General features: G+C 38.5%; 7 protein-coding genes and 1 long non-coding RNA gene across 9 annotated transcripts; 3 read left to right on the top strand and 5 right to left on the bottom strand.

The window, feature by feature from the left end:
• Positions 1 to 46,344: 46,344 nt before the first annotated feature.
• lrch3 (leucine-rich repeats and calponin homology (CH) domain containing 3) lies at positions 46,345 to 79,197 on the bottom strand. Its single transcript, XM_056265877.1, is given in 22 exon segments — positions 46,345 to 46,651; positions 46,954 to 47,031; positions 47,142 to 47,279; positions 48,125 to 48,225; positions 49,682 to 49,795; positions 49,914 to 49,947; positions 50,422 to 50,433; positions 50,435 to 50,494; positions 51,135 to 51,215; positions 52,005 to 52,052; positions 55,978 to 56,115; positions 56,194 to 56,239; positions 56,544 to 56,620; positions 56,702 to 56,847; positions 56,974 to 57,094; positions 57,221 to 57,314; positions 58,190 to 58,299; positions 59,411 to 59,547; positions 59,638 to 59,743; positions 59,856 to 59,982; positions 62,344 to 62,488; positions 78,870 to 79,197. Coding segments are annotated over 22 exon segments (2,367 nt in total). The 5' UTR covers positions 79,126 to 79,197; the 3' UTR covers positions 46,345 to 46,453.
• A 1,233-nt stretch (positions 79,198 to 80,430) lies between these two features.
• serp1 (stress-associated endoplasmic reticulum protein 1) lies at positions 80,431 to 82,148 on the bottom strand. The gene is made up of 3 exons (XM_056265881.1): positions 81,890 to 82,148; positions 81,577 to 81,652; positions 80,431 to 80,969 (listed from the first exon to the last, which is right to left on the bottom strand). The coding sequence occupies exons 1-3, from the start codon at positions 81,971 to 81,973 to the stop codon at positions 80,929 to 80,931; spliced, it is 201 nt and encodes a 66-aa protein (XP_056121856.1). The 5' UTR covers positions 81,974 to 82,148; the 3' UTR covers positions 80,431 to 80,928.
• Positions 82,149 to 83,131: 983 nt separating this feature from the next.
• eif2a (eukaryotic translation initiation factor 2A) lies at positions 83,132 to 93,166 on the top strand. Its single transcript, XM_056265878.1, has 14 exons — positions 83,132 to 83,236; positions 83,901 to 83,970; positions 84,058 to 84,129; positions 84,759 to 84,877; positions 85,001 to 85,100; positions 85,931 to 86,013; positions 86,702 to 86,775; positions 86,857 to 87,001; positions 87,912 to 88,028; positions 89,863 to 90,437; positions 91,809 to 91,922; positions 91,998 to 92,111; positions 92,565 to 92,630; positions 92,849 to 93,166. Exons 1-14 carry the CDS (start codon positions 83,209 to 83,211, stop codon positions 92,912 to 92,914), a joined length of 1,743 nt encoding a protein of 580 aa, XP_056121853.1. The 5' UTR covers positions 83,132 to 83,208; the 3' UTR covers positions 92,915 to 93,166.
• A 36-nt stretch (positions 93,167 to 93,202) lies between these two features.
• On the top strand, positions 93,203 to 97,886 carry dcun1d5 (DCN1, defective in cullin neddylation 1, domain containing 5 (S. cerevisiae)). 2 transcript variants are annotated; one of them, XM_056265879.1, is made up of 10 exons: positions 93,203 to 93,319; positions 94,261 to 94,295; positions 94,407 to 94,509; positions 94,581 to 94,672; positions 95,102 to 95,172; positions 95,297 to 95,388; positions 95,487 to 95,595; positions 96,403 to 96,507; positions 96,687 to 96,789; positions 97,466 to 97,886. In XM_056265879.1, exons 2-10 carry the CDS (start codon positions 94,277 to 94,279, stop codon positions 97,522 to 97,524), a joined length of 753 nt encoding a protein of 250 aa, XP_056121854.1. In that variant the 5' UTR covers positions 93,203 to 93,319; positions 94,261 to 94,276; the 3' UTR covers positions 97,525 to 97,886. The 2 variants fall into 2 exon arrangements, with proteins under 2 accessions (XP_056121854.1, XP_056121855.1); XM_056265880.1 differs by having other exon boundaries at positions 93,218 to 93,319; positions 94,261 to 94,303.
• Positions 97,887 to 99,882: 1,996 nt separating this feature from the next.
• On the bottom strand, positions 99,883 to 101,671 carry LOC130100449 (uncharacterized). The gene is made up of 2 exons (XM_056265928.1): positions 101,368 to 101,671; positions 99,883 to 100,929 (listed from the first exon to the last, which is right to left on the bottom strand). Exons 1-2 carry the CDS (start codon positions 101,588 to 101,590, stop codon positions 100,007 to 100,009), a joined length of 1,146 nt encoding a protein of 381 aa, XP_056121903.1. The 5' UTR covers positions 101,591 to 101,671; the 3' UTR covers positions 99,883 to 100,006.
• A 2,484-nt stretch (positions 101,672 to 104,155) lies between these two features.
• On the top strand, positions 104,156 to 138,018 carry capn5a (calpain 5a). Its single transcript, XM_056265882.1, has 13 exons — positions 104,156 to 104,382; positions 106,976 to 107,148; positions 114,096 to 114,227; positions 122,811 to 123,013; positions 123,193 to 123,385; positions 124,835 to 125,028; positions 126,436 to 126,513; positions 130,130 to 130,325; positions 130,399 to 130,521; positions 131,562 to 131,758; positions 131,840 to 131,961; positions 135,017 to 135,153; positions 137,200 to 138,018. Exons 2-13 carry the CDS (start codon positions 106,984 to 106,986, stop codon positions 137,380 to 137,382), a joined length of 1,923 nt encoding a protein of 640 aa, XP_056121857.1. The 5' UTR covers positions 104,156 to 104,382; positions 106,976 to 106,983; the 3' UTR covers positions 137,383 to 138,018.
• Positions 120,941 to 121,951, bottom strand: ompa (olfactory marker protein a). The gene has a single exon (XM_056265883.1). The coding sequence runs from the start codon at positions 121,865 to 121,867 to the stop codon at positions 121,244 to 121,246; it is 624 nt and encodes a 207-aa protein (XP_056121858.1). The 5' UTR covers positions 121,868 to 121,951; the 3' UTR covers positions 120,941 to 121,243.
• A 319-nt stretch (positions 138,019 to 138,337) lies between the features above and the next one.
• LOC130100467 (uncharacterized) lies at positions 138,338 to 138,741 on the bottom strand. Its single transcript, XR_008808879.1, has 2 exons — positions 138,542 to 138,741; positions 138,338 to 138,505 (listed from the first exon to the last, which is right to left on the bottom strand). It is a non-coding gene; the product is annotated as an uncharacterized LOC130100467 (long non-coding RNA).
• Between the last annotated feature and the right edge of the window lie 5,438 nt (positions 138,742 to 144,179).

Here is a 144,179-nt window from a genome sequence, read left to right as displayed (position 1 = left end):
TTTATGGCACAGGCGAGAGAGGCTTGTGTCACATTCTGAAATTGAATTTCCTCAAATGTTTGTTCAACACTCGAAGGTCCAATATAGGGCGGGGGGGCGCCACGCCTTTTGGAACATGAAAATACCAGGAATAAAAACCATGGTTTATCAGATTGGGTGGCACCATCTGAATCGCTCCCTTGTTAGGAGGGAGGAAATTTCCTCTTTCAGAATGTGTGAGGCGTTTTCTTCTGTGTGAGAAGAGAGAACGCCGTTGAAATGCGGAGGTTTTATTGCAAACTGCAGCTTGTAACCCTGGGTTACAGTACGCAAAAACCCACTCGGGCGCTGAAACGGCTTGCCAAGCCGCTTTGTGACTCGCGAGCGCCCCCGCTCGGGCCGGAGCGGAGCTGTATGGGCCCAGCTGGTTCATTTGTGATGCAAAGGCGCCATCTAGTGGGAACACTAGAGGCAACATGCAGGGGTTTGGAGGGATTTCCTCTCTCTGCAGTGAGAAGTTTTCTTTGCGGAGAGAGGTCTTCTCTCCAAAACGAATTCATTTGATTCGTAGCTTTGTGTGTTTTGTGTTGGGCAAACACTGGGGCCAAAGCCTTTATTGACAGAGTGAGGGAAACATAGTGTGGTGTCCACTGTACTGAACTTTCCCTCACAAGGTGTCCCCAAAAGTGGGAAAAACACATATCTCCTGAACACATGAACTGGGCAGTCTCAAGTGCAGGCAGAAAAATAATATCCGCGGAGAGAGATACTCTCTCTGTAACGGATTTATTTAATGCGTTTTTTTTTTTTTTTTTTTTTTTTTTTTTTTTTTGTGTTATTTAGTTATGTGTGTGTTTTGTGTTGGGGAACACAGGGGCCTTACACACACAACGTCCACTAAAAAAACATCGGCTGGACAGCCGCAACTGAGCTGTGTGAGCCCAGTTGGTTGATTTATGAGGCAATGGCGACCTCTTGTGGACGGACTCAGGGCGACATGCATGGGATCAGAGAGATTTGCTCTCTATGTTGCCGCTGGCAGATATATAAATCTGCACGAATTCATTTGATTCGTTTATTAAATGTGTTGTTCAGTAATGTGTGTGTTTGTGTTGCGAAACACTGGGGCCGAAGCCTTTAATAACTGGGTGAGGGGAACCAAGTGCGTGCGGTGTGGTAACACTGCTATGTACTTTTCCTCACGACAGCCCCCTCCCCCGTAACTTGTTGTTGTGGGGGGGGAGGGGGACACACACACACAACGTCCACTAACATACGGGCTGGCAGCCACGCGAGGGGATTAACCGACCGTAGGTGGGAGACCCTGTTAGTTAACGTTACTCCCAATGGTCGAACAACAGGCAGGCCGCTTGCGTTCGGGACCGCCTTCCTGGGAAGGCATACATTGAAAACCTCAACACGTAATCGTAACAAATCAAGGCCCGTGAGACCGTGTTAACAGTCTAGCGGGACGCTCCGGCCGTTCAGACTGGGCGGTGGTCCCAGCGTTTACCCGTCGTACATATTCCTATCCTGGTCGGTGGCGCTCTGTGGAGCTGGCCACACAATGTTGAAACGAACGGCCGCTCGCTCACAAACTTCCAGGAGGATGGACGGAGGCAAAGCCGCGTGAACGCTAGCCTAGGGAACGCTAAAAGGACCGCGTCATCCCCGTCGCCGGAACCGACCGGTTCGTCAACGAGAGTGAGGTTTTCCCGCGAAGATGTCCTCTTCAGGGAATGCGGATTGGGCTGATGTCAGCTCAAATATTTTAGAGAGGTGGCGCTCCGGGAGTCCCCCGGTAGCGCGTCATCATCACCGTGTCTCTCCTCCGAGTCAGAAAGGCCGAGCACGGCGCGCTGTGTCGTGCAACTAAAAGCCGGCTTAGTAAAAGCTACATGGGCAGCAATTACAATGACCGCAATTCCCCGGGTTCTCCAAAGCTTGAGCGTGTTAAGCCCAAGCAGACCGCGCAGAACGAGAGGGTCCTTATAGCGGCGATGAGAGCACCACACGCGGCCGGGCAGGCTCGTCGTGCTAGGCTGTTCCCCGGGGGAAGCGGCTGTTTAGACGGTCACATAGCCATGGGCGGGCCAGCGGTGAAGAACTCGGAAAAATCCGTGGCGGGCAGCCATGTAAAGGAGGAGCAGGTGAAGGACAGCGAGAGCTCGGGCGGCTCCGGATGCAAAAAACACAGCAGATAGGCTGAAGAAACGACTGTCACTCACGTCTGGCGGAGGCTGATCTGGCGAATGCGATATGTCCTCCTGAAGACTCGAAAGTGAGCAGCGTAACGTTAATCCAACCGAACTGTGTCAATGCAGAGATCGCGAGAAGCGAATGTCAACTGAGGAATAGCAGCGCGCCCAGCTGTGATATGCCCGTAGGTAAGGGGGTGTGGCCTCACCTGGCATTGGCTGCGCGCTTCTGTCTGTTAGCCAGACTTGGTGCAATTGGATGCTTCTGCAGAGGTCAGGTACGGATGCCCTTCCCATAGGTGGATCTCGAAACGAGATGATGAAAGAGAACCCAGACAATAGTACAGATACTGTGCACAGTATGTATATTTTTGCTTGGGTGACCTACTGCCATCCATGCATACAAAAATGGACATGCACGTTCGTAGTACTTACAATATGCTGCAGAAATAGCATTACGGTTGTATGCTATTATGATTATCTGCCATAACTTAATGGCTCCACCCACTGTCATTATGACATGAGAGTCAAAACATATCAAAACAATGTAATTCTGCTGTGAATACCTTGAAGGAGCCGATGAGATGGGCCAAAGCTTTAAAGCACAGCAGGTGCTGCATGAATAAAAGAATACATATTCATGAATATTAGCATTCATTTGCATACATTGATAGAGCCTTCGTCAAATTAAGGTCAGTTTAAAGCAGTCTAGAGGTGAAACACCTAGAGCAGTAATAATAAGAGTTTAACATTTCCACCAGTTATGCTTAAAGGTATATTTTAACATATTATTCACAGTGTTGGGGAAAACACTTTGAAACTGTAGCTTTTCAAACTACTAGCTACGCATAATTTAAAGTAGCTAAAGCAATGTAATGGTTTGGTGTTAAATGACTTCATCCTGTCCCAGTTTGATATGCAGACAATTATAAGTAGTTGTAGGTCAATTCACGTGAAAAGCGTAACACTGTATCGATTCAACTGTTTGTTCGACCAATCATCAGCCAACAAAAAAATCTCTTCTTAGAATGTTTTGCTAACATTCCAACACATTCTCATCCTTTGGCGTCATATAGGTGACGCCATATGACATTTCGTCGAAATCTTACGCACATGGCATCCTTTAGCGTCAATATAACACGCACTGTTATGGGTAGGTAGGTCTGGGGTAGGGTTACGGTTATGACGCCTTGGGATCTGTGTCTCATATTGACGCTAAAGGATGCCATGTGCGTCGGATTTAGACGAAATGTCAAAAGCGTCACCTTTATGACGCCTTGGGTTCTGCGTCTCATACTGACGCTAAAGGATGCCATGTGCGTAAGATTTTGACGAAATGTCAAAAGCGTCACATGCATGACGCCTTGGGATGAGAACGGGCTGAACATTCCCATTAAGGTATGAAAATCTTCGGTGTTTTAAATGTTCAAAACGGACAGTTTTTAAAAGAAATTTTTTATTAAGAACGTTTTTTCTTGGTTTATGTGAACAAGAGGAACATTCCATTCTATAATTTTGAAAACTGGTATGAAAACGTCTCAGGTTACGACTGTAACCTATGTTCCCTGAGAATAGGGAGGGCCAACCTGTAAGCATAGATCTATCTGAGGGCTCGGAGGAGCCACAGCCTACTAAAGAATATAGTCTGTATTATTCCATACAAAGGGCTGCAGAATCGCTCAGCCTAATGAAAACTTAACAGAGCTCAAGGGGCGAAATACTCAGAGAAGTCAAAACGGTCCCATGGGCCGGACATAAGATCTATCTGAAGCTCTAGCGTCAGTCACCACTCTAAGTAAAACATCCTAAAGAGGGACCAACTACTCTACCCTGAGGTGGCTAAAAGCCCGAAGGCTAACATAGTTATCGTTCTGGCCACCTAACGGGGAACTTCAGGGCCCTGATAATCCAATAAAGTTCTCTTACCTTATTACCTTGACATTGCCCCATAACTCTATACAGGGAACGAGGTCTGTAAAGAGAAACATATTATTTTTTTAATCACAAAAAATACTCTTTGAAAGACCAGCAGCTCACCTGCGGCGTGCGAAGTGAAGACTCACCAGACAGTTCTTCATGAACATGGGGTCTACCACCTTTACATACCTGAAAGAGGCAGAGAGGCAGGCCATCAGAACATTGTTCTAACCATCTAGCCTCAGGCCTGATGTAAGAAGCGCCTGGGGAGTCGGGGAAGAGAGGAAAGGGCTAAGATATAATCACGCCCTCAGGGAAGATGATCCATGACCGACGCAATGTGCGTTTTTGCTGGATCACCTCCCTCAGATCCCTCTTCTTGCGGGAGTCGCGCCTCCTCTGCGACCTACTCCTCCACGGAGGAGGAGCACGAGAGGTGACACTGGCTCTCTGGCCCTATCTAAGGTCCTCGGACCATGATAGGCCAGGCCCTCCCATCTGTCTGGGCGTGGACACGGATCTCAGCGGTATGTATGTCCTGGATACAGCTGAGCGCGCCTTCGCCTCTCTGAACTTTCCAACCACCGCCACCACGGAGGTGCCGAAAAGCTCAGAGGGCGAAACCAGCGAATCGAGGAGAAAGCCTTTGTCACCGGTGCGGGCCGGGGCGGACTCGGATGACCAGCCACCCCTGACTTAGACACCACCGTGAGGAGCCGACACCACGGGTCCGCAACAGATGGACAACGCAGACCAGAGATAAGTTCAAAGGAATAACAATCTTTATTGAACACAATATATCAATGAGCACAAACGTGATAGACTTCAGTGTCCTCTAGGTCTTCTTCGGCTACGAGTAGGTACTGATCGAACGTCACAGTTTCGCCCTGACGGCGACTTCACCAATGATACGGCTCACTTCAGGACTCGGACGGTAAGTAGGAAGGTAAGGATTCTTCTCAGTACAGGATTCTTTCGTCAGTGCACAGTAGTGGGACAATGATTCAAAGGCTTACTTCACCAGCAATGTTGCGTATTTCCAGACCCAGACGGTAAGTGAAAGGTAAGGATGCTTCGCAGTACAGAATACTTTGGTCGGTGCACAGTAGTGAGACAGTGGTTTAAAAGCTTACTTCACCAGCGATGCTGCATACTTCCAGACTCAGACGGTAAGTAGGAAGGTAAGGATTGTTTTCAGTATAGGATACTTTCCAGCTCAGCTGTATCACTCTGGGCTTCTGATGGAGAGCAGATATAATAACTTTTCACAAATGTGTAAGCAGGGGTTGGGGCCACTTCTCAGCAAAAGCACACCACACTCGTGTTCACTTCAAATCCACAGCCATGAATCAATGTATATGAATAAGGCAAAAGCACTGCAATTCACTCACACGATAGGGCTTATCAGAGGCCTCAATCCATTCGTTATACTCCGGTGAGGGATATTTAATCCTCAGTTCCTCCTCAGCACACTCCGAAACACATAGCTTCCCCAACAGTCAGATTTACATTCACTGCATCCTCTTCGAGCTTTTCGAATGTTCGTAAGATGAAATCAATTCACTTATCTTTCTCTCTCCCTTCACAGCGCAGATTCAATCGATAAATCAGTCCAGCAGATTCCCACAGACGAACTCTGATCCAGCAGACTTCAATGGGGGGCTTCCACACCCAGACAACTTCCCCGAGCAAGCTTGTGCCCAAAACTGCTCCGAGAAAACCAGAACCCCGAAACCTCTCTAAATAGCCCTTTTATCTTTGGCTTGTGAAGCAGGAAGCCTGTGTGAACGCCGCTCCTCTCTCTCTCGCACCTGCAGTGCATTAGCGCTAATCAGGCCGGACAATGTTTCTGCCACACCCGGAACCGGAGTGGGATGTGTCGCACACAAATCGTTCCCTCGGAAAACTCGTGGCTCATCAAGAGGGTTCCGCTCGCTAAGCGTCTTTGTCGCCCGTGACACCTTTCTCTTTCTTCCCGATGTCGGCCAGGTTCAACCACAAATGTCTCTCCGTGGCCAGTATCGTCGCCATCGACCAGCAGATTGCGGCAGCAGTCTGTTTGGTGGCCCTGTGAGGGACCAAGCAGTTAAGCATGAGGAGTCACAAGGGAAGTTCAAAAGTAAAGATTTTTATTTCCCAAAAAAATCATTACAACAAAATAAAAATAAATTTTTGGGCCTATAAAAGAGGTCAAATAAACAGACGGTAACTAAAGCTCTGAACATAAGAGACTCAAAAATACAACTGACCTCCAACAAAAGAAACAAACGGAACTTATATATTGGCTGATCAAACCAATTTTGACACACAAGGGAAGACTAACAACAACACTATTACATATGACAGAAATAACAGCAAAATCGACCCAAAAACTTATTACAAAAGAAATGTACTTTTACTTAACTCAACAAAAATATTCATAATATAAATCTAAACCCCAAAATATCTAAGAAGAAAATAAAGCTCTTTATTTTAATATAATAAAGCTCCTTATATACTTCCAGGTCGCATGTTAATCAATGTGTTTGACGTGATTTGATAGTGATTTCAGACACCTGTCACGCCTGAGGCGTTCCCCAAAGCGTCATTCGACGCAGTGCGAGTTCCCTTCGGAATGTAACCTTATTTCTGAATGTTTTCTGAACGTTCAAATGTCCAGTTTTTAAATGTTTTAAGAACCTTTTTTCTTGATTATGCAAAAATCCTCCAAACATTTTCCGGGATCATTGCTTCTATTCATTTATCCATCCATTCTCCACACCACTTATCCTCCCTAGGCTCGTGCAGATTGCTAGAGCCTATCCAAACATTTTTTTAATTTTATTTTTTATTTTTTACCTTTATTTTACCAGAAAGTCTCATTGAGATCAAAAATCTCTTTTACAAGAGCGACCTGGCCAAGGTAGCAGCCATACATAAACACAACATAGTACAAAATGCTACATACATAGGGTGAATTGCCCTAATGTGGGACACTGCCTAATGTGGGACACCTAAGGTCTAGTGTTTGTAGGTCCCCCATAAATACATGAATGACAGTGAAACTATGGGTTAGACAAAGCTGCGGTGTCATGTGATCAAAATAACATGACCTATCAAATGTCCAATCATATTTGAGGGTGGACCAATCATCAAACAGGAGACACCTTGTGTGAAGACCATCCGAAGGTTAATGACATAGAGTTTTAACAAATTTGATGTTAAGGAGTTAAATAGATTTTAAACAAAGCAATCCTGCTACTTTTTAGCCTATGCTTATGAAATGTTTGTCCATCAAAAAATTGTGTAACTTTATGTGTATAAACTATATATTTTATATTTTTATCAAATTTCCTAGTGTCCCACATTAGGAAATGTGGTTTCCAAATCCGGGACAGTATGATCAGCCTAATGTGGGACAGTACTTCAATGAGTCAAAAATGTGTGGTGGGGCATGTTTTAAACATTTTTTTATTGTATTTTAATAAAAATATGAATAATGTTTATACTAGACAAATCTTAACTAAAGAAAAAATGTTTCACCTAAGGTATTGATGAAATGGAAACAGGATTGTCATGACCTTTTTTCAGAATCTGTGGTCAGATATTAATAAATATGTAATTCCTAATAAATAAGTCAAAGAAACTCACTTTAAAAAAAAAAAATAGATATTATCCATGTAATGATTTTATCAGTAAGTTTAAAGAAGGGGTTTCTCCATTATGCTGTTTTGGTAAAGAGGAAACAGAAACAATTGTACATTTATTTTTTAGTTGTAATTATACCAAATTATTTTGGTCCAAAGTTTATCTGTTTATTTTTTAGGTGTTTTACAAATGCATCACTATAACTGATATAATGGTCTTGTTTATGGATTGTGATACCGGTTTACTGGAAATGGATAATATAACTAAAGATGTTGTTATTTTACATGTTTCATTCATTCATAACAAAGAAAATTACTAACTAAGATTTAAGAGAGAATCTAAAATAAAATAAGATTTTACTATTTTACATGTATCAATGTGATTTTTGGTATTTTATCATAGATTTTTCAGTGTCCCACATTGGGGGAACAACTGTCCCACATTAGGAAGCTGCTGATTATTTCAGACAACTTGCAATAAGAGCACTAATATGTCTATAATTTCTCTTATGAATGGGTTATCTGAATTTTCTCTTTTGATTTGATTAGGACACATATCCTACTGGGTTTTTTAAAATGGTATTGGGTGTGGATTTAATGTTTTGGTTAGACATCGCAATATGTCACAGAAGTCTGAAGTGCAAAAAATAACCCACATTAGGGCAATTCACCCATACAATCATGCAAAAATCATTCAAACACGATGTCTTTGCTGCTTGTCTTTAAATTGTGGGGAAAACTGGAGCACTCGGAGGAAACCTGACACAAGGAGAACATGCAAACTCCACACAGAAAGGAGTCCTGGCTCAGCTGGGACTCGAACAGGGGACCTTCTTGCTGTGAGGTTACAGTGCTACAAAATGTAAGCAATTTATTTCTTACAGCCACAGGTACCACACTGTAATAGTACACTAAACTGTGTAATAGTCTCTAGTAGATAGAAAGACACAGTCCAAACATGGAATCGTAAAGAGCAAAGCTTATTTTCTAAACCAAAAAACACAACCCCATCAAGTTAAACAAGGGGAAAAAAGAACACAAACTCAAACATACAACTAGACAGCACACACGTCCAATCTACCGTCCAATCTCTTCTGTGGAAAACAACTCAACAGAAAAAGAAAACCAAAAAAATTGTGTTCTATATGAACTGTTTCATATGCAGTTTCAAACACTGTTATCTTACAAAAAGCTGTGTGATGCTTCAGGCTGACGAGAGACCAGTAGAGTGTAACACTTGTCTATGGATGTTTGGTTTTAAAATGGAGTGAAATGGAGCTGTGAGTAATAGAAAGACAATAAGAGAATCAGAAATCGGATTAAATGCTATTACAGAAAGGGAAGATGAAAGTCCCGATTGCTTAGTGTAATGTATTAAGTTCAATGAAGTCAGTGTATTATATCTGCTTGACTGTATATTTCATATACAACTTGCATTCATTGTTTGTTCCTTATGCATGTGTCTTGTGACTTCATGTTCTCTTATCTTCAATTCTCTTTAATGATCAAACAAGTCACTGTAAAAAAAAGGTTGCTGCCTAATATTTTTAAGTACAATCAACTTGGATGTTTAAGTCATTTCAACTTAAATTACATTAAATTGACTTAAAAAATGAGTTTAATCTTGTAAAACTGATGAGTTAAAGCAATGTAAAAACATATGTTGTCATAACTTATTGATCACATAATTTTTTACATTGAACTTTTAAAAAATGTTAGATGAAAGTCCAACTAAAACATTCCAAAAAAATATGTTCCATAAACGATGTATAAAAAACATTTTGTGCTGATGGAGATATTTTAATGAAATCTGAGTGATTTCTGTCCCTCCATTGACAACTACACAACTGACACTTTGATGCTTCAAAAAGTTTATAAAGAGATCGTATAACTATATAAATTGAGCGGTTTAGTACAAATTTTCAGAAGAGACAGGATTGCTTTATATGATGAACAGATTTAATTTAGGATTTTATTCACATATGAACTTTCATCAACGCACACATCAGTTGTGGTAAACGGAAGCTCAAGCATGTTCGCTTGAAGTGTGAGAACCAATGAGGTTAATTCTCGTGTTACGCAGCGCGTTTTGAGCTTCCGCAAGAACCAATGAGGTTTGTTCTCGCGCATCAAGCAGGTTCGGTTGAACTTCTGTTTATGTTCACTGATCAATGTTTAGAATAAGGCTAAATTCAATTTGTTCATCATATTTGCTAAAGCAATCCAGTCTCTTCAGGTCATCTTTTTATAACTTTTCATTCATTGTTTAATTTAAAATATCTTCATTTGTGTTTCGAAGATAAAACGAAAGTCTTACGGGTTTGGATGATATGAGAGTGAGTAATTGATGACAATTGTTTTTCATTTTTGGGTGAACTAACCCTTTATTACTATTGGTAAAAAGTTTTTAGCCTGGCTGTGGTTTAAAGGAGAAAGTAGCCATAGTGCGCCAGAACGCCCACCACACACCAGTGATGAAGCCAATTGGTATATATATATATATGGGGATGATTAGGAGGCCATGATGGACAGAGGCCACTGGGCAAATTTGGCCAGGATGCCGGGGTTACACCCCTACTCTTTCAAAAGGGATTTCTTCCTGGGATTTTTTGTGACCACAGAGAGTCAGGACCTCGGTTTCACGTCTCAGCCGAAGGACGATGCTCTTTGACAGTATAGTGTCCCCATTACTATACTGGGGCGTTAGGACCCACACAGACCACAGGGTGAGCGCCCCCTACTGGCCTCACTAACACCTCTTCCAGCAGCAACCTGGTTTTCTCAGAAGGTCTCCCATCCAGGTACTAACCAGGCTCAGCCCTGCTTAGCTTCAGTGGGCAACCAGTCTTGGGCTACATGTCGCTAAACAAATATAATTATTGTTTTCAAACAGGTTTCCCGAACAGTCACGCACCAAACTCCATTTCAGGTGTGAGGCAGTGTTGCTGTGTCAAGATGCCCAGCTAACAGGGAACGTTTCCATACATTTCACTAACTTTCTTTAAAAGTTTTGTAAATGTTAGCAAAAGTTCTTAAAATACCGTTTATGAAGCATTCTTATAACGCTATTAATAGTTAAAGCTGCAGTCCGTAACTTTTGGCGCTCTAGTAGTTAATAAACAGAACTGCATGTGTCTTAAGGAAGAACATGGTAGCCGGAGCCACTTTACTCAGTTTATGTCGAGTCACACAGGTACTGGGCTACTCCGCAGTGGTACGACCAAAACCCGTCTAGAATAGTCCCAATATAAACACTTATACTGTAGTGATTCAGGATAAGACAAAAACATGGTTTGGAAAATGGATTCATGATGTACTCGCTCATTATATGATTTTTGTACATTTTGAACACAAAAAAGTTACACACTGTAGCTTCTACAGAAAGTATTGACCTTTACTCAAATACTTTACACCACTGGTTTTTGAAAGAAGCCCCTTATGCTCACCAGGACTGTGTTTATTTGATCAAATGTACAGTAAAAACAGTAATAATGTGAATATAACATGTTTTAAAATGTAATTTATTTCTGTGCTGTCAAAGCTGTATTATTATGGAGTTTCCTTTGTGTCTTTTTTTACTCAATCGAACATACTGCGTTTGAGAGTAAAACGAATTATTTTGAAATTTAAAAAAAAAAGATTGCAAAAAAGTCTTCTTAAAGCTGCAGTCCGTAGCTTTTTTAAGTTGAAAATAATCCAAAATAATTATATTAAAAAAAACTTATTCTGCCAGTGGTCAAAACTATCTGCTTGCCATAGCTAGATTCAAAACGGTTAGCTTGTAATAATGATTTTAATTCCAGTGGTACTGGTGGGTTTCCGCGGGAAATTCGAGCATGTCTTTGCGTCATTACGTCACACCCGTACACATAAAGAAGGAGTTTCGGCTAGCCGGCTATACTGCGCGTGATGAGATGTTTAGATGTATAGGCTTTTCTCGCAGCACTTTACATAATTAAACTTATGGCATCCAGAAAGATCCAAACAACAATCATCAGTGTCAACTGGAGATTCAGCAGTTATAAAACCCAAAAGACGTACTTCGGATTTAAGTTGGCTAGAGAAAGAGAAAGAAACCGTCTCATGCGAACACAAGGATTTAAACATCGGCGGGGCTTTTGAAAAGTGCGTGAACTCCGTGTTTTGAAGGGGTTCAAAAAGGAAGAAGAGACGGCTTTTTTCTGCTGAACAAGTAAGACATTTCAATAGTTCAATCGTGTAACAGTACGTTTTCTTAATTCACACAGTTATGGAGTTTCCTTTGTTGTGCCTTTCTCGTTTTGCTATTATGGAGAATATGAATTCTGAACTACACAGGTAACCATAAAACACATTAAATTTAACATTAGTCACGCAATGCTGATGTGATGTTGTTAACATGAACAATTTGAGAACAAAGTAGGCTATAATTTGCACGGTTGCTGTAAATCGCGTTGATTAAATCTAACGAAGCTTATCATGTCGAATGCTTTTTCCCCCTTAGTTGGTCAGAACAAAAATGGATGTTACTTACTTGTTCAGAAGACATTTTCTTATGAAAATTCTTATGTTGGTCAAACTTTCAAAAAGTGAATCTGTGATTCTGAATGACAGTATCCACACAGCGCGGTGACTGACAGCACCACTCGCCTCAAAACACTGTGTTCATCCGCGCTGTTTCATGCCGATTTACAACCCACGTAAAGATGATAATTCCGCGAATCACTGCAGTTACAGATTTCGAACAGAGAGATGGCGACAAAGAGTAAGTAAGTAAGTAAGTAAGTAAGTAAGTAAAATTTATTTTTATAGCACATTTAAACACAGCTTGCACTGACCAAAGTGCTGTACATAGCGCAATAGCCAGAAAAAACTAAAAATAATAAAAAATATAATAAATACAAATATAAATACAGACATAGCACAGTAAGACAATTAAAACGCAGGAAAGGCCAATGTAAATAAGTGAGTTTTGAGTCTGGTTTTGAAAATTGTGATAGACGAAGCATTTCTGATGTCAGGTGGCAGTTGGTTCCACAGCTGAGGGCCAGCAATGGAAAAGGCTCTATCACCTTTTTGTTTGAGCCGGGACCGCGGGACATGGAGAAGACCTTGGCTGGAAGATCTAAGGGACCTGGGAGCTACATGCGGATGAATAATACCAGCTATGTAGCTGGGGGCCAAGGCGTGAAGAGCTTTAAAAACCATCAACAGCATTTTAAATTGTATCCTAGACTGGACAGGAAGCCAGTGCAAGGAGGCTAGAACCGGTGTTATGTGTTCACGCTTTTTTGTATTTGTGAGCAGCCTAGCCGCTGCATTTTGGACCATCTGAAGCCGTGCGACCAGTGTCAGAGGAAGACCAAAGTAGAGAGAGTTACAATAGTCTAGCCGAGAGGTTATGAAGGCATGGATAACTTTTTCCAGATCGTTGTATGACAAAACAGACTTGAGTTTTGAAATTATTCTTAATTGATAAAAACTAGTCTTTACAACAGATGATATTTGTTTGTGCAGGTTAAGATGGGAGTCTAAAATAACACCCAGGTTACGTGCATGGGCTTTAACATAGGGGGCAAGGGGGCCAAGGTTGGCAGGAATGGAATTCTTTGATTTTGAAGGGCCAAAGACAATAACTTCAGTTTTGTTATCATTTAGCTGAAGGAAATTGTTTGCCATCCAGATTTTAATTTCTTTCAAACAGTCTAAAAGTGGCTGCATGGAGTTGCCAGATTTAAGTGGGATGTACAGTTGGGAGTCATCTGCGTAAAAATGGAATGAAATATTGAATTTTCTGATTATGTTACCTAAGGGAAGCATGTAAAGACAGAAAAGTATTGGACCCAAAATGGATCCTTGGGGAACACCATAAGACACAGGGGCAGAGGATGAAGAATACTGGCCTATGGATACAGAAAAAGATCTTTGGTGGAGGTATGAGTGAAACAGTTTAAGAGCTATACCCTTAATACCAACCCATTGTTCGAGACGCTCTAGTAATAAACCATGGTCTACAGTGTCAAAAGCAGCACTAAGATCCAACAGGACCAGGATGGCATTATCGCCTGAGTCAAGAGTGAGCAACAGGTCATTTGTCACCTTTAACAGGGCTGTCTCAGTGCTGTGACGGGCTTTGAACCCAGATTGAAATGGCTCTAGGATCTCTGTTGAGTTGAGGAATGGAAGCAACTGTGTTAAAACCACCTTCTCCAAGATTTTAGAGATGAATGGCAGTTTGGAAATAGGACGGAAATTATTATGACATTTTGCATTCAAATTATGTTTCTTTAGCATAGGCTGGACAACCGCATGCTTGAAACAGGTAGGAACAGTGCCGGTTGCAAGGCAGGAGTTAAGAAGATAAATTGAATGGTGGGACCAATAGCATCAAACGCATCTTTGATAATCTGTGAAGGGATAGGATCATGTGGAGCTGTTGATGGTTTCATATGCTTTACAATTTCACATAGATCAGTGTAGGACACTGCTTGAAATTGGTCAAAAGTTGTTGTGGCAATGGGGAAATGTGCTGATATTTCAGATACAACTGGAGTGAACGGTGTTCTGATGTGGTCAATTTTCTCAGTGAAAAACTTCAGGAGCTCCTCACAGCTATTGGTGGATGCCTCAACCTCTGAAGAGACTTGGGGATAAACAATTGAATTTATGGTATTAAATAAAATTCTAGGGCGATGGGAATGTTTGCTTATAATGTCAGAAAAATACTTAGCCCTGGCTTTTTTAGCTGCAGCTTGGAAATGGGCCTGGGAAACTCTGTATATTTCTAGAGAGACTGAGAGGTGATCCTTTTTCCACTTACGCTCAGCTCTTCGACAAACCTGCCTGAGATGGCGGGTGGAATCGTCAAGCCACTGTTGAGATTTAAAATTAGGGCGTCTGAGTTTAAGAGGGGCCACAGTTTCAAGAATAGCTGAACAAGATGTGTTGAAGGAGGATATTAGCTCATCAGGGCTCAAGGGGTGATCATAGGCAGTGATAGAGGCAGTGACATCATATCCCAAGTAGCATTCAGAAAACATATTTGCAGTAAAAGGGTTAATATGGCGAGAGAAATGGCCAGAAGTTCTGGCTGTATACAGTAAATTGAATAGTGTAACATTGAACACAATAGGCATATGGTCAGAGAGAAATGCATCCTCAATGTTTATATTATCAATGGAAAACCCATGGGATAAAATCAAATCAAGGGTGTGCCCATGCACATGGGTCGCCTGATTTATGTGCTGAAGGAGGCCAAATGACTCCATTACATGGCAAAACTCACTAACCAAGGGTTTATCTGGGCAACATACATGAATATTAAGAGGAAAAGCTACGGACTGCAGCTTTAAGGCTCAAAATTAAAAAGTTTATAACAAAATTATTTGCAGTGCATGTAAATCTTTGAAAACCTTTATTTTTCTTTGTGCTTTTCGAACACTTTTCATCACAAACGCACAAATTTTGCTCTCTTTTCTGATGTCTTTTTTGCGGGTCTAAATCTTTTGCTTGCGAGTTGAAAAGTTTTGCTTGCGAATGAAGCTGTGTCTCAGTGGGCGGTCTCTACCAACCAGGATGGAAGGGCCGTTTCTATTGGTCACCCTGGATCGAAGTGACAGGTTGACCACGCCCACTACGTTTTCCCGCTGCTGCCGCGCAGTGTGTCTGAGAGATGAGAGAGCAAACTTGTAACATGGCGATATAATTTAAAGCTGCAGTCCGTAGTTTTTCCTCTTTGTCACCATCTCTGTTCGAAATCTGCAACTGAAGTTATTTGCAGAATTATCAACTTTACGTGGATTGTGCCTCGGCACGGCACAGCGCGGATGAGTTAATGTTTTGAGGAGAATGTGCGGCTGTCAGTCACCGCCGGTGTGGATACTGTCATTCGGAATCACAGATTCTACTTTTTGGAAGTATGACCAACATAAGAATTTTCACCGGAAAATGTCCTCTGAACTAGTAAGTAACATCCACTTTTGTTCTTCTGACCAACTAAGGGAAAAAGAGCACTGCAGTAAATCACGCTGATTAAATCTAACGATCACTTATATCACGTCAAACCGTGCAAATTATACTTTGTTCTCAAATTGTTAATGTTAACAACATCAGCATTGCGTGACTACATTTAATGCCCTTCCGATATTATCCTTGTTTTCGCATGGGCCCGGTTGCAGTCTCTTATTTTCTGTAGCCACTCTGAAGTCCAAAGTCTTTTGCATTTTACAGCGGGTGAATCTCTAGTTGTCACTGGTGATTGTCATTTGAACCTTTCTGGATCCGCCATCAAATTGCTAAGTTTAATTATATCAAGTGCTGTGAGAAAAGGCTATAAATCTCCACCTCCAACATCTTCACACGCAATATAGCTTATACTAGCCGAGACTCCTTCTTTATGTGTACAGATGTGACGTAATGACGCAAAGACATGCTCGAATCTCCCGCGGAAATACTCCAGTACCACTGGAATTAAAAACATTATTACAAGCTTACCGCTTTAAATCGAGCTAAGGCAAGCAGATAGTTTTGAACACTGGCTGGTTATGTACTTGCTCAAAAATTTATTTTGGATAATTTTTAACCCAAAAAAGTTACGGACTGCAGCTTTAATTACAAAATAATTAGTTTTACTCTCAAACGCAGTATGTTTGATTGAATAAAAAAGACACAAAGGAAACTCCATATATTTTCAGCATCATTACTTTGTCTTCAGTGTCTGTCAGGAGTCTAGTCTTATTCCTCTGCTTGTTTCTCTCTCTCTTTCACTTGTGCTCTCGCACAGCTGAACCCATTCTTAATCAGCGTTCACTCTCCTGCTCTCCTCACACCTGTTTCCCTTTTGCCCTGATTTTCTGGCTATTTAGACCTCATGTTCTTTTCCCCTCTTGTCGGTTTATTGTTTGTTCGTTCATGTCCGTCACTGACTTCTGTATATCATTGCTACAGTTTCTTGTCCTGTGTGTACGCATATGTCAGATGAGTTACTGCTCCGGCTATCCTGTGTCAAGTCTGATTCTCTGTGCTGCGGTTACTGCCTGGTGGAGTCTGCGCTTGCCTATTCCTGCGAGCACTACCTGACCGCGAACCTGTGACGATCATCCGGCCTGGTTTCTCTCTGGAGTTAATTTTCCTGTTCTGCGTTCAAGACTACCTGTGATCGGCAGACAGCCTGTGTTGCATTTATCATTTTCCTTTTCAATAAATCATTAACCAGCTTTCGCTTTTGGGTCTATTTCGAACTGTTACAGAATAAACCGACCATGACGGACCCAGCGAACGATTTAACCATCCGCTCGGCTGTTGAACTGCAGGGTGCACTGCTGGGCAGACATTCCGATGAATTAGCTGCCGCCAGACACGCTGTGGATTCACTCGCTGCCCAGGTGTCGGATCTGACTGGTCAGCTTCATCACCTGCGCCAAGACCAGTCTTCTCCTGGGTCGCGACACACCGCCGAGCCTCGTATCAACAATCCTCCCTGCTACTCTGGTGAGCTTACTGAGTGCCGTGCATTTCTTACCCAGTGTGAAGTCATATTTTCTCTTCAGCCTGTCACGTATGCCTCCGATCGTTCCAAGGTTGCGTATGTGGTTTCCCTTCTCACTAGTCGAGCCCGGGAATGGGGAACGGCTGTCTGGGAGGCTGGAGCTGATTGCTGCGACCAGTTTGATTCATTCAAGGAGGAGATGTTGAAAGTTTTCGACCGTTCTGTCTTCGGGCGCGAGGCTTCTCGTCAGTTGGCTGCGCTTCGTCAAGGAAGGCGCTCCGCAGCTGATTATGCCATTGAATTTAAGACTTTATCTGCTACTTGCGAATGGAATGAAGCAGCACTCACGGCACGTTTTCTGGAGGGCTTGAATGATGAGCTTAAGGACGATATTTTTGCTCGAGAATTTCCCTCTAGTCTGGATGAGTTGGTTGAATTAGCCATTCGTTTAGACAACCGTTTCGACTTATGCCGACGTGCTCGCTCTGACGTCACGGGATTCCGGGGAGCCCCATGCACTCAAACTGCGTCACCTGAACCTCATCCTGAATCTGAGCCAATGCAGCTAGGGAGAATTCACCTCTCTTCTGCTGAACGCCAACGCCGTATTCGAGAGAGGCTGTGCCTTTACTGCGGTGGCACGGGTCACTTTGCTGCCACATGTTTGGTAAAAGAGAGAGCTCGCCAGTAGTTAGGGGAATATTGGCGAGCGCTACTCCACTATCCCCATCCTTCAGTTCCCGCTCCATGATTTCAGCCGTCCTCCGCTGGGGCACCAGTTCTGTTGTCTGCTCCGCTCTTATTGACTCCGGGGCTGAGGGGAATTTTGTCGATGAGAGGTGGGCTATTGAACATAGTTTGCCCCTTCATGAATTAAAAGAGACACCCACAGCCCTCGCCCTGGATGGCCGCGTTCTTTCCAATATTCACCTGGCTACTGCCCTGGTGAGTCTCACCACGTCTGGCAACCACCAAGAAAATATTTGTTTTTTTGTTTTTCAGTCTCCTATGGCCCCCATTGTCCTAGGACATCCATGGTTAACTAAGCACAATCCACATGTTAACTGGTCTGATAGTTCTATTGTTTCTTGGAGCTTGTCTTGTCATACCAATTGTCTTGTCTCTGCTGTTCCCTCTGTTTCTTCTTTGTCTGTTTTTCAGGAGGAGTCTATTGATGTATCTGGGGTTCCGGAGGAATATCACGATCTGCGAGCGGTGTTCAGTCGATCCCGGGCCGCTTCTCTCCCTCCCCATCGTCCTTATGATTGTAGTATCGACCTTCTCCCTGGCACCACTCCTCCCCGTGGGCGTTTGTATTCTCTATCCGCTCCTGAACGTGAGGCGCTCGAGAAGTACCTTGATACTTCACTCATGGCCGGAACTATCGTTCCTTCCTCCTCCCCCGCCGGTGCGGGATTTTTCTTCGTGAAAAAGAAAGACGGCTCTTTGCGCCCCTGCATCGATTATCGTGGACTGAATGACATCACCATTAAGAACCGGTATCCTTTACCATTGATGTCATCAGCCTTCGAGATCTTGCAGGGGGCAAAGGTTTTCACGAAGTTAGATCTTCGTAACGCGTACCACTTAGTGCGCATCAAGGAGGGGGATGAGTGGAAGACGGCGTTTAATACTCCGTTGGGGCACTTTGAATATCGGGTTTTACCGTTCGGGCTGGTAAACGCCCCAGCCGTTTTTCAAGCGCTCGTAAACGATGTATTAAGAGACATGCTCAACATTTTCGTCTTTGTGTACCTGGATGATATCCTCATTTTCTCCCCATCTCTCCAGGTACACACCCAACATGTGCGCCGCGTATTACAGCGGCTATTAGAGAATCGCCTCTATGTTAAGGCAGAGAAATGCGCGTTTCATGTCCAGTCAGTTACTTTCCTTGGTTCGGTCATGTCTGCGGAGGGCATAAGCATGGACCCCTCCAAGGTTCAGGCAGTCACTGACTGGCCTGTTCCTGAGTCTCGCTCGGCGCTTCAGCGTTTTTTGGGGTTTGCAAACTTTTATCGCCGTTTTATTAGAAATTTCAGTCAGGTTGCCGCCCCTTTGACTGCGCTCACGTCCGCGAAGTGTCGTTTTGTCTGGTCCGAGGCGGCTCAATGTGCATTTGTGCATCTTAAAAGTTTGTTCACATCCGCTCCCATTCTGATTTCGCCTGATCCTAAGAACCAGTTCATAGTCGAGGTGGACGCGTCCGACGTCGGGGTGGGAGCGGTTCTCTCGCAGCGCTCTGCTCTTGATCAAAAGGTTCACCCATGCGCATTTTACTCGCATCGACTCTCATCTGCCGAACGTAATTATGACGTGGGTAACCGGGAGCTTCTTGCCATTCGACTGGCCCTGGAGGAGTGGCGCCATTGGTTGGAGGGATCCTCCTGTCCATTTATTGTCTGGACTGATCACCGTAATCTTGAGTATATCCGCTCCGCCAAGAGGCTTAACTCTAGACAGATTCGCTGGGCTCTTTTTTTCGGGCGTTTCAATTTCACTATCTCTTACCGTCCCGGGTCAAAGAACATTAAGCCTGACGCTCTTTCTCGCCAGTTCTCTTCCTCCGAGGGTCGTCCCACCACTGAGACCATCCTACCTGAGGGATGTGTGGTTGGATCCGTCACCTGGGGGGTGGAACAGCTGGTGCGAAAGGCTCTTTCTCACACTGTCGTTCCTCGTGGGTGTCCTGAGGGGAAGCTATTTGTCACCAAGTCCGCTCGTCCGGCTGTCCTTCGTTGGGGTCATGCATCTAAACTGGTCGCTCATCCGGGGGTGGGTCGTACTTTGGCAGCTGTCCGCCAGCGATTCTGGTGGCCTGTCATGGAACGTGAGGTACGCCGGTTTGTTGCGTCATGTTCTGTCTGTGCCCAGCAGAAGTCCAGTAATTCGCCTCCCGACGGTCTGCTTCGCCCTCTCTCTATTCCCTCCCGGCCTTGGTCCCATATTGCCCTGGACTTCGTCACGGGGCTTCCCCCCTCCAGCGGCAATACGGTGATACTCACTGTCGTTGATCGGTTTTCTAAAGCGGTTCACTTTGTTCCACTCCCCAAGCTTCCGTCGGCTAAAGAGACTGCGCAGGCGGTTGTGGACCACGTCTTTAGAATTCACGGGCTTCCTTCTGATATTGTTTCGGACAGGGGACCCCAGTTTGTCTCTAACTTTTGGAGGGAATTCTGCAAACAGATTGGTGCTACTGCCAGTCTGTCTTCAGGGTTTCATCCACAGAGTAATGGGCAAGCTGAGCGCGCTAATCAGGACCTCGGTCGGATGCTCCGCTGTTTGGCGGCTAATAACCCCACCTCCTGGTGTGAACAATTGACATGGGCTGAGTACGCTCATAATTCTCTGCCATCGTCGTCCACTGGCCTTTCCCCGTTTTCTTGTTGTCTGGGCTACCAGCCACCTCTGTTTCCCTCTCAGGAACCAGAGGTCGCCGTCCCCTCGGTCCAGGCCTTTATTCAGCGCTGTCGTCGCACTTGGCGGAGGGTGAGGTCAGCTCTGTGCCGGACCAGGGAACGCACTTGTCGTATCGCCAATCGTCGCCGTTCCAAAGCTCCCAGGTATGTTTGTGGGCAAAGAGTTTGGCTTTCCACACGTAATTTACCCCTTCAGGCACCCGCTCGGAAACTGGCTCCCCGTTTCATTGGACCTTATGCCATCACTAAGGTCATCAGTCCAGCGGCTGTACGGCTCAGGTTACCACACTCTCTCAGACGTGTCCATCCTGTTTTCCATGTCTCGTGTATTAAACCTGCGCTCCGCCTCCGTTCTCCTTCTCTCCCTTCCCCCGTCCCTTCTCTTGCCCTTGCTACTAACCCTCCTGTCTTTAAGGTTAAGAGGCTGCTGGACGTCCGACCCCGGGGACGGGGTTTTCAATATCTTGTTGATTGGGAGGGATACGGCCCGGAGGAGAGAAGCTGGGTACCGGGAAGGGATGTGCTGGACCGCTCGCTTATCGACGATTTCCTCCGCTCCCGTCAGTCCTCCTCTGGGGCGCCAGGGGGCGCCCGTTAGGGAGGGGGTACTGTCAGGAGTCTAGTCTTATTCCTCTGCTTGTTTCTCTCTCTCTTTCACTTGTGCTCTCGCACAGCTGAACCCATTCTTAATCAGCGTTCACTCTCCTGCTCTCCTCACACCTGTTTCCCTTTTGCCCTGATTTTCTGGCTATTTAGACCTCATGTTCTTTTCCCCTCTTGTCGGTTTATTGTTTGTTCGTTCATGTCCGTCACTGACTTCTGTATATCATTGCTACAGTTTCTTGTCCTGTGTGTACGCATATGTCAGATGAGTTACTGCTCCGGCTATCCTGTGTCAAGTCTGATTCTCTGTGCTGCGGTTACTGCCTGGTGGAGTCTGCGCTTGCCTATTCCTGCGAGCACTACCTGACCGCGAACCTGTGACGATCATCCGGCCTGGTTTCTCTCTGGAGTTAATTTTCCTGTTCTGCGTTCAAGACTACCTGTGATCGGCAGACAGCCTGTGTTGCATTTATCATTTTCCTTTTCAATAAATCATTAACCAGCTTTCGCTTTTGGGTCTATTTCGAACTGTTACAGTGTCACATGATCCTTCAGAAATCATTCTAATACGCTGATTTGCTGTTGAAGAAACATGTATTTTTATCAATGTTGAAAACAGTTGTGCTGCTTCATATTTTTGTATAGACACAAGGATTTTTTTTTTTTTCAAGATTATTTGATGAAAAGAACAAAAAACAGGATTTATATGAAATAGAAATAATGCCTTTGATCATTTTTGATCAATTTAACGCATCATTGCTGATAAAAGTATTTAAAACAATCTCACTAACCCAAAACTTTTGAATAGTAGAGCATATTTTATAAGTGTGTTTTATAGAAGTTTATTTTGTGATAATGACCTTCTGTGCATTACCCTGCCTATTACAAAGCCACTTAAATTAATAAATACACAATCATGAAATGCTGATGTCTAGCCATCTATCAAAGGTTTTATACTCACCATATACATTAAAATGAACACTGAAGGCCTTTTTTTTACTGCAGTCAGTAATAATTTATTCTTCAAGATGCCAGTTAATCTCTTCTATTTTTATATGAAAAGATATACAGATGAAAAAGAAAGATTATTGGTCTTTATACCACTCAATGCTTGGACTAACCAATCAGAATCCAGTATTCCAGAGAGCAGTGTAATAAATGTAAATATCGTAGACACAGTGACTGGCCTCTTGAGTGTATGATTTGCAGAATGAGCTGTGGTGTGGACTGTATTCTTCAGATACAGACAGAGTGATATACGACCCGTGTGTCTGTCTTCAGCTTATCTGTGGCCCTGAGGGAAGCTTTGATCTGTTCTTCACTTCTTTCATCCCCTCCAGTTGAGCTGCCGAAAGGGAAAGAGGGGGAGGCGCAGAGATCAACGGGCAAAGAGAGGGAGTGGAAGACAAGCGGAGGAGGAAAACAAGAGGAGGTCACAGGAAAAAAAGGATTAGTGTTGTACCTTCTGATGCATTCGGAGAGACAGAAAGTCCATTGAGAATCGAGTACCTGTATTTAAAGCAGCCCATCTCAACTGGTGGGACACGACCTAAAAATGAAACTCTGTTCTGATAACAGATATAAACATGCTAATAATGCAAACAATAAAACGCAAATAACTATAATCAAGCAGAGTTAGAGAAATAAATAGACTTACCTTTTTAAAATTGTCATGGTTTTTTTTGGGGGGGGGGGTTTGCTGTTGATGTCAACATTTTTATATATACACTACAATTCAAAAGTTTTGGGTGAAAAAAAACTGTTATTAAGGATGCAATAAACTGATCAAAAGTGATTTATAATGTTACAAAAGATTTCTTAAAAATGATGTTCTTTTAAACTTTCTATTCATCAAATAATCCTGAAAAAAACAATCAAACTTATTAATTCTCGTGTGCATTATTAGAGCATTACATTTTTAGCACAAATTCATCTGTCACTCGGTTGAAACCAATTACATTAGATGCCAACATGAACAGGTTGTGTGACTAATCCTCAAAAACCATTAACAAAACTAATTAATTTGATGATGTTGGTTATTATAATAATACATTTTTTACAATTTATTTAAATTAATGAAATTATAATTAGCCTACTTGTCTATAAATGACAACAGCTCTAATCTAATCAAACACTGACTTCTTGACACATTTACCGTTTAATAAATATATTTGGGCCAAATGTATCAAATATCAATATGTAGGCCTATCAAATGTGCTGGGTCAAAATATACAGTAACTGTGTAAGGTCAAATGTAAAATCTTAGTTCTGGAGCGAAACATTTATATGCTTGTCATTATATTAAGTCAGTGAATAAAAGTTTATTTGTGGACGACATCAAGCTGTAAAAGTTTCTGTCTGTTTAAGAGTGCACAGTTAATTTGTGAGCTCTGTAAACTTGAGATGTGCCACTGCGCACTGCAGTTTTCCTCAGACGGGCGATTTATTATTGCAGTGTGGCCGCAGAGGGCAGTCGGGCTAGTTAATGCTCTTCACAAATGTCAGTGCATAAATCTTCTGTACTCTAATGATATTCACAGAGTTTGCGATGTTGCCATTGCCACTTTGATGCTGAGACGCCACATATGTCTAATGTTACCGAACTTGCTGTTGCTAAGTTACCACCACATCAGCAGTAACACATAGTGTGAATGCGCTGAGACTGGTTTCCTCATGCAGAGCTCTATAGCAAACACAAACAACACAACATATGGATCTGTGTGATGATGATGATGATGATGATGTGATGATTAAACAAGGGAGCCGGAAACCCAACGGTCTGAGGTTCAAACCCTTCATTGCTTCATTGATTATATACATGAAGTGTGCCACCAGGTGTACATACACTGAAAAAAATAATATTGCTGTCTTAAATTTTAAAGTACAATAAACTATTACTGTAAAAATTACATTAAACTGACTTAAAAAATGAGTGGAATCATAAAAAAAAGTTGCTTGCCTTATTTTGATGAGTTAAAGCAATGAAAAACATATGTTGTCATACCTTATTGATCATATAATTTTTGACAGTGTATATGCTGTCTTTATTTCAAATAAAATGAAAATATTAAATAATTAATTCAATATTTAATTCACTGGACTATTTCTATATATTTTTAAATAACTATGAAAGATTTTAGAATTAAATTTCCAGCAACAATAACTATATAATAAGATATGCATTGCACTCAAAAAATATATTTTTAGGCCTAAATTTAAGTATGTATAATTTATCTGAATTGCAAAAAAATCCATTCTTGGATTACACTGATTTAACAAACACACAAAAAATAAACTTAATGTGATGCATATCATAAATGAAGCAGGTAGGATTTCTGCACAAAGTTTATTAACTCTTTGATTTTATTTAAATAATTTTCAATAATTTTCTAAATGCATTTATTCAAATTGCTTAGAATTAGCATAACATATGGTTTAAATATGGCTAGCCGTGGGACAAGTAATATAATATATTTAAATGGTATGAAATATAAGAGATTATACATTATATGTTTATTAAAAATATGAGATTGAAACAAATTAGATTTATTGATGATCTATAAAGTTGGTTATAGTGCAAAACACATTCAGTTCATTAGAACTATTACAGAAATCCTACCCGTTTGACAAATACTGTATGCATCACAATAAGTTTACTAGTTTGTTTGTTAAAACTGTAATACAAATGGACTGAAATTTTTATATGCAAGCTAAATACATCAAGCTTAAATTTTTTAGTGAACTTTTATTTAAAATTCATTATCGTGATATAAAATGTTGGTCATAATGCAAATGATAAGTGGCCTACGCACCTTATTAATGCAAAATTAATATTTCTGTCCCCCAAAGTTGAGCAGTCCTGCTTTATGGCTTCCGTCTCTACAGTCTCAAAAGCCAAAACATATGTGATAGATAGCTGTATAAAAAAATAAATAAAACATTTATTTTTCTTTTCTAGCTTTTTTTCTTTAAGTCTGATGAAAGAGCGAGAAACAAAGAGAGTCAAATATGTGCAGACATCTTTGCAAAAACTCTTTCAGTAAGTGACAGGACTATGACAAACACATAAACACATCTCCAGCTTCGCTTCATCACTGAGAGTGTTTTCAGACTGAACAAAGCCACATTATGACTTTGTTCCAAAACCTATAGTGAGCTGCCATAGACAGCATTTTAAGACATCTTGAGCATAAATACTCATAAACATGCTGTTTTCTCAGATTACTTCTTCTAAGCAAGATAATTGTTGATTATAAATGTAGCTACTTACAATACATTAAATTCCCAAAATTTTGTGTGGTTAATCAATAGAGTTGAGTGTCTGAAGGATCATGTGACACTGGCGACTGCTGAAAATTCTGCTTTGCATAACATGAATAAATTACATTTTAAAATATATCACAGTAGAAAACAGTTATTTTAAAATGTAATAATATTTCACAATATTACTGTTTTATTTGATCAAATAAATGCAACCTTGGTGACTTTAAAAAAAAAAAATAGTCTTAAGCTTTTGAACAGGGGCCAGTTGCACCAACAGGGCTTACGCCTGGTCTTAAGGTAAGTAGGTCTTAACTCAGCATTCTAATGCCTGGTTCAGATTACACGATTTTAGCCCGATTTTGGCACGATCCGTTTGACGTAGGGTGTCGTGGGGATTCGTAAACGACAACGGGCGTCGGGACTCAAGATTCGATCGTATCATCTCGTATAGTGTGTCATAGTGGGCGACAACCTACGTCGCGTGTAGACTAGCATGTTTAATTTTTTTCACGGTCGTCCACGACGGGTTCCGTCACATGTATGAGGTTGACCAATAAGAGCACAGAAGCTTTTCCGTACACAACTTTCAAAAATGGCGAAACGAAAGAGAGACGATTGTGCTACTAGGTGGAGTTATGACATGGAGGAAAGGTTCGTGGAGCTGTGGCAACAGTAACAGAAAACAATATTTTACCTCAAGTTCTCTTTGGAGGATTGACAGCCCTCTTCGAGCAATCCAGGAACGTGTCCATTGTCGGGTTTTCTTTCTCTTTTTTTTACGTTTTTCTGAACACAGGACAGCCAACACTCACTGCTTCATCCATTGTTTGTTTACGTTCGTTTCTGGAAGTCACTCGCTACTAGTTTTGCCTTTTCGATGACATCACGCGCGTCGTTAAAGACGGCACGCGATGACTGGTCAGGGAGCAACGGGTAGTCTGACATGTTTCTTGTCCACAACACGACAAGATTTTAGGAGTCAAAATCGAAATGTTTCAACTTTAATTTTGAAATGTTTCGAATTTAATCTCGAAATGTTTCGAATTTAATCTCGAAATGTTTCGAATTTAATCTCGAAATGTTTCGAATTGAATCTCGAAATGTTTCGACTTTAATCTCTTTAATCTCTAAATGTTTCGACTTTAATTTCGAAATGTTTCGACTTTAATCTCGAAATGTTTCGACTTTAATCTCGAAATTTTTCAATTTAATCTCGAAATGCTAAAATGCTTCTTTTTTTTTACGTTGCGCTCAGGGCTTCCGTACATAGCAGCATGCTAATGCTGGTTACTGTTTTTAAAGTCAACATTTATGTGATTAAAGTCGAGTCGACGTCAACTAGTCGCTGATGACGTCAAAACGCTGTTCGTGCATTCTCCCGATTAATTTTGAGCAGCCAGATGGTATAATCAAACGTGTCTTATGGAGCGCTCTCAGAGTATGCATTTATTTTTCATTTTAACTGTTTGGAAACGGTGCTTAAATGTGGACTTTAAAGTCTTATTCTGTTGCGCCCTCTATAGGTCATGACCAGCGACTAGTCGACGTCAAGCTTATTGCAAGATAATTATTGCATGACAGAGCATTAAAGTCGACTAGTCTGTGCAACCCCTATGTAGAGTGCTCCAAGTCACTTATGAGGTTCCAACAAACAGGTTTTATCTTCACATTACATAGTGACTAAAGCATTCTAAAGGCTTATAACTACAACAATTTAACTTCCATATGAATGTAGGCTATATCAACATCATAAACAGAACAAAACATATAGTAGCCTACCAAGCCTAAAGCATGTATGTAGAATATTTGCCCAAACCATTGTAGTCCGTGTGAATGCCTGCTAAAAATAAATAAATAAAATGTTTTTGCCTTTACAATCTGCTGCGAGCACCAGGAGATTTTTGACGATTGCTTAGTTTAAATTCCTGCCGCATTGTTCCAACCACACTGAGCTGAAATCCAGCTCCACATAAATGCACCATATACGTTCTGACTGGTTGGTTGTCCCTGTTTCACACAGCGTTTTCATGTTGCACCCGCAGTCTTTCCCCTCAACAGTGCAAATGCCCACTGCACATACAACCTCGATCGTCCCTAGTTAAACATTAATGGTGCATGCATGACGAGGCTTACATGTCTGCTGCAACTGAACCCGCAGGATCTTCAGCTCAAATTAACACGCTTACCATGTCAAGCCCAATGCTGATCTGCTTTTTGACTATTTGCAAACCAAAAGCTTCAATATCAGACACAATAAGACATGCTTTTGAATGTAAATGTAAACTTAGTCAAGATTAATTAAGTAAAAAGTATTATATAGCTACTAGTGTTTCCTTATCAAAACATAAATTGGCTTGAATAAAATGCCTATTCATTTTGTTTAGTTTCTGTGGTACAAGGCGTAAACTAGAGACTACTGGCTATTTAATAAAAGACAAGCTCTTCGATGTGTCCTGGACCAAGTTTCTGTGTAAATAATCAACACAGGAAAGTCAAACTGCACTTGTCAAGCCGTTTTATTGGGACTGTTTGGTCTCTGGATCTTGTGGGACATCTGCTCCTGTGAGACTTTCACCGTCTCTCTGTGTTTCACACAGCTGTTCTGTCTAAATAATGCTGCAGGGAAACTATCGGACCTCACAAATACACACACACACACACACACACACACACACACACACACACACACAGCTGACACATTTTACATCTCCACCATCTTAATTTGGCATATGTTCAGCATATAGCTCAAGAAACTAATTCCAGACAGTCTGTTTAACCCAAAAGCGAAGTTGAACAGGCAAACAAATGCAACTTTTAATGACCGTCACAGATACAATGAGTCAATGATCTGATAGGCTACATACAAAGAGATATGCAGTATGCATACTACAGATTTAAGCAACCTCAAGTTTTGTATTGCTTACAGACACAGTAGTGATAGTTTATGAATTGCTCCTTGGAATCAAACCTATTGAATTTCATTCAAATCCCTTTTTTCTTTTTTAAATTGGTGTGGCATTTTTCCTGAGGTCCCGTTCTCTATAGAAACAATCTCCCGTGATGTAATTCACTAAAGCCTTAGAGAGTCTAATTTTCAAAACATTTGTCATTGAGCCTGCCTTCATTTGCATACTTCATAATTAGTGATAAAGCTCTGCATTGCATGTGGGAAAATAAGATGCTGCTGGCATTTTGCATTTGGTCTTAAGGGGATGGTTGATTTGATAAGCAAAAACAGAGATGAATGAAGTACAGCCACCCAAATCCACTTTTAATGAGCATATTCGTCTTTAAATGATATAATAATGTAATAGTTTCTCAATCACCACTGGAAAAGGCCCTTCAGGTGCAGATAGAGAACACACCCATCTGTAGGGCTCTTATGAAGCGCAGTCGCGACCTCTACTGGAAACGCGTGATATTACAAACACAACACGTGATTGGATGCTTCAGTATTTCACAGTGATTTAGAGGTTCATTGTGCGTTTTGACGGTTAAATTCTGATTTGAATGAGAATAGGCTATCATATTGAATTATCAGTAAATTAGTGAAAGCATTGTTAAATGGACAGTCATTTAATTGAATTTGCGTCCAATAGCTAACTGCTCACTACGGTAGGCTAGTTGTTTAGGCATAATAATAATGTGTTACAAGTTTGGGCCCAAATGTCACAAATGCAAATCATTTAGTCAGCCTCATGTCGTTCCAGACCTGTGATTTTCTGTCGTCTTTGGGACACAAAAGGAGTCTATTTACTAGTATTTAGGCTATCTTTATCATGAATGTGAACGAGGACAGCGTTGTCTAGCTCATCTCATCTGCTGTGTTCTGAAGGCAAATACATTAACTTTGTGTAATAATAATAAAAAATACTATCCCTAAATAAATAAAAGTAAAATAAATTGCTTCTTCTGCAGTTCGCAGATCTCATGCATTCAAACGACGCATTTAGGCTACAAGTCGTAGTTACACATTAGGCCTTTATCATTTTTGGGTGAAATATTGCTTTATGCGTAGGTAGCCTACTTGTCGTTTTAAAAGTGATATTCAACACAATACAATGCTCACTATTTTAAAGAAACACAAAATTAGATCAATTATCCTCAAACCAGCTGACTATTTCTCACAAATGTTGATATTCAGATGAAATGACACAATTAAAAATAGCCTATCTAGCCATCAAAAGTGGTGAGATGAGATTTTGTACCATCTAGAGAGAAAAAAATAAAGGTGAGGGGGTCATCTTGCTCCAGGGGGCATTTTACCACGTTGCCCCACACTTACACTGTGTTGAGTACATGCATATACAGTGTAGGCTATGTGCATTGGGTTCAGTGCATCATTTGGGACACAACTTAAGATTAGCAGTGATTGCTCTTGTTCTCGGCGGTTACAGCTGTACTTATATGACAGTAACTGGTTGCTGCAGTGCTGTACATGTTTTTATGATGCTTTCTGCCCACCAGCTGCTGAGAAACTCCGCCAGAAACAGCACAGCGCTGAGACCATTTAATGATGCATCAACACACAGACAGACGAGAGAGAGAGAGAAAGAGAGAGAGAGAGAGACAGACTTTTACTTTCTCAAGGTGCTTCTAATGATAGACTCAGTGAGCAAAACCTGATAGAAAAACAGGATTGTCGTATGATACAGTACACCTAGGCTAGTTGGACATAATAATATTTATTAATTCCATCTTCCAAAATACAATTCCAAGATAATCACATTTTGTAATAACTGTTGAATAATGCCACAGTGACAAATAAATTATTTTCAACCAAAAAAGAAATTAAAAGTGTCACCATTTATTAACATAGACATTCAACCTAACATGTTCTTTGGTGTTTCACAGGAGGAAAGTCATACAAGTTTGAAACTGACTATTTACATTTTGGGGTGAACAGTCAACTATAACTATACAAACAATTTATACAAACAGATATTTTTCATAAATATCATCTTTGGGCAAGTTTTTAGTGTTTTTGTTATTTTATGTAACTCTTTCATTTCTGTTGACCAAAACAATGGTTTTATGTTTGTAAAAAAAAAAAAAAAATTATATATCATAATTTTTTACATTATAAATTTTTATTATCATTATTTCAAACTAATTTATTCTTCTTAAATGAGTGTAACCCCCCAGCAGCACAGTGTTTGTATGGCAGTGTGTTTATAGTGTCTTTGAAGCAGGCTGAGCGTTTCAGGGGACTGTTTTCCACTAACTCTGTTTCTCAGCTTCTACAGACTCACTGAAGTTCCTCAGAACTGACGAATCATGAATCATATCATGCTGGTTTTGGTGACTGGATTAGAACAGACTACAGATGAGTGAAAGGCCAAACCAGACCTGCTCACTAAAAACATCTCCTGCATTTCAGGATGGACTTATTAAAATGTAAAGCAATGGAACTGAACAGTCAAGTTTATATCCGGTGGTAGTGCCACATTATGAAACAAATGTTTTCCTCCAAAACACGTTGACCACAATTATTGGCATCCCTAGAATGTTTTTTTTTTAGTAAAATATATCTAAAGTATATTTCCATCCATATTTACCTTTTTTTTAGCACACCAGGGTGACTAACATGAAATTGTCCAGCCATGACTTGTTTCACAGGAGTTTAAATATGAGGAAACACAAAGGCCAAATTTCCTTAATCATCCATCACAATGAGTAAAACCAAAGAATATAGATCTGGAGAGATTCTGATTGAAGGAATGTCTCTGATCTCTTGTCAGGTGTTCTCCAAACTCATCAGGCATTATAGGAGAAGACTCAGAGCTGTTATCTTGGCAAAAGGAGGATGCAAAAAGGGTGCCAATAATTATGGCCAACGTGTTTCGGAGAAAAGCATTTATTTCATACAGGTCCTTCTCAAAAAATTAGCATATTGTGATAAAGTTCATTATTTTCCATAATGTAATGATAAAAATTAAACTTTCATATATTCATTAGATTCATTGCACACCAACTGAAATATTTCAGGTCTTTTATTGTTTTAATACTGATGATTTTGGCATACAGCTCATGAAAACCCAAAATTCCTGTCTCAAAAAATTAGCATATCATGAAAAGGGTCTCTAAACGAGCTATTAACCTAATCATCTGAATCAACTAATTAACTCTAAACACCTGCAAAAGATTCCTGAGGCTTTTAAAAACTCCCAGCCTGTTTCATTACTCAAAACCGCAATCATGGGTAAGACTGCCGACCTGACTGCTGTCCAGAAGGCCATCATTGACACCCTCAAGCAAGAGGGTAAGACAGAAAGAAATTTCTGAACAAATAGGCTGTTCCCAGAGTGCTGTATCAAGGCACCTCAGTGGGAAGTCTGTGGGAAGGAAAAAGTGTGGCAAAAAACGCTGCACAACGAGAAGAGGTGACCGGACCCTGAGGAAGATTGTGGAGAAGGACCGATTCCAGACCTTGGGGGACCTGCGGAAGCAGTGGACTGAGTCTGGAGTAGAAACATCCAGAGCCACCGTGCACAGGCGTGTGCAGGAAATGGGCTACAGGTGCCGCATTCCCCAGGTCAAGCCTCTTTTGAACCAGAAACAGCGGCAGAAGCGCCCAGAGATGGGGGACTCGAGTCACATGACTTGACTCGAGTCAGACTCGAGTCGCAAATTTAAGGACTTGAGACTTGCTTGACTAAATTAAGAAAATGACTCGACTTGACTTTGACTTGAGATCCAATGACTTGAGACTTGACTTGACTTGAACTGTATGACTCGAGAATGACTTGATATACATTTTTATATAAATCATCGCAACATTGATAAACAAAATGAAAGCAACGGAACCATAATGACGTCAGTCATCAGATTCTGCGCGATTGCGTGACGCTGCACAAGTCCAGAAATAGCCTACATCGCGGTGAGCGCGCTAAATACAAAAACATCTCCCTGCATCGTATCTTTTTGGATATAAACACTAGAAAATGACCATATTCATGCAAGAAGATTTGTTGTACGCATAATAACTGGCAAGGGATATCGGACGACCATCACAACCTCGAACAGTCGAACTTCATTCACCACGTCTAAAAGTAAGCTATGGCTTGTAGTTAATTTGACTATCTTTAAATCTAGAGAGAATAATATTGGTCAAAACAGCATGCCTCTATACACAATTATGTTTTCAAATTAAGCTTAATGTTGTCAATATTCAAATGATAATTAATGATGGTATATGTTTTGTATAACATTTGCCACATTTCTTTTTAAATCATGCTTTAAAGCCAAAAATTTTGTTCTTTCCAATGACGAAAAACAATATAGAAAACTGTTAGTTTTGTCGTTTATGTTTCTCTTAATGTTATCTGGGGGTTGGTGGCAAAAAATGCCAGCAGAATTAATATGCACCCAAAATTCAAAATGTGGTGGAAAAATGGCCCTAGTAGCCTATGAGTTAATTTCATAATTATAACATATATAAAAAAATATTTCCAGATTATTGGCGCGATTGCAAATGTGATGATTTTATAAAACAGTTCAGTAAACAAAGAGTGAATATTGTGATGTGAAATTTTAGACATAATATTCCAAATATTTTCTGTTTTTGCTCTATTTTTCCAATGACAATAGTTCCAAACAAGCCACAGAAAGAGTTATGCGTATTTGTGATTCAGTGACCTAGTTGCTTAGTTCCAGAAGGAATCTGTCATTTTGAACAAATCAGTTGACTGCTTCTATGATGCTTCGTACATTAAGACGGTGTATAGACCAATTTTCAGCCGACGTTACGTCACGGCGCTAGCTGGTGGCAGAACAAAGGGAAAACTGGAGGCGGCAAATACAAACCAGCACAGATTTGGCTACAAAATAAGGATCTTAAATTATTCTTCTTATTATTAAATGTCATCTTGTTGTGTTGTTGGGTGCAAGAATCAATGAAAAATTTATATGCTTTATCTGCAATTTTTTATTTCTAGAAAATATTCACCTCATTAAAATTGCACCGTAATGTCACTCTTTACATTGTCGTCTTCATGGCGCTGGCTCGGCAGAACTGCGGATCGTACCACACAAGTCTTGTACATGACCATTCAGCACATAGTTATAGGCATCTAAAGATTTATATGCCCTCCGTTTCTCTATCAGGTAGGTGTAGATGTCAGGACACTCAACCGGAGGTAGCGTTAACGTTAATCCTGTCAGATCCTCAATGAGTGTACGGGTCGGCCAATCTGGTTCCGTCCGATAAAATTAACTTTTGCAAATAACAATCGTGGTCCTGGACAGTGAGTGACCTTTCACATTAAGATAAAATCGGATTTTCTCCAGTCATTGTTAAAAACAAGCTAACAAAACTTGCAGACTTTACGTTAGTGAAGCGGCCAGAGGGATCGTTCTGCCACCACCTAAGCTCCGCCCACATAAAAACGTCACCATGTTTACCAACTGAAAATTGGTCTATTGGCGGTTTTAACTTCATAATAGCCTAATTGCCAATGGCTGTTATATAACTTGTATAAAGGGGATGCCAGTTTGAAGAATGCCATTTGGTGGCATAGGAACCATTATACTTGAATTGTGAATTGTTTAATACCTTTTAATTTTTAATGGTCTTCTGCAATGTTTGAGGCATATTTATTTTTTCATGCTTTAATGTTGGCCTAATTTCAGTTACATTTTAGGCTATGTAGTTTGAAATTGTATTTATTTTTTAGATTTTTATTGTAGTAACCACTCAGCTGTATGTGGAAATGCATATTTAAAAAAAATATGTTGCAAATAAAACCATAGTCCACAACTTATGTAGTTTTAACTTATTTTAATATATAAATTCAGTGAAATCATCAAACGTTTGTATGACTTGCCAGTGACTTGTGACCCAAGCTACGACTTGACTTGACTTGCTTGACATAAGGCAGTGACTTGACTTGACTTGCTTGCTTTTATAAAACATTGACTTGGACTTGCTTGAGACTCGAAGGTTAAGACTTGAGACTTGCTTGTGACTTGCACATGTGTGACTTACTCCCACCTCTGGAAGCGCCTGACCTGGGCTACAGAGAAGCAGCACTGGACTGTTGCTCAGTTTTGCATGTCATTCAGAAATCAAGGTGCCAGAGTCTGGAGGAAGACTGGGGAGAAGGAAATGCCAAAATGCCTGAAGTCCAGTGTCAAGTACCCACAGTCAGTGATGGTCTGGGGTGCCATGTCAGCTGCTGGTGTTGGTGCACTGTGTTTTATCAAGGGCAGGGTCAATGCAGCTAGCTATCAGGAGATTTTGGAGCACTTCATGCTTCCATCTGCTGAAAAGCTTTATGGAGATGAAGATTTCATTTTTCAGCACGACCTGGCACCTGCTCACAGTGCCAAAACCACTGGTAAATGGTTTACTGACCATGGTATTACTGTGCTCAATTGGCCTGCCAGCTCTCCTGACCTGAACCCCATAGAGAATCTGTGGGATATTGTGAAGAGAAAGTTGAGAGACGCAAGACCCAACACTCTGGATGAGCTTAAGGCCGCTATCGAAGCATCCTGGGCCTCCATAACACCTCAGCAGTGCCACAGGCTGATTGCCTCCATGCCACGCCGCATTGAAGCAGTCATTTCTGCAAAAGGATTCCCGACCAAGTATTGACTATTGAGTGCATAACTGAACATAATTATTTGAAGGTTGACTTTTTTTTTTGTATTAAAAACACTTCTTTTATTGGTCGGATGAAATATGCTAATTTTTTGAGACAGGAATTTTGGGTTTTCATGAGCTGTATGCCAAAATCATCAGTATTAAAACAATAAAAGACCTGAAATATTTCAGTTGGTGTGCAATGAATCTAAAATATATGAAAGTTTAATTTTTATCATTACATTATGGAAAATAATTAACTTTATCACAATATGCTAATTTTTTGAGAAGGACCTGTATTGTGATTCCCCACCCCCCCACCCCCCCCCCCCACTTTCAATTCTTTTACTTCAATGAAAGGTTAGATTTTTGTGATTTGAATGAAAGATCAAAAGGACAAACAATGCAGATTTATTTTTACATCCATCTTCGATCATATTTACCAGTTGTGCCAATAATTCTGACCATGACTGTATAGCCTATATAATATTACATGGAAAAAAAGCTATTATAATCCATAAAAAAAATTCAGGACAAAAATATTCCCCATTAAAAATCCCGACTATGCATTCACATAGCAATAAAGGTTGACTGAAAGTCAAAAGGGTGAAACATGACCTCAATTCTCTATAAAGAAATGCATCTCAGTATTAAATAACATTTCACTTTTGCTCTTAAATGCTTAGAAAAGTAGGAAGAACCATTATCTCTGGAATATTGTGTCATCCAGCTCCTGAGGATTAAAACATTGAATGTAAACATCACAAACCTGTATTAAAAAACACAATTACCATTACTTTCTAAAATCTCAATGTGGATTGATGAAAGCAAAAAGACTTGTAGATTGTAAAATCATTATAAATGAATCTCCTTCGATGACAACAGCAGTAGCCTATGTAGTAGTCTGTATTCAGATGAATTTCCACGCGGTCTGTCTGTAACACTTCCAGACTTTCGAAGATGAACACAAATATCACGTTTGTTTTGTTTTCACTCTCGTCGCCCTCTGCTGGGCGGTGAGTGTTACTCTCAAACTTATTCCCAGCACAACCATATCTATGAGCACATCGACGAACAGGAGAACAGCTGTTCAACAGACAGCTTATTCACAGCAGCGCCATCTCTGATTTTTAACAGAAATGAAAGCGAGGCTGTGGAGGATGGACGTACATCTCTCCAGTGGGTTCTTTATTTAATGTGTTATTGGAGTGTTCTGCTGAGAAACACTGCAAAAATATCTTTCCAAGAAATTTCAGTAGAAAAGAAATTTCAACATGAGCTGAAGTGATCTAGAAGCTTTATACAGCAGATGCCATTGAAAACTATCCCTAGCGCTGATGTGAAAAAAACTCAGAATAAAAAGTCCAACAACCCAACAGAAGTACAGAAGCTTGTCAAGAACAATAAACCATTTTTATATCCCTGCTGAACAGCGCTCAATTGTACAATGTCATTATACAAATATACATGACTGCAGATCAAAGACAAAAACCTGTCAAATGAGACACCGTGGCATCCAAACCTGATCTACATCGCAAGAGTCCAAATAAACAAAACCACTGCAGAAATGGGAAAATTTTTATTTATGCATTTCACAAATCCAAATGTTCAGACCAGAATTTAATTCCATCTTCTTTTTTTTTCAACATAAAAACATTACAGCAAATGTTTTGCAGGGAAATGTGCTCAAAAACATAACCGCTGTAAAAAATAAAAACCTAAAAAGGGCAAATGTTTCGGTTGTCTGGAAGCGCACAGTAGGTCCTCGTGTTTTGGGTGGACAGTGGTACATACTTGTAAACGTATGGAATGTATTTATTTACTGTACAGACACGCAGGGACAAACCCTGCAGAAGAAACAACATGATTTGTGCTGGGGAAACACCCTAGTCAAAAGAACTTATTTTATAGAGAAAAATAAAACATACTAAAAATATCTACACAAATCCTTTTTGTAATATATTTTCCACCCACCTTTAACTTCCCTTTTAAAAACTCAACGTCTCTAAAAAAAAGCAAGTTAAAACAGTAACTTACATGATTCTTCTACACTCTTCCTCTCTCAATATTTTCTTGTTTCATTTTGTTTTATCAGTCGCATTAAAGATTATGAGGAAGCTTTGAAAATGCTGCATTATTACATTCAAAATCAACGTTAATAGCACAGCATGTTCATGACCATATGGGTGAATCTCATGAAAACCTGTCCGATCACATTTCACCGTAAAAAAAAAAAAAAAAAACAGAAATAATGGTGTGCATAACGAAAAGGTAGCCTATTTTAAGATGTTTTTGTATTGTGACATACTTTTCATAATAAATAAGCATATTTTTGCCCCAAAATGTCATTACAAAAAATATATATATATATATATATATTTTTTTTTGTAATTCCTATTCTCAATATATATATATATATATATATATGTGTGTGTGTGTGTGTGTGTATATATATATATATATATATATATACACACACACATTTTTTAAAGGAATTTAAATAAAAAAATTCAAATTTGCAGTAAAAATGTGCATAAATATTAACTTTTTTTCTTTCGATTTTGGGGTGAAACGACGTGGCCATGTTCTTGACTGTGTTCGTGAGGTTCACCCTTGTACACTTAGGCCCGTTTTAAACGTAAAAAAAAAAAAAAAAAAGCACTGCTGGGAGTTCAGGACTCACTCCAGTAACTCTGGCACGATGCAGCAGATCCGTGTGGGAAGTAACAGCGTGTGGCACTGCCTTTTAAAAGACAACAGCCTAAACGAGTGAACAACATCTGTGCTCAAGGCGCACATGCATCCAGCTCTGGGCCACAGATGAAATGTGTGTTGTGTTGTGCAGACAATCATAAGCAAAGCCATGCGATGGCAATGTAAAAATCTGAATAAAAATGAAATGAAAATTGAAAAAACAAAACAAAAAACAGCTTTTATACTGCCGTTCTATTTCAGTCTAACTCCCAACACCCAGAATCCCAAGCATGCAAGACCTGTTACATATAGAAACACAACAGCAATATAAATCAGCCCTCGTCACTCTATCAGCTCGGTGCGACCAAGGCTATAAAAATAGAATATGTGTTTCAATCATTTACTGTTTCAAACGTCTTTACATATATTTGCTTTGTAAAAAATTGTGCCCATCATGCTAACCCTTGCTATAGCACTTTAATATACCTCTCAGTTTTACAAGGTCAAATACAGTCTGAGCTCTTAAAGTTAATCGTTTTTTTTTCTCCTGTGTTTGTAGTATTAAAAGTAGCATGAAAAGTGTCATTACAACAAAACTAACTCCTGACAGAAACATTCAGCAGATCACATCTCAGTCCTGTTTCCCTCATGTGTTCAAGACATTGCTAATTAGTGTAATTCAGTCATATACATGCTGGTTTGGATTGTTTTCAAAGGCTCACGGTTGAATCTCACGCAAACATGCCACACTTCACCCAAAATATATTTTTTCTTTTGCCTAAATGAAGCCTATTTCTTTCTCCTAAACATTTGATTTATTTGCATTGTGACATTATTTTCAGAACAATTAAGCTCATTTCCTACCTAAATTCTCATTACATTGATGCGCTTGGAAGGTTTATTTTTTATTATTTTTATTATTCAATATTCTCATTACTGTAATACAGTAAACCTATGACTATACAATGATTTATATTTAAATTCACATAAGTTAAATGTATAAATGTAATTTAATTTAATAAATTAAATTAAATGTATAAATACTTTACAGTTTAAATAATATTTAATCATCGTGTAATTTGTCATGAAAATAATGTCACAAAAACCATAAGGGCCAGAAAAAAAAAACACTTTAATTTCTTAAGTATAATATCTTGTTTATATAATTTCAGGGTGAAATGTGACCCAGACAGGTTTAGTGAGATTTAACCATCTGTAACTGTAACGTGAGCTTGGGTAGTTTTGGCCAACTCTCATTCCCACATCACTTGAGAGTCAATAATAATAATAATAATAATAGTAATACAAAAACAACACCACCCATAATAGTTAAAGATATTAAAGTGTAAAACTAACTGTTAAAACGAAAGAAATATTGCTTCAAAGAAGTCTCTGGACATGCTTCTCTGTCCCGTCAGTCGTCTCTTCTCCCCCTCTGCTGTCTCAAGACTGGTTTGGGGTTTAAAAAGCGGTGTGTTCACAAAGAAGGTAGTGTGTGTGAGTGTGTTACCATTACAGAACCGTTCAAGTGTCTCTCTAGAGCAGAAAGGAGTCTTAAAGATCTCTGGGGCTGATGGGAGGAGATTCCTTGCGATTGGCCCGTTCACATCTCGGTCCTACAGAGCGAGAGGAGACGCAGTGCTGGTACTGGTTGGGGTCGTGCTCGGGGAGGGCATGTGCTTTGGAGGAGCCAGATCGAGGAGGGCACGAACCGTCCCGGCCACCTGAGCCAAACCTCTCTCTTCCAGGATGTGCAGGGGAAGACACAGCTGGCTCTGCGGCCGTAAACACACACACACACACACACACACAGCAGGGGCGAACAAAAAAGGGACAAAAATGGTGTGTCAATGGAGAAACAAAATTATAAAAATCAATATAACTTAAAATAAATAAATGATTACAATGGATAAACTCAAATAAAGCAGATAAATGTACACGCAAGGAAGGACTTAAATCAAAATGACCTTTGGAAACTGTAAAGAAAGATGAAGGAGATGAAGAGAGACGGGAAAATCATTAAAAACCTGCTAGACAGAAAGCTGTCTGTCACAAACCAGGAACTAACCGGCGAGAGTATTAGTATTAGTAGTGGTTGTTATTGCACATGCTTTGGGTTAGTGAACTGAACCATCTCCTAAACCTAAAGATCAAATCATGACACTGTATGTGCTAAAAACATGAACCATACATCAAATTGAGGTTCCATCTACACTACAGGACAAAAGTTTGGAAAAATTCGGATTTTCTAATGTTTTTGGAAGAAGTCTCTTATGCTCACCAAGACGCTTGATCAAAAATACAGTAAAACAGTTCTTTTAAATTGTAATAATATTTCACAATATTACTGTTTTCGATGTGAATATATTTTAGATGCAAAGCTGAATTTTCCTCATTACTCCAGTCTTCAGTGTCACATGCTCCTTCATAAATCTTTCTAATATGCTGATTTGATGCTCAATTATTAATTATTGTTGGTACTCAGCGTTGAATGATGGTTCTTTAGCGGCTTAATATTGTTGTGGAAAACATGATACTTTTTTTTAGGATTCAAACAAGTCCAAGTTTCAAATAAATTCTGTTCTTTTGAATTTGAAATCTTTTGTAACATTATAAATCTCTTTACCGACCAATTTAGTGCATCCTTGTTGACTAAAAGTATTAATTTGATATATATATATATATATATATATACACTCACCGGCCACTTTATTAGGTACCCCATGCTAGTAACGGGTTGGACCCCCTTTTGCCTTCAGAACTGCCTCAATTCTTCGTGGCATAGATTCAACAAGGTGCTGGAAGCATTCCTCAGGGAGTTTGGTCCATATTGACATGATGGCATCACACAGTTGCCGCAGATTTGTCGGCTGCACACCCATGATGCGAATCTCCCGTTCCACCACATCCCAAAGATGCTCTATTGGGTTGAGATCTGGTGACTGTGGAGGCCATTTTAGTACAGTGAACTCATTGTCATGTTCAAGAAACCAATTTGAAATGATTAGAGCTTTGTGACATGGTGGAAGTAGCCATCAGAGGATGGGTACATGGTGGCCATAAAGGGATGGACATGGTCAGAAACAATGCTCAGGTAGGCCGTGGCATTTAAACGATGCCCAATTGGCACTAAGGGGCCTAAAGTGTGCCAGGAAAACATCCCCCACACCATTACACCACCACCACCAGCCTGCACAGTGGTAACAAGGCATGATGGTTCCATGTTCTCATTCTGTTTACGCCAAATTCTGACTCTAACATCTGAATGTCTCAACAGAAATCGAGACTCATCAGACCAGGCAACATTTTTCCAGTCTTCAACTGTTCAATTTTGGTGAGCTCTTGCAAATTGTAGCCTCTTTTTCCTATTTGTAGTGGAGATGAGTGGTACCCGGTGGAGTCTTCTGCTGTTGTAGCCCATCCGCCTCAAGGTTGTGCGTGTTGTGGCTTCACAAATGCTTTGCTGCATACCTCGGTTGTAACGAGTGGTTATTTAAGTCACTGTTGCCCTTCTATCAGCTCGAACCAGTCTGGCCATTCTCCTCTGACCTCTGGCATCAACAAGGCATTTCCGCCCACAGAACTGCCCCTCACTGGATGTTTTTTCTTTTTCGGACCATTCTCTGTAAACCCTAGAGATGGTTGTGCGTGAAAATCCCAGTAGATTAGCAGTTTCTGAAATACTCAGACCAGCCCTTCTGGCACCAACAATCATGCCACGTTCAAAGTCACTCAAATCAACTTTCTTCCCCATACTGATGCTTGGTTTGAACTGCAGGAGATTGTCTTGACCATGTCTACATGCCTAAATGCACTGAGTTGCCGCCATGTGATTGGCTGCTTAGAAATTAAGTGTTAATGAGCAGTTGGACAGGTGTACCTAATAAAGTGGCCGGTGAGTGTATATATATATTTTTTTTATCTTACTGACCCCAAAACTTGAGCGGTAGTGTATCACCGTGTCCACAATAATATTAAGCAGCATTGTTTGAATTGATAATAAGAAATCGACTGAAGACTGGAGTAATGATGCTGAAAATTCAGCTTTGCGTCACAGGAATAAATCACATTTGAAAATCTATTCAAATAGAAAACAGCCATTTTAAACTGTAATGATATTTCACTGTTTTTACGGTCTTTTCGATCAAATAAATGCAGCCTTGGTGGGCATAAAAGTCTTTAAAATCCAGTACTGTATAAGCAATCGGACTTATTTTCACATGCTAGACAATCCAGAACATGCCAGCCAAGCATTTACCACTGCAGTACCACACTACCCAACATAAAGCTGCGACTCACAAACACACAACTAAACTACTGATAAAACACACATCTACAGTCAGTGGATACTTGAGTTTAGATTTTATTGTAGAAAAGCAGAGGAGGACAAGTCAGACTGTAGGAAAATCAGGCAACATGGCACACAAATCTGACAGACACCAACGCTTACACACTCTATGTGACCGGTGTTGTATTTCCTATGCGTGTTAGGATTATATTACACTGTATATTAATTAACGACAGGTATACTGGTTGACAAGGACTGTTATTTTAGTGAGTAAACGGTGTTCTGGTGCAAGAATGACAAGATGCTTGATAACTGTAGCGTTAAGAGCGGATAGCGAGATGTTTTCTAGCCATTTAAAGGGTTAGTTCAGCCAAAAACATTATTTAAGTCAGATTATTTTATCTAAGTCATTTCAAATGTATGATTTACTTTCTTCACAAAAGCAAATGTTAAACAGAAAGTTGTGGCTGCTCTTTTCCACATAATGTGAGAACATTCATTGAAACATAATTTTTGCGCAAATAATTCGTAAAGCCCTTCTGACGTAACTTTCAGATTCATGAAAGTGTTTGTAATCATATGAAAAGATTATACTTTTATTTAATTTTTTTAACAAACTGAATACACTGCAATTTCATAACACTGTTTGCCATTTATTAATATTACAACAAAAATACAATATTACAATTGTAATATTATTACACAATTTTTTTTAACCAATTAGTCACATGTAAAAATACATTTGATTGATAAACTGCGGAAGTCCATTTTCCTCTATCATATTCCAATGATTTTGTGCACCAGTAGCATTTGCCTGCAAGAACATTTAATTTTACAGGCATGTGGCCAAATAATTCCTTTTGCATTTATGTACTATATTGGAACCAAACCTGAAAAGGTAGTCCAGAAGTTCCCACAGCATTCCAGTACACGCAATTCACTTATTTGTAATTTTTAGGCGGGATTATGCTAATTGTGAACGAGCAGCCTAGTTACAAATGATTGGAATTTATTAACATACGCAAATCTCAAATCTGAAGTCTACAAAGCGTTTGTGAATCCAGAGGAGAGTTTTGGGAAAAGTCCATTTTATACACAAATGACTCCAAATTTATTTATATATTATTGAAAGGTATATGAACGAAAATAAATTAGGTCAGGGACTGCCAGGCTTCAAAAAAGTACATCTCATTTCAGTAGTTGATATGACATGCACTATATTACTTAAAGGGATAGTTCACTTAAAAATCTAAATCAAGTCATTTACTCACCCTGGTGTTGTTTTAATATCATATGCCCTTCTTTCTTTTTCAGACCACAAAAGGAGAATTTAAAAGAAAAATGTCCTGTATCAAGCTTTGAAAAAAGATGCAAAAATATCACAGAAAGATCCTATTCAACATGTGTCGTATATTCCAAGTGCCCTGGGTATACGATAGGGCTATCATTATAAGGACATTTTTGACATCCCCTTTTGTGGTCTGAAAAAGGAAGAAAGGCATATGGCATTAGAACAACACCAGGGTGAGTAAATAATGACTTAATTTTCATTTTTAAAGCTGCAGTCCGGCGTTTTTCCTCTTTGTCGCCATCTCTGTTCGAAATCTGCAATTGCAGTCATTCGCGGAATTATCAACTTTACGTGAGTTGTACTTCAACATCCTCGACACGGCACAGCGCGGATGAACACAATGTTTGAGGAGACTGTGAGGCTGACAGTCACCGCGCCGATGTGGATATCCAGATGTGGGCATTCAGAATCACAGATTATTCTTTTTGGACATGTGACCAACATAAGAATTTTCACCGGAAAATGTCATCTGAACTAGTAAGAAACATCCACCTTTGTTCTGGTTCTGACATTGCACTAAATCGCGCTGATTAAATCTAACAATCGCTTATAAGTTATCATATCACGCAAAACCGTGCAAATTATACTTTGTTCTCAAATTGTTAATGTTAACAACGTCAGCATTGCGTGACTACATGTAATGTCCTTCTGATATTATCCGTGCTTTCGCATGGGTCCGGTTGCAGTCTCTTTTTTTCTGTAGCCACTCCGAAGTCCGAACGAAGTCTTTTGCATTGTACAGCGGGTGAGTCTCCAGTTGTCACTGGTGATTGTCGTTTGCACCTTTCTGGATCCGCCATCAAATTGATAAGTTTAATCATATCAAGCGCTGTGAGAAAAGGCTATAAATCTCCACCTCCAGCATCCTCACACGCAATATAGCTTATACTAGCCGAGACTCCTTCTTTATGTGTACAGATGTGACGTAATGACGCAAAGACATGCTCGAATCTCCCGCGGAAATACACCAGTACCACTGGAATTAAAAACATTATTACAAGCTTACCGCTTTGAATCGAGCTAAGGCAAGCAGATAGTTTTGAACACTGGCGGGTTATGTATTTTCTCAAATATGTATTTTGAATCATTTTTAACCCAAAAAAAGCTACAGACTGCAGCTTTAAGTGATCTATCTTTTTAATATGCAATAAAGGTAGGATGTTCTATGGTGCCCTTGCCTTGTCATTTTTGGTTCTTAAAGGCTCCCGCCCCTTCACGTTTGTATGGAAAAGAGCAGCTCAGACAATATGCAAAATTTCTCCTCCTGTGCTTCATGGTAGAAAGCAACTCATACAGGTTTGGAATGACATAAATGTGAGTAAATGTTATTTTTGGAGAACTATTGTGTTAACTGTGAGATGGAAGACATTGACATACACACAGTAAGGCACAAAGGGATCAAACGGGGGGTTTAAGGTTTGGCATCCTCCAGTCCACACTGTCTTATTCATTCCCGGAAACCCTCACAGAAACACAAAGCCACACAAAATACTCATCCACTTTAGCAGACTTTGGGAAAATGTGCATACGAAGGGCTAACATACAAAGGGCTCGTTCACAGAGCAGTCAGCTTGTTCTGTCGTCTTTTTTAAGGCTGAATGGGGGAATCCACCCATTTTTGTGCTTTTTGATGAAGCTTTGAATTTTGCTATGGAAATGTGCCCTCTACACACACACACACACACACAGACATATAAACACTCTCAATTGACTCTTTGCTAAGCCCTGCCTTAGAAAGTCACTGACCACACCTTAGCAACTATTGCCATTTATCAACCATGAAATGTGGCGTTCGTCTTTTCAGTTATCTGTGATAATGTACACTAGTGTCCACAAATTTGGTGTCAGTAAGATTTTTCAAAAAAAGGATGCATTAAATTGATCAAAAGTGACAGTAATGACATTTACAATCAGTGTTGGGGGGGGTAACACATTACAAGAAACGAGTTACGTAATCGGATTTCTTTTTTCAAGTAACTAGTAAAATAATACTTTTAAATTTATAACAAAATAGAAGTAACGCAAGTTACAGAATGGCAGCAAAGCTGAAAGGTTTGTTGAGCTGTGCCCTCTACTGTACAGGTGTGAATTTGCATTTCCTTCAGTCTGAGGCTTATTTGCATTTGGTGTAAAAAAGACCATTATATTTGCCAAAAATAGAACTTTTTTACAAGCAAGGTGAACAACCAGTTGAGAAAAAGTACAGCAAAAGTAACGTAACATTACTTTCAATAAAATGTAACTAAGCACCGTAATTAGCGAAGTAACGCAATATTGTAACATTACTTTTAAAAGTAATTTCCCCAACACTGTTTATAATGTTAAAAAAAGATTTATATTTAAAAAAATGCTGTTCTTTTGAGCTTTCTATTCATCAAAGAATCCTGAAACATTTTATCACAATTTGCACAAAAATTATTACACCACAATCTGACTCCGATTCCATAAATCAACATTGATAATAATAAGAAATGTTTCTTGAGCAGCAAATCAGCATATTAGAATGATTTCTGAAGGATCATGTGACACTGAAGACTGGAGTAATGATGCTGAAAATTCATTACATTTTAAAATGTATTCACATAGAAAATAGTTCTTTAAAATTGTAATACTCTTAATATTGTAACAATATTACTGTATATTCGATCAAATAAATGCAGCCTTGGTGAGCATAAGAGACTTATTTCAAAAACATTTAAAAAATCTTACCGACCTCAATCTTTTGAACGGTAATTTAATGTCTTTAAAGAAAATTGCACATGCAAATATTTAGCATAAATCACAATTATTTCCAGTCCATGTAATAGGCTACCATTCAATCCATTTGAACCACCTTATGAGCACGCTTTACTGCAATTCGCATGAATGTTATTTTAAAGCTTGCCTGAGCGAGCAACATTACACAAAGGGGTCAGACAGAGCTTAGCAAAATATCAATGATGTGCACTAGATAGAACACTATAAACGTGTGCATAAACACTGGCTATCGTGTAAATCTGCTCATTTGCGCACAAAAAACAACAATTGACTGTTTTAGTGCAGTGATCAATATGGAAGTGTCATTTAACAGCTTGGCACCAGGTGGCAGTAGAGAACACATAGCAGCGACATGATTGACAGGTAGAAAAGGGCGAATCCAGCCAGCTGGGAAGATGGGGCGGAGCGAAGAGGAGGCGGTGCCAGGGAGAGCAAGGCCTCAACCAGCCTGAACACACAAACAACCTCCCCTTTCAGCACGTCGCCCGCCGAACACAAACTATCCTGCCCGCAGGGAGGAAGATGAACATGAGTGTTCAAATAAAACACAATGAGTGGTTGATGTGAGATGGTTTTAAATTGGAAGGGCATTGGGGGAGAGAGAGAGAGAAAGAGTTAGTGGTATTAGCTCGTAAACTTCTAGAGCATTAGAGGAAACAGCAAAAGATGTTAAAAGCCAGTTAGTTTTGAAGAAAACATTAAACGTCATGTGTTTGAGAAGCTATTTCTTAATTAGATTTTTAAAGATTAAAAACTCTTTTTCCATGAAAAAGGAAATAGCTTGAAGTGTAGGAGACCAAGTCTACCTGAGGAACTCCGATTCTGCGGCACGCCTCTAGGAAGTTCTCCACATTTCGTCGACACTTGGCCATTGTCAGTTTGGGCTGGAAAGAAAAAGAAAAGATGAAACTATGTATTCCTATGCGCAAACACAAACATACACAAAAACGTATAAAGTAAGTTATGAGCAAAATAAAGCCCAAAAGTCACTCACCACTGCCGGTGAGGGTACGTGGATGCTCGGTATGGATCGGGGACGTACGTGGTTGGCCAGATGGCACAACACGACCCCGTCAGTCAAAGCTGCCCCAAGATCAGTGGGTAAAGACACCTTGAGTCGACACTCAATATTCTACATGAAGGATGACAAATTAGACTTACAGCAGGACAACACTTTTATTTTGTTTTGTAATATTTTGATTTGAGTTATATATGCTTAAAGGTGGGGTATGTGATTTTCTTTTTGGACCATTTTTTTCAAAATCACTTGAAATCCTATTCCTAACCCACTTACAGCCACTGAGTTAGAAGCACTGAAATGAAAATTAAGCAATTTAATCATCTGTGGAACGGGCAGGACTCGAAAAACTCCAGCCAATCATTTCCAAGACCACCTAGAATCATTGGACTGTAAGTGCGTCAATCAAACGGTCGTACCATCCCCCCATCGCGCGCGTGTCCCCTTCGTGCGCATACTCAAAGCTCGTGACCCAGTTACAGTAAGTACAAGTCGCCCCGATACAGAGAGACAGAGAGAGAGAGAGAGAGAGAGAGAGAGAGAGAGAGAGAGAGAGAGAGAGAGAGAGAGAGAGAGAGAGAGAGAGAGAGAGAGAGAGAGAGAGAGAGAGAGAGAAAGTGCAATCTCGCGCATCTGAGTTTTGCAGATGCATGATTGCGCATCCATGTTCTTCGAATGGGTGGAGTCAGGGCCAGCGTTGGAGGAAAGAAAGTAGGACCTTTTGAGTTGTGTATTTTCAAAATCTGCCAGCCGTTTTGCAAATCCCATACCCTACCTTTAACAGGACAGCATAATACAATATAAATGAGTTTAATATTTTTATATATATATATATATATATATATATATATATATATATTCACAGTTCACACACATGCATACATATATGAAACAATAGATACATAAATAATGGATAACAAGAAGAGGAGGGTACTACTAAGGCAGTTTGCTTGACGCACCCTTCTCAGCTGCTCTATCAGTAGCGCCTCCTCTCCCGTTGGGGCTGGACTCTGTGTGGGAGTGGCTTCCACTGGCTCCTCCTTCTGTGCACCTGATTCTCCTGCAAAATGGTCACACATGCCATACGTAGAAATGCGTCACTGCGTAATTACATGAGCAAGTTCTAATTAGGAACGATGATTGACGTGTCATTTGATTGACTTGTAAAAGAGCACAACAGTGACTGCCTACTTCAGTGAAATTTTCATATTTAAATACTATTATAGTATTTATTCAGATTTTAAAATAGCTTTAATTTTTTTTTTCATTTTTAATTTTAGTATTGTAATTAAAAAATAAATTCTATTTTTATTTAATTTACATTTCTTTCAGTTTAAGTCATTTTAGTACTTCAACTTATTTTCAGTTAGTTGCCAATGCAACATTTCTAATTTTTATTTTAAAGTTGGTCATCTAATATTTATATTTTATTTCAGCTTTTTTAAATTAAAGACAACACTGCCACCTTTTCAGTGATTTTCATATTTTCTCCATAAGCATTTCAGAAAATCCTTTACTGCAGAGTTCAAGACAAACCATCCAGCTCTGAGATGAACTATATCACCACATGTGATTCAAAGCACAATTTTTTTTAAATGAAAATAAACATTAAGGCGGCAAAGGTACAACACTGTGCACTTAAATTCTTTCATGAGAGTTAGGAAACAACGATACCAAATGATTAAACATTAATATACAAAACTACTGACTACAAGTAATTGATAAAACACATTTTGTTCAGAGGTTTATTACAAAATATTCAAATATTTAGGCTGACACTGATTTTTGCACTTAATTTACACCAGGGGCTTTTGCACCGGAGGAACCTTTTCATAGTACCCCCAGAACTACTAGAACTTTTTGGCGTGTGTTTGGACCGCAGGAACTGGGAACGATTTCAGTTCTAGGAACGCCTTTTGGGGGAACTAAATTAACTTTCTTTTTGAAAGAAAGTAATACTTTTTATTCAGCAAGGAAGCATTAAATTGATCATAAATGACAGAAAAGACATTTATAATGTTATAAAAAAAATATTATATTTCAAATAAATGCTGTTCTTTTGAACTTTCTATTCATCAAATGATCCTGAAATAAAAATGTATCATGGTTTCCACAATATTAAGCAGTACAACAGTTTTTTTTAAATATTAATTAATAATAAATGTTTTTTTTTAGCAGCAAATCAGCATATTAGAATGATTTCTGAAGGATCATGTGACACTGAAGACTGGAGTAATGATGCTGAAAATTCAGCTTTGCATCACAGGAATAAATTACATTTTAAAATATATCAAAATAGAAAACAGTTATTTTATATTGTAATAATATTTCACAATATTACTGTTTTTGCTGTATTTTTGATCAAATAAATGCAGCCTTGGTGAGCAGTAGAGACTTTTAAAAAACTAATCTTACCGACCCCCAAACTTTTGAACGGTACCATATATGAATCATGATTAATCATGACATCACAAATTTCCCACAAAGAAGCAATGAGCTGCATAAGGTAAACAAACCTTTTTTTTTCTCCTCTCGCTGACTCAGGCGGAACAAGTAACTCTCAGGTCGCTGGTTGAGGCCGCGGGAGGGGGACGGGGCAGCGGGGCTGGGGTAAGTGGGTGACTGGAGGGCTGCAAGACAAGCAAAACATTGTCAAAAAGGGATGTGGGGCAAAGAATTAAAATAAATAAAAAACAGCAGTAAGGAAAGAGAGAATGAGAGGAGTTCATGATTTAAACGAATACATACCAGTGGGTGACAGGGAGGCATAATCTTCACCTTGCTACCGAAGACAGGAGTTCAATTGGAGAGAAAATAAGAAGTGAAAAAGGTCAAATGAGTTGAAATATCAGATAATGAACACTGTATCTGTGGCATGCGCTTTAAAGTGAACTCTAGGTGTGAATCTCAAAAAGAAATAAGTAGCCAATATCTCTTGGCAGTTTTTGTAAGATTCGCCCACAGGTGAACTCACTTTATATAACGTTTTTAATGTGAGAACTTCCAAACCCTAAATAAATATGTACATGAATCAGCTGAAATCCTAAACATGCAGGACGTGACAGGTTTCCAGCATAATTTCCTCAATGAAACTTGTCATATTCATTCTGCCTGGATATGACAGGGTGTTAGATCTGAGTGCAACCACAATATCTCTGTGTAGTGAATTTTTGAGAGTAAAATTTTCAAGAAACATCCACAGTCAGCTTATTTGCATCTAGAGGCCGATCTTCTCCAGGCTCTTGCGGTTCAGTACCTGCGGCGTACAGGAGGGGGGCGACGGATAAAGCGGGAGACACACACCCATCCAGCGGCACAGCAGAGAGAGACTAGCCAACCACAAAGAAATGAGGAGAGGATAGAAATGAAACGAAAGGAGAGAATAATAAAGGACGAACGTAGAAATAAATAGAAGGTTTGAGAAAGTGTAAGTGTTTTGGAAGCGTCAGATTTCATTGTTTATTACTGAAAATACTGCAGGGAACATATCATGAAGAGGAAATATTACAGCAGTAATGCCTTAAATAAGGTTTAATTTATTCAAAAAATGCTGAATGTTTTCTTGAAGGAGTCAGCTTTATAAAAATATAATAAATAAATATGAACACATTAATATAAATTAATATTAACGTTTAATACATGTTTTGAGAGTAAAATGGTCAAGAAACAGCCACAATAAGCTTATTTGCATCTACAGAAATAAAATAATGGAGGCAGATCATCTGCAGGCTCCAAACAAGCAATTAAATATTATTTATTATATATTATTTAAAATGTACTAATGAAACTGAGAAGTTTTGCAACATGCAACAGTTAAATACAAATATTTCAGGGTTCATTCATTTCCCTAACCCTAATTGTAATCAATACTAATTGTGATGCTTGATTTAGCATAAGTTGTTTTTGTTAGTTGTGTTTGCTAAGTCCCCATTTTGACAGCAGATAAACGTGTCTGTGTGTCTCCTTCACCTGTTTGTGAGGGTCTGGCCTCTTCTTTATAGTGTTGGTATCTGTGTCTATCTCAAATATCAATAGAGGCTCAAACTCACTCTGACAAAGACAGAACCAACATATGAGAGAGAGAGAGAGATGAGAGAGAGAGAGAGAGAGAGAGAGAGAGAGAGAGAGAGAGAGAGAGAGAAGAGAGAGAGAGGAGAGAGAGAGAGAGAGAGGAGAGAGGAGAGAGAGAGAGAGAGAGAGAGAGAGAGAGAGTGAGAGAGAGAGAGAGGAAAGTAAAGGGACAGACAGGGAAGCAAAAAGAAGCAGGGCAAGCGTATTAAAGATGCACACTAGGAAAAGCATCTAATATTAAAGGTGCAATCAGTAAGTAAATAATCAGTATTTATCAGTAAGTAAGTAATCAGTAAGTAAGTGCCAATAACTATCAAATACAAGATATAATGTGATTACTATATATATAAAATGTGATTCATTTTTTTATGGGTAAAACTTATTAAACTAATTACTGAGTGCACCTTCAAAACATGTTAGCAGTTCAAACTGATCAGAAAAGCAGCTTTAAATGGAAATAACCTTAAATCGTGTTAATACATTATGCTAAGTTCTAAAGACATACTGACATTTGTTAAGGGAACGAGAACACACAGTGAGAAAGGAGATGGAGGATGGTGCATGATCCGAGCTGATTGGCTCTTACCATGAAGAGGGCGGAGTCATCGGTGTGAGTGGACCGTCGGGAGGGGTACAGACTCTGGGGTGGGACAGTAATGCATATGACTACAGACTCTCTCTCTCACACACACACACACACACACACACACACACTGATGGTGATGGATAGGGAGGAAGTGAATGTGCAAATCTGAGGATAAGACTCACCTCACTGTCTGTTGGACTGAGCTTCGTAGGGCTCGGAGTTGATTTATGCTGAAAGTACAAAGACAGAAAATTGTCTTCCCATCATGGTGGCATGGTGCATAATTTGGGTGTTTTCAACTGGGATTTGGATGCTTCAGATCATTTCACCCATCAGAGCATCTCCATGTATCTCAATGTTAATGTTTCTTTTTCAAATCCAACATTATTTGATATTATTGCTGCAACTTTTATTATACTAATATTGAATTGTGTTGACTACTGGAAAATTTTTAGCAGCCCTAAAACAGTATTTAATAGCTATAGATTGCTGCAGGGATGATGTATTTTTGTTCAAAAAGTTTTGTTTTAGGCTTATAAAATTTTGCAAATAGTATTTTCCTTGGCCAAAACTTGGAAACGAGTTCCATCGCCCTGAAGTCAATGGGTTTTTTGAATGCCTGTGAAATAAGGTCTGTGGTTGTCTCAAAGACGTTTGGATGTGTTGTTTGGTGTTCTTTTTCTCTGCAGCTCACGGTTTTTACTTTCACTTTGCTGATTGGTTCCCGCTGTTGTTAATCATCCGAGAGGGGAAGTTGAGCGTGCTGACGTCAAATGGTGATTTGTGAATGTTTCGCCACCGGAAGCCAGGGAAACTATAAAAAGGACACCTCAACGCAGAAATAGAGACTTGCTTTCATATAGACTTGAGCTGTGACTGTGCACTCTGTGTTTGTTTTGTCAGTGTGTTTCTGTAACCATGTGAACCAACATTATCTTGGTACCCTATTTTGGTACCTTCATTCTTGTGTTGTTGAAAGCATTATCATTGTGCTTGTGCTGGATGGAGGAAAAGGGACAGGCAAGTAATGTCATGTGACATATTTCTGTATAAATACACCAGGTAAGGGACATGCGCCACCTGCTGTATTTTTGGTTTGGTAGTTAGTGTATGGTAGATACGACATCTTGGACGTTGAAGATTTTTCGTTCTACCTTTTCTTTTTTAATAGACCGGTTAAGTTAAAACGGGCTAAAAAGATTTTGTTTTATTTTGTTGTTTTTTTTGCTTTGGCACTGTCCAGTTCCTTTTGTCCTCCCCAGACTCTGTGTATTTGAATTATTATAATAATAATGTGTATAGATATTTTCATTTTAAATATTTTCTTTTAAATAATTCTTTTCTTTAATCTTCTCCACATTTTGTTGATCATAGCACTCAGAAATAACATTTCACCTGCTCTGCCTTTCCCCCTCTCCCAGTGTTTTAATAATAGATATTGCCAAACAGTTAATGTTGCCCTTCCCACTCCCTAGACCTTCAAAGCCAGGGAAAAGTCGTAAGTTACAGTGGTCAACACAAGCTCAAGATATTTTCACGTTTTACTCTACAGCATAAAATACATCAGTAAAACCTTCTTATGATTTCTTTTAAAGCTGGTCTTGAAAAAGCGGTTGCTAACATGTTGCTAAATGTGACTACAGAGGTTGTCTGGGACATTAAACATCACGTTGAACTGCCTTCACAGCCTCATTGTGTTTATACGACTGCTTTTGCAAACCATTTAAACTCAAACTTTCAGGGAAAATGTTTTTAAATGAAGACTGAAAGTTGTCAGAAACTTTTAGGGTTAGTTCACTCAAAAATGAAAAATGTCCCTCCATTGACAGTACACACAACTACCTTTGTCACTTCAAAAAAGTTCATATTAAAGAGATTGTTAAACTAATCCATTATGGATTGAGAGGTTTAGTCCAAATTTTAAGAAAAGATTGATCGCTTCATATGATTGAATTTAGGTAGGGGTGCTCCGATCAGGATATTTGGGGCCGATCACCGATCGCCGATTACTGGAAGCTGTACCACCCGATACCGATAACCGATTACAGGGTCTATTTGAAGACTTCTTTTTATCATGTAGCATTACTTATTAAACTATATTTAACAACAATGTACATTAAGTATTACATTTAAGAGAAGACAATGCATAATGAATTGACACCTGTGTATTTATTTGCAAGCAACATGTATTAACATAGCAGCTTGGTTATTGGGAGCAGCTTAGGGCTTGACATACAACTTTCCTGTAGAATATAAAATAAACTTAATAAAAGACAGAACATCTGAGTCTTTAAATTTAGCTTTAGACTACTTTAAACTAAAAACAGCAACAAAAAAGGCTATAGCCAAAATAATGTTTTGAGTCAGTCAGCCATCAGTTTTTCTAATACACTTAAAGGACCACAGGTAGTAAAGTGCACAACAACAAAAAACAAAACAAAACAAAAACTAACAACTTCCATATCTGTATCTATAACTTGGCTTTTTTCTGGGATGCTTAGTCAGATTTTGTAGGCATTTAGAGAGGAAGAGAGAGGTAGAGAAACCTTTTGTGTGTGTGTGTGTGTGTGTGTGTGTGTGTGTGTGTGTGTGTGTGTGTGTGTGTGTGTGTGTGTGTGTGTGTGTGTGTGTGTGTGTGTGTGTGAAGAACCCTTGCAAAATTATTTTAAACAGATTAAGAAAGCCACCACTGGTCACATCTATGGTTAGATTGATTTTTTTTTTAGATCCAGTGAAGTCTGTCCCACCATGTACCTAATATAAATAAATAAAACATCTTCAGTTAACTAGCAGATCATTAATTTAGTTCGCTATTAAATAAGAAATCTAGCGCTATGTGTTTTTGAACTCAAGGTGCGCGCTCGTTGCCGCGGCGATCAGTTGCATGGATACAGTGCTCTGTGCCTCGCGCAGTCTTCACTCGGACGCGCGCTTCAATCTATCGCTGTTGCGGACTCTATTCATTCCGGTGTAATCACAAAATAAAACACTAAAGTATCCTTGCTTGATATAACTGTAACCGCTGATGAACATATTCAGTTTTGATGAGAGAAAAAAATATGTACGAGTGATTTGACGGACGCACGGGGGGTGGGCGGTGGGGGTTGGATACATTTTTGTCATTGGTTGTTGCGTTAAATCTTACTCAGATACAATAGTGCTATTTTCTGATTGGCTATTGTGTAGCTCGACTAACAACACCAGAGGAAACGCGCTTGATGCATGCCGGTTCCACAGTGAGAGCGGCGCGGCCAGAGTTTTGGCCGCTGCGGCATATTAAATATATTACAAATAGTTTTTCAGCGTGAGAAATACAATGTGTGGCGGGAGAGCGTGACAAAAGACCGAAATGAGTGACTGTCACGCTCAATGCTTGACACTTGAGAGCCCTGTTGTAGAATTGCCAGACCGGTGAAGCCATTTTTACCAGGCGTAAAAAAAATTGTCTCGCGAGTTTTGCGTCATCTGATCGGCTTTTCTGGATCGGCCTTTATAGAGACCGCCGATCACACATCCCAAAGCAATTATCGGCCGATTATGATCGGCGACCGATCAATCGGAGCACCCTTAAATTTAGGCTTTTCTTCACATATAAACATTGATCAGCGAACATAAACAGAAGCTCAACTGTACTTGCTTGACGCGTGACAACAAACCTCATTGGTTCTTGTGGAAGCTCAAACGTGCTGCATAACACACAAGAATGAACCTCAATGTTTGAATGAACCTTAGTTCAAACATTTTTGTTTTGAAGTTGAGAGAAAGTCTTACGGGTTTGGAATAACGTGAGGGTGAGTAAATTATGACACAATTTTTGGGTGAGCTAACCCAAAGTTGTGTAGTTCATTTATAGACTACCTTTAACTTTTTACTTCTGGCGATTGTATTTAGACTTAAATTCATAATCATAATGTGTTCACTTGTGATTATCATGATGAATAAAACTTGTTTGTCACAGACCTTATTTATTGCAATAATCCAAAAGCCAATGGCAAAATCCTATTGGGATTTTGTCGAGGAAACCAGGATGATGCTAAATGACAACCTACAAAAATGTGTCTTCACTGCAGCCCTCTATTTGGCAAATACAATTATAGCAAATTGCGTGTGTGTGTGTGTGTGTGTGTGTGTGTGTGTGTGTGTGTGCACGAGTACCTTAGTGTAATTCATAACGGCATCTCTTTGCACTGATCTTTTCTGTCTCTCTTCCTCGTACCGCTGTGCCGCCAGCTGAGCTTCTCGTCTCACTTTCTCCACACCGCCACCAGAACCTGACGCCACACCAGCAGACCGCTGATAGACAGAACCAGAGTGAAACCACTATGTTTTGATTTACTGCATCATGAGGCATGTATATACAGCGAGTCTTACCTGGTTATGAGCGTATGAAGACGTGACCGCTGTATCTGAACCACCGCTGAAGAGAGAACAACAACTGTTAGTGACAACACAGATGACTATTCTTTTTATTTTAGTTTTTATATTTTATTTTATGTACTTTTTGCCCCTTTTATGTTACTTTTCCTTTCAGTATAATTAGTGTGTATAACTGTTTTTTTGCCTAACTTTTTATGTTATTTGTATTATATGATTACATGTACACAACTTATTTAATATTATAATTTATTTTATAGTATTATATATAAAATTGTATACATGTAATCATTTAATACAAATATATATATATATATATTGTTATGACAGTGTAATTTGTTCAGTACCGGTTATTTAAGGAGTTTTGACGTCTTGGGTCATCAGTTCTTAAGTCTCTGGATGGGCTGGTCTTCACAGGTGAACCCTAGAAACAAGTTAAAGCTATCATAAACCCTGGGGTAACTAACAACCAAATCAGAATCAGCCATTAAATACTAATACGCACCTCTCTGGTGATTCGTCTTTCAATGTAGGCCATAAACTGAGAGCTGAGGCTGACTGGCTCCGCCCTTCTGCGGCTCCGCCCATCCTCCTCATCATCATCCCCTGTACAGCTGTCAATGAAGTCTATCTGTTCAAGCTCTGCGTCCACTACAGAGAGGGACAAAAAGTGCTTAAAATACACTTAACCATGGTCAAAATAATTGTAATACACAGCTTCTCGTGGCTTATCATTAGAGTTTAGAGTCCATTTCATAAATGTAAATGTCATCTCACTAGTGCCATTGGTCACGTGAGACCCCGTCCGATGATCCTCGCGTTCTCGTTCTCGTCTCTGTCTTTGCTCTTTGGTGATTTCTGCCACTCTCAAAGGCAAGTCTGACAACTCGTCTGAAGGCTTTAATAAGGGATAGATGGGGGGAAAAGGCAAAACAGATTTAATTAAAAAATAAAATAAAATGAGCAATACATAATGGAGTTGGATAGATTGGATTCTTGATTGAGTGACCTGAAAAGCACTTGCCTCATTTCCTGACCACCTCTTGTCTCCGCTGTCCACACTGTTAAACCCAGAGTCCAGAGCTCCATATGGCCGACCAGAATACAAATCCTCTACACTGAGAGGAGACAGACCAGAGACAACATCATATCATCATATTGCTTCATGAGGAACAAACGCATAGAAATAGTCTACTAAATGTCTGAAATAACTTTAATAAGCAACTCATTTCTAACACACATATCACCCTACAAGAGATAAAATAAAGTAAACATTTCACAATATTTGACAATTTCTGTAGACAATGTGAGTGGTGTTTACCAGGGAGTTGCTTAAGTGGTTTTTAAACACGGCCCAAATGAAAGAAGCCCACTCTCTAATCTCTGTGAACTTTGTTTTCTAGGCTTGAAATAAAAGCCTTGAGTCCTTCTTTCAGTCCAAGTCTGTTTGGTTTTGTTTTATTATTTAAATTCCAAAAAGCAAAAAATAATCTGATAGTTGTGGGTGGTTTCTTAATGGCCCAAATCAAAGAAGCCTATTCTAAAGTCTCTGTGATCTTCTGGTGTCTAGATATGGCTTGGGTCCCTCCTTTAGTGGAAGTCTATGAGATTTTTTTTTTCCTTTTATTTTATTTTATATTTTTATATTTGACTTTTATTGCAACAGAGCAAACAATTGTCTGATTACTCAAAAAAAATAAAAATAACCTCAGACCTCTTCTCAACAAAATTAGCAATCGTATCTGGTGTTTCTGCAATCTCTCCTCTTTTCATACCTTCATTACAATCATTACAATCTTTCATTCAGTCTCTGTCTTTTCCTTCCCCTCCCTTCTTATCTGCAAAATCACCCTGCTCTGTGTGTCCTCCGAGAGATACAGCCGATAAACACTGGCTCAAATTGGATGTGGGTGCGAGTGAAAGCCAGGGAGCACATCAAAGTTTGATCCACATTATGCCTTACAAAACCCTGCGAAATGAAGTACGTTCTCACCAGGATCCAAAGGGCAGTGGTCTTCTGTCGTAGTCTGGAAGGTCTGATGCTGCTTTACATGCCTCCATGTTCAGATATTTAAATATATGGATCTTTCCCTTTATACAGATCTGTAGGAAGATGCAGAAACACATCAATAAACATGGTCCTCAGGATGTGGAAGTCTTCATTTTGTTTTGTTTTTGGGAAGAATACTCAAGACTACAATTGGTGTTAGGGGTGGGAGCGATTTATGACCAAAATCTTATTTTATGTTATAAGAAATTTTATTTCATGGTAAAATATACAATCAATATATTTTTGTTATTAAAAATAAGAACAAAGAAGCAAATGACAAACAATAAGACAAATACAATATAACCAAAAATTTTATTTTCAGGTACAATAGGTTTATTTAACAGAAATTAAATAAATATAAAAATAAATTACTGCATAGTCTTCATTGTATGAATTAAATATAAATTGATACTTATTAAAGCTAGAAAAGTTATTCATTCAAAAGTAAAGCTATTAAAGTTATTTCTTTCTTCTGTTTGATTACCTTTAACGACACAGAGAGCAGCAGGTATATTAGGCTGCTGTCACTTTAAGACCGAATGCACGGATCCTTTATACTGATACACATCGGGTTTCACCCAACTGTTTACTTTCACTTGAGATATAATCGACTGTGTTTACTGACTGTGAATACTCCACCAGATGGGTATTTTGACATCATCGTGTGTGTATTCGGCCATTGAGCACAATAAGCCATGACAGAAAACTGAATTCGCGATCACATGCTGAGAGACGCGCGCAAGCTTACGGTGTGTGTCTGTCAGCGCAAGCACCGCATAGTTCTTTTTTACAGCTTAACTCTTTTTAACATCATGCTCGTCCCGCTCTTTATTGGCTCATTCATGCGTTTCATCATTCTAAAGTTTCAATATTGCTGTAATACGCGTATATTTACATACATACACGATACACGCTATATACACTATATAGCGAAATCTGTAACGAAACACATTTTATACCGTCACTACGATATGTATCGCCATACCGCCCAGCCCTAATCGAGGAGTTTCAGGGAGTTCAGAAACATTGCTTAGTGATATAGAAAATAACTAGTGACTTAGTGAAAAAAACTAGTGAAAAAAAAATCTTATAAATCGTAAAAAGTGCCCTATTTCTAAGTAAAACAGGATGTTTAATGTGGATCAAAACAGGGACATGCGTTACCTGTGCAGGTGGGCTCTGCAGAGGATTGTTGTCCAGAATGATGCTCTGAAGGTGTCTGAGATTTCGGTAGCATACAGGGATTGTCGTTACCTTGTTACAGGAAAAATCGAGCCGGACCAATGGCAGCTCAGCCAACTCTGCAAACCAAATCAACACAGAAATGACACAACGCATCTACTAGAAAACATCACTCATTTCATACAGGTGCAGGTGCCTGTGTTTCTGACCAGGAGGCAGGCGAACGAGGTGGTTTCTGCGGATGTTGAGGTCACGAAGAACTTCCAGCTGACCGATCTGTGGAGGAAGAGTCTGAATCTCATTACAGCTGACGTCCTTGAAGAGAGAGAGAGAGAGAGACAGAGTAATGTGCATGAGTGAGACAAAATGTGAAGATCAACTACAGAGTTTCAGAGAGAACTGTTCCAGAGAGAACTGTTCCACACACCAGTTCAGTGAGCTGTCTGAGTTTGCCCAGATCCTCCGGCAGTGATACCAGCTTGTTATTGCAGGCGATCAGAACTTTGAGCGGCAGTCGGCACAAATGAGCGGGGAGAGTGGACAACTGATTCCGACTGCAGAGAGAAAATGAGAATCATGGGAATTAAAACCTGCAGGGCCCAAAAACTAGATATAAGAAAATGTCAGTGAAACCTTCCTGTGAATGTCAGTGATACCAATTTGTGGTTGCTAGAGAGTTCTAATTAAAACTAAAACCATAAAAAATTTAGATTTAGATTTAATTTTAACGTATTAGTAATTTTGTTGCGCTTTTGTAATTGTAGTTTTTTCATATTTCTATTTAGCTTTATTTTAGTTTTAGTCATTTTAATACTTTAACATATTTTATTTTGGTTTGTTGCCATGCAACATTTCTAGTAAGTTTAAAAGGGTTAGTTCACCCAAAAATGAAAATTCTCTCATCATTTACTCACTCTCATGCCATCATGGATGTGTTTATCTAAAGAAAGTAAGTAATATACATCAGGTATGGAATGAGAGTGAGTTAATGATGAGAATTTTCATTTTTGGGTGAATTATCTCATATATATATATATATATATATATATATATATACACACTCACCGGCCACTTTATTAGGTACCCCATGCTAGTAACGGGTTGGACCCCCTTTTGCCTTCAGAACTGCCTCAATTCTTCGTGGCATAGATTCAACAAGGTGCTGGAAGCATTCCTCAGGGACTTTGGTCCATATTGACATGATGGCATCACACAGTTGCCGCAGATTTGTCGGCTGCACATCCATGATGCGAATCTCCCGTTCCACCACATCCCAAAGATGCTCTATTGGGTTGAGATCTGGTGACTGTGGAGGCCATTTTAGTACAGTGAACTCATTGTCATGTTCAAGAAACCAATTTGAAATGATTAGAGCTTTGTGACATGGTGGAAGTAGCCATCAGAGGATGGGTACATGGTGGCCATAAAGGGATGGACATGGTCAGAAACAATGCTCAGGTAGGCCGTGGCATTTAAACGATGCCCAATTGGCACTAAGGGGCCTAAAGTGTGCCAGGAAAACATCCCCCACACCATTACACCACCACCACCAGCCTGCACAGTGGTAACAAGGCATGATGGTTCCATGTTCTCATTCTGTTTACGCCAAATTCTGACTCTAACATCTGAATGTCTCAACAGAAATCGAGACTCATCAGACCAGGCAACATTTTTCCAGTCTTCAACTGTTCAATTTTGGTGAGCTCTTGCTAATTGTAGCCTCTTTTTCCTATTTGTAGTGGAGATGAGTGGTACCCGGTGGAGTCTTCTGCTGTTGTAGCCCATCCGCCTCAAGGTTGTGCGTGTTGTGGCTTCACAAATGCTTTGCTGCATACCTCGGTTGTAACGAGTGGTTATTTCAGTCACTGTTGCCCTTCTATCAGCTCGAACCAGTCTGGCCATTCTCCTCTGACCTCTGGCATCAACAAGGCATTTCCGCCCACAGAACTGCCGCTCACTGGATGTTTTTTCTTTTTCGGACCATTCTCTGTAAACCCTAGAGATGGTTGTGCGTGAAAATCCCAGTAGATTAGCAGTTTCTGAAATACTCAGACCAGCCCTTCTGGCACCAACAATCACGCCACATGCCAATTCAAAGTCACTCAAATCAACTTTCTTCCCCATACTGATGCTCGGTTTGAACTGCAGGAGATTGTCTTGACCATGTCTACATGCCTAAATGCACTGAGTTGCCGCCATGTGATTGGCTGCTTAGAAATTAAGTGTTAACGAGCAGTTGGACAGGTGTACCTAATAAAGTGGCCGGTGAGTGTATATATATATATATATATATATATATATATATATATATATATATATATATAAATAAGAGATAATTCACCAGCAGTTGCACGAGCAGTTGGACAGGTGTACCTAATAAAGTGGCCGGTGAGTGTATATATATATATATATATATATATATATATATATATATATATATATATAAGAGATAATTCACCAAAAAATGAAAATATGAACATACTATAACAGTATATAAATAATATTGTAATAAGTGGTTGCTAGGTGGTTTCTTACTGGTCAAAAGAGCCCACATCTCTATGTCTCTCTTGCTGTGCACCAACTGTCAGTAAAATATGGCTTTGGTGAGTTAAGTCAATTACAAAGAATTCCTTGTTAGATGGTTGGAAGCTTTTTTTTAGAATTGCAAAATAATGCATGGTTGAAAATCTCAGAATCTTCTCAAATCATAATTTATAAGAACAAATGGATTTGATTTTTTGACACGAACAAATCAAATTAAAGAGATACAAACAAAAGTTGTGTGCGTCTTTGCATTTTTAGCTTGTGGTAACACACTGCTAGCATTTAGCTGTTGTATCAAACATTTAAAATTGTTCAATATCAATGATTTACAAAATTGAGTATGTTATAAATGTGGTGTCTATGGATTTGACCTGATATTTAGGTAGGTGAGGGACTGTAGGTTGATCAGACTCTCTGGTACTGAACGAAGGCAGTTCTGGTACAGGTTCAAATTCTCCAGCGACACAAACATGCACACCTCCACCGGCAGCTCCGTCAACCGGTTTCGTGACAGATCTGAGGGGAGATGATGGATAGATAGCAGAGAGAAAGACAAAAAGACAATAAGAAACGGATGTCTGGCAGGAGACGAGCTGCACACCTGTCTTTGGTTTCGCTCATCTAAAAGAGTGTTTGACGAGCTCTTGGCTCATTCCTGGACCATTGTGCTGGAAACAAGTCTCTGAAAACCATCTAACATCTGCTCTACTCTCCTTCAGGTTAATGAAAATACACTATTATATTAGTATTAGCCCACATGTTTTTATTTATTTATTACCACTATTAATCTGAATTGGACAATATTGGAAGCAAGACATATTAAGGCTAATTACCTCAAGCCACAATTGGCAAATCGCAACATCTGAAACGAAATGTAGCCTACATTTCCACCTATTTGTGTAATACTTCATACAATACATCAAACATATATATATATACACATTAAAAAAAAATTATAGACAGCAACCTAAAATATGTGATCTCGTACTTTCAGAGCTGCTGACCATCATGGAAATTTCGATTGCACCCTTATTAGGGCTGCACAATATTGACGAAAAATGCGATAACTGGTTAAATAATGCGATATTCGATCTGCGATATGATAATGTTTTAAGTGTGTGAAATAAATTTCTAATATATTTAGAAGCTGAAAATGATAAAACATCATATGTTACACATTCTTCATTTCACACGTCATTTTAACGTCAGTGTAAACCAGGGGGATTAGGGTTTCAGGTAGGCCTATATTAGATTTATTTTCCAACAGAAATGTAATGATCAAATGTAAAATAAATAAAACACTGCTTAGTCTTCTTCACAGTATGAATTAAATACACTGAAGTTAGAAAAGTTATTCAGGCAAAAGCAGTGAGTGATTTTCTCTTTGTCTATTGTTATTTGATTAACATTTATGCACACAGACAGAAGCAGGTTTATTAGGCTGCTGTCACTTTAAGAGCTGAACGGATTCAATATAATGTTACATGCGTGCTTTCTTTCTCAACTGTTTAGTCCACTTATGAAATAACTAACTGTTATATACGTGAATACTCAAGACATTTTGACATAATTCTGTGTGTATTTGGTCATATAGCCTAAGCTGTGGAAGAGAACTGAAATAGGGATTACTTGCTGTCCGAGAGGCGGCTTCCTGTGTGCGCGAGTACTTCGCTTATTGCGCCCAATAAACATTAAGCATGTCACACGTATGTAACAGTCCTGTATCTGTCCAGTCTAAAACTTTGACTTTTTGTAATTTTATGGAGAATTTTTAAAAAATGCAGTTATCGCAAGTCATTGCGATATGTACATATGCGATATTTCGATAGTTTCTATATACAGTATGTACAGCCCTAACACTTATTATCCAGGTCTGTTCAATCACCAGCTAGCAGCCAGCAAGTCACTGACCCTGACCCTCAGTCATTTCTCATTTTGGGGCAAACAAAGTGTTTCATGCATTAATATTTAGGATCTTTTTTTTTTAGAACCAATCCAGAAATCATCAGAAATACAAGTAGGCCTAACTCTATATTTGCATGCAAAAACACACAGACTCAGACTTTAAACCCAGAGGACAAACACTCACAAACACTTATGAGTAAGACCCCATGACCACCAAAAATAGCTGCCAGACTAAAAGCGAGATAAGTGTCCATTTTTCTGTTCTGGCGCACATGAAAGAGGCTAGTATCCTTACTGGTGCTCAAACACTCGTTTCACATCAGACGGCCTAATAACAGCAAAGCATAGAGAAAGACGTCAGACAGGAGATGCTGAACATTTTAAGGACATTTTAGACAACACATGGCAGCTGTGAGCGTTTGTGGCGTTTTTGAATTTTAGTTATGGTTATTGTTAGAACGTTCAGATCTGGTTTGGATTAATCCTTTCATAGAGAAATAGAGAATGTTCACTTTTTAATGCAGACAGGTAATGTAGATGAGAGATAAGGTAGATGAAATGAACTAATTTAATAATTGTTTATCTTTAAAACGGAACTGAATCAACACTGACTGGACTGACTTCAGCTGAACGATGATGACACTATTTTCTTTTAGAGCTGCTGGACAGCCAATGAAATGAACTATGTTTGCATCATTGAATCCTTTTCCTGTTATCACTGTAAAGCTGCTTTGAAACCATTTGTATTGTATAAAGCGCTATATAAATAAAGGTAACTTGAAAATGCAAATTAAAATATTTTCGATAATTCAACATTAAACTGATAATATAAAATTAACCAATAACATATCTACATGATTCAAAGGCGATTATTGTACCATAAAGACACGGTAATACTTTCCATTTCAATAGTATCTCTGATTTAAACCACAATAAAATAATGTAAAAAATTATGAAAAAAATTCTTTGATTTTTCCTGTATTTTCGCATCTCCGTATCTATTAAAATTTTACAGTGATGGAACGAATTGATAGATCCAGTTTTTTAATCAGTTTATTGAAACTAACAGTTCACGGAAATCATCTGATTTGAACTTGTAGCAATGCCTATCTGTAAAAAAAACTCTCTGTATTTTCTGAAATCTACTATATATATATATATATATAATTTAAAAAAAGTTCACCCAACAATTTGTATTTTGTCAGTTCAACAGAAGAGAGAAACTCAGGTTTGGAACAACTTGAGGGTGAGTAAGTGATGCCAAACATTTAAATTTTTGGGTGAACTGTCCCTTTATGAAGTCATTTTAGAACAAATGCATACAAATTAGGGGTGGGAATCTCTAGGCACCTCACGATTCGATACGATTCAGAGGGCTGGGATGCGATGCTAAAACGATTACCGATGCATCTTTTTTGTGTGTGTGGTACTTTTAAAGCAAATTATTTATAATGACCCATAAATAATTTACTTCCAATATCTTTTATTAATAAAACAAATGGAAGTGATTTGGCGAAGTCAACTGTAAGGTTACATTTGCCAGCATATGTCCCAACACTGCAAAGAACCAACAGGAAAAGAAATGTGTGCCTGAAGTAGCATACTTGTAGTAAATGAATGCAAACTATAGCATATTCTGAATATCTTGCATTTAATAATAGACTTCTAACCAACATCCTCCTGTTATGTGCAATGAGCAATATAATCCTTCAGACAAAAAATAAATAAACATTATCAGCAGAGTGGGACTTCATAGTAAAGAGATGGATGAGATGGGAGAGTGTGGAACAACGCAAGATGAGCTGGCAAGACCTTTGGTCAATGGACGAGAGTAGGATCAGTTTCCTTATCAGGTCAACATATGATGTTCTCCCATCACCGCAGAACCTAAACCTCTGGGTAGGAGAGGATCCCTCTTGTCCTTTGTGTGTTCATCACCTGCCACATTAAGGCACATTTTGACAGGATGTAAGGTGGCTCTTAGCCAAGGTCGGTTTACTTGGCGCCATGACCAAGTACTGCGATGTTTGGCTTTAGCATTGGAAGCAGGGTGGGAAATTAGCACCAGCCACCAGCCAATGGCGGGTACTTTTTCAAAGTGGCGGGTGACTTTGCCTTGTATACCAGCCACAGTGGCGGGTAGATTGTATGTAAAATATATTTTTATTGGTTACTACTTAAGACATTCCTTGTAACGGATTGGACAGCTTTTGTCAAAGAATTCTGTTGCTAAGTAACAATAATGCACTTTTGCCGAGTAACTAATTTGATTGGTTTTCAGCGCTGTGCGTCACGGACACAGCGCACGGACACGGCGCTGAACGGACCGTGACACATATAGCTGAGCTGAGGTACAGACGAAAGGAAAATTACAAAAATTTGGCGCTATAAACCCGATGTTAAGAGGCCCGCCACGGAGTCAGCAGTAGCTATGAATGTACAAACTGTTTAGGGCGAAGTAAATCAAAAGAGAAGGTACTTTTCGAACAAGTGGTGCATTGATGACAAAGGGAAAACGAGGGAATGGTTAGCCTACCTCCCCGACGACCAGTCCATGCACTGTACTTACTGTGTATAATAATACTTTATAAATTTGAATTCCGGAAAAAGTGGCTGGTAAAAAATATAAGTGGCTGGTAGGCAAAAAAGTTAATTTCCCACCTTGATTGGAAGGCAAGCGTAACATGACCAGTAAGTTGCCACCTGTTCTAGCAAAACATTACACACAGAAGACAATATTCCTCTGCCCAGGCGAGCAACCACCAAGAAAAGGTGTTAACACCAATTCTCGCCCAGGACAACTGGAAGCTGCTAGGGACTCGAAGATGCTGGCTGATCTTGATCAACGGCTTATTTTTCCACCACTAACCTCTGACCAGATATTGTTTTGTGGTCTGTATCAGCACGCATTGTTCAACTGATAGAGTTAACAGTGCCATGGGAGGATGCGGTAGATGAGGCATATGAGAGGAAGAAACTGCGGTATGCTCATCTGGCCACTGAAGCAGAACAGCGAGGATGGAGAGTCCAGGTTTATCCAGTGGAAGTGGGTTGTCGAGGATTTGTGGCACACTCTACAACCCGGTTCCTCAGAGACGTCGGATTCAGTGGCCAAGAGTTGCGTCGCACAGTAAAGAGCTTATCTGAAGCAGCAGAGAGGAGCAGCAACTCGCTGTGGTTGAGACGGAAAGATTCTAGCTGGCTGTATACAGGCCGCCACGCTACGGTTTCATAGAATTCTTGAAAAACTCGAAGAGTCTGTTGGTTTATTTGTATAGTTTTCATAGTAATTACAGTTATTACGTTCCTGTGTATATTGCGTGAATGAGGGTTGGTGTTTGGGCAGATATTGTGTTTTGCGGTAGGTAGTATGCCATACGGAACCACAGCCACTGAACCTACTTTAACGAAGACAGTGGGGCTCGACAGCCTTAGTCAAACGGGTTGGCGCGTATGGTTTGGTTGCGGAGAGATTGCTAGATTGTGGTTAGGTCACATGTGAACTACGAGGAAGGAGCAACCTCAGCAGCAGGAGGGATGTAAAGGTCAGTTAGCTGGGCTGAGTTGAGTGAGGGACGGAGGGGGGTGACTCTGGGACGCCAGAGTCACTGTCGAGCCCTCTTGAGGTGTCGTGGGCTAGTCCAGTGGTTTTCAAACCTGTCCTGGAGGACCCCCAACACTGCACGTTTTCTTTGTCTCCCTAATCAAACACACCTGATTAGGGCTGCAACAAACGATTATTTTGATAATCGATTAATCTAACGATTATTAGAACGATTAATCGACTAATCGTCGATTATTTCGCAGACTAATCAGTAAGTTTGGAACGATTATTCAGCTTTTCCAATTAGTTAAAACATTGAGTTATACATATTCTAACTATAATATAAAAAAAGAAAATCACTTCAGCTTTTGAAATAGTTGTTTTAATGAACTTTGAGCCAACTAAACAGGTCATTCTCTTTAAGTTTTCAGATTTCGGTCCAACTCAAATCACACACAAATGCTCTCTAAGCATTGTTTAATAGGCCCACTGCTTTTCTTAGAACTGAAACAGAAAAAGGGACATTTACTTCAGGACACAAAGAATGGTAAAATATTAATCTGCAAACAATTATTATAATTATAAAATTACAATCTTTTTTTACATGACAATTGAGCTGACAGAGACGTTCTCATTCCCTTTTAATTTATAGTATGATAAAGTGACTGCCGTGATATTCTTCCTATATCATAGGAAGGATATAACATCTTGTTTTGTAAGTCTTCATGATTATTGAACAAAATACAGGCAAGTGATAAGACTATAATAATACCTAATATACTAATAGTGTTACAATAATAAAAACAGCCCTGACTCCTAAGCTCGATCAAGCTTTATTCTATACAAAATAAGTCATCACATTACTGTAATTATATTACTATTGATAATATTATTACTATTATTAGTAGTATTGCATTCTCTAATAAAGAGAGATTTGCCGCTGGTGGTTAGTTAGCTCCAGCTGGAGAACACTCACTTCTCACCGGCTCCTCTTTTGCCGGGATGTTTCCTCTTGCACCCCAACATTGCACACGACAGCATTCTTGATTTGAAGTTTTGTGAAACTTTCCCAAACCTAAACCTTGCTAGTTCGGATTCGTTTGCACTGTCATAATTCGCGCTGTTTTCTCTTCTACCGCAATAGCATTTGTAAGGGCTGCACTACACTCTAGCGCTACAGCGCCGTAGCGTTCAAATCGCGGGATTGCAGGCCCTTACATTAGGTCACGTGAGATCAAACGACTACTCGACAACAAAGATATTTGTCGACAAATTTTTATTGTCGACGTTGTCGACAACGTCGACTAATCGTTGCAGCCCTACACCTGATTCAACTCATCAGCTCATTATCACAAGGGTTGATGAGCTGATGAGTTGAATCAGGTGTGTTTGATTAAGGAGACAAAGAAAACGTGCAGTGTTGGGGGTCCTCCAGGACAGGTTTGAAAACCACTGGGCTAGCCCACGAAACACTGAGGACGGAAGGTGCCCACTTGAAGACCCTAGAGATGTCCCCTACTCGGCTCAATCCAGACGGTTGTCGTGCTGGTCCACTGGGGAGACCACACTGTAGTTGCAGCCGTTGTGTGTGCTGACGCGCCAAGTACACTGCAGCCGTTAGCGCCGACAGAAGGAGATTCACATCACCATATGAAAAAAAAGTGTAAATGGATGGAGAAGCATAGGTTACTGTAAAGCTACGTCTTAGTTTGTGCTTATCTTAGCGAAAGCAGAGTACAAATCAGCATGAAGTTTTAACATCTACTCTCGTGTAATGGAAATCATTATGCTGTAGCAAAATCACAAACAGCTTTCATACAAAAATATAGAATTATGTACCAGCAGCTTTCATACAAAAATAATGCTTGAGGACTTATGCATTTTCTGAATAATTAGTAACATAAAAAGCTGCTCTTATACACAAATAAATAATAAGAGTCTAAGACTTAGGCTATGACTTGAAATTGTTGCTGTGTATACCACAATCAAAAACAGCTTATACAAAAAAAAGTAAATGAACATCTTAACATACGTATAACAGATCTGTTTACAGCATATTGATGTGAAAACAAAACAATGCAGAAAGCAGCTCTCATACAAAAATAGAAAAAAGGCCACACTGAAATTATGCCAATTTTTCATATGTTAGCTCTTAACGAAGAGGGTGTGGTTTGGATTTCGCGCTCAGCCATCATGCGTCTCTGTTATGTCCGGGCGCTGCGCTTCAGAGTTCTGCCTTGTTTTGCGTTCCGTCAATATTACATTAGAAAAAAAGAAAGAAATTTTTTTTTTTAGAAAATCATTTTTTGACATTAGTGAATCGATTCAGAATAGTCCACGTTTGCATCGCGATGCATCTAAGAATCGATTTTCCCCCCACCCCTAATAAAAATCAACATGTATATTAAAATTGACAAAAGGACAAATAGATTGAGACAGGTTTCCAAATCATATATTGTGTGTCTGTGAGCTCTGTTTTTGTTACACATATATCAGTGGAATCAGAGCTTTGTATTCATGGTCAATGTGTCGATCTGTGGCCTGCAGATGTTTGTCAGTGTCTTGGAGGTGTGTGGATGTATTGATGGCTTTCCAATCCACACTGGATCTATATTTGTAACTGTGCAGCTGTGCAGAGATCCGGGATGGGGAAGACAGGAAGTGCTGCTGACTGTAATGTCTGCTTCCTACACAGAGTGCTACCTAAAACCAGCACACACACACACACGCCACTTTTCCACCGTCGGTGCGAACAGTTTTCAATGCGTAACCGTTCCATTCCATGCCGATCCGGGCCAGCTGGTACGGTTACGGTTTCCACTGTGGGGCTGATAACGGCTGCGCTTTGGAATCTAATACAAATGCGTCAGTCGTTGCCTTGGTTACACAATGGTTTACTGATGTAAATAGCAACCGCATAATGGAGAATGATCAGATATTGCTTTGAATTTTATTATTACTTTGTTTACGTCACTCAAATAGCGTGCTTAACCAGCTACAGAGAAACGGGTAGCCAGGCAACAGCCCTGATAGGACAAGTACATCTCGGAGACGTCTATTTGATGTTTGCATTTACATCTGCAAGATGTAATTTTTTTTAAAGTATTTGCTCATCTGCAATATTACGTCTCTAGGACGTTTCCTGTTAGATGTCATATAGACATTTAGTAGATGTCTTTAAGATGTTTAAGATTTAGAATGTACGTAAAACTGCTTTTTCTAAGATGTTTATCAGATGTTTTTACACAGCAGATTAACAGATCTTTAGCAGCCATTTTAAAAATGTACCTGTGCTATCTGGGAAGTGACCAATCCTGAGTGACGACTTCACTTCACAGATTCTACTAGCACGGTTCGGGACGTTTAGCTAACCGCGCTGAGAATTCCGGGCCGAGAACGGTTTGTAATCGTGCCGTGTCATACCAGGCTCAAGTGGAAATACAACTGGAACCGTTCCTCACCATTCTAAAAACAGTTCGGCCCGACGGTGGAAAAGCGGCTATACACTGGCATTATCCGCAGTTTGGATCCATTATGAAGAACTCAAAACATACAAGCACTTATACAATAAAGTGGGCACTGGGCAGATTATTCAGATGAGCACAAGCATCTAAAATCTGAGAGTGAAGAACATGTCCAGGTCATCTCTCACAGAAAATAAGAAATTATATTTTGAACAAAAAACAAAAAAAAACTTATGTTGTTTAAGAGCAAAGAGTTTTGAGATTCATCCTTGGTCTAATCCTTGGACACTAATTCAATCCTTACAAATGCACTGTAGCAAACACCCTCTAAACAAGCAAAGTCGGATCAGATTATATCAGGCCTAGACAGGATCCAAAACACTTGTCTCTAAGACTTTAAGAATTAATGATCTGTTTATACATGATGCCGATGCTCTAATTCTGAAAACATCCAACATTATGCAACAACAGGGCTGAGATGAGCGAAGACGGAGTGATGGGCATTTACTCGTTTTTTCGTTTATATTTCCTTTATGAGTGTAACCGGACAGCATTTCAGACTGACTCAGTTATCCAGTTCACTTCACTTCCTCAATGCTTGTACACAACAGTCTTCAGTTCGGCCTCAAGGCAAGACAACAGCAGAGACTCACTGGCTGCAATGTTCAATCCAGCATCTCCCTCAAAGGATTCCTGCGCCATTCCTTCTATATCAAATATCTCTTTCATATGTCTTTTCAATAAAACGCACTACAAAATAACTCACCAAATACAAGCAATATACTCCTAGTCTAAAATAAATATCTAACATATCTATATATATATATATTCTCAGCTTTGACAACAATATAGAAGAACCTTTTTTGACTAACAGCTATTGATGTTAAGATGATTCAAAATGTTCAATACAAGAAGTAAAATACATTGTAAATCTAGTTAAAAACAATCAAGGTATGTTTTAGGGAAGTGCATGAGAACTATAGTACTCTGATGTTACAGCGAAGATCGATCATGAAATGATGACCGGTCATTTTACGGGTTACAGCGAGATCTGATTGGTTAGCGTTAGGACAGCACCGGCACACCTACTCACTGTCAGAGAATGGATTTCCATTTCCATTGAGCCTGTCTGCCGTTTTTGTTCAAACCAATGCGAAAATCGTTCCAAATTTTTGTTGTAAATTTTAACCAGATGGAAAATAAGCTACTGTGAACTTTTAAAAACCTCTACACTTCAGATAATAAAGTAGCCTATGTAGAACAGTTTATGGGGCAGATTAAAATACCTACAGTTTTTCATTCTGACTAATCCTTTTCATAAAAATGACACAACTGACAACAAAGCACTAAAAAAAGCACTTCTTGTTTTTTCCATCTCTGTGATGTGTTTGAGAACAGATCACAGGAGTCACACCAGTGCGTTTAAGTGGCCGCCGTATTGCAAGCAAGAGGTTGGCTGCAGTGAACTTCACATGCCTGCTTATATAAGGCCAAGAGCTCCTGTTCAAAAACAAAGCGTGGCGTGGGAAAGTGTGTAATTGCAATGTCTCCAACATTTTCAATGCTATTATTGCAAATCTGACATGACCACAGTCCACAGCACTTTGTGAGAGCTAGCGTTTTTACTAACCACTGTGAGTCGCGCTGTGTGTGTGTGTGTGTGTGTGTGTGTGTGTGTGTGTGCACTTGGATGGGTGAAATGCAGAGCACAAATTCCAAGTATGGGACACCATTGGCTACACGTCACGTCACGACTCATTTCACACGTCACAGACAATGCAAAATCATTTCTAATCACTTATAAACTCTAAAATGAAATAGGGCACAAACGTGTTCTTGACAGGATTAGTGAGATTCACTCATAAAATGTTTGTTCATCTAATTTAAACATGTTTGTTTGTCAATTAAACGCAAACAGGTTAAAATAGGTTAAAGTTTTTAACATTTATCTTTGATTTAAAAAAAATCTCTTTTTAATGGGTTAATTAATCAAATAGCCAAAATAACCAAATAAATCCTAAAGGAGTTGAAACTAGGGATGGGTATTTTTCAAAAATATTGTATGTATTCAAATATTCAGGCTCATAAAAATGGAATATTCGTAAATGACTTTTTTAACGAGAGAGACGTTATTTTTCTTTCCTCATTGTGATTTCTATTGTGGTGGTGATATTATTATGATAACTCAGTTTCATTAATAAATTTGATCAAAAGTAATTCCATTTTGTAAGATCATTTAGATCATGTTTTATCCAAGTAATTCCAAACTTCGCAAGGCAGACGACGACATTGTGATCAAATACAATACACTTGTTAAACACGCAGCGCAGCACAGCGCCACCCAGTGCATTTAATTATAACTGTGAGCTAGTGCCTGGGATTTATCAAGGATTCACAGCATTTACGGCCAGCAAAGCAACGTATAAAATTTAAATAGCCTAGTATTTTTATTTTTCTAACATTACAGATTGAATATTCGAATATTCCACTATTCGTGCACACCCCTAGTTGAAACCATAAAATAATCATTAAAATTTGCTTTAAAAACATTGGAGTCTGGCAAGGGGAATAAAGGGGGAATTTCATCAGTTAACAACTCTTGTGATTAAACAACAAATAACTGTCATATAACTGTTATCAATAGAACAACCTAAAACTTACAATCAAACCTCCATCTAACTGCCAAAGCTGCAAGACCAAAATATTTATTTATCATCTTGAAGGAAACTTTATCAATTAAACAGACAAGACAATACAGCATCAAACACTATATACAACACACGGCACAAATGTATAAATGGGAGTATGAAGTTAATGAATCAGTCTGCAGGGACAATAGCGCTGCGTGTCGTTGAATTGACTGCGGTCCAGAAGGCCTTGTAATCGCTCTGAGAGGGAGCACACCTGTTCTGAGCCTTCTAAGCTGAGGGAAAACAGCGTTCCTTAGCAGGAGACCAATACATTTGGCACAGCTCACAGGACAACACAACCAAAGCAATCAGACGAGGAAATATCTGAGGTCAAATATCACAGAAAGTCAGCAGACAGAGACTTACAAACACTCTTAACAATAGCTGTTTCGCTATGAATTATTCAATACAATCAGCTATCAGGTTTAGCGCTTATGAGGTGGGAAATTCCTACAAACATTTTTTCAATTGTTGGTTGACTGAGCAAATTAATCCACGCGGATTATCAGATCAAATCAGTTATTTGAAAACTTTGAGACTAGAGATGCACCGATTGATCGGCTGGTGACCGGAATCGGACGATTTTCACGTGATCGGCCATAATCGACGACCGGCCAGTGAATCTGACATAATCCGATTTTATGCCAGTCAAATGCACTCGGGCGCCGTATGATTAACATCGCGCAACATCAGCATCACAAGTGCACACAGAACGCACACATGTAGGAAACCTCGTGAATTACGGCCGTTTCACACCGCAAGCGGGAGCAGCACGGTTTTTATTTTGTTCGGCGTGCATGTAAATCAATGAGTGCATTCACACCTGGTGCCGGAGCATCGCGTGAGCGTCGAGCGGGAGCGTCGCGTGAGCAACAGTGAAGCGCGGGTTTCGGCGCCGAGTCTAGTTTTGCTGCGCTCAATTTAAGTGAAAGCACACTTTTGATGGACAAAATAAATAAGATTTCATCCAAAAAGTGCCCAAAATGCACAGAATTTGCATGTCTGGTGTGTTTTAACAAGAACTGAAGTCGGCTAGGCTATGTCAGAAAATAAAATGAAGACTCAAAAATATTTATAGAAAATGTACCCATTTAAACTTGTTTTTATTATTTCCCAATCGTTTCCCTGCACATTCTCCACTTTAGCCTGGCTGGACATGTGTCAGATGAGAGAAGAACTGTTTGAGAAATATAACTTGCCATTGATGTACAAGTGATTGCAATAGGCCTGTGTGTGTGTGTGTGTGAAATATCTTTATATACAGAATATACAGAAGTTTAGTTTGCTAAATATATTTAAAAAAAAATTGTTGGATATTGGATGTGAAAAGAAGGAAATGGTTCTTCCATAACACTGCACTTTAGATGTGTGTGAATTTCCCACACCAGAGGAGTAATTCATATAGTTCTATTTTATAGCGATTATATCAGTTCAAAAAATTTTCTATGCAAAATGTTCTATTAAAGAGATGATAGAAAATAAATATTTGTGTGTGCTGTAACGTGGTTTGAAAAAATGAAATCGGAATCGGCTAAAATCGGTATCGGCAGGTCAAACTCAAGGAAAAAATCGGAAATCGGGATCGGCCTAGAAAATTGTAATCGGTGCATCTCTATTTGAGAGACACAATTGCACAAACAGCGAAAGTGATTCGGCGCTTCACATAAACACGTGTTTTGTACAAGTGAGCTGCACGCTGATTTCCCTCGCATTTTGTTACAGAATTGTCCCAATCGGGCCATTGTTGCATCATTACTAAAGTTTATATGCACAACATGTTAATTGCTTTCGGTAGTACTCGCACTCTGTCTGAGACGATTTTTGTGCGCTCATATCCGGAGAGCACACATATAAAGCCGGCTCTGAAACAGCTTGTGAGTACCAAACAGAGTGCTTTTTTTGTGGCTCATTGCGCTTAAACGGTCTGAATCACACAAAATGATGTCAAAATGCCCGCCTTGTCTAGTATTAACATAAACACAAGTCGATGATGTGTGAAGTGAAGGTAAACAAGTTCAGGAAGAAAACGCATGTGTATCAGTATATTGGATCCGTTCATTAGGCCAGCTCTTAAAGTGACAGCAGCCTAATATAGCCTACCTGCTGCTGTCGGTCATTTATGTTAAGAACCAAAGATAGTGAGAAGAATTCATCTGTACTTAATTTATACAATGAACGATTCAATTTATATAGTTTTCCTGTACCTGAATACTGTTAGACAGACCTTATGCTTGTAATTTGTTCTTGTTTACTTTGTAAATTTTATTCAAGGTTGAAATCAAGCTACCTTGTGCTGTGTGTAAACTGTAAACTCACGCGCAACAAAATTGCCTCATTGTAAAAACACAAATACATAGAGCATACATTTAGGTGAGATAAATACAATTTATCAAATTAAAACATCCCCCCCCCCCCATAAGTCACCTAAGGGGGGAAATCCCCCTATTTTCCAAAAAAAAATTCAGGCCCTGGACTATAAGAGCTGTCATTTTTCCTGCAAGTTTTACAAGATGATTTTACAGTGTAGTTAAACAAAAAAATATATATATATTATTGACATATTGATAAACCTCTCTCAGTCAGAATCAAACGCCAATGTTAAACTGCTATTATCATCGTAAAATGACCTCACTAAAAAAAGAACCATAAACTATCTGGCAGAAACAAAGCTATGGCGCTCACAATCTGTCATTTTCAAACCATAACAAACTCACAGCAAAGCAGTAAAATTATTTTGGGGGCTTCGGAACCAAAAGCTTTCCTTTTTTTCCTGTTCATTCCTACAGTCTGCATTTTTGTGAACTGCCTTTGGATGAGAACGAAATCAGAGATATCTGTGTGGATCCCAGCATGCACTGCACAGACTATCAATATTGACACAGACACGAGATACCATGTGTGCTCAGGATCAGAGCTGTAGTCGTCTTGACCAATTCTTATTTTCAGACCCTTCTTCAACACAATACGAGGAGGAAAACCAGGGTAACACTATGGCACTTGAGCGAAGTCATTTCATAACTAGACCTAGGGTTTGTTAAAGGAGAACTCCGGCGCAAAATGAACCTCGGGTGTAATAACACATTGGTACAGACTAAATCGTTCCCTGAGATTTGTTTTCATGATAATCGAATGTAAAGAGTTTTATCTCTAAAAACAGTTTAGCTTATAACGCTAGTATATTGGCATAGAGTAAGCAAAAAGAGATCGCTAGTTAATACCACTAACAAGGCTCAAATTAGCCCCACACTAACAGGGCAGCATAATGAGGGTCCTTACATGCAAACGAACCACGAGGGTGAGCGAACAGTACGTGTAGATATTGAAGATAAGATAAATTATATATATATTTATATATATTTTTTTTTTTTCTCTGTTGCGTTCAGTGCTTCTCTTTAAAAGTAAAAAAGAAGCAGGAATGAACTATATACATATCCTATATTGGATATTAACATCCAATAGTGTAAATCGCGGCAGCAGCTTCGGGTTGGTAGTCCAAGGCACTGTTGTCTATCTGTGAGTGAGTGAGTCTATCTGTACTTCCGGGGTTCTTCCCACCGGAGCCTCGCTTTCGATTTCAAAATGGCGGCTGCGTGAAATCAGCGGATTAGCTCCTTTACGCACAGTCAAACTACAATAAATGCACAAATAATTTTTCCACAATCTTCTATTGGCAATGGCAATTTGAGATGCTATACATCATGCAGTAAGCATTAATAATAAAAATTAAATTGCAGATATTTGAGGATTTATTTTTATTTACAATTTGTGCAAAACACTGAAATGTATAGCCTAATGAGTAATGAACTTATCTGCATGTAACTAACTAACCATCACCCAGATAGACATTTATTAAAGCATTAACTTATAAGCACTTGTAATGTACAGCGGTCCTGAAAAACCTTCAGACAGATGTACAGCCTGCTCGGTTCCATGCTTAGCGACTCGTTTAAAGAGGTTCTATGATTCTCTCGCATTGATGAGTGCAACACAACTCTTATAAAGGACATGCTACTTTTCTTGATTGTGCTTCAGGGAAAAATAAAGGGGGAAAAAAATAACGTGTTTGAACACGTCTAGAAACACCTAAACCAAGATACCTGCACCTGTATGTGTCAGGTAAGCAAGCTGTTTTTTACCGTAGATAGTTTGATTACAGCAAGTCTTGTTTTCATATGTGCAGAAGAAGCAGGCATGGGTATAACTATTATTTTCAATAAATGAGTACTAGTGCCAATATTGTCCTTCTCGGCCATTGCACACTTTAACAACCAATAGATTGTTTAGAATAATCATTGAAGTGACAGATTGGACATTGTCCAGCTGCATTAGTAATATGATAAGGCACATATAAGCTACATGATTGTATAAATTTAAAAATGTATAAACTATTTAATAAGTCACTAATACAGAGACAATAATCATAATATAAATAATAATGTAAAATAATAGAAACTAAATTCCAAACAATTTTTTACACATTTATCCATTTTCCACAGTATTTGGGAGTCTGCAAATGAAAATACATAACGGCCATTTATGTTTTAGGATGGGGGTCACTTGGACATGGCATCTAAAAGACTGTAAAGGCCCCGATCCACATGATCATCAACATCCTGTCAATTGTATTATTATCTAACACCTTGAATGGATCTAAAATGACCAAACAACTCGAGTTCAAAGCGTTGTCTAAATAAAGAGGATCCCACAAAACAATGACCAAACCTCTTAATCACGTCCTAATAAAGCCAACCAGATGATCAAACTTCTTGAGTGGTTCTTAAAAAACCTAACTTACATGATGAAGATCAAAACCCAATTCCCATAATGATCAAGCCTTAACCAACTTAATCTATTGATCAAACACCTCAATCTGATAAGCAACCTGTTCAAACATCTTAACCTGTCAAACTCCTATAAACCTGATGAACAAGCCCCGTGTTTGGGTAACGTTAACGTTATAAGTTACATGGATCTCAATTTGACAGATGTTCCCTGAAAGTCTAGTGTCCCATCGGATCATAATAGTTTTAACACAACCATGATCTGAAAGTTTGAGGTAATTCTAACTTTAGACAAACCTCAGCTCTGAAGATGAAACGTTTACATTTATTGGTCACAAATGACTGATCATGAGTTCAGATGGGCTAACGTTACCAGCCCAGCACACACCCGTGTGTTTACACCAGTCTAGCCCTTTGTAAACTAGTGTGAAACTCGACCAACACGCCTTTAACTAGCTTTTAGGTCTGTTAACGGTTAACGGGGAGCAGAATATAAGTAAATAGGCTCGGTACCGGCCCGGGTGGTGTCGGTGAGGTCGTGTCCGGAGGCGCTCCTCGGGAACTCCTTCAGTTTCCTGCCGCTCAGGTTAAGAGCTCCAGTGGCCGCCGCCTCGTCCAGCGCCCGATCCAGCGAGCGGTTCCAGGGCGAGGGTCCGGGAGCATTGGATAATCCGTGATGGGTAGTTCCCGCAGAAGCAACTGCGGCGGGATGGCCGACGGTAAAAGAGGGCACGGCGTTTTCCGCGGAGAGCAACACCGAAGCCGCCATTACACAGCTAACACTCCCGCTGGATCCTCACGGGCCCCACACACGAGCGCGGACAGTGGCAGTGCGCATGCGCGGGCGCACAGAGGGCAGAGAGGGGTCTGAAACCAGACAGATCCAACGGAGCACGAGCGAGGACACTAGTGCATGCGTGGATTGAAGGCTCAGCGTTAAAAAGTCCAACCAGGGGTGCGTTTCCCGAAAGCATCGTTAGCCAACTATAGTCGCAAGTTGGTCGCAAATCCCACTGAACTCTATTGGTAACGACGGAACTTGCGACCATAGTTGGCTAACGATGCTTTCGGGAAACGCACCCCAGTCTGGGTTGTAGGGAATTATCCCAAACTTCTCCTTTATTGTGTCCTATTCTAATTTTTATCATAGTCTAAATTCATAAATGCATGCATTAAAGGGTAGTTGACAAGTATCATGAACATGACTTTTCTTAGTAAACAAACAAATAAATTAATATTCTTTTACTTATTTTATTTTTTAAATTCAATTAAAGTGTTCCTTATGTAGGAAAATGGCATGGTAAATAAATGTCAATGCATGATCTGAGATACAAACTTATTCAAGTTTGTTTATATATAGTCAAGAAAAATATGTTTAGATTTGTGGATCTATGATCGATAAACTCTTGCAAGTGTGAGACATATAAAAGTAGTTAAATCAAAAAAAATTATTTACCTATAATAATGTTTTTTAATATATAAATATGCAAACGGCCCCCTACTGGTCAATTATAAAACTGAGAATAGGATTGTCTACTCTATTTTAACCCTTCTAATAAATCATTAAAAATCACAACCTGTATTATAATTTTAATAAAAAGCCATTATCATAAACAACTATTCCCACATTATGCTAACAGCCAAAAAAGATTTACATTTGTGTAATGATAAGCGTTTGTATGTATATGTGTTTTATATCATTCCTATATGAGCCCCTTTATTGATCCACAGAAAAGAATCTAGCTCTATTTTATCCTGATTGGAATCAGTAACAAGATAAATTGTGTTTTAAAGAGTTAGTCTCTCTAAATAAATGTAAGAGTATTTTAAATGATTTGTTTACAGATTTACCTGATTGAAATGGTTTTTACTAATTGTATCATTTTTTTTGTAAATATAAATAATGTATTTATTTTCATTTTTAAATTTTATTTTCATGTTTAACTACGTGTGCTGTCTGTCCTGGCCAGGATGCTCTTGTAAAAGAGATTTTTTTAATCTCAAGAGTTTTTTCCTGGTTAAAAAAAGGTTACAAATACATTTTTACAAAATATTTTAAAGGCAAAAAAAGACATTTTAGATTTAAAAGTATTTTTTTTTTTTTTTTTTATGTTCTCTACACACAACTGAATATGTGGACCTTCATTTCCTTGAGCAAATGGTCAAAGAACACACATTCAGCTCTAAATGTAGAGGAAAATCCAATAAAGGTGCATAGTACCAAATAATGTTAATCAACATGAACTGGTCCAAAAACCTAGAACACAGAAAATACATTGCAGCATTTCTTTTAAACAATCATGTGTTGTTGTTTTTTCCACAGAAAAAGTTGAAAGTCATTTGTAGTCTTGGGTTTATTGCCTCGGTTATGGATTCAGCAGCAATATTGATAGAAGTTCCACATTGGAATGTTTCAGAATATAACGTTCTTCCAGCTTTTGAGTAAGGCACAAGAGACCGTGGTGTTGTGATGAAAAAGCTTGAGACATATAAAGATTAAATAAGAAAGGGGGAATGATCAAGTGATCTTCAGGCAAGCCAGGAGAAGAGACCAAACTGATGACCATTCATTTCACATTCCCATCCTGATGCTCTGAATGATCTGGAATATTGCTGTAGTGAGAAGACAGAGAAATAACATTAGAACACAAACATTTGATCTTCAGAAAATGTAAAGTATCTAAGAATTCGTATGATCTGCTCATGTCATATTTAGTCCTTGCCATTTCACCAGAAGAGAACATAAAATATAAGAAACAACAATGACAGCATATCACATGTTGAATAATGAGAGCAAAGAAATGTTATGGGGTCTTTGAAAAAAAGTGTACGTTGGTTAGAGTACACTAACATTGAATTAAGTGCTCATGCATGTGAAAAACTCTTTTTGAACTTCAAGTTTAAAGAAATAAAAACGAAATGTCTAAGTACAGACATTTCCCTTTATTATTTATCCAATATAACATCACAATTTCTGAATCGTATCGTGTACAAAGAAAACAAGAAATTAAAATTTTGTCTGTGGATCAGGTTAGAAACCTGTCTGCAGCATGAATGCACTTTGTCCTTTTAAACAGAGTTATGAAATTAAGTTCATGTTTGGCATGCTGATGTATTTGATTTTAAAAAGTCATCAGTTACTTAATTCAAAGAGTGATCCTTTTAATGCATTAGACATCACATTCAATGAAAGTGGATGTTTTTCGGATTGTAAACTCACCTGATCCACATACTACAAAGACGAACAAGGCAAGAAGCCACGGTCCCACCACTCCCTTCTCTTCTTGGGTGCCTCTCTGTTGAGAAAATATCAACATTAGTATATTTAGAGACATACATTAGCTAACGTTACTTCTAAAGAAAGCCAATATGATCAACTGGACAAATTAAAGCTCCTCTACATGACTAAACCAATGTCCAGTACAATACACGAAGTAAACCTTTACTGTAGAGCAAACAGCAGTAAGACCTATTTTAGATACATTAAAATAATTACTATAGTAAAAGTCAGAGTGATAAAAGCTGAAAATTACCGTGGATTTGGCCACATTGCCTCTTAGAGTGATGTTCTTGCTGTGTTTCTCATTCGCCATGCGAATCCTCTGTTTGGCCACCATCTTTTACTACTAATTTGATGTTTTTAAAGAAAGAAAGAAGAAGAAGCGTCGAGACCGACAGAGATCCGAGAGGCTGTGTGATCAGTTGACGTGTGATCTTGCCACTGCACTGGTTTAGTCTACGTGTTCATAAGAGGAACTCACTCCACCCACGAGACGTGGACGCTTCGAAAGAGAATAAATGAGTAGAATGGCAATCCGGATGAAAAGGAAATAATAAAATGGGCGGCGACTAACCAGCTGATTAATCTAAACTATATATATATATTCTATTTTAGTTATTTTCAGTGTATCTTTTTTCTTGCCATTGAGTATAACATTTATTTTATTATTTATATATATATTTTTCCGGAGCGCTTCAAACCAAACGCAGAGTTGTTGTCACGTGGTAAATGTTACTTTAATCAGCGCTGGCGGTGTTGGACCAATCACTGCTAGTTAAAAAAAAAAAATATATATATATATATATATATATATATATATATATATATATATATATATATATATATATATATATATATATATATATATTGTAAAGGTTGCTTGAGTAAATATTCATTTGTGTGTGTTAAGTGGCAAACATCGAATAGAATACGCTATTTTTAGCGTAAAAAAATTTCATTAAAACAGATTTACAAATTGTTATGCGGCTAAATGGAACATTGAGTGAATGGCAATGGCCGCCGATCGCCCCCTAGAGGATTGTTGTGTGTTTTACAGAAAATTGTTTTTTGCCCTCACGTTCATCTCAAAAAACACGAGGCTCTTTTTAAAATACCCATTGAGGAAAAACGTCATTATTTTTACGCCGCAATTATTTAGTGCATTAGTCAGTCATGGGAACATATCTGTTCCAAATTGCTGAGAAAAAAATACTGTCATCAGAAACCATTCATCAAAGTTCATTTTTTTCTACGAAGTTGGTCAACACTTGTCCAAAACAAAATTATTGTTATTATTATTTACTAAGCTATATTCGGCTTATTTGAAAAGACAATACACAATCAATATCACGCATTAAAATAGTCTATACAACTGTACTAAGATTTGTTAGGGATAAAAACATAAATAATTCAAATAAATCCTCTCCTGAAAATCGGAAAGAACCGACATTATGTATAAAACCTTTACTTTATGAATTTGGTTTTGACATTTTACACGTCAAACTCTCTAACTGTAGTGACGTCGGTGTTGAACTGCTATGACGTGGTACGTTGTCGTACTTCCGTTTCAAAATGGCGCCCCCCACACCTCATTTAGCAGGTGAGTTGTTGCTCTAAAATGTGTTTTCATGCTCATTTCAGTTGCGTTAAGATAAATAATCAACGTGAGAAGGCAAGCATGTTATGAAATAACTGCATGTCTTTTCTTCTCAAGGTTTGCAGACATATAAAGGCATGAACTCATTCCTGTCATGTGCGCAATTTTCTTAACGTTATTTCAGCGTAATGTGAGACCACGTATACTACGTATCAGCATGTCACATATGAAAATATTAAATACATATATATTATATTTAGCTGATGATCAGCTGATAAATGCTTTGTAGTGCATGTCAACTTAGGTCAGGGTTTGTTGATGATGCTTTTTCTTACTTGAGAATTTTTTTAAAAACTGTATTAGTTTAAATAATTTTCAAGCTGCATCCACCAAACTCAGAAAATCCCTCAGCTTGTTCTGATTTAATAGACTTATTTCCCCCCCCCATGGTTGACCATCAAAAATCCCCCAAAGTCCCACAGACTTACATTGAAAAGTCTATTCATCCACCAGTCCATCTGTCTGTACAGTGCAAAATTCCGATTTATTTTCAAAGTAACCCAAATATTAAATCTACACAAGATTTATAACCTTTACACTTTAAGGCTGAAGTTTGTTTTTGTCAAGCCAGCATACAATTTTTGTTTTCCTTTTCCATTTCAAACAGTCAGAGGATCAGATGGAACGTTGCTGTTGTGTGGACCTCCGAGCTGTCAGGAAAGCTCTGCTTTTCAGAGGTCAGTTATTGCATTTGCTGCACTTAGAAAGATTTTACCATAAAACTTTGTTCGCTTTAGTAACGGTAACGGTTTCATTCGTTTCAGAGATGACCGGCAAGGCAAACACATGACATTCAGCAGTGATGGGTCCCTGTTTGGCTGGTGCAATGGCTCACAGTACGTACTCTGTAATACCTAACACATTTCCTAACTAACCCTTTTTAGTTGACTTAACTTATAGTACAACAGTTTGTTGAACTTAATTGTAAAAATGTAGTATTATGCCTTTGTTACTCAGAAAACCTAACTTAAGATAACTTGATTTGTAGGAGTACCATTTTGTCAAGCAAAAGATGAGTTTCAATCTTATTTCTATGTTTCAATAATTTCCCCCACTTCTGCAGTTATCTATATCTTTAGTTTCATTCAATCTTTTTCCAAAGCATGTTGTTAAATTGGCAATGCAACGGAATTTTTTGAGAGAATATCACAGATGATGACGACTTAATAAATTGGTGTTGTTTCCCTAAAATAATTTCGATTTGATTTGGTAATGATTTATTTAGTAAAACGCATTTAAATCTCTAAGATGGCTGAACTAATTTCAACTTGTCAAATTGAGTTACCCATACTCACATTTTCTGGTTACCTATACAAACATGCAAGTCCTCTCTAGCAAGTTCCTTTAAGCTTTATCGACTCAAAAATGAAGTACTTTCCTTGCAAATTTGAAGGCAATCAGTTTCCACAGCTTTTCCAATAGAATGGATTGACATTTGAGTAAATGTCCTGTGTGTTTTTGGCAGGGTCAGTGTGATCAAAGTTTCCACTGGAGATTTGGTGAAGTCTTTTGATTTACCCAAAACATCCGTGCTGGAATTCTCACCTTTGAATAAAGTTCTGGCCACCTGGCAGCATTATACCAGTAAGCACTTTAAAATTTGATATAATATCCATAATGTTTTATGACATTCTAGCTTTATAATAACTATAAGAAAAAAAAAGTAATTTAAGCAAGCCGGACACAAAAACAGCTTTTATTTTTCAGAAACGCAGGACAACCCTCAGGGAGAGGCAAACCTGCAGCTTTGGGACTTGCAAACAGGCGCCTGCATTAAAGCGTTCTATCAGAAGAAGATTACAGGATGGTGAGCAACTATTGCTGTTCATAACAGTTTATTTGTGTTCTTTCTGTAACTAGCTGCGTTTGCATGGTTAAATCGGAATGAAATCAATCCGATTGATGAATCCGAACATGGTGTTTACATGAACGATAAATAAAGTAATCGGGTTGATGTGCGCGTTTATATGTCACAAGATTCAAATCGGAATTGATTTTTTGACATGCGCACACTGCACGAATATGCCGCTGTTCGCGCATAACTATTCTCCTCTATTGGTTCTTTATTTGTTTTAAACAGCAGACTTAATATTTATCCGTCTCTGGTCATGATTTGGAGACGATGAGCATGAACCGTTGTGCCGCTGCTTATATTGATCACGCAGTAAAACCTCGCGCCCAAAACCAGTCGTCCATGGATGATAATCTGAAACAAGCACTGGTGGGACGTTGTCCTGCTCCACTTCACAGACGCTGTCGCTGAGTGAAATGAGAATTTTTTAATAACGGAACACTCATTTATATTCACTTTATCCAACAGGAAGAACAGCTCGTTCCGTGCGTCATACGTCATTACGCTATTTCAACGTCATTGCACATGCGCAGTCCTTTTAGTTTCGGTTTTCAATCCGATCAAGTGTTTACATGTTATCTCGATCGGATTACAAAAGGAGAAAACCACCCCTTTCAATCCGATCGAAATTTCAATCGGATCGAGCTCAATCGGATCGATTAAGGGGTTTACATGAAGGGTTTTTAGTCCGATTGAGCCGTCAATCCGATTATAAGTGTCCATGTAAACGCAGCCAATGTTAAACATGTTTGTTTGTTGCATGTTTGTTGTCTGTATTTTCACAGGTGTCCGAGCTGGGCAGATGATGAAAGTATTACCGCTAGAAACGTCAATAATGAACTTCACTTCTATGAGAACAACAACTTTGGTAACACCGTGTCTGTTTAATTAATACTTTGTGCATGTTATATTCCAATTGCCTGTGAAAACGTTGATGAATAACATGGACATGGCTTTTTAACAACATCTTTAAAGTTTTAATGTATATTCATGTATGAAGGAAAGTGTCTAGATTTCTTAGATTTCTCATTATGTGTAGTAGTTGGCTGTTTCGTGGGTTCTCTTAAAGGGACAGTTCACCCAAAAATGAAAATTCTGTCATCATTTACTCACCCTCAAGTTGTTCCAAATCTGTATGAATTTTTTTCTTCTGCTGAACACAAAGGAAGATATAGTATTTTGTAGAATGTCAGTAACCAAACAGTTGATGGACCCATTGATTTTTTCCAGTGAGTTTCATCAACTGTTTGGTAACCAACATTCTTCAAAATATATTATTTTGTGTTCAGCAGAAGAAAGAAACTCATACAGGTTTGATACAACTTCAGGGTGAGTAAATGATGATAGAAATTACATTTTTGGGTGAACTATCCCTATTAAGATTCCTGCATTATGATGACAAATTAAAAATGTAAAAATATTTCATGTAGCCTGCATGTGTAATACATGTACAAGAATGACTCAAATTAAATATTTAGTTCTAGATTAAGTAAATATAAAATATCATGGCTTTAAATACCCATTGAGCTTGATCTATAATGTGTTTTGTTGTGTAGAAACTATTGCCAACAAGCTTCACCTCCAGAAGGTGTCTGAGTTTGCTTTGTCTCCTGGATCACAGCCGAGCAAGGTATCAGAACATTTTCACTTACTGCGGCATGTGCTATTTTACTCATACAAATGCGTATTAATCCCTCACTCATTAATTAAGGTTGTCGTCTATGTTCCTGGAAGCAAAGGAGGTCCGTCTTTTGTACGGCTGTATCAGTATCCCAATTTCGGAGGTCCAACATCTGCTTTGGCAAACAAAAGCTTTTTCAAAGCCGATAGAGTGAGCATGCTGTGGAACAAAAAAGGTAGATCATTTCTTTCTGGTTTAACAAATAAGTGGTTTCTCAACATTGATTAACACTCATAAAAGGATGTCATATATGTATTAAAGGGTTAGTTCACCCAAAAATTAAAAAAAAATTCTGTCAGTAATTACTCACCCTCATGTTGTTCCAACCTCGTAAGACCTTCGTTCATCTTCGGAACACGAATTAAGATATTTTTGATGAAATCTGAGAGCTGGATCACTCCTCCATACTAGTCCATAGGCTTCTTCAGGGATTGAACTTGCCGGCCTTGAAAAGTTATTAAAGACATCGTTAAAATAGTCCAAGTGACTACAGTGGCTCAATCTTAAGTTTATCAAGTGACGAGAATACTTTTTGTGCGCAAAAAAAAACAAAAATAACGACTTTATTTCAACTATTCATTTCCTTCTCTGTGGGCCTCGAGTCAGTTCACTAGTGTAATAGCGTAAGCTTCTGTTGTTGTACGTCACACGCATCATGCACATGACCAGCGTCGGCCAATAGTGAGCCTACGTGTGACGTAGCTCTACGGAATCACACTACGTTAACTGACTAGTGGCCCAAAGAGAAGGAAATGAATAGTTGAAAAAGTCGTTATTTTTGTTTGTTTTTGCACACAAAAAGTATTCTCGTCGCTTGATAAACTTAAGATTGAGCCACTGTAGTCACTTGGACTATTTTAACGATGTCTTTAATAACCTTTCGAGGCCGGCAAGTTCAATCCCTGAAGAAGCCTATGGACTAGTATGGAGGAGTGATCCAGCTCTCAGATTTCATCAAAAATATCTTAATTCGTGTTCCGAAGATGAACGAAGGTCTTACGGGGTTGGAACAACATAAGGGTGAGTAATTACTGACAGAATTTTCATTTTTGGGTGAACTAACCCTTTAATGTTTTCTCCTAAAGGAACTGCGGTTTTAGTGACCGCCAGCACAGAGGTTGATAAAACAGGAGCCTCTTACTATGGAGAACAGACTTTACATTATGTCGCCATCAATGGAGAAAGTGCAGTAATTCAGCTACGTAAGTACGACTCATTGAAATCATTGAATTCATTGAAATCACTGACTGGCTAAAAATTGGGTGAATAATATTTATACTACTCTAGTTTTATATATAATATGTAACGTATGTGTGTGTTCAAATTCTGACCTGATAGTATATTTAAGAATGAATTTGAAGAAATATCATATTTCACCGCAAAATCAAAAGAATTACACTAAAGGTTTCCACAAGTAAGATGTTTTTTATTCTAATGTCACAGAATATTTTATATTTCTATTCATCAAAGAATTGTTTCTTGAGAAAAATCAGTATATTAAAATGATTTCTGAAAGATCAATCTGAGACTGAATACCAGTGAGTGTTGGGGAAGTTACTTTTAAAAGTAATGCTTTACAATATTGCATTACTCCCTAAAAAAGTAACTAATTGCGTTGCTTGGTTACTTCTTATGGTAAGTAATGCTTGAATGAATATGCAAATTAGCCCTGCCTCCACTCACTCGCACCAGCTTAGAATACCTGATCCACTCGGTCAACTTAAATGTAGTAAACGCTGCATAAATGCAAGTGGAAATTCTGGTTTAATTCAGCCACATATGTTTGAACCAGACACTGATTCAGAAGAAGTGGATGAGCGAATTATACAGGCTCGTCTACAAGTTGATGTATCAGAATGGTAATGCGTTTTTTGTATTGCTCTCTACTACGTCGGACAAATAACGGTAATTAATACTAGGTTAGCCTTTGGCTTGACTACGGTAGCAAACAGCTAATAATGTGTTGCTAATGCTACACAGACCACGTCACCATCTCAGTCTGCCTTCTAAAAATCAGTATCCTTAGAAACACTTTGAACAATTTAGAATGTTGGTGGAGAAAGGCATATAGTTCATAATAACATCGTAATATACATCATATACATAATTCACCCACTATATTGCTAAATGTACAACATAAAAATATACCAGCTTAACCTGGCTTCTCTTGAGACTTCCTTGCTTCACGGCATAGTAATGATGAAATGCTAAAGCCTGTCCGCATCTTGACGTGATTGGTTTGTGACGTAGTAGAGAACAAGGGTGATGTTTGAGTCTGTTTTTGGTTAACTGCAGTTTTAAGGAGAAAATACTCAGCAATTGTGTTGACTTATTAATTTGCACATGGTTTGTCTTAAAGCATATTTAAAAACACCACATAGACATATAAACAACATTGGTTAATAATGTGAGATTAAATACATTACGTATATTTGTGTTATTTAACTATTGCAGATTTATGTAATATTCTGAGTTTGCATTTCACTGTTTTCATTCTTTTTGAGTAACGATGCTGAAAATTCAGCTTTGCATCACAGGAATGAATTACATTTTAAAATGTATTCAAATAAACAATTTTATTAAATTGTAAAAATATTTCACATAATTTCTGTTCTTACTGTATTCTATCCAATAAATGCAGCCTTGGTGAGCATAAGAGACTTTAAAAAACATTCAAAAACCTACCAACCACATGCTTTTGAACAGTAGTGTATGATTTGCAGGAAATGAAATATTTTTTGTGGGTCCTTTTAGATGTTTTTGCATTATTGTTTCTCATTAATGTAATTAAAATAATATATATTAGTTATATGTAAAAGTAAAGTGTTTATACATAACGTTTGTATTTGTTACACTGCTTTTAATTTATGCTGGTTTTAATAATAAAATGACTCTTAATGATTTTGTTGTATATGTTTTTGTTTATATTTTTGTTGTTTGTGTGTATATATGTATATGTGTGTGTGTGTGTAAAATCATTAATACAGTATATTTTAAAATATACATAAAATCTTTTTTTGTTGTTGTCTTGCACAGCAAAGAGAGGCCCCATATATGATGTATCCTGGAACCCCAACTCTTCTGAGTTTTGCGTGGTTTATGGTTTTATGCCTGCCAAGGCAACTGTCTTTAACAGCAAGTGTGAGTCAGTGTTCGACTTTGGCACGGGCCCCCGCAACGCAGCTTTCTACAGCCCCCAGGGTCATATCCTCGTCCTCGCTGGGTTCGGGAACCTGAGAGGGCAGATGGAAGTTTGGGACGTGAAGAAATACAAGCAGGTGTCGAAACCCCAGGCTGAAGATACCACACATTTCTTCTGGTGTCCTGACGGAGAACACGTAGTGACGGCGACCTGCTCCCCCAGGCTCAGGGTCAGCAATGGCTATAAGATCTGGCATTACACCGGGACTGTGATGTACAAGCATGAAACGCCATCAAATAAAGAGCTCTGGGAAGTGTTATGGCAACCCTTCCCAACTGGAACCTTCCCAGAGAAGCCAGTGAAATACCAGGCGTTGCCAAGTGAGCTTGGCAGCACTGAAGCCAAACCAGCCCAGGCGTATCGGCCACCCGCTCTCCGCAACAAACCCCAGACAGCCAGCTCCAAACTAGTAAGTCTGTGTCATACACAGCCCTGCATCTTGAAAAATATTCTGCTAATTTGCAAAAAAAAGAAAAAAATTGTAATAACAATTTGATGATGCTGAGTTCGAAAATATCAATGTCAACTTTGCATCGCATAGTTTTTTTGTTGTTGTTTTTTTAATGAGAATGCGGATATTTCAACTCAATATACACTACTGTTCAAAAGTGTGGGGTCATTATGCTTTTATAATGTTTTTTAAAACAAGTCTCTTCTGTTCACCAAGGCTACATTTAATTGTATCAAAAATAGATATTACAATTTAAAAAAACTTTTTTCTATTTAATATATATTTTTAAATGTATATTATCCCTGTGATGCAAAGCTGTATTTTCAGCATCATTACTCCAGTCTTCAGAGTCACTTGATCCTTCCATGGAAGGAAACTATGATGCACTACCACTCAAAAGTTTAGGGGACATACGATTTTAAAATAAATAAATACATTTAATAATTAAAATATAATTAATTGTCAATAATAATTGATAATTGAGCGGCAAATCAGCATATTAGAATGATTTCTGAAGGATCGTGTGACACTGAAGACTGGAGTAATGATGCTGAAAATTCAGCTTTGCATCCCAGGAATAAATTACATTTGAAAATATATTCAAATAGACAAGTTATTTTAAATTGTAATAATGTTTCAAAATACTATGGATTTTATTGTATTTTTGATCAAATAAATGCAGCCTTGGTGAGCAGAAGAGACTTGTTTCAAAAACATTATAAAATCATACCCACACCAAACTAAATGCAGCCTTGGTGAGCAAAAGAGACTTCTTTCAAAATCATTAAAAATCTTTTGAACTGTAGTGTATTTATCAGCATTAATGCACGTATCAAAATAACAAAAGCAGTCCAATGTCGAAACTTTTGACAAAATGAAGTATTCAAAATGTATCATTTAACTTTCAATTTGCAAAGTAGAGGGAAAAATGTGTTCAAAAACGTTGTTTATAAATAAATACGCTGCTTTCACAAAATCTGTAATTTTTTGTCGCTGTTTGGATGTAGTAAACCACCCACAGATGTAGCAGCATTTTCTTCTGTCACTCGCCATAATTCTAACCTTGAAATCATGATTAGGCAAAAAATTATGTCATACATGTTTTTCTGGTGATTAAGAGATAATACAAGACCCTGCAAATGGTTGTCGAAATGCACTTCGTATTTTGTGAGAGTGTGACATGCCTGATCAAAACAGGCACTATTTTTTTAAATCAGCACCCCAAAACTAGTAAGAAAAAAGTATAAGTATTCATTCAGCAAATATGATGCAGGGCAGCATTATGAATGTCCCGTGACCAGAATAATGGCAGTAATATTTCTATCCAAGCATGAAGAGGAGCTGCCGCAGAACATGAAACCTGGTGCTGCCGGAGAGAAGCAAATCTCTAAAGCTGCTTTGAAAAACCAGAAAAGGCGAGAAGCAAAGAAAGCAGCTAAGCAGGTACATGTGTTTTTAATGTTCAATAAACTATACAGAGGAATATTTAACTCAAAGTGATGCTTTATATTAATTCAGGAAATCAAGCCTGATGAAGCTCCGCCTCCAGAAGCAGACTCCACCCCTGCCACTCATGTGACTTCTAGCTTTGGAGACCCTGAAACTGACAAAAAGATCAAGAATTTAAAAAAGGTAAATGTTTGGAATATGTTTACAATCAAATAAGATAGGCATATACACACAGATGCAGTCTTCTTGAGGGGAAAGAAACTAAATTCTGCCGTTTATTTTTGACTTGGAATAGAGCACAATTCGACCTACTTTTAGGTTTCATTTTAACCTTTTTTATTTATACACCTATTATGTAATCGGTAGAAAATTAACTTCTTACCTTTATTTTGAGTAAATTGTCTCTTTTCTTGATGGAGTAAACCCTGAAAAGGTCTTATTTAAAAAAAGAAAATCTTTAAAAATGTATTCTGTATGAATACACCAAAAAAATACATGTATATGGGTATGATGCAGTATATTACCTGGTATAGTATAATTATAAATAAAATATGCATATATCCATTATTGATTTATTTGCATATCAGAGTCAGACTTGATGTTTTTAGTTTCATAATGTGATTATTTATCTGTTAGAAACTCAAAGCCATTGATGAACTGAAGGACCAGCAGGCTGCCGGCAAAGTAATGCAAAAAAATCAGGTACTATAGCTTTATAATCTCATCAGCACATCTTAATAAATATTTTAAATTATTTTCATTTGTATCATTGTTTCTGATTTGATTACATCCATTGCAATGATTCATGAGATGAGTAGTTTTTAAGAATTAAAACTTTTCTAAGAACATAAGAATTTTGTAATGCTTAATCGCAAGAACCTTAATAATGATTTATTATAATTTATTTTATTTTATTACAGCTTGAGAAGATGCAGAAGGAGTCCCAGCTGTTGAAAGAGCTTGAAGATCTTGAATTAGGATTGTAAACTCACTTTACCAGTTTTTCACATTGGTCATCAATTTTCAAACATTGCTTTGTCATACTGCTATGAATATGTATAGAAGATGATTCTTTTTTCACGAATTACTCATGAACAACAAATAAAAGACTGTTTTGCTTCTTTGAACATGGCTAAAATAATAAGAACTAAATTCTCAAAAGCAATATTGCTATGCAATGTGACGTACAGCACGGGAGAGCATCCATGAAATACTAAATAAAAATGTTTAAATTCAAACTGCGTGACTTTTATTATGTCGGTTGGGGAGCCGGAAGTGTTCATTCCTGTTTCAGTGTGAAACTGAAGCAGTCGCAGATTTCAGCACAAACGCAGATGAAATTATCATCAAATAAACTGAAGTGGACGAACTAAAACCAGCCGATAATTCAGGTTTGACGAGTGCGCTCTTCATTACACTGAGTGTTGTACATGTGGAGTGTTTTATTGTGTGTTTATTTGTGATATTTAAATGAGCCGGTGAGGTGGTGTTCATATATGTTCGTATAGCACATGCGTGTGTTTGTGTTTCTTTTTACTCATACCATCAGTTGTTTTACGCTCTTTTACTTTTAACTTCTACATAACTATATTTGTATTGATTTCACACGTTTCGATGAGTTTCGGGCTTGTGGCATTAAGCAGTTCAGCCATTTCAGCAGCCACAAAGGCGATGCGTCAGTTTTTATTGTTTTATCTGATAGTTTTTCAGTTGTTTGTTTTTAAAATTGGGCTTTACATTTAAACTTGATCGGTATAAATCAAACATTCCGTTTAGTGTCAGGGAAATGTAGTTCAGTATTCGATTAATTTATAGATCTAGTTGCATTAATGTGATGGTAATACGCAGCCATTTTAATTTTTATTTAAAATGAAAAATGCATTACTTTATGTATTAATTGTTAAGTTTAAACTTAAATGTTGCTCTAGACATTTTTTTATTCTGTCAAATGGATATTCTGCTTTACAAATGTGTTAATACATCAGGATTTGCCTCATATTTTAAAATGATTATGTGACGACATTATTCATGTTGTTTTTGCTGGAGTTCACGTGCAGGCTATGATATTTTAAGATAGGTTGCATGTAAAGCTGGTAAACCTCACATAAAGTATTTAATTTACTTTTGTAAAGACAAAACATTGAGACGTTAAGAAAAGATATATGTGGCACATCTTTCCCCTGTAACTTGTAAGTCCTAGGCTATATCTTGACAGCACGTCAGCACATATTTGAATTTGAGCATGAATTAAGATTTAAATCTAGTTGGTTGTATACGTCATGCATTTGAGAATAAGTATGAAGGTGTCGTTTTGTTTTTCCTCCTGTTTTAGAGTCTGGTACACTTGAATGGACACGGTGCCCACAGGTAGAGAGGTAGAGCTGGTTTCTGCTTTTATTGATCCTGAAATATTGAATTGGACGGGAAGGAAAGCAACTGTCGGCTTAAATTTGTTCTGTTTGGTTGTGATTTGTTTAGTGAGACCAAACCAACTTACCCGAAGCTCCATTATGCCCGTGAAAAAGAAAAGAAAGTCATCCGGCTCAGAAGATCCCAGCATCAGAAAGTGCAAAATCACCAGGTAGAAATATGTCTGTCTTTCTCTCTGCATCTTTCACTCTGCCATACATATTCACTGTATCATCCCCTCAGTTACTGTAGGACACAAACTCCAGGACGGATGGTAAACCCAGAGGATCAGTTTTCTAACAAGAAATGTCTTGCCTGGTTTTACGAATATGCAGGTATGTGTGATTCAATGCTTTCCTTAAAGTCACCATGAAATCAAAAGGGACTGCTAAATCCATAAATCCATGCACATAATTATTTTTTTAATTCATGTGCCTCATAATCTTTAATCAAAATAACTTCCCCTCTCTTGCAACGACATCGCAGCAATAGCAAACCATAACGATCCAATCGTGTCCAATTCCAGATGTACAAAATCCTGCCCTGCATTATTTTTCTTGTTTAAGAAGCCGTATACTTGGATATACGTCATACTACATGCCGACTTTTAACACATGCAGCCAGTTAACATGAAACTGCATTTTCAAATTATTTTACTTCCGTAATGTGACATTTCATTTCTCAGTGAAAACAGTATTTATCAATAAAAAATGAATGTCAGTGCATGATAAATGTATTTGAAATGATTATTGTTATGTGTGTAGGGTCAGATGACATTGTCGGACCAGAAAGCATGGAGAAGTTCTGTGAGGACATCGGAGTTGAGCCAGAAAATGTTAGCAAAATTCATTCATACATTTCATACTAATTCCTGAAGTTAGATTTTAAGGGACAGTCTTCTGTCCAAAATATGAGGAGAAATTAGAAATAATGCGCACTGTGTATTTGTGACCCTTCAGATTGTAATGTTAGTTTTAGCCTGGAAACTTGAAGCAACAAATATGGGATTTTTCACAAAAGAAGAGTGGCTGAAAGGAATGACATCACTACAGTAAGAATGAACTTCACGTCACATGCCTTGCTTGGATATCATGAGAAATCAAAAATGTTTTATGATTTTAGCATTTAACTTCACTTCTCTCTTTACAGTTGTGACTGCACAGAGAGATTACAAGGCAGACTGGATTATTTACGCTCTCAACTGAATGACCCAGTTATATTCAAGAGCATTTACAGATATGCCTTCGACTTTGCCAGGGTGAGAGGCTTTTTTTAGTAGGACGAGAAAAAAAAAAGCACTTCCATTTTAAGATAAATGAATCATTTTAAGATAAATATTGCGTGCATCTTTTTCTATTTTGCAGTGAATTTGTGTCTGCTTAAGGCTGGAATACACTGCACCACTTTTGCTCATTTTTTTGCCCCGATTTGCAGTCTTGATGAGTCTACAATAGTTGCCGAAACATGTTTCGAATATCTTGAGACGATTTTAGAACACGTCGTATAGTGTATGGCGCGCCGCTGCTGAAACCGAAGCTGTCCTCTATCAATACAAATACATTAACAATACTAAAGTAAATAAACAGAACACGCATAACAAATTAGCCTACATTTTTGACTCATCAGCACATATAAAACAACTGACTGCGCCACTCACCTCTAACTCCCGTTGCAATCTGTAAAAAAAGAATTAGTACGAGTCCATCTATACTGACCGTGTCTACCCACCCAAGGCCGCATCTAAATGCGCTTGACTCGTTTTTTTCCCCGTTTGCGACTCAACACAGAGTCGCTACAACAACTACTGCGGTCATCTCCTGCACATCCATGTTTGTTTCATACAAGCAAGGAGGTGCGTGTTTCTGTCTGAGCTGAGGTTGTTGTTTTTGGAAGTCTGGTACTGTATGATCCTCAGTCGTTTATTGTATGATGCCCAGTTTTTTCTCTGTAACCATTTACAAAGTCATCAAGTGTATAATGCCTAGTGTTTAAAAATCGTGTGGTGTGTTCCACTTCCAGCCTTTGCTGATGTTCTTTCAACATGTTCATCTGATTTTGTCTGTAGGATAAAGATCAGCGCAGTCTTGATATGGACACTGCAAAGTCCATGTTGGCGCTGATCCTTGGAAGAACGTGGCCTCTGTTCCCAGTGTTCCACCAATTTCTGGAGGTTTGTCATCTCTTCTCCAAACCAGAGGGTTTGTCAAGCTCCAAAGAGGATGAAAAAACACCATTTAAAGCCAAACTGAACCAATTTTTTTTTTTTTTTTGGACTATGCATTTAAAAACTCTGAATTTAGTAGTATTTGTTCTTTAATAACGTGTCTAACAGAAGTATCTTTCCTCTAGCAATCAAAGTATAAAGTCATGAACAAGGACCAATGGTACAACGTCTTAGAGTTCAGCCGTACAGTTAACACAGACTTGAGCAACTATGATGAAGATGGAGCCTGTAAGTTTACGATTGTCTTGTTGAGCTGCACGATCAATCGCTAAAAGATTGCGATCTCGATTCAAACACAGACGCAATCTTATTCCTACATGATAACGATTCGGCTATGTCTATTCAACCTTTGACAAAGTCATATTCAAATCTGCTCTGCCGCCAGAGAGAGCAGTTGTCATGTATAGGTTACATTAATTAATTTTATCACAGAAGTACTGGGATAAAAGTTCATAGTTCATATATAGACCCTGTCTGATGTCTATGGTAGCGAAAGTAACTTGATGCGTCAAATAAAGATCAGTTGCATCGTTACACCAGTAGGTGGCGACAAGTGACTGTTTAAAAAATGTATTTGTCATTGAATCATTCAAGAGATTCAGTAATGAAACTATTGTTTATGAGTGAAAAGTGGAGCAGTTTTAGGAGTCATTGAATCATTCATTCAAACTAGTTTTTTTTTTAAATAATTCATTCAAATTAATTAAAAAAAAAATTAAATGCACTGCAGCAATTAACATTTTGTCAGAACGTCTAGTAAATTACATGTTATTTTGTTTAGTTGTCTAAAAAAAAAAAATATTCTCAATTTATCCAGAATCTTGCAGCTCTGTTGTCTTGTCATCTGTCCATTCATCTTTCCCAGTTAAATTGCTAATGATCTCTGTCTCTGTGCTGATTTCAGGGCCAGTGATGCTGGATGAGTTTGTGGAGTGGCATAAAGCCAGAAATATTGCATTATAGCACAACCAGACGCTGAATTAAAGCACATCAGATGGTTTTTTTCGGTGTGCCCCAGATGCAGGCAAACCTCTCGAGGATTGCTTCAAAATGTCCGATGCTCAATACGGATCATCACTACCCAGAGACTCTTACAGTGTTACTTAAAAAGGAAAATGGCTCGGAGGAATCACAAGACAAATAAAAGGGGAAATATTTTTTCTTATGTATTGATTTGTTTCAACAGTTCTATTGCCAGTGTTGTATGATTTGTCTGAGAGGGAAACAGTCTTTGTAATTTTTGTCCCTTTCATTTTTTTCCCCTTAAAGTTTTACTTTGTTTATAGTGTCTTGAAAAGGTAATAAAAAAAAGCAGTTGTAAATAATTTTTCTTCTGGACATTAGTGGCATACAGCACTGTTAGAGCATTAAAGCATTATTCAACAATCTAAATGAAGCATGAATAAAAAGATTTACTTTCACACACATTACTACTCAAAAGTTTGGGATCAGTAAGATTTTATAAAAAAATATTTTTAAAGTAAGTCTCTTATGCTATTGTAGACTGCATTTATTTGATCCGAAGTACAGTAAAAACAGTAATATGGTGGAATTGTATTACAATTTAAAATAACTAAATTTATTTAAAAATGTAATGCATTCATGTGATTCAAAGCTGAATTTTCCAATAGCGTCTGGCTGCAGACAAGTGACGTCACTTGCACTCTCGGACTTGCACGCTCAGACACGAGCGCTTCCTCTGCAAGTGACGTCACTTGCACTCTCAGACACGAGCGCTTCCTTTGCAAGTGACGTCACTTGCAATCGACGCCTGCTCTCTACGGTACGGAACGCGATCGGAGCCAATAGTCTTTAAACGAAACCCGTGAAATTTGACCGCGTCAACACGCAGTGTTTGTCCGCGGCAATTTTTTACGTATTTCTTTTGAACGCGTAGACACGCTCATTTTGGTCATTTGTCATTTTGTTGACAGTTTTTTTTTAAATTGCTAAAACACTACAAGTGGAATTTGAGGCTCACTCAGTGAAACCATTCACGCATGTACCCAATCTTTAGACCAAGTCTGCAAAAATACAAGGACATTAGGCTATATGCTTTGCACTCAGTTTGCATTTGAAAAACAAACTATTTGCAAAACTCTAAACACATTTCTCTACATTACACACATCATTCAAAACTAACAGCTCTTGTGTTTCATTTGGGAAACACTGGCATTTAAATGCCACATTAATTTACTGATGACCTACAGCCAATAATCATGTGGGAAAACACTTGTACATAAATTGATCACTTAGAAATCAAAACTCAGTTTTGAGAAAGAAAGAAATTATTTTTACTATTATTATATTTTTAATTATTTTCAAGACATTTTGGACAATTTCCTGCTCCCAACTTTGAACAGTTTGTAGATGAAAAACATCAAGATGATGCATTTTTTTCTTTTTATTGTAAATGTCAATTTACAGTTATTACACACAGTTAATGTGCAAAACAGACAAATACAAGGTACAAATAGACAATATACAACATATATAAAAACACATTAGCACATTATTCACTTTGCTCTAGTGTAGTTCGACAGTTTACCTTTAATTTCATGACATCGACTGCATGTTCAAGAAACATTTGCATGTCATTCATTACAGTAAAGATGAAGCAAAGGGTTCCAGAGCATCGATTCTGTCCTGTGGAAACTCAGCCTTCTCTAATCTCTCAATGGCTTCCGCAACGTCTTGTTCCTCCATACACACTACTTTGGGCAAATGAACAGAACCATGCAGTGCACTAGATTGATCCAAACACCACTTGCTGGCTATCTTCAAATCTGGCATCAATCGACTCTGTGAAATGACACGGAGAACAAGGGATTGCAAGTGACGCCACAGCCGGTAGCGGAGAGCAGGTGTCGACTGCAAGTGACGTCACTTGCAGCGGAAGCGCTCGTGTCTGAGCGTGCAAGTCTGAGAGTGCAAGTCTGAGAGTGCAAGTCTGCAGCCAGACCCTTCTCGAATTTTCAGCATCATTACTCCAGTCTTCAGTGTCACGTGATCCTTCAGAAATCATTCTAATATGCTGATTTGCCGCTCAAGAAACATTTCTTATTATTACAAAGAAAAAATAAAACAGTTGTGCTACTTTCAATTTTGTGTCTACTTTTGCTCAATTTATAGCATCTTTAATAAAAATTAATATTGTTTAAAAAAAGCTTACTGACCCCAAACTTCTGAACAAGTACTGTATAAATCTTTTTGATTACATCTCTAATATAAGCATCAAAATTACTACAGTTGAAAGAACTTGTCCGTATAAACATTTAACTTACAATTTAAAGACAAACACATAATTGCTTGATTTTAATAAACACTTGACAAGGATTTTGACAATGACACTTAAGTCAATTGTCCAATCAGACCCAGTTTTCTGCCAATGCTGATCTCAAAATGAACCTTTTCAAACGTTTTTACAATGATTGTTTCCTCCATTTTACAATGTCTCTTGACTTGTTTGTGAGACTCCTCCTGTAGCTGAAACACCGTTTTCGTGGGAAGGAACATCTGGTTGAGTCGACTGGCTCTCGGCTGACTCTCCAACTGGGTTGAAGTCTGCCTGTTTCATGATGGCGTTGAGTCTCGTCAGTGATTGGGTTCTCAATTTTGGCCTGACCTCGACGCCACCCTCCATTCCAGAGGCTTTGATGTGGCTGTATTGATTCCCTTCTTCATCATAGTTGTACACTTTAATGATGCGGCTCTTCTTCTTTGGATGTGGGCTAACCACTGATCTGAACTCTTGGTTTTGTTCTTCACCTTCACAGCTCTGAGTTTGGTTTGCATCGTCCTCCCCGCCATCTGCATTTTCTACAGCTTCTACATCATTAGCGTTACTGAGTTCCTGATCAACCAGACCAATGTCCACAGTGTCTTCTCCAGTGCTGTGGTTTTTATGAAAGAACACTGTCTCAGGTTGTTCTCTGGTGGTCTGTACGTTGTTTTGTCCACCGATATGATTGTGATTTTCTTTTCTATAAGGTATACAAGCCCTTATTGTTTGTAGACACTTTATTATGTAGGATCTACTGAACGCACCAAGTGTGAAGGCCACTAAAAAGCTCACGATTACAGATGATGACACAGCCGCCGCGAAATGGCTTTCTGACAGCGTGTCGGTGTAAACCTCTCTGGTCTTCCTCAGTTTCTTGATGTTGGGATGTAAGCCCACTACACTGATTCTGTAAGGCACAATTGTTTTGCTCATCTTGTCCAAATGGATACAGAAATAGAGTCCGTCATGGCTGGATGTGGCCCTTGAAATCCTCAAAGTGCCATTGCATGTTTCCACTGGGTCTTTGTTTTGGTGGTTGCAACCGTTAAATAATCCAAAAGGTGTCTGCCACCACTGTGCCAGCACTGCAAAGGGAAGAATACAACAATCAAGAGACACTTTTCAAAGCTTGAAACACTTAAAAATGGAGCTACATTCTTGTTCTTTTTCAATAAATGATCAGTGAAAGAAGGCACTTAACCTTCACAAAATATTCATCCACAACTACAAATATTTTTTATTTTTTTTTATTTTTTGCTTGACATAAAATGTTAACTGAAATTAAATAAAATGTAAAGTTGATCACTTTCATTTAGTTTAATAATTTCATTCACTTGATGTTCACTTGAATATAACAAAAACTGAAATAAAATAGATAAGAACTAAACACATTTAAAATAATTTTAAAAAACCCAAATTATTAAAACTTTAACTAGAATTAAAATGTAACATTAAAATAATTGAGATTTGAATATATCAATGATGTTTTAAATTCATAAAGAAAGAAATGTCGTGCTGCTCACCTTCATTTCCTTCATCTCTGCACTGAAGCACCAGCGTTTCTCCTGAATGAATGTGAAGTGGGTTTTCTGGTCTGACCTGCAGATGGTTTGTTTGACTCAGAGTCTCTGGCGACTGTTGAGAGCTTCTCTCATGAATGTCACTGTGTTCTGTTCTGCTGCTAATAATACATGGAGAGTTACAAAGGAGAATCAAACTCAACAAAGAGCTGATTCTGAACTCCATCTCTAGAAAAAAAAAGAGACGTTCATTAACTTCAACTATACTGCTAGTGCTATACCAATATTATGGCAATAATTTGATATAAAACTGCTCTTTGACCCAAGTCATACAGCAGCCCAAATGAGTACGACTGTGGTTTGTCTTCACAAAACACACACAAAATCTGAAGTTGAGTAAGAAAATCAGAAACTGTTATCATTTGAAAAATTAATTTATAAACAACACAGATATATGACACATATTTATAAGTATCATTCAGATCAGCCCGTCAAATACTCACAGAATGAGTCTTGTAGTTCTCAAGAGTAAAGTACAGTCCTCACATGACAGCCCTTATATTTCATCTCGTGCTCCATGTTTAAAGATTAACATTTTTCTCTTCAATAATAGACAGGATGTCATGTGGATGAGAATGCCAGTGGATTGTCTTAAGGGTTTGAGTTGATATAACAGTTAAAGTCGGTTTATGGTTGAACAAATCTGAGTTTCAGGTAATTAGTAACATTCTTTATCTTTGCCACCGTGATAAATTTATGCAGAGTAGCAAATAAGAAATTGACGAATTGTATCCATTAAATGCAATATAACAGCAGAAAAAATCCATATAGCAGAGAAAAAGGCCATATTTCGGATGAATTGCTGATGAATTTCTCTCTGTGGTGCATCGCTTTAAAAAATTGGGTGACATTAGGGTTGCCACCTATGTCTGATAAAAAACCGGGACATATTACCCGCCCAACTGGGGGGGGGGGGGGGGGGGAGAGAGGGGTGTTTGAAGACCAAAAATGAACGGTTGAACACCAAAATTTAAATTTTAACTGTAGGCCCGCCTATACACCAAATGCTGCGCAAAAATATATCCTATATTCGCGTATTTTCAGATTTTTGTTCATGATTTTTTTTTTGCCCCTTTAATAAGCATTTAAAATATTCACAAATTATATGGATAAAATGGTTTTCTAAGGCCAAACACTATATTTCTAAGGCTATAGATGATTTATAGGCTATTATAAATGTTTCTGAAAAAGTAACGAGGCATTTTAATTGTTTATTAATAAACTAGTATTTTCTAAATCGGCTGCAACATATCTCCATCTCCGCTGTAAAGCAGATGCGCCTTTAGAGAAGAAATTCATATGGATTACATAATCAGACTGTATTTTCTTTTGATTCGAATTTGTTCGTTTAAAAGTGGACATTTCAAGCTTTAGCCTATGGGCTTGTTTATTTTGAGACGCGATCCAGTTCACGGAGACCATAAAAGAGCGCGACTGATTGTTTTATTTTATTTTACAAAAGCACAACGTTTTCTTGTTATTGTGAGTTTACACAAATAAAAGTAGTTGCGAATGATGTATTGTTGCGAATGATGTTTATTTTCTATGACCAGAAATGATAGAGTAGTAGGCCTATTTTAAGTTGTTTCCACTGTTGATAGAAAAACGGAAGTGCTCGCGCCCGCGCCTCGTGCAGCAAGCGCGCTCCACACTCAGATTACATGCGCTTCTTATGCGCTTCTTGAGGCAGACTCGACTCACACTAGCACACACACGCAAGATCTCTCGCTCTCTGCCGTTGCGCGCGCTACACAGTTTGAACATACATATTCACGTAGCCTTTCGAAAACCGGGACATTCAGTGTCCCGGGAGAGTGCGTAAATTTCCCGGGACAGGTTATTAAAAAGAAGGACAATCCCGGTAAAACCGGGACAGGTGGCAACCCTAGGTGACATGCAGATTTGTTCTGAGGAGTGGTAAGCAGGGAAAACAATGCTAAATGCAAATCATGAAACATACGTGGATTGCTAATAGAAAAATATATAGAATTTTAAAAAGGAGAGTCTTTTGTTGTTGAAGTCAAAGGCTGTGTGTAGCCAAATGTACAGTATTTCTGCACAGATTGGTCCACTTGATGCCCTAGCTGCTGTGTAAGATTTGGATCCTGAAGCGTAATTTCTTTCTTTCTTTATGCATTTTGAATTAAGTGAATTTAATCAACTTTATTTTCAGGGTTCATTTACTACTTCACGACAGTTTAGTACACTCTCATCAATAATGAGTATTGGCTCATATTGACTGGCGCTGAGAAAAGTAACAGATATCACGTGACAACACCGCCCTACTTCAGCAGCGGTCTATACAATTTTTTCCAGCAATAATTATGCATCCAAATAAATTAATAGGAACTTTCAGGCTGCAAAACCTATTTTAACTGAATTTCACAGCAATTCAATCGCAATTCCACCTGCTTGTTTTTTTTGGTACAGCAATCCTCATTAAACGTTGCAGCGTCTTGCCACAAGGTGGCAGCAGTAAATGTAAAGATCACCATGGTTTGCGATTGCGAAACTGTTTTGTTTTGTGTTTCTCTTTCATTTGTCGTCTTGCTTTGCTTAGCTGGCAATATAAAACTGGCTATAGAATTAAAGTGAAACTCGAAACAGAGAGTAAAAGGCAATCTTCTTTCAGAAAAGTTTGATTATGTGGCTCGATAACCCTTTTTCACCCTGTATCCCCTCTGATAAATGCGGATGAGTTGCAGAAACACCCGCGACGAAGGCCCCTCCCTCACTCAGACCACAGAGAACATGAAAGACACGAGGAAATAGACACAGTAGCCTACAGAAAAACACTGTCCAGTGGGTTACAGTCTCTGGAGGTTTGAGGGGAAAACTGGTTCTGAACTGTGAATGTCTCTCATCTGTGCATATGAATTAGTAAATTAAAAGAAGCATCTGTTCATTCCTCATTTGAATATCCTCAACCAGCTGGGGAAAACACGAGGAGTTTTGCAGGTAATTTAAGGTTCTTGCAACATTACGGGCTCATGTTTACTGAATTTTTCATTTTTCTTTTCAAATTTGTCACTTTTTGGGGGGTGTTAAAGTGGCTGCACTCAACATCTCACTTCTATGCTGTGTTTTTCTCTTCTTTTAGTGTTTTTGTTGTGACATGTTTTGAGTTTGTTTGCGTGTGGAATGTTGAAAAGGCTGGTTACACCGAAACTGGCTGGAATGAACTTGCTATTTTGATATTTGTCAGGGTTCTATGTTCATAACAATATTAATTATTTTGTGATTTCCTGGCTTGAAAAACGCGTTAATTAAATTAAGTGATTGCAGTCTATAAAATATTTATCATATTATTAATAATTTATCCAGTAATCCCTAACATTTGCCAAAACTATTGGAACCTTGATTTAGTCCATCGTAACATTGTATTACATTTTCTGTACTGAAAATGTTACATTCCAAACATAATGATTTTTCTTAACAAAAAAAAAACATTGTCCTTCCAACAATGAGTTGTTTATGCATGTTCAGTTAGTTCACAAAAAGTTTGTTACAATGGGCCTATGTTTTTATCGTATTTGACACATCAGGCTTTTACGGTTCATATAGTATGATATAGTAAGAATATGGAGGAGAAAAACACCTCAATTTTATTCAGAGGCCAAAACTGAGCAAAAATATGCATTTTGGTGCAGTTGCTGATTTTTATAAGGCCAAAAAGAAAGATGAGATTCTGATGAAAGTAAGATGAATGCATATCATTTGAAATGAGAATGCATATAAATGTCAGTTGTTTACTTTTCACTTTTTATCTCCCTATAATATGTCTTAATATGATATGTAAATGCTTAGTTTTATCTGTAGTTTTTATTGTGGGGGCAAAACATATAATGCAATGCAATATATGATTGAGAGATGGACAAATAAACGTTCCTCAGAAGCCTGATGGATCATATTTGATTTTCACGATTCGATTGAACATGATTTAACATTAAATGTTCATCTAGAAATATTAAGAGAAAAGATCCTGTAGCATTTGAGCAAGATAACATAATTTGATATGATTTTTTTTAATGCAGAGAAACTGATACATTTTAAGTGTCCAGATACTTTCTGAGGCCTTTCAAACTGCCCAAATAAATATGTCACCAATTGAAGACGCACCCTCTTTAAAAACACACCATTGCTGACTCATTCTCATGATCCTGATAGTCGAGAATGAAGAGCCATGTGTTGTGAAAGGGATTTATATTGTGTTTGTCTTCAGAAACCAGGATCTTGTGTGCTGTCAATTGGATGGTGTGGTTCCAGTCCGGATGGGTGTATATGGTGTCTTAAACAGATTAATCTGAGCTTCCTATCGATCTTTCCTATCTCACAGTCGTGTGTAATACTTCTACGGCTGTGTGGTGATGTGAGTGTTTGCAGATCCTGCAGGATGACCCCTGAGTGATAAAAAGCAGAACCATACAGTAAACTAAAGGAGGGGCCAATAGTGTTTGTCAGACATTTTTCCCCCTTTTTGGCTGTTCTGGTTTGACAGTGTGACACTGACTCATGTTTCACTGATCATGTGACTGATCATCATTCTGCATGAATGTTAAACAGTTTTACATTAGGAATAGTTCCTGCCATGTCATTCCAAACCCATATTATTTTCTTGAGGCAAGACACTACAGGCCAAACCCAGAGGCCAGAGATTTCGCTTCCATAACGTGTCTTCTTTCAGACTAGTGGAAAGAACATCCAAAATACACATTTAAGTGTTTGTTTTATTACACTTTATCTATTTGCATTTGTAGATTTCAATTAACCCATATATTTGATGGCCGTAATTTTTGAGACCGAAATCTGTATTTCAGCAGCCATGCTTTACAGGTGTATTTCTATTTACACTCTGAAGGTTTTTACAGAAGGGTTTGTTCATGTATCATTCACCTGATATGTATTTAACATTTTATTCCTAAAAACAAGATTTATTTTTCTTTTCTGAAAGTATTTTCTGATTTATAGAGTGATAAAAAAAAAACTGTAAAAAAACTTTAGCTCTAATATGTCGTCAAAATGAATTTTGTTCTTGGCTTTATCCAGTGTTCAGATTTCTATTCTGGACATTTATGCAATTGAGTATTTAATTAGATGTTAAAACATTTGTTATGTTTAAACATAAGAAATCAGAAACCTTGTAATACAAAACAATTGTCTTGTACTGTGATTAATACACTGGGGAAAGTATGATGATATACTGTATATGCCATAAACCCATATGATTGTCTTTTACACAAAGTGATATGTTTGGGAGAATGTCCAAGCTTCTGGGTTTTCCTTTTGTTTTCTTTTTCCAGAGATTTGCACTGTATGCTGAGCGTCAAACTGTGTTGAATGTTATTCACGCCAGAGAAACACATCCAGAACAGTGTTTCTACATTAGCCTTTTTGTGCTGTTTTATAATGACACTCATAACTCGGTTCTTGTTCTGAATTACTACCCTATTTCCTCTGAAAACAGGCAAATGTAGAAGATATTGCAGTAAAGTAATCCCAGCGCCGTCAGAACATTCCTGCATTCTGATCTTGTGTCTGTGTGTCGCTCCAGACTGCAGGATGTTCTCGTCAGTAAAGCCGTTTGAAGGGCAGCAGTTTTCAGCCCTGAGGAAACAGTGCCAGCAGAACAGGACTCTGTTCGAAGACCCACTCTTCCTCCCTCTGGACCAGTCGCTCTTCTATCATGGAAACCGCATTGGAAAAGTCACCTGGAAGAGACCAAAGGTATAAAGAACCTTGTTACCTGTTTTTAAATACCTAAGCCATGATTGAATAAAGGCTTTTTATGTCTCCAAAGGGAGATATTTTATTTAACAGAATCCCCTTTTCAAGAACTACAATCAATGAATGGCGCGTTTCAACTGCAATGCAAAATCTTATGAAGTCACAATGTTACTAATTTAAATAACGCCCATGGAATGCGCAAAAAAGGGTGAGGCCTGGTTGAGCTGAATTATGCCGAGTTCACACTGCATGATTTTCAAAGTAGTCAGGTCACTGTTCTTTTCAGACTGCACGACTATCTGGGGTAACATTCAGTTGCTGGTGTGTTCACACTGCACGATGGATCGGCGACAGGAGGTTTCACACCGCATGTTTTTACAAAAGAAAGAATCGCCGACAACTTCTGTCTGGTCCGCAAACTACGTTTCACAACCAAACACACGCGAGAAGTGATAAGGAAATAACGCAAGATCACGTGTGCGTGAGACCGAAATTATTAAAAATGATAGCCTGCAAGAAGCTTGCGATCTAAATTGTCTGTGCGCTGATTTGCGGCGAAAAGGAGAGGGGAAAAAAAACATTATGCAGGAGGAAATGGTTGGGGAGCGAGGATTGTGTGTTCTGCAAAGAGAGTTGGGGGTAAATAAATAATTTTGCAATGTGCTGCTGTTGCTGCTGGTCAAGCAAATGTTTGTGCTTTGTTTCTGTTTGATATCATTGTAAATATATCTATTAAAATACTGATATTCTGGTCTATAACTCCTCCCCGAACATCCCGCTTCCCTGTATCTTGCTCTCTCATTGGCTGTAGGTCATCGCCGATGTAGTTTTCAGTCAGAACACATTCACACAGCAGGATTTTGACTCGCTGGCGATTCTCTCAGAATTCACACTGCGTGATTGTTACTCACTTGAACGAGTACCGATTTGCCTATGATTTTGGGCATTTGTCGGCGATCTCCCAAAACCTGTCGGCGAGTGAAAATCGGGCTTAAAATTGTGCAGTGTGAACTCTGCGTTAGAGAAGACAGAGACACAATTTTTTTCCACATTTCCAAACTCATTTGTTTGACCTTCTTAAGGCTGAATAACGTAGAGTGGTTTATTTATTTTAAACCCTGTTCCTGAACATTAAAACCTAAACGTTTATCTGTGTGCTGCACATTTTATGGAGAACAGCTTGTTTTCTGTTGCTTTTGTAAGCTCTAGCTTTTGTAAGGCTGTTCACTGCTCCTTAGGAAAATTAGCCATGATTTTGCAATCCAAAAGAAAATTACAAACATACTGCTCTGAATCGCCCTGTGAAATCCGTTCTGCACTGTCCTCTTGATCGTTTACATTGTCAGGATCTGAATCGGGCTCGAATTGGTTTGAAATTGACGCCATCCTTATGCCTGGTTCAGATTACACGATTTTAGCCCGATTTTGGCACGATCCGTTTGACGTAGGGTGTCGTGGGAATTCGCAAACGACAACGGGCGTCGGGACGCAAGATTCGATCGTATCATCTCGTATAGTGTGTCATAGTGGGCGACAACCTACGTCGCGTCTGCGATGCTTCACGACATCACGACAAAAAGACTAGCATGTTTAATTTTTTTAACGGTCGTCCACGACGGGTTCCGTCACATGTATGAGGTTGACCAATAGGAGCACAGAAGCTTTTCCGTACATAACTTTCAAAAATGGCGAAACGAAAGAGAGACGATTGTGCTACTAGGTGGAGTTATGACATGGAGGAAAGGTTCGTGGAGCTGTGGCAACAGTAACAGAAAACAATATTTTACCTCAAGTTCTCTTTGGAGGATTGACAGCCCATACTGTCCTCTTCGAGCAATCCAGGAACGTGTCCATTTTTGGGTTTTCTTTCTTTTTTTTACGTTTTTCTGAACACAGGACAGCCAACACTCACTGCTTCATCCATTGTTTGTTTCCGGAAGTCACACGCTACTAGTTTCGCCTTCTCGATGACATCACGCGCGTCGTTAAAGACGGCACCCGATGACTGGTCAGGAAGCAACGGGTAGTTTGACATGTTTCTTGTCCACGACACGACAAGATTTTAGGAGTCAAAATCGCGTAATCTGACACAGTGACTATCGTAACAGACAAAAAAGACAGGACATTTCCCGAACAGCTGCCAATCACAAAACACTGGGCCAGCTAACCAATCACAGCACATTTTGTATTTCAGAAGGAGGGGCTTCATAGAAATCGGCGTGTTCTAGCCAGACTGTGGAGAGAGGAGCTGTAATAATGTAAAATATGTGAAAAATAATGCTTTTTTTGAACAATCAAGCATGAAAACATTTTCTAGTACACCCCAAAAACAAAATCAAGTCTTTGTAAAAGGGCATAATTTGACCCCTTTCGATACACCAAGGAATGTATCGAAAGACTTGATAATTAGTGGCCTTTAGTAACTTAATACACTTTAATCAGTTTAGATTAAACCCGTCTCCTAAATAACCTGGATGTTTTCATTAATCATATCTGAGCTCTGTGCTTATGGAAGGTGTGGCTCTTCTGACCATAGATCTTGTGTAACTGGACACCATGTGTAACTTAATACGCATTTAAACTGATGCCAGATAAATGTGTTTGTAGTTAAAACAATAACCTCTACATACAGTCCCCTTCTCGACTCTGTTGTGAATGCTTGTCAATGTTATATTTAGCCAAAGATTATAATAGTTATTGTTTAGAAATGTGCCTGAGTAAAGGTTTGTGTACAGGAATAATTTCCTGTAGCTGTCATGCTGTGTGATAAATGAATCTCTTTTTTCAGCATATAAATAAATCTGAACCAGGATGTATGTAGATAAACAATGCCAGAAATGGGTGGCTCAAAGTCGTTGATAAAATCAGTTTTTATGTGCAATATTTAGTACGCTACCAATCAAGTTTAGGGTCAGTAAGATTTTTTGAAAGAAGTCTCTTCTGCTCACCAAGGCTGCATTTATTTGATCAAAAATTCAGTTATACTGTGAAATTATAGTATAATATTATAACAATAACTGTTTTGTGTTTGAATACATTTTAAAATGTAATTTATTATTTTGATGCGAAGCTAAATTTTCAGAATCATTACAATAAGCTGATTTGCTGTTCAAGAAACTTTTCTGATTGTTATCAGTGTAGAAAACTCATAAACCGAAAGTGTTGTGCTGCTTCATATTTCTGTGGAAACGGCGAGACCTATTTTTCAGGATTCTTTGAAGAATAGAAAGTTCAAGATCATTTAAAAAAAAAGCTGAATTCTTTTGTAACTTTAAATGTATTTACTGTCACTTTTGATCAATTTAATACATCCTTGCTGAATAAAAGCATTAATGTCTTTCCAGAAAAAAATCGTACTGACCCCAAATTTTGAACGGTAGTGCATATTATCAATTCACAAACTTAAGCAACTTTAACCACCTTGCTCAGAAATTCATAGATGAGCACAATTTAAGGAAAAGCCTATAAATAAAAGGTCTTTAAGATAAATTTTGCTGAATTTCTTAATAGTACTATATGAAATGTATTGTTTCTCTTTTTTCCTTACCTTCCTTACTGTTTTCAGTGTCTTCACAGCAGCAATTAGCTAAAGCTCATCACACAAAAACAAGCCTAAAAGATCTTTGTCGATTAAAACTGAACCCAGTCCATTAAAGGCTGTGGGAAAAGTCCTTTTGTCATTCCATGAACTAATTAAATATGCATGAGCTTTTTAAGTAATCCACTGAATGGATTGTCAATGTTAGACAAGCTCAAAGGATGTTTAAGCTAGTGAGCGGCTAATGTAACCTTGTTTGCTCACTGATTTTGATCTGTAGTCTTGGCTCTATTTCGTATGTGATTTATTGTTTTTTTTTTCTACCCGTTTTATCATCCTCCAGGTGAAAATGGTGCTTCTGATGACTTAGTAAAGTAACAGTGACTCTCCTCAGCAAACCGCATGATTTGAGGAATCATTCATGTCAGATATACAAACGTTACACCTCAAAGTTTAATGCTATGAGCAGTAGCAAATACCACTAAACTGTCGGTCACACAGAGCAGTGTGTTTGCGTTTAGGGAGCATTGCTTCAGGACACTCCCTTTTTTACCATCCATCATGGTGAAAATTACGGTGTTCTGTTCGGGCATGTGAGTGCAATGCAGTTAAACAAGTGCAATACAATCACCCGTCCACTAAAAACCTCCTGTGTCATGAACTGTACCGTTTATACTGTTTGTCAGAGCAGCCGGTGGCGAATAAGACCTTCACTCATGAATGTCACATGAAGCAGCTCTTCCTCACTGCAGCTGTTGTTTTCTTTAGCGTCTGAAATAATACTATCTGTTCTGTTAAGGCGGGATGGGAGAAAGAATGCTTAGGGGAAAATTGAATTGTGAGTTTTCTCTGTTTTATGCTATTTATTATTTTATGATTATTTATTTATGCAATTGGAGTTTAAAATGCATTTATTAGAGCTTCAGATTTGCTATGTTTGTTGTTTATAGGGCTACACAAAAAGGGGCAAAAATTATATTGTGTTTATGTATAAATATCATAATAATATTAATAATATAATAGTCATATTTATTATAATTATTATTTGTTTAGGCATATGTTAGGCACAGAATATAAAAACCAGTCAAATATTACCATTGTAATAAAACTAGTTTACTGTAAAATAATACTGTTTTTTACAGAAATACAGTACTAATAATTTATCTTAAATTCATAATTTTCAGAAATTTAAAGCTGCAGTCCGTAGCTTTTTTTGGGGGGTTAAAAATTATCTAAAATACATATTTGAGAAAATACATAACCCGCCAGTGTTCAAAACTATCTGCTTGCCTTAGCTCGATTCAAAGCGGTAAGCTTGTAATAATGTTTCTAATTCCAGTGGTACTGGTGTATTTCCGCGGGAGATTCGAGCATGTCTTTGCGTCATTACGTCACATCTGTACACATAAAGAACGAGTCTCGGCTAGTAGGCTATATTGCGTGTGAGGATGCTGGAGGTGGAGATTTATAGCCTTTTCTCACAGCACTTGATATAATTAAACTTAGCAATTTGATGGCGGATCTAGAATGATTCAAACGACAATCACCAGTGACAACTGGAGACTCAACCGCTGTAAAATGCAAAAGACTTCGGACTTCGGAGTGGCTACAGAAAAAAAGAGACTGCAACCGGACCCATGCGAAAACAAGGATACATATCAGAAGGACATTCATTTCATTTCATTTCATTTATTATACAGGAAAATTCAACAGCAACAGTATAGTTACAGTAAAACGGGCCTGGCTCAGTTTAAAAACTGGTTTACAGCAGGTTCCTGTTCTGCAGCAACATAAAACAATAAACAAAATTTCAGCACATGTATACAAGACATTGTTATTGACTAGATGGATATAAACAAAACATAAAATACAGAAAAACAAGACTAAAAACAGTACATGAGCAATCAATGTGTACAATTACATTACATGTAGTCACGCAATGCTGACGTTGTTAACATTAACAATTTGAGAACAAAGTATAATTTGCACGGTTCTGCGTGATATGATAACTTATAAGCGATTGTTAGATTTAATCAGCGCGATTTACTGCAATGTCAGCTTTAAGCATCAAATCTTTTTTTTTTTTTTTTGGTGGAAAAATCATAGGGAAACCTTAAAGGGATAGTTCACCCAAAAATGGAAATTCTGTCGTCATTTACTCACCCTCAAGTTATTCCAAAACCTGTATGAATATTTTGAAGAATGTCAAGCTAAACAGCTGATGGCATAGGCGTCGATTTCGTCATGAGTCATTTTGTACCCACCACTTTTGGAAACATTGAGGCACGGATGTACCTAATACAAAAAAAACATTCTACAGTTAACTAGCAGAGCATTCATTTATTTCGCTCTTAAATAAGAGATCTAGCGCTAAAATGTTTTGTTTTTGAACTCATGCAAGCTGAGTGCTCGTGTCCGCTGCTATCAGTGTCATGGATACAGTGTTCTCTTGTGGCTTGCGCAGTCTTCACTCGGACGCGCGCTTCAATCTATCGCCGTTGAGGAGACTCTCTATTCATTCCGGTGAAATCACAAAATAAAATGCACACAAACGTGTCCCTGCTTGATATAGACTGTAACCAATGATGAACATATATTTAGTTTTGATGAGAGGGAAAAAAAACTATACTAGTGCGGATTAGAACCCGTAACCTCTGACACGCTTGGCAAAAGATCTACCACTAGACCATTTAAGAACTCAAACAACATTAGCGGATCGATGGATTTATTTACGGGATAAGCAGAGAGGCTGCACAGTTTGACAAGTTTGTACCCAGCACTTCTGAAAATGCACTTCCGAATGCGTCTCTGTCCCCAGCACATTTCAAACCAAACTGACGCCCGTGGCTGATGGACCCCATTGACTTTCATAGTATTTTTTTTCCATACTATAGAAGTCAATGGGGCACATCAACTGTTTGGTTACCAACATTCTTCAAAATATCTTCCTTCAGTGTTCAGCAGAAGAAATTAACTCATACAGGTTTGGAACAACTTGAGGGAGAGTAAATGATGACCAAATTTTCATTTTTGGTTGAACTGTCCCTTTAATGTTTCTCCTTTGTTGGCATCAACACCTTTTAGATAAATAAAGCTTCTTGTTTTTTGCATTTCAGGAAAAAAAAACGTACCCTTAACTAATCTTATAAGTGGGTGTAGTTAGATGTAGATCGTTGTAGATGAACGGAATTAAATTTCAGCAGTACTCAAAGTTGTTGTGCCTCAATGACACTAAACAGGTCAACGCAGAACAGAAAAACATGGCTGGTTTAATTACAGGTGCTCGGTTTTCTTATTTAATAAAAAACACACACTGCCCTGCAGCTGCGGTGCTTCTGTAACTGGACTCTGTTGTATGTGTGAATATGGAGCACTGAATCATGGGAATCTCTTTGTCTCTTTATAACAGGAGCTCTGTGAAGACCCACACTTGTTTGTGAATGGAATTAGTGCCCATGACCTGCACCAGGGGCAGCTGGGAAACTGCTGGTTTGTGGCAGCGTGTTCCAGTCTAGCTTCCAGAGAAGCTCTGTGGCAGAAGGTGAGTTCATGTCATCATTGTTCCCATACTAAAAATATGCATGAATACCATAGTTACCAATCTCTTTTAACTTGACATGGTGTCTTAAAATGAAGTGTGAGATATTGAAAAATTGTTAGAAAAAAATCAGAGTCAGCAACGCCAATGTCATGGGTTTGATTCCTGGAGAATTGATCAAATGTATATCTGGTAAACAATGCAAGTCGCTTTGGATAAAAGCGCTTGCTAAATGCGTATAAATTCAAACTATAGCACAGACAGAATGCAAGAACCCTTGCAGAATGTTTATTTATTAAAATTTCTTGTTTTTATGACAGTAATCGCTAATACCAATTAACCACGTTCATTTGAGCTGAAATAACTCTAGTAACTAAGGTAAGGTGAGGTACTGTATACTTTATTGTACCATAGAAAATGTTGTTTCAGGCTTAAAGCCATGCATGCATGCATACATGACAAAGATGATCAAATCTTGTTGCTATTAGTATCCTCACTGCAGATGGGAGTAATGAATTCTTCTGGCAGTTCAGTTAACACTTTGCTATTCTGAGTGGTTATGTGTAACTATACGCTTAAAACTAAAGGTTTCAGAAGCGGGGGTAGCAGAGATACCACTGAAAAACCATTTTTGGTTCCCCAAAAACACCTTTCACCAAGTGTGAGGAACATTATAGTAATTTATATAAAGGACCTTTTGTGGAATGGAAAAGGTCCATGGATGTGAAAGGTTCTTCTTGAAATCATAGATGCAAAAAAAAAAAAACTTTATTTTTAAGTGTATGGTATTTTGTCTGTATTGATGGTTACTGTGGTAAGTTTTTAAGGATTTGAAAAACTGCTCTGTAATCGGCGATATCAGCGGTTCATCTCAACGCCCACCTCCTTATCAATAGTTTGGTAAATGAATAGGTCAAATGTCCATGAAAGTTAATATTGTAAGAATGAGTACACCGATAAACAAGATGTGGGAAATATCATAGGAGTTATATATAGAGTATGCCAGTGCTCAAAGTGGGCCAATTCTCTGACTGCCCACAAATTTTTATTTTTATTTTTTATTTATCAGATTTGTGTCATTTTTAGCTTAGAGATTCTATTCCCATGGACTGCAGTGTGTGTATGTTAATTTATTTATTGTGTGTGTGTGTGTGTGTGTGTGTGTGTGTGTGTGTGTGTGTGTGTGTGTGTGTGTGTGTGTTTTATATTTGCTAGAATCGTTCAATTTCAAGGTTTCATTACAAAATGTTTTTTTTTCTCTACAATTTGTTTCTTTTAAAAAAACAACACCACAATTTTCCTTACAAAAATAACTGCATAAATTCATAAACACACTTTTGTTGAAAAATGATGGCCTATGATGCACAACATTATGCCATATAATTCAAAACATTACTGATTGTTATTTTAGTGTTATTTATATTATATTTTTGCGTCCGGCCGTCCGCATCCACAGTGAGCTCTCGCATGAGTCTGTTCGATCTGGAGTTCGGCAATGTTGCGTGGTTTCACCATTACTGTTATCGTGAGGAAAGTTTTCCAGGGCAGGCCGGGTGTCCAGTTTGGAGGTGTTGACTGATGATGATAGTGCCGTATTCGCCAACGATGAAGCAGAGGCCACTGATATTCTTATGATATCGCCAGTACAGCCAAACCGTATGGATTAACCATCAATATTGATAAAACAAAAGTCATGACAACGGATGGTTCACTAGTCACTGTCTACCTTAATGGCATCCAAATCGAGCTAGTTAGTCAATGGCTAAAAGACAGAATATTGGTCTAGATTTTGGTCAAATGGTGCTTATGGAGGAAGCATAATGTCATGGTCAAAATAAAAATTCTTATTTTTCAGGCACTTATCATACCAGTATTATATGGATCTGAAACGGACACTGCTGAAAGCAGATTTAGTGATTCCAAATGCGTTGTCTGCGATGAATACTAGGTGTCTAGTATTGTGACTAGAGATGCACCGATTGATCGGCTGGTGACCGGAATCGGCCGATTTTCACGTGATCGGCCATGATCGGTGACCGGCCGGTCAGTCTGACATTTGCCCCACTCGGGCGCCGCATGATTAACATCGCGCAACATCAGCATCACACGTGCACACGGAACGCACATGTAGGAAACCTCGTGAATTACGACCGTTTCACACAGCAAGCGTGAGCAGCGGGGTTTTTTTTTTTTTCAGGGTGCATGTTAATCAATGAGTGCATTCACACCGGGAGCAGGAGCAGCGCGTGAGCGTCGAGCAGGAGCGTCGCGTGAGCAACAGTGAAGCGCGGGTTTCAGCGCCGAGTCTATTCTGCTCGCGCTCAATTAAAGTGAAAGCATACTTTTGATGGACAAAATAAATATGATTTCACCCCAAAAGTGCCCAAAATGCACAGAATTTGCACGTCTGGTGTGTTTTAACAAGAACTGAAGTAGCCAGGCTATGTCAGAAAAGAAAATTAAGACTCAAAAATATTTATAGAAAATAACTTTTTATTCCCACTCGTTTCTCTGCACATGCTCCACTTGTCCTGTTTACCCTGGCTGGACATGTGTCAGAGAGAAAAACTGTTTGAGAAATATAACTTGCAACAAGTGATTGCAATAGGCCTGTGTGTGTGTGTGTGTGTGTGTGTGTGTGTGTGTGTGTGTGTGTGTGTGTGTGTGTGTGTGTGTGTGTGTGTGTGTGTGTGTGTGTGTGTGTGTGTGTGTGTGTGTGTGTGTGTGTGTGTGTGTGTGTGTGTGTGTGTGTGTGTGTGTGTGTGTGTGTGTGTGTGTGTGTGTGTGTGTGTGTGTGTGTGTGTGTGTTGAGAAATATATACTGCAAGGGTAGGCTATATTTATTTTATTTTTATTTGTTATTTATATATTATTTTATTGCCATTACCTGTTTTCATACAAAAGTTTAGTTTGCTAAATATATCTTTTTTTTTAAGTTGGATATTGGATGTGAAAAGAAAGAAATGCTTCTTCCATAACACTGCACTTTAGATGTGTGTGGATTTCCCACACCAGGAGTAATTTATATAGTTCTATTTTATAGCGATTATCTGGTAAAAAAAAAGTTCTATGCAAAATGTTCTACTAAAGAGAAGATAGAAAATAATATATGTTTGTGTGCGCTGTAAAGTGGTTTAAAAAAAGGAAATCGGAATCGGCTTAAATCGGTATCGGCAGGTCAAACTCAAGAAAAATCGGAAATCGGAATCGGCCTAGAAAATTGTAATCGGTGCATCTCTAATTGTGACTGGCTTCGAAATGACACCATCAGACTGAGGTGTGGGAATCAGCCAACCGTCGAAGAAGAAATCCAAAAGCGCAGGGTGCAGTGGTTCGGTCACATATGCTGAATGAACGAACGACGTCTACCATATCGAGGCCTGCGAACTGGAAAGTTCAACAAATGGCACCCAAGAAAACCTGGACAAAACAGATTTAAGTTTTAGTTGATTTGTTCAGTTTTTTAATATTTCTATTTAGCGTATTTTTTTTTTTAATCAGTTTTAGTCATTTTAGTTCATACTTAATTTCAGATATTTGCCATGGCAACATTTCTAATTATTGTTTTTCTAAGTTTTTTATCTAATATTTATATTTTATTGCAGCCTTTTTGATTTTTATTAGTTTGAGTTTGAGTTTTAGTTAACATTAACAACACCGTTGTAGTTTTTAACACATTTTTACTGATGCTTCCAAAAGTTTCACAAGCCATTTTTGCAATATTAACAAAACAATCAGACATGGCGTAAATGCAATGTTAGAATGGCACAGTTTTTTGAACGTTTGTCTGTCTAACAAGTAATACATGTCCTGTTTGTTTGCGTTTTATGAAACATGTGTATCATGAAAAACCCCTCAAACTCTGCTCAAGGTTGTCTTGTTACTGTTTTATTTTTAGTGTTCAGGTGACTCCTCTATAATGTAAGCTCATTATTTCTCACATAATGTGATCTTTCCTCATTACTCGCCGCGGTATCTGCAGGTACATTGTAATCCTTACAAATTGAGCCATGGGATGTGCTAACTGAGCAAATGATGCATTATTAGGACGAGTCTTGCTTAGATTGAATGAGATCGCATTGATGGCTTGTGACTAATTGGAGACTTGGGGTTATCACCTTGGTTTGCTGTATTTTCATTTGTGTCCACACACGATGCACAGTCGTGGACAAACATCAGATCCCACGAGATGACTTGTTTGTTTCCATGCGTTTGCGTTAGTTTTCCAGATCCAAATGCTTGGAAAAGGTTTTTTTAAAGCACTTCCGTTTACTCATGAGCTTACAGTCGTACGTCATCCGTCTGTGTCGCTCCACGTAATTCTCATTAAGGAGCCTCGCGGGACGTCCTGCCTGTCGCTGTCACACTGCAGCGCTTGCAGTAATGCACCTTGCACGGATACAGTACGCTGAGCACTAGAATCGCTCCTTGTTGTGCGTTCTGTCTCTGCTAGACAAGTTGTTTCCTCCTGAGGTCTAATTACTGTCCGCTAACTCTTCCTGCGGTTCCCCTAAAGAGCTCCATCAGACACACTCATAGATCTCATCTGGCCACACACTCATACCTAGTGAACTGCCTACCTAGGCAGAATGTAAAGGTGATAAAGTTAGTTACGCGACGACCTTATGTTGCCATTTAAGATCTCCTTTTGACCATATTCTAAGGCAGCGTCACAATCCCAGAACCCATTGCTAATTAAATTAAAAGAATTGTAGTATTATTTATATACTATTATTATAGTTTTCTTCATTTTTAATTAGCCTATATTTTTTGGTTTTCATTTTCTTTTAATTTTAGTCAATTTGAATGCACTTAAAAAAAATATATATATATTACTACTTTGGTTCAATTTATTTTTTTCCACTGTAGTTTTATTTTACTTCCAGTTAGTATTGTTATGCTTCAACTTATGGTTATTCTGGTTAGTTGCCAAGGCAGTGTTTCTAATGTTTCATGTTTTCAGATTTATTTAATTTACAAAAATGTTTATAATCATTTCAGTTGATAAACCTGTTTAGTACTGCATGAAATATCAATAAAATTGTCCTATTAAAATGGTTTGTTTTTGCTGTCTATTTTTCTTTTTCTTAGTGTTGCATAGTTATCTTACCAGCAGCCATTTCACCCTTTAGCCCAAGAATTTGCCCATTGTCCTCTGTCCATCATCATAGTGTCCTAATCATCCCCATATATACTCATTGGCTTCATCACTCTGTCTCCTCTCCACCAATAAGCTAAATTCTTAGTGGTGCCTAATGTAATAACAAATGATCATTTTGCTGGAAGTGAATCAATCACAACTAACTTTAGCTGGAAATAACATTACTCAAAAATCGCTATAAAGCCAAAACAATCTCTGTTACCGTAAATTGTATGTTTATCTCTGTAAAGCTGCTTTGAAACAATCTCCATTGTTAAAAGTGCTATATAAATGAAGATGACTTGACTTGACTTGGTGTGGTGCAATATGGCTGCCGTTGCATCATCCAGGTGGATGCTGCAGATTGGATGAATAAATGTAATGAATTATTATTATAATTATTAGAAAAATGCTAACTTGGGGATAGTTCACCCATAACAATTTTAATTCTGTCATTTACTCACCCTCAAGTTGTTCCAAAGCTGTATTGCTTTCTTCTGCTGAACACTGAAGGAAGATATTTTGAAGAATGTTGGTAACCAAACAGTTGATGAGCCTCATTGACTTCCATAGTATGGAGAAAAAAAAAATACTATTGAAGTGAGTGGGACCCATCAACAGTTTGGTCATTTTTGGGTGACCTATCCCTTTAACGCTCTATTGGAATCAATTGGGATTTGAGGTCACAGTTTATTTTAAGGTTAAATAGTTGAACTTAGAAATAGTTGAATAATATTAACTTATTGTTACGGTTAAGGTTAGGGTTTGGTTTAGGGTTAGTTACTTTTAATTATGTATAATTCACGGTTATTACCATAGTAAGTACATGTAGTAACGTGTAACTGTCACCTAAAAATAAAGTGAGTCATATTATGTAGGCTTTTTTTGTGGCTTCCTTTTTAAGATTTTTGCCAAAGTCACATGTACTCTTCACAGTGCATGAAACCCTAGAATGCACTGAAATTATAATATATATCAAAAATCCTGTTGTTGTTTTTTGTGTGTTTTTTACCATTAACAAAGCTATAGATGTTCATGTCTGGGGGAAAAGTTTTCAAAGATTATGAGAAATTTACGTTGACATATATTAACATTTATTTCTTTGGCAGGCACATTTAAATGATTACCATTTATTGACTGCTTGGTTGCCTTGGTTCATGGCACACAGAGAACATTTTGGTGGTTGTATGTGTGAGAACCGTTATTTTGCTCGATTCTTTTAATGAACCAGTTCACAAATTGAACTTAACTAGTTCGATTCTTATACAACTCACTATCCTTTCAGTTGTCAGACAAAATTTCAACGGAAACACTTGATGACGTAAAGGACTGAAGAATTGGCTTGTTGAACCGGTTCATTGAAACAAACTGTTAAAAAGAACCCGTTCATGGAAATGAGTCAGACTTCTAGAACTAATGTGTGGCATTTGCCTGAAGGCTGGGCACATTGATTGAATGCCGATATTGATCCAGTTGTGCGGTGGTTAGTGATGGGCACTGGCCGAGTCTGTCTCAGTTGACCTTCCAGTCAGATGCCTTCACCATATCAACAAAACATTCACATACAGAAACAGAATGATTGACAACACAATTTATTTTACTGTAGATTCGCTCTATAAGCATCATACTGGCATTGGATTACATGTGCACCAGACAAAATCATCCAGCAATTGCTTTATACATACAATCTTACTACATTTTTCTGGACGGCAGGTTAATGAAAGCATCATGAAGTTCAGGAAACTACAGAGGACAAGAGCTAAAGAAATGTAAGGTTTTTTTTAACACAAAGGGCTTTCGTTGATTGGTAAAAGAAAAAGGTTTAGACTGACCATCACATAGAGCATCTAACCTGTCTGCGGTTTTAGGATTCGATCTGTCACTTGTTTTTGTTGAAGGTCAAAGAGCAAGAGATTTTCTCTTTCGTCGCCCCCTCTTTATAGGCGAATAGGAAATACATCACTTTCCGCACCTTCGCCAGCTCGGCTATCCTCTCTCCGAACTCCTGGATGTCCGCCTCCAGGCATTTGATGGGCAGATCATCAGGATCTCCGGCGTTCCTCCAGAACTGGCCGATGGGCTCCAGCAGCTGCCTGGTCATCAGGTTGGTCAGGTCGGGCGTCCAGAGCTGGCAGATGCCGGTGACTGTGAAACGGCCCGTTCCTTGCAGGGTCACGTTCCAGTGGGAGAAGGTCAGCTCCTGCTCGCTGAAGTCCAGCTGGTAGACGGACTCGTGCGGCAGGAGAAGCCTCTCGCCGTCCTGCCTCTTCTGACCCCTCTGCTGCAGCGACTGCACCCTCAAACGCATCACCTCCGTCAGCTGCAGGTCCTCGGTGAAGGTCAGCTCCATTTCCGAACCCATGACCCGATAGTCTTCAAGATGAGGAAGGAGCCGTCTGCTCGTGGCTTGTGTCTGTGTGCGACTGAATAAACTCTCTCCTCTTTCAACCTTCACTTTCCATCCCCACCCGCTTCTGTGGCCCCCACGGGCAAAAAGCCTCATTTAGTTGGGGACTTTATTGATTCTGCCTCACATGCTCTGAGCCTCTGGATGAGTTTTGGGAGCAGGAGGAGGAGCAAACCAACCGGAGACTCGCTGTTAGAGTTTGACGTATTGCAGCACTAGGCAACAGATGCTTGCTGCTGTTCAAAAAACTTTAAGGAGTTTTTTTGTGTGTATGTGTGGATAGTTTAAATATACATTGGATTAACAGCATTTATTTATTTACAGTTAACCTAACATTAATGCATCTGAACATTTTACTTTATTTTTATTATTATTTTTTATTCCATTGTCATACAGCAAAAATCCAAATATATAAAAGTTTTGTATTCCAATAGTTTTTTAATCAGCTCAAATGCAGTATAACAAGTACTATGATTTAGAAATTCTTCACGTACTGTATAATATGTTTTTTGCTGTTGTTGTTCTAGAATGAGATGAGTTTAGTATTACGGTATTCTGAATTGCGGGGAGAAAAATATGCCTAAAATGTACAGAAAGTGTCCTTAAAATTTGTGGTGTTATTGATAACTAAAAGTAAACCCATTTTGTTTTCTGTAATTGAAATAAGGCTAAAATAAATATTAGATGAAAAAAATTAAAAGTACTAAAATTACTAAAAACAACTAAATGTTTAAATAGTATATGAATACTAAAATAATAATAATTATTATAATATAATAGTAAAATAACAGTGCTTAAAATAGGGTTAATTTTTTGCAAAACAATTATTCAAGAAAAAAAAAATCGTTTATTTCTTTGATTTTTGAGTGAAATATGACCTGGGCATGTTCTTTCATTTGGTTCACCCATAAGCTCTTGTAATTCCATGCATTTTAATAGTTTTTATTCACCATATTTTTCTGATGTACATCAGGTCTGTCAGTGTAAGGTAAAGTTGACTCCAGTTATAAAAAAAACCCCTGTATTTTGCTGTTTATAGGTTATTCCTGATTGGAAGGACCAGGAATGGGAGAAACCAGAGAGCTATGCTGGGATTTTTCATTTTCGGTTCTGGCGTTTTGGGGAATGGGTGGACATCGTCATTGATGACCGACTGCCAACCGCAAACGGGAAGCTCATCTACTGCCACTCCAACGACAGTAATGAGTTCTGGAGTGCTCTGGTGGAGAAAGCCTATGCCAAGTAAGTACCACGACCAGTATAAACAGAAAGAAAAATGCCTTCTTGAATGAAGCTAGCAGATACTTGGAGGGATATATCAGATATTGGTTGATGATAATAAGAAATGTTTCATATTAGTATGTTTTTTCAATGATGTCCTTCACTAAACTGGTTCGTTTATCTGACCCCTCATTTATCAGGTTATGTGGATGTTATGAGGCTTTGGATGGTGGCAACACAGGTGATGCTCTGGTGGATTTCACTGGCGGTGTATCCGAGCCCATGGATCTGCTGGAAGGGAAGTTTAACCAGGAGGAAGAGGCCCGTCATCAGCTGTTTGAGCGGGTTCTGAAGGTCCACAACAGAGGAGGCCTGATCAGCTGCTCCATTAAAGTGAGTTTGATGTCAAGTCGCATGCATTTGTGTTTCATGCAATAAGAAATGTGATTATGAAATGCATGTTTCGTGACTATACTTTTCAATACAGTGTGTATTTTATTGTTTATTCTGTTGTAATGTCCTGCCTCATAGACGTCCATTATACGTGCATTACTGTAAACACAATTTCGATCTATTTATTTTTATACATTTTATTTATATTTTCTTCAAAATGGGTAATCAACAGCATGCCACAGGTGCTGTACATAGTTTAACTTTTATTTAAAGCTTTTTTTAATTAGTATGCAATGGCCAATTAAAGTTCAACTCATTGAAACTCCTCATAAAACAAATGCATTTGTGTTTAAAGTAACACCAGGTTACTTTTGCTCTCGGGGTGGGGTCCCCCTACAGTTGGGAAACAGTATTGTCCTCTAGACCTCTACTACTGTCGTAAACTCTGTCATCCTACATGCACGTGCAATTGTTGACAACCACGATAGCCCTGAACACTATAGGAGGAGATCACATGCAGGTGTTCTGCTTGCGTCTTGTGTGAAATGTCTTCATCCCAGAATTTCATGGGTTTTATTTTTTTTCTAACGACAAATGATCGCGATGATCACGTTTACAAGCCAGCGTCATTATAGTAGCCTATAACTGAATCTATATGATACTTCAATGCAATGTTTGAGTGGTAGATAATAACCATATATCGTCAATATTATAATATCAAGCTACCATAAATGAATCTGCAAATTTTACAAATCGATTTGCATTATAGCTTGAGGGAAGACAAATAAACAAATATCACAGACATGTTAGGTATCCTAAAATATGATTTTGTACATCTTATATATTTACTTGCAAGAATGTAGCCCCTACCAAACTTGTGCACGCCGTTTAGACATAGGCTTTCATTTGATTTTTTTTTTTTTTTTTTGCCAAGTCCGCATCGGTCGGGCACCCCTCCTCCTCCTTCAGCTCACGCCAGCGAGAAAATGCTGGCCCAATGTTAATCCTCGTTCTGCCTTTAACGCGATCACTTTCTCTTTTTCTCTTTTTGCTTTGCTCCGATAAAACCTTTGCTTTCTTGTTTTTCTGTGCTGCTTAGGCCATGACTATAACATTTGGCTCGCACGTCCGATTTTAAGGAAGTGGTGGTGGAAGTGACGTATATGCCGTAAAGCAGTCGAATTTTGTAGTTCTCTTTGTTCGCCGGTTACTACCCGAAACCCGAAGTTTAAAAGTACGATTAAAAACGCTACAGACCCCGTCAGGCTATGGCAGACGTGTCATTCAACCTATTGTAAGTCGATGTACCATCACAAGAGACGTGGAAGTATATTATGAAGGTTGAAAAGTTACCTGGTGTTACTTTAATGCAATAAGAAATATGATGAACTCAAGTTTCATGCCGTCCGGTGTCATGTTTTCATTCGGTTTGGATTCTCTTTTCTGTAGGCGACTACTCAGGCGGACATGGAGGCCCGTTTAGACTGCGGCCTGGTCAAAGGTCACGCGTATGCTGTAACTGATGTGCGTAAGGTGCGTCTGGGCACCGGCCTGCTGGCCTTCTTCAAATCAGAGAAGCTCTCCATGATCCGCATGAGGAACCCGTGGGGTCAGAGAGAGTGGAATGGAGCTTGGAGCGACAGGTTTGTGAACATCTGCAAGCTGTTAGTGTGTGGTTTATCGTTAAAGCAGACGGTACACATTTAAGCACGTCTGCATGATGTTCCAGCATACATTTGCACAACTACAGGAGACTAAATTCATTAGTGTTTTCTGCATTTGAAATGTCGCCGTTGTTTGTGCAATAGGAAAGGGAACTTGGCCTTATTTTAAGCTGGAATTTCCCCTGGCCTTCCTTGATGTAAATAGTTTGATTTACGACTAGAAACACTTCAAATGATCATCCAAACAAATTTCCCATTTGGTAGAAAGCATTCGCCTAATGCTAACATTTCCTAAACAATTAGGAAGAGAAATGATTTAAATCAAAACATGCTTCATAAATGGAAAAAGGATTAAAGTATAAACGTTATTGTGCACAATGCATAATGCACATGCAACCATGTAAAAAAAATAAAAAAAAGATGCAATGGAAAAAACAGGAAATGTGCTGACACAGAGACGCTTTGTTTCAAACCAACGATTGTGAGTGTTTTAAATGCTCTGTGTGTTTTTGTGCTCATGCTGCCTCCTACTGGAGGACAAGCTGAACATCAGGTGTCGTATTCAGTATTGTAAAGGTGCACTAAATTATTTTTTGTTCATGCTAATACAGCAATTGTCTGAGTTTATTCTGATCATGTTCACATTGCAAGATTTTGGGAGTGAAAACCAGATTTAAATGTGAGAGAATGCCCGAAATCAGGGGTCTTCAACCAAAAACCACTTTTTGGGGACCTTATAACATACATTTAATGCCATATTAATGTATTTACATTCTTTTTTATCATGCTTGCATTGTACTACATTAAAATATAATTATTTTAATGGATTGGCAGAGTCATATTGTTCATTAAATTTTAGTTGTACTAATTACATTTTTATGTAGAAGGGACAATCAATCATACATTTGAAGGAAACCTAATTTTTACAGTATTTTACAAAGCCCCGCACATATGCAGACAATTTTGTAGCCACGAGTTAAGAAATTGTTTCCATTACTTATTAATTTGCTCCCTCGTTTCAGTAAATCGTGGCCACGTTGTACTAATTCGTTTCCTCGTTACTAAAACAAGGGAACAAATTAATTAAACAAGGTAATGAATTATTAATTTGTGGCCATGATATTTTTTTCCCCTGAATCTCATGTGCGGGGATTTTTCTTTAAAACATAATTTGATTTCGATCCCAGATTAATTTGGTGAAAAAAAATTCAAATCTTTAAAAATGCAAAAGCAAACATTTTCAGTTACCAGAGCCATTTGTGAAATGCGTTGTTAGCAGGCATATTTGTCAATTGTATCATTCTTTATTACAGTGGAAATTGAATTACCACACTGTAATGTTGTTGTTTTTTCTGAATCCATTTGTGTTTGTCTCTGAATCTGTAGCTCAGAGGAGTGGAAGAGAGTCAGTAAGAGTGAGCGAGAGCGGTTGGGTGTGACCGTGGAGGATGATGGCGAGTTCTGGTGAGATTAATATCTTGACAGGTTTTGCTGTGTTTCAGGACTTTGTGCATTAAAATTGTGAAGGACAATCAGAAAATCTGTTAAACAAAGGAATATTCTGATCAAATCCAACTTAAGCTTCATCTGTGACATGGTGTCGATTACCACAGAAAATCATTTTGCATCTTTCCGCTTGTCAGTAGAGCGTTAAAAAATGGATTAAAAGCAGAAATGTGAAGCTTGTTAAAGCGCTTATACGAATTCGTCAGTGCAAAAATAAATGTTATCCTCCTGTTCTAGCATCTTTGCACATATCATATGAAAGTTACTGGGTTTACCTGGTTTACATGGTCATGACAGGAGCACTGAAACATTTTACAATATTACATTACATTGCATGTAACTGTTCACACAAAGTTAGTTTTATTGCATTAGTCATATTTGAACGTGCATAACGTTTTTGCGACTATACTTTTCAAAATAGTGTGTATTTTATTGTTTTGTAATATCCCATTTTATTTATTCATTCATTTATTCATTTTTAAAAACTTTAATCGATTATCTAAAAAATGATCTAATCAAATCTTTCTGTAATTAATCGCGATTAAGCACACCTAACATTAAAGTTTTCAATATTTTTTTATATTGTAATAATTTCACATTTAAAGGTGCTATATGTATTTTTTAGCGGCCTCTATCGGTGATGTTTCAGATTGCAACCAATTTTTACAAGAGCGCTCGTGCTCGAACACAAGAGCGAGCACTCATGGTACACGGCCATACTGAGACTTTCAACACACCGGAGAAAGCGTCACACAACATGCTGGAAACTCATGTAAACTCCCACTGCAACGTTACAATAATAGGCTACTTTTATCAGCTTGACGTTGAACTAATGCTCCATGCTCGTACCATGATAACGTTACATTGACTGCATTTAGCCGACATGTGGTGTTATCTAGAATTAGGCATTTCACTAACTATTCGTGTATCTAAAACAAAGCGGAGGTCTCCATAATTCAAACGCTCTGCCGATGTTGATCCGTGTTTTCGTCCTAAGTCGATCCGATTGACGTTTGGACTGACGAGGTTCAGCAGATAAAACTTTTTTTTGTTTTTTATATTTTTGTGGAGTTTGTGTTGGAGTCTGTGTTGTGCTGGAGGCAGGAGTTTTTGGGTGTTATCAGAGTCCATGTCGTCAGCTGCAGGGACGTCACGCCATTTGGAGCAGCCATCTTGACGGAATAGAAAATGCTAAACCACCGGTGATCATACAGCTCGTCGCAAAGTATTCCTATCATGCCCGAGCGATGCTGTGCATTTGGATGCGATCAGATACGTGATCCTACAAAAGGAATATCTTTATACCGTATCCCAAAAGAAACAAAACGGAGAAAAGTGGTTGGCGGCAATAAACAGGCAAAACGCATATGCATTCCTAGATCAGTTAATTCGTTAGGCTTATTATCACATTACATTCTTTCGTTTTCAAATACCAAAAGCTGATCTTGTATTTTATTTGACACTTCTTATAAATCGTTAGAAACACAGGTTGAGACAACAGTCTCAATGACAGTTTATCATACAGTGACAGTCAGTGATACGTATAAAAAAGCATATACCGGTAAGCATAGGCTATTATTTAATTTTTCTTGGATCAAACTAGATTAAACAAATTCGTTAAAGATACACTCAATCTTGTTGGTGATTTTGTTTTGTGTTTTTCCCTGTAAACTCAGTTTAAAAATTATTACTATAATTTGGTGATAAAAATACTTTGACCAACCTTTGCGGTGATGATTAAAAAATCATTTTCTTTTAATGAAACTCCAGTGTAGCGTGATGGGAAGTGAATAAGGTAGCTGTAATGTCACCGAACTCAATGTCAGGAAGTTTTTCTACATATTTAATGCCTGTAAAAAGAACTTGTGGTGCTTCATATGGATATTTGATTCCTAATTCCTTTATCTTCCTCTTGTATATTTATTTTTGTGATGCTAATAATAAGTGCGATGACATGACGTGGTGGGGGAAAAAAATCGATTCTGTTCAGTATCGAGATATTTTGCACCATGATTTTGCGCATGCAATTATATCAATACTGTAGCGCAAAGTATTGCAATATTTAGGCTAATTATACTAATAATTATATTATCAATGGATCTCTGAGTAGCCGACGGATGTATTCCGTCAAAATAGCTGACATGCGGCTAGGGGTCACGTGACTGGGAGATCCCTGTAGACTGTATATAAAAAGGAGAGAGGCTCGGGAGCGCGCATGCACGTCACATCCGATGGATTTTGCAGAAAATCCGACCTGGAGACTTCACATAGAAATAGGAATATTGGCCTTCAGAGGTAATAGCAAAACCCGACAAGTGGATCATTGTAATGTGTGATTACAACCCCTTCACACACAGGCAATAAAAAAAAGGATTCATTTTAGAAGAAAAGTTACATATAGGACCTTTAATCTCCAAATGAATGTAGAAACAACATAAAAACAGTAGCCTATATGTTAAGTATTTGTTTAATGGAATCTTTTTATGAAAAAAGGCCAGTATCACCGATACCAATACTGCTACTGATGGTCTCTATGAGATAATCTATTAGGCCTCTATTAGGCTTTTAAAAAATATAACAACTTTTAAAGTTTTTAAGTGAACTTAAAATAATCTTCACATAAACCCTTTATAATAAATGTCACATTTACCTGTGCCCTTCAATATATCAGGGCTCAATTTTTTCTGTTGACCCAGTCAGACTGGTTCAGATTTAGATTTGCCCATTGTTTTTGAGCCATATAACCTTGTAAACAGTGCTTTAAGATTTTCAGGTAGGTCTAACAGATAGGATATATACAGAAATTACTGCATAAATTATAAATTAAATCTAGATTAATCCTTATTAAAGCTACAAACGTTATTCAGTCAAGAGCAGTGAGTAATTTTCTCTTTTTCCTTTGTTCTTTGATTATCCTTAAAGACAGACAGCAGTGGGTTTATTAGGCTGCTGTCACTTTAAGACCTGACACACATGACTCTGCATCCCTTTTTCTCACAACTCTTTACGTTCATTTAAGACTTCATTCAGCTATTTTATGACTTGACATAATGGCCATTTTTGCATAATTTTGTGTGTTTTCGTCCGTTCAAGCGCTGTCTGAAGCTGCTTTCTGTGCTCACGAGTGTGTGCATGACAGACAGGAGATTGTTAGACGCGCGGCAGTACCGCACTGCCTTCTCTTTTGTGTCTTATCATGCTTGAATGATTTAAAAGCATTTGCATGAATAAGAGCATTATCATATAATGTGACGCTAGCCAAAGGATAACAGAAAAACAGATGTTGCGTTCATTGCCGTTAAATTTTTTTAAAATTGTGCCTAAATGAAATTCATTTTATTTCCAAAATAGATAAGTTGATATTTTCTGTGGTAATCAACCGCATGCTGTACTGCATATTGTTTGACTTTCATTTAAAGCTGAATTTTATGTATGTGAAGTATGCAATCAAGCCTTTTATCTTAGAATCAACTCGTGGACTCAAACTGAAACCCCTCAACTCTTCAGTATGTCATTGTCTTGTTATTGATGATCTTTCTTTATCGTACTGCTGTCTTAATCTTTCCTCTCTCAGGATGGATTTTGATGATTTCTGTAAGTATTTCACAGACCTGATTCTGTGCCGCTTGATTAATACGTCGTACTTGAGCATCCACAAGACCTGGGATGAGGAAGTGATGCAAGGCTCCTGGAGTCGCCACGACGACCCTTTAAGGAACCGATCTGGAGGCTGCGTTAACCACAAAGCCACGTTCCTCCAGAACCCACAGGTGCGACACTCATTCATAAGTGCGTGTTTGTGGTGTAGTGTCGTGTACTGAAGAGCGTCACTGTGTTTTTCAGTACGTGTTTGACGTGACGAAGCCAGAGGATGAAGTTTTGATCTGCCTACAGCAGCAGGACAAGAGAATCCGATCCAAAGAAGGGAAAGGAGAGAACGTGGCCATCGGCTTTGATATCCAAAAAGTATGTCAAGTCCCCTTTATTTGTATAGCACTTTAAATACACATTATTTCAAAGCAGCTTCATAACAGTCATAAACCGGGAAAGAGCAGAATTAATGGCAAATTCAAAATCTGCCATAAAGACATTAGTGTCATCATTCAGGTTGAGTCAGTGCAATGTTGAATCTATTCAGTTCAATAACATTGTAAAGTTCATCAATTATGAAACAAGTTCAATTCAGCTATAAGTAGCTCTACAGAAGACAATGTCATTATTCGACTCGAGTCTGTTCAATAGATATTTAAATGTGCATAAAAAACGAATGTAATGGAAACACAATTACTGCATAAGTCCCTCGATGCGCAACATACTCAAAGGACTCAACAGAGGATGTGATTGGATAACTAGACTAATTAGCGGACCAATCGCATCTCAAATGTTGGTTTGGTCGTTCTGAAATGCATTAGTCAAAGTCTGTCATCAAAATGATTTGGTATAATGACTTCCCAGAAGCCTCTCACATGATTGCATTCCCAAAAACCAGGCATCCAAACGCAAGATAACATGACAGAGTTTATTGCATTTCATCTGCGTGCTGAGACGCAAATAATTAATGATGTACACAGTGGCTTTCCCAACTGCCGCAACTTTTTATTACAGATATTTTGTCAATTTCCCAGGAAGTGATGATTTTGTTCTCTTGAACACATTTGATGGAAACGGTGCTTTATTCACAAATGTTTTATGCAATATTCTAATTTTGCACATATATTAAATTGACAACTTTGGATGGAAACAATGTTCGACTCAGTTCAATAACAGTGTTGATGTTGCAAAATTAGTGTCATTATTCAGCTCAATTCAGTTTTCAAGTTTTGTGCTCACCCAAAAGTGTCAGTGCTGTTAAATCGATAATTTTACTGAATTCGAAGTGTCTTTAACAAGCCGAAAGGTGACATTGGCAAGGAACCCAAACTCCATCAGGTGACAGAAATGGGGAAAAAAACGTTGGGAGTATGTACACATGCACACCTATTTGAGCGAGATGTGTTCTTTAATAGGTGGAGCTCAACCGGACGTACCGCATGCACAGTATTCAGAAAACGGTGGGCAGCTCCATTTACATTAACTCCCGCAGCGTCTTTCTGCGCAAGGACCTGAAGGAGGGCCGCTATGTCATCATTCCCACGACCTTTGAACCCGGCCTGCAGGGAGACTTCCTGTTGCGCATCTTCACGGATGTACCTTCCGGCTTCAAGTAATACGTAATATATTGGACATTATTTTCTTTTTGCGTTATGGATAATGAATGTATCGATGAAGATTGTGTGGTTTTAAGGGAGCTGACAGTAGACGAGCCGCCCCAGACGTGTTGGACGGGGTGTTGTGGGTATCCAAAGCTGGTCACGCAGGTGCACGTCCACAGAGCAGACGGACTCAAGGCTCAGGACTCAGATGGATGTAAGTCATGTCATGTTCTCTCTGTTTTTTTTTACACAATACACCTTATAGAAATGCTCTGGATAACAGTTCTGATCAAATATGATAGTTCTGAACACATTCAAAATTTCCGCCAATTTTTGCCTTCTGCCTATTCAAATCAGGCATGTTCATGATGCATGTAAGAACATCTAAGTTGTTTAAAATGGGGAGAAAAAAGTCTAGTTCAAAATGCATGTGCCAAGTTTTTAGGAGTGTAGTGTATTTGTATTTATTATTATTCATATTTGTTATTATATGCACTTGACATTTTTACACATTAAATAAAAAAGGCTTGTAAATGTTTTAAACATTTTTCAAGCGTTTGCTTTGAAGCACTTTTGAAATTCTTTTGAAACATTTACAACCATTTTTAAATGACTCTAAAATATTGTGTTAAAACTACCAAGGAAAATAATCAAATATTTTTCTGATAACTGAAATGCATGTCACTGTACACTAGCATTCAAATGTTTGGGGTCTGTAATAGAGCCCGACCGATATATCGGCGGATTTTAGGCATTTTCCTAACTATCGGCATTTATAATGGCCGATAAATGAATATTTTAAAAAATGCGGGTGCGGTGATTCATGTAAGGGTGGCGCTGCCAATAAAGCACCTAAAAGCTGTCACAAGAACTGGCAAAAGTAATGATTATGAATACAACAAATATAGCAAGGAGATATTTTAATTGTTTATTAATAAACAAGTGTTTTCCGTCAGTGTCAGCCAAAGATGAAGTTGACGATGCTGACTCGCGATCTTCAGTGAACGCGCGCCAGAGAGAAATGCACATTTCATACGATTACATGAGTCTGTCTGTCTTTCGTTTTGAATTGTTCTGTTTAAAAGTAGACATTTCAATATAGATATATTTCAATTCTCAGGTCTATACGCTGAGTTTCGGTTCATGAGACGAGCTCCAGTTCACCCGCAGGCGCCTCCGTGTCGAGATTAGGCTATCTATCGTCTGCTATATTTCTTATAAATTAAATCCAGGCAAATGGTTGATGAAACATTGATTAAAATTAAGATACAATAAATACAAAACGAAATTCACTTTGAAACGAAAGGTTTTGTGCTTTCTGTTTGATGTCTATGTGAAAGTTTCAAAGCATATTTTAGTGCCGCTTTCAGAGCGCTCACGTCCGTAGTGCTGAACTGTCGCGTCTGTTACATTGTTTTTTCCTCATAAATGCGAACACGAAAAATAAAATAAAATGAATATTTTATGTAGCCTGTGGAGACTGAGAGCCAACCCTTCTTCATCCGGTGGGTAGTAGCCTACCGGGTACTTGTGATTTGCGCTGTGTAATTCACAGAATTGATTTCTCTGCTACAAGCCTCTATCACGTATTGTGTGAGCTTATGACTATTGCAAGCGCGCAGCTGAGAAGTCCTGATTATATTGTCTGCTATATTTAGGCCTACTTCTTATTTATTAAGGCAATTGGTTGATGAAACATTGATTAAATGCGTGGCGCGAGCGATCTCCGACAGTAAACTGATTCTGCTTTATCTAGGGTGAACAGCTGTTGCGACGCGAGCAGTAACGGCCGCGTCCGGTGTAGACACAGTGTTAAAGCTCATTCTGCCTATAACGCTACGTTACAACATCAAGCAATATTCCAAAAATGTATATAATTATAACACTTTATATAGGGCCATTTTGCATTAAGAGTAGCCTAGTTTCACGTTTAGTACATTTTGCTTACTAATTATTTAAAATAGTATAAAAGTACTGTACATATGTAATTAAAAACGTTTTCATTATGATATTATTAATTTTTACTTTAGTAAAAAGATCTGAGTTCTTCCTCCACTGGTAGAGATTAGAGGAATTAAGAGTAAAAATAGAAGATAATAAGGTTTTGTCAGTGACACTTTTTATATATTTATTGATACAAGTTATGACTAAATTAAAAGACAAAGTCATTAGTGAAGATTATGCAACAGTATTTAGAATATAATATAACATGCAATGCAAACTAGTTTGGTTCCAGCTCAGCTGTATAATTCTCATTCTATCATTCCCCCTGCCTCCATTACATATCTGTGTCACACAAGTGTTTGATCACCACATTTGAGTGATCATTGCAAAACGTGTTTATAAAATATATTTATTCTGTTTATAGCTACTGTGTAAAGTACCCATCAAAAGTTTGTACACACCAATAGGAAAGTGTCCAAACTTTTGACTGGTATACTGTACTATAATACACATAAATAATATTGCTACTGTATTATAATATACACATAAATAATATCGGCCGATATATCGGTATCAGGCTTTTTTTACTCCCTAATATCGGTATCGGCATCGGCCCCCAAAAATCCATATCGGTCGGGCTCTAGTCTGTAAGATGTTTTAATGTTTTTTAAAGAAGTCTCTTATGCTCATCAAGCATTTATTTGATAAAAAATACAGTCAAAACTGTAGCCTACTATTGTGAAATATTACAATTTTAAATAACTGTTTTCTATGTGATTTATATTTTCAATTGTAATTTATTTGTGATGCAAAGCTCAATTTAACAGCATCATTACTCCAGTCTTCATATTTTTGTGGAAACTGATATATTTTTTCAGAATTCTTTGATAAATAGAAAGTTCAAAAGAACCGTTTTTTTTTCCTTTCAAAAAACATTTGAATAGAAGTGTACATGCTTTAATCTATCAAATTTATATTATTATAAATACTTTTATTGTATTTATGTGATTTTTTTTAATTGAACAAATCTTGAGATACCATAAAAGTATTCTCATATATATCTTTGATACCATTAAATGATCTGATATTTTAAGAAACTTTGAGACAGTCATAAAACTCTACAGCTGTGTTCTCTGTGATTGTCATTTCCTATTTCAGGATTTGCATGTCACATGACAACTTTTTGAATTTTTTTTAGCTTTTTAATAAGACAGTTACCAACATGTGTATAATTGAAAATAAGTGCATTCAGATCTTGTATTTTGAAATGAATTGACCCAGTAGTTTGTTTTTGAATGGCTGATTTTTTTTTTCTTTTGTTTCAGCGTCTGATCCGTACGTCATCATCAGCTGTGAGGGAGTGAAGGTTCGTTCTAAGGTGCACAAAGACACACAGACCCCAGACTTTGACGTGAAGGCTGTTTTCTACAGGAAGAAGCCAAAAGAGCCGATCTGCATTCAGGTGACAGTCTTTTAGGAATCAGTTGTTGCTTCCATCCACAAAATTCCATTGCGCAAAAATGGAATATCGCATAAAACATTTGCAAATAAAGCACTGTTTCCATCCCATGTGTTTAAGAGAACAAAACTGGAAAATCGGGCTGGTCCGAATACCATTTTTTTGAGCCTCGGAGGGAAATAAAAAAATAAAAATAAACGAGGCTCAAACATCTATTTTGTTTTATTTGAGCACTTCCGTCAATTAAACAATTAACACACTAAAGCATGTAAAGCATTGAAATAAATATCAGTAAATAATGGTAACTTAAAAAAACCCAGAGTTAAATATTTTAAAAAAACATTTGTTTTATATTTCCACACAAAGACACGTGATATAGCCTACCGCTCTGCGCTTTGAGAGGGATGTGGGACACGGGCAGGAAAGAGACCATCTCTTTTCTAATATCTTCATGTTTTCTACTTGTTGTAGAAGGTCTGAAGAGTGGATTTTATCTTCCACAAGGGCAAGGGCTGTGTTTGATTTTGCGCTGACAGAGAAAGCGAAACTAAAATCTCCCGCGTTATAAGTTTATTTATTACAAATAAACTTGACGCGCCTTACCAAATCTAATAACAAGCACAAACTGTGTTAAAAAGAATTTGACGTGAAAAGGTAGGCTATATTTCCTACAGCATTTTTTCTACTTTACCACAGTAAAGAATGCGAATAATAGGCCTAATTAAAAGCGAACCAAAGGAAGAGACGTTTATAATCCCCTGCGAAAATGGGTGAGACGTGAGTGAAGATTTGGGAAAAGAAACAAGAGATTCCATGTCCAGTGGAATAACTAATGGAATAACTCATTCGCTGATAATCGGGAGACGAGATCACAAAATACAAAGCCGACAAAGCTTACATTTCAGGGCTCACGCACAACTCTCATTCGTCATTAATCCAAATGTTTCCATGGCTGCGATGTAACATTTAATTGCTAACCTATTAATTATCTTTTAAACAAAGCTTTGTGCTTCACTCGCTTCATAATATTCATGTAAAACAGTTAAACAGTATTCACATACAAAACAAAACGTGTTTTGGTGGACCACCGCCAGTGCTACTCAGCCACCGCGGTGGTGCGGTTGTCAAGTTTACCGGCACAGCCCTAAATAACGAGTAAAAAGGCTTATATTCTATTTTCCACAATTTAAAAAGCAACGCAGCTTAACCCAAAATACAATCTCATGCAGTTGTGCACTCTAGACAGAGATTACTCCAGTTGCAGGGAACACTTTAGTAGGCTAAGAAGAAGCAAATATATTTATTAAGTATAACAAGGTTGGGCTCCTTCAACTGTCCAGAGACTGTCCATATAGCTAGGCTATATAAGATAATTGTAAAAAAGAGTATTGTATTTTGCCAGATTTTATAGTGTAAACATTGAAGCGCGAATGAGAACCGTTTCGAGGGGGATGGCCAGGTGTGCGAAAAAACAAACAAAAAAAACGAATATTCGAATTCCCAAAATTGAAAATCGAATACCAACCCACCGAACGAATATTCAGGTTCAGCCCTAAAATGCTCTCGTGTTATATTGTTTACATGCCTGGTGTTTGGGAATGCAATCGTGTAAGACCGTTCTGGGAGAAAATGAAACCAAATCATTTTGATGACTGGTTGTTCTGAAATGCTTGAGTCAATCCAACATTTGAGATGATGTGCAATGCGATTGGTCCGCTGGTTAGAACAGTTATCCAATCACATCCTCTATTGAGGCAACGCTGTTTGAGTTATTTGTTGCGCATCAAGGGATTTATTAGGTAATCATGTTTCCATCATATTTTATGCGCATGTCGTCTTATTGTATATCTGCCTCAATTGAGCCCATATGTTTTTTTATGTGCGTCTTGGCGTTTCTATCCAGCATTTGTGATATCCCAAAATTCACATAAAAATAGATGGATGGAAACATAACTATTGTCATGATGAATGGATTTCGTCGTGTTTCCCCCCTCTGTAATCTGCCTGTTATTCTCAAGTCTTTGTTTACTTTTCTGTTGTGCCTATCAGATCTACAACAAGAACCTTCTGAAGGACTCGTTCATGGGTCAGGCGACCTTGAGCGGTGACCTGTCTGACCTGCAGCAGCTTCACACCCTTCACCTGCGGGACAAAGGAAACCGGCAGAACAATGACCTCTCGGGTCTCGTCTCGGTGAGCCTCAGTACCAGCGACGTCCTGACCAACATCTGACGTCACTCACGGTCAACGCTGTTCCTGTGGTACTTTATCTGTTGTATTGCACATATATTTACATAGTCAAGGTTTTCTTTTGGGAATGTTTCTTGGAAGCAAAATGTACTTGTTTACAAGCACTTTTTACACCTTAAAGCTGTCATTTCCTGGTATTAGGTGCTTCCTATTGTGTTTGTCTTGGAAAATATATATATATATATATCGGATATTATAGGACATGCATCTATCACTATATGAAATAGCATGCTGTATATGCATTTATCTAATACCTCTTGTCACTATTCAGGTAAGGTAGTGCAGATATGTAGTAATGAATTTCAGTTTCATTTTTGTATGTTAACATAATTTGGCCAAACAATCAGTAATTGAAGGTAAAGGACTTTTTCTGTTTAATCTCTGTTTACACTAAATGTTTAAATATGGAGGGCATTCCTTTTATGTATTTTTCTCCTTGAAATATTTGCCATAATCTAGTGTTGATTTTTATGAACCTGTGCCAAGTTTGTCAAGCTTTTGTGAAATGAAACATTTCTCCAAATTATGTAGTGTTTTATCAGGTCTTTTCATGTGTTTACCAGAATCCAGGATTCATTTATTTTGAACATGGTCTTCGAAGTGAAGGTATCAGACAGACATGTGAAAATAGCTAATGTATAATGCATACAAATCTGTTTTAGAGCCATACAGCTGTTCTATATGATTTTAAACATTAAATATACATATTCTTCTATAAATATTGTTTACTATATGAAATGTTACACCCCTTGAGAGCTTATTATCTACTACACAGTGTAAAGACCAAGTATAGCCACCAAGTGTCAGTATGCATTCAGGAAGTGAGAAGCACGTCACTCAGCTTGTGGGTTTATTCCTTTTTTTCTCCTTTTTTATTAATTGTCTTTCAAATGGTAACATGCAAAACTAATGTACTTTTGTTTTAAGAATATATATATTTATTATACATTTATATAAATATTTAGATTTGGTCATTTTCTACCTCTTCACACACTAATGATAATGATAAACAAACTTCAACAACTAAATGTCATCATAGAGCCAAATTAAAAAATTATCCTGTTTTTTTTCCCTTTGATACAAAATGCCTAGACACTTTTTACATCTGTGCTTTTACATTTTTTACATCTGTGCATTTTACATTTCACATTTTACAATCACTATGAATTATTTTAATTTCATGTCTTACAATTTAATTCCGTGCAGTGCCTGTTGTCTGTTGTTTACAGATGAATAGATGTGCCTTATCAGAACGGGTAAAATAGCCAAAGAAATCTTGATCATAATCTGTGAAAATTTTAGTTTTTTTGTTTTATATTTTGACTGTTTTTCTCACTATTTGACAAAATGAAATAAAGTTTAGAATGTTCAGTTATTTGCCTGTAATTCTTTTTCTTGCACAAGTTTTGAACAGGGTTCCCATGATCATGTAAAACGTGGAAATAAATATATATACAGTGGGGAGAACAAGTATTTGATACACTGCCGATTTTGCCGTTTTTCCCACTTAAAAAAGCATGTAGAAGTCTGTAATTTTTATCATAGGTACTCTTCAACTGTGAGATTTAAAACAAAAATCCAGAAAATCACATTGTATGATTTTTTAGTAATTAATTTGCATTTTATTGCATGACAAAAGTATTTGATACATCAGAAAAGCAGACCTTAATATTTGGTACAGAAACCTTTGTTTGCAATTACAGAGATCATACGTTTCCTGTAGTTCTTGACCAGGTTTGCACACACTGTAGCAGGGATTTTGGCCCACTCCTCCATACAGACCTTCTCCAGATCCTTCAGGTTTCGGGGCTGTCGCTGGGCAATATGGACTTTCAGCTCCCTCCAAAGATTTTCTATTGGGTTCAGGTCTGGAGACTGGCTAGGCCACTCCAGGACCTTGAGATGCTTCTTACGGAGCCACTCCTTAGTTGCCCTGGCTGTGTGTTTCGGGTCGTTGTCATGCTGGAAGACCCAGCCACGACCCATCTTCAATGCTCTTGAAGTTCAAGAGATTTCCAGGACGCATGCGCGAGAACTGACATTCTTCTTCTACTACTATGTACAGCACGCGTCTTCCTCTGCTTGTAAGACGCGCGCTGTGTAGTGTGTAGTAGAAGAAGAATGTCAGTTCTCGCGCATGCGTCCTGGAAATCTCTTGAACTCTCGTCTCAGGCCCACAAGGAAGCAATGGAATAGTCGAATAAAGTCGTTATTTTTGTTTGTTTTTCGCACAAAAAGTATTCTCGTCGCTTGATAAACTTATAGTGGAGCCACTGTAGGCACATGAAATATTTAAACATTTTCTTTAATGACTTTCTGGGCCGTCAAGTATCATTCCCTTTGGCAGCATATGTAGCAGTGATCCACCTCTCAGATTTAATCAAAAATATCTTCATTTGTGTTCCGAAGATGAACGAAGGTCTTAAGGGGTTGGTACAGCATGGGGGTGAGTAATTAATGACTTAATTTTCATTTTTGGGTGAACTAACCCTTTAAGCCTGGACACTGCCCCTACAGTGGCAGCTCCCTCCAGTGCCTTTTTCAGAGGAACGGCAAAACCATCTGCTCTTAGCATTCCCCCATCCAAAGATTATATTGGGGAACTACAGAGGTGCTGGGCTAATCCCAAGTCACTTACTCATCATACCACAGCAAGCAGGGCCTTGGCAGCAACGCACGAACCAGACTCTTATGGCCTGGGTCAGATGCCGAAAGTGGATCTATTTATCGCCTCTTTTATCATATCACCGGAAGAGGCTTGGAGACCTAATGCTCGGTGCCCACGACCTCAGTGCAGAATAACGGACGATCTTCTTAGTCAAGCGTACAATACTGCAGCACGCATGGGTCGCATAGGGAATTCACTCTCCCATCTTATGCTGGCACTATCCCCATCTCTCCAACCTATTGGGGGCGATCCTTCAGCCCAAATACTAAGCGATGCATCATTGTAAGCATTCGCATTCATGTCAAGAGAGTTGGGTAGACTCATGTCAACACTCACTCAGGCACGCCGGCAAGTATGGCTGGCACAGTCTCCATTGTCAGAGGCCTGTAGGAGAACACTTCGTGACCTCCCTGTAGTCCCAGGCCAACTGTTTGGACCAGCGGCACAGCAAACTCTGGAACAGAGCATTCAGACGAATAAGACCAGACAGCAGCTGGCAGACCTAAGAGGAACTCCACCAACATTACAAGTTAGACAAGGGTATGGGGGACGGTATTCTACTCGCTCTCAACCTTTAGTTCGTTCTGGTGCTGTTCAGAGGAGCCAGCCAAGGCAACTAGATCAGCATGTGCAGTACCCCAGAGCACGAGGACAACAAGTATTTCGGGCTCCAAGGGGCAGGGCGTCAGGTCAGCGCCCCCCCAGAGACAATAAAGCCCAGGCTCGCAGGGCATGAAGTCCTGGGGCCAACCGTCGGACGTTTTTCACACCAGCAGCTCAATTTCTGGAAAGATAACACCTCAGACCCTTGGTTAATAGCAACGCTATCTCAAGGGTACAGGCTGCAATTCCGACGACGGGCCCCTGCTTTCAATGGGGTCAAGATGACTACTGTCAAAGACCCCAACAGCTCACTGGCATTGTCAAGACAAGTAACCGAACTCCTAGAAAAGGACGCCATAGAACCAGTAAAATGGTTAGCACGGCTAAATGGGTTTTACTCAGTGTACTATATAATCGCGAAAGAAGATGGCGGCGTAAGGCCCATTCTCGACCTTCGTGGCCTCAATCAGTCCCTCAAGGTTTTACCATTCCACATGCTACGCACAACAGAGGTCCTTCAGGCAGTCAGACCACTACAGTGGTTCACCACAATAGATCTGAAGGACGCTTATTTTCATATCCCAATTGCACCGCAACACAGACCCTTTCTCCGGTTCGCATTTCAAGGTCAGGTCTATCAGTTCCGAGTCCTACCATTTGGGCTGTCCCTGTCCCCTCGGGTGTTCACCAGATGTGTAGCGGCAGCGTTGTCCCCAATACAAGCCAGGGGGGTACAGGTGCTCCCTTATCTGGACGACTGGCTCATCTGTGCTCCATCTCAAGGGCAGGCAACAGAACACCCCAATCTGCTGATTGCCCATGTCACTCAGTTGGGTCTCAGGGTGAATTTCAGCAAGAGTCAGTTGATCCCATGTCAGTCAGTGAAATTCATAAGCATCACTCTAGACTCGAGATCAATGAAAGCATTTCCATCACCTCAGAGGGTGGACAGCATATTGCTCTTACTCCAGTGTTTTCGGAAACAGATCAAGCTGCCATTCAGAGCGGTCCTCAGATTGATGGGCATACTAGCAGCAGCAGCGGCATTGATACCACTGGGCCTACTTTCGCTGCGCCCTTATCAGAGATGGGTAAACAGTCTTCACCTGAACCCCACATGGCACAGGAGCAGGCTGGTCAAAGTTACAGAACGATGCCTTCTTACCTTGAAACAATGGAAAAGGAGGTCATTCCTGACGAAAGGGGTAGCTCTGGGTGTGATTCCCTCTCGCCGGGAGATAATACAGACAGATGCTTCACTAAGTGGCTGGGGGGCAGTGTGGCAGCACAGGATGATCAGGGGATTATGGAAACCCGAGCAAGCCACAAAAGACATAAATACCCTGGAGCTCCAAGCAGTGCAATTAGCTCTGAAGCATTTTGCGCCGGCCCTAAAGAATCGCCATATTCTCATCAGAACGGACAATACATCGGTGGTATATCATTTCAACCTTCAAGGCGGCACGAGGTCCAGTCAGTCCTTGAGAGTAGCACAAGACCTCCTGACATGGGCCTTCCCTCGATTCGCAAGCGTCGGGGCGATGCATATACCGGGAGTGTCGAATGTGGTGGCAGACTTCTTGTCTCGCCACAGACCTTTGCCAGGAGAATGGAGACTCAATCCAGAAGTTGTTCAGATGATTTGGCGACGATTTGGCAGAGCACAGGTGGACCTGTTTGCCTCAGAGACCTCGACCCACTGCCCCCTGTGGTTCTCCTGGACAGAGAAGTCCAGCCCGTTGGGTCAGGATGCGTTAGCACATGCCTGGCCAAATCTTCTACTCTATGCCTTTCCCCCGAACCCCTTAATTCTGCCAACTCTCCACAGAATTCTTCAAGGGAACCACAGGATGCTCCTAGTGGCACCGAACTGGCCAGGGAGACATTGGTTTCCAATGTTATGCAGGCTTCTCAATGGGGAGCCCTGGAGCCTACCCAGGAGGCAGGACCTGCTCCTTCAGTTGCAGGGGCAGATTTGGCACTCAAACCCAGATCGGTTACAGCTCTGTGTCTGGCCGCTGAAGAGCCAGAATTACTGTTGAAGTCTTGTGATGTTAAGGTGCAAAACACAATCCTGAATTCTAGAGCACCTTCCACCAGGAATATCTATGCTTGCAGGTGGAAGCTTTTCACTGATTGGTGTACATCAAGAAGTTTGGTCCCAGACCACTGCCCAGTGCCAATGGTGTTATGTTTTCTGCAGTCCCTGCTAGACAATAACAGGGCTCCCTCTACCCTAAAGGTATATGTGGCTGCAATTTCTGCCCAGCATGTAAAAGTAAATGGTCAATCACTAGGGTCACATATTCTAATCACCCGCTTTCTGAAAGGTGCTCAGCGATTGCACCCTGCTCCAACTGTTAGAGTACCCGCATGGGACCTCAGTCTGGTTTTAAGAACACTTGCACAACACCCATTTGAGCCAATGGAGCATTGTGACCTGAAGTAGCTTTCAATAAAGACTGTATTCCTTTTGGCAATAACGTCAGCCAAACTTGTTGGTGAGCTCCACGCATTGTCAACCAATACGTCATGTATGCGTTGGAATGCGGATGGAACAATGGTGACATTGTGGTCTATGTGACGCTAAAGAGCTGATTTGAGCTGATTTGTGTCACTGTTAAAATAAAAACGGCGAAACTGAGAAGGCGAATTCAAATTAGGTGACGAAGAGCGGCGGAGAATGCCGAGTGAATGCGGAAGAGCGGCGGAGGATGCCGAGTGAACGCGGAAGAAAGTGAAACTCACATGCAGATGCATGCACGCAGAACTAGAGTGCAAAGAAAGTGAAAGACGCGATTGTTTCAGTGCATTAACTACGCAAATTCAATGCACGAGTAATTTCTGCATGAAGATGACGCATGCTAAAAAGTTAAAAGGCTGAGGAGATCGAACGACGGGAAACGCATCAGCAATCGGTCATCTCAGGGACACTGATGGTATGACAATATCTCTCTTTAATTGCGTGAAGGACTGATTATCACTTAAATCCATGTTATTTGACCATTATAATGTACAATATAGAGGAGAACAGTGAATTATGTCATGCTTTGGTTGTTATTAAAGTGCATGGTGCAGTTCTCGTGTGTTCATAGAAAATGCAACTTTGTGTGTTTAGAAAAATGCAACAGTGACAGATACCCCGTTTGTCTAACAATAATATTGTGGATTGAATAAGGAAAGAAAGAAAGCTTAAATATATGAATGAACAAATATTAGGACAGTTGTATGTGTTAAAATCTTTATTTACATTGTATTTGTTCACATTTGAAAGTATAATCAGAAGTAATAATGTATCCTTGTCTTTTCTTTGTTTTTCGTTGTTTTCTTCTTCTCTTTAAGGTTATCAACCTTAATAAATCCTTCTGAAAAGTGATTGGGAGTTGTTCCCTATGTCCCCTGTGGTTGGCTGATGCTCTTTTCGAGTTAGGAGCAAATACTGATGCACAAAATTCCAAAATAACTCAACAGTTGATAACCAGATGTAGCAGCGAGGACGAAGAGATCA

This window comes from Rhinichthys klamathensis, unplaced genomic scaffold (assembly GCF_029890125.1).
Source record: "Rhinichthys klamathensis goyatoka isolate OS25496 unplaced genomic scaffold, OSU_Roscu_1.1 h1tg000242l_1, whole genome shotgun sequence".
Taxonomy (NCBI): domain Eukaryota; kingdom Metazoa; phylum Chordata; class Actinopteri; order Cypriniformes; family Leuciscidae; genus Rhinichthys; species Rhinichthys klamathensis.
Note: the sequence above shows the minus strand (reverse complement) of the source record. Positions and strands in the feature narration are given on the sequence as shown.

What these genes read in the sequence shown, in the direction of transcription:
- serp1 (XM_056265881.1), bottom strand. Translation starts at nt 81,973, where the DNA reads ATGGTGGCCAAACAGAGGATTCGCATGGCGAATGAGAAACACAGCAAG. An exon ending in GCAATGTGGCCAAATCCACG is followed by an intron (nt 81,653 to 81,889) that starts GTAATTTTCAGC and finishes TTTTCTCAACAG; the next exon opens with AGAGGCACCCAAGAAGAGAA. An exon ending in CTTTGTAGTATGTGGATCAG is followed by an intron (nt 80,970 to 81,576) that starts GTGAGTTTACAA and finishes TTCTCACTACAG; the next exon opens with CAATATTCCAGATCATTCAG.
- eif2a (XM_056265878.1), top strand. Translation starts at nt 83,209, where the DNA reads ATGGCGCCCCCCACACCTCATTTAGCAG. An exon ending in GGCTGGTGCAATGGCTCACA is followed by an intron (nt 84,130 to 84,758) that starts GTACGTACTCTG and finishes TGTTTTTGGCAG; the next exon opens with GGTCAGTGTGATCAAAGTTT. An exon ending in AGATCAAGAATTTAAAAAAG is followed by an intron (nt 92,112 to 92,564) that starts GTAAATGTTTGG and finishes TTTATCTGTTAG; the next exon opens with AAACTCAAAGCCATTGATGA.
- dcun1d5 (XM_056265879.1), top strand. An exon ending in TCGGAGTTGAGCCAGAAAAT is followed by an intron (nt 95,173 to 95,296) that starts GTTAGCAAAATT and finishes GTGACCCTTCAG; the next exon opens with ATTGTAATGTTAGTTTTAGC. An exon ending in AAAGGAATGACATCACTACA is followed by an intron (nt 95,389 to 95,486) that starts GTAAGAATGAAC and finishes CTCTCTTTACAG; the next exon opens with TTGTGACTGCACAGAGAGAT.
- LOC130100449 (XM_056265928.1), bottom strand. Translation starts at nt 101,590, where the DNA reads ATGGAGTTCAGAATCAGCTCTTTGTTGAGTTTGATTCTCCTTTGTAAC. An exon ending in CAGAGATGAAGGAAATGAAG is followed by an intron (nt 100,930 to 101,367) that starts GTGAGCAGCACG and finishes TTCCCTTTGCAG; the next exon opens with TGCTGGCACAGTGGTGGCAG.
- capn5a (XM_056265882.1), top strand. Translation starts at nt 106,984, where the DNA reads ATGTTCTCGTCAGTAAAGCCGTTTGAAGGGCAGCAGTTTTCAGCCCTG. An exon ending in AATGGAGCTTGGAGCGACAG is followed by an intron (nt 125,029 to 126,435) that starts GTTTGTGAACAT and finishes CTGAATCTGTAG; the next exon opens with CTCAGAGGAGTGGAAGAGAG. An exon ending in TCGGCTTTGATATCCAAAAA is followed by an intron (nt 130,522 to 131,561) that starts GTATGTCAAGTC and finishes GTTCTTTAATAG; the next exon opens with GTGGAGCTCAACCGGACGTA.
- ompa (XM_056265883.1), bottom strand. Translation starts at nt 121,867, where the DNA reads ATGAGGCTTTTTGCCCGTGGGGGCCACAGAAGCGGGTGGGGATGGAAA.